At 40.8% G+C, this 144,179-nt stretch overlaps 2 protein-coding genes across 9 annotated transcripts; both read left to right on the forward strand.

Annotated features, from left to right (window-relative positions):
* The first annotated feature begins 1,354 nt into the window (after positions 1-1,354).
* On the forward strand, positions 1,355-52,907 carry LOC127625384 (prolyl 4-hydroxylase subunit alpha-2-like). 6 transcript variants are annotated; one of them, XM_052100656.1, is made up of 16 exons: positions 1,411-1,775; positions 6,792-7,004; positions 7,765-7,859; positions 14,713-14,809; positions 14,930-15,081; positions 21,404-21,541; positions 26,380-26,619; positions 33,331-33,530; positions 41,662-41,838; positions 42,961-43,031; positions 43,296-43,395; positions 45,359-45,412; positions 46,754-46,819; positions 50,937-51,005; positions 51,360-51,456; positions 52,527-52,906. In XM_052100656.1, exons 3-16 carry the CDS (start codon positions 7,778-7,780, stop codon positions 52,595-52,597), a joined length of 1,614 nt encoding a protein of 537 aa, XP_051956616.1. In that variant the 5' UTR covers positions 1,411-1,775; positions 6,792-7,004; positions 7,765-7,777; the 3' UTR covers positions 52,598-52,906. The 6 variants fall into 6 exon arrangements, with proteins under 6 accessions (XP_051956618.1, XP_051956616.1, XP_051956617.1 ...); XM_052100658.1 differs by lacking the exons at positions 1,411-1,775; positions 6,792-7,004 and adding an exon at positions 1,355-1,381; XM_052100657.1 differs by lacking the exon at positions 6,792-7,004 and having other exon boundaries at positions 1,411-1,725.
* A 16,071-nt stretch (positions 52,908-68,978) lies between these two features.
* LOC127625383 (janus kinase and microtubule-interacting protein 2-like) lies at positions 68,979-120,636 on the forward strand. 3 transcript variants are annotated; one of them, XM_052100649.1, is made up of 22 exons: positions 68,979-69,084; positions 77,811-78,046; positions 83,468-83,965; positions 87,357-87,566; positions 89,680-89,778; positions 90,228-90,374; positions 90,752-90,892; positions 90,992-91,045; positions 97,012-97,134; positions 99,283-99,411; positions 101,790-101,873; positions 102,039-102,101; positions 102,393-102,491; positions 105,692-105,787; positions 105,873-105,926; positions 106,282-106,347; positions 107,248-107,316; positions 108,741-108,818; positions 109,541-109,744; positions 111,681-111,746; positions 112,737-112,813; positions 118,680-120,636. In XM_052100649.1, exons 2-21 carry the CDS (start codon positions 77,918-77,920, stop codon positions 112,785-112,787), a joined length of 2,460 nt encoding a protein of 819 aa, XP_051956609.1. In that variant the 5' UTR covers positions 68,979-69,084; positions 77,811-77,917; the 3' UTR covers positions 112,788-112,813; positions 118,680-120,636. The 3 variants fall into 3 exon arrangements, with proteins under 3 accessions (XP_051956609.1, XP_051956610.1, XP_051956611.1); XM_052100650.1 differs by having other exon boundaries at positions 90,755-90,892; XM_052100651.1 differs by lacking the exon at positions 97,012-97,134.
* The last annotated feature ends 23,543 nt before the right edge of the window (positions 120,637-144,179 follow it).

Below are 144,179 nucleotides of genomic sequence, written 5' to 3' on the forward strand. Positions count from 1 at the left end.
GTGGTGGAGCCATGGATGGCTCTGGAGAAGGAACAGTGGAAGCCGGAGCTGTGGAAGGCTCAGGGGGCGGATCCATGGAAGGCTGAGCCGTGGAAGGCTTCCCAGCCAGATTAATTTACATTAGCTGCCAATGATTAAGGTCGAGTGCAGAGCTACTCTGATTGGTGGAACATGTCGATAAAGCGGAGGTGGAAATTCAGCTAGGAGTTCCAGCGTGTGTAACCTTGTATTTAGTGCTGTTGTTAATTAGAACTTAAAGTTGTATTTTAATGTTAAACAGTTACCTGACCTTAAACATTGTAATTATAAAATCCTTTGTTGGGTGTGCGCTTATTTCCACACATTGATATCTACGGAAGAGGTAGAGAGGTGGGAGCCATTTTTGTTGTTAAACCCGTTTTCTCCTGTTTATGGCTAGATAGGGAGTGAGACTAGACTTATGTTGTTAATTTTCTATTTCTTTATTTGTAAGGGTAAGTAGTTTGTGCCTCCCATCAGCGAGACTCCTTTTGTTTATTATTTTGGCCTATTCTCCTCTTGAAGACTTAATCCTTTTTGAAATGAAGATGAAAATAAACTTGTAACTGTTATTGTAACCTGTTGTGGTTGTTATTGACTGGGACAGGAGTGAAGACCTCCACACTTTTTAGTTTTCTTCCCAACCCCTAGACCAGGAGGAAACGTAAAAATGCTATTAAACATTTGCATTTAAAGTATAACTTCAATACAAAATGAATATAATAATCGCGTGACTTGATCGTCTTTGTCCTGCAACTGCTTTCAGGTCATTGAATAACGTAACGTGTGAGTAAGGACAGCCTAGGGAAAGATGGTACTCTACGCAGACTGCGTATTATGCATGTAGGGTGGCGGTACCCATAGAATATTGCAGTGGTTGTTTTGACACCGTAAGTGTGGGCATGTGAGGAACTCCAAATGATGCCTCTAGTAGGCCTATGTTTTCAATGTGTTGTTGTTGGTTTGTAGTGTAGTTACTGAGATATCAGAGCCACTATGACAACTTTGCCTCTAGAAGATCTCTAAAACTAGCTCCATCTCCAACAAATACTATACAATCTAAAATATAAGCAATAGCATACCTATTCCCAGCATGGACTCTAAGTATAGATATAAAGTCTCCTGCTTTGGTTAAACACATCATCATTGAGCGATTCACCAGAGCAGCCGGTCAAATGTGAACGTGCAGGCTAGCATGATCCGTTTTACCGTAAACCACTATATATTCACCGTAATCCAGTGAGCCGGATCGATCTCAGAACTCAAGTCAGCTTCTCCGTGATTAGACCGCGAAACCTCTTCAGTGGCTTGAATGATAAAGAGCCAATAACCCATTTCACTTGAACATAAGCAGATGAGTAGAGTACGTCCTGCCACAACGTTTTTTCTCTGTCAGCGACATGGCCGTGCAGAAATGAGTCCAGAATGATCGCACTTCATCTGCGGTTATACGATTCTCTTTTACGCCATTTAAGAGTCATTGACTTTTATTAGGCACATGGACAATAGGCATTATGGCTGACATCGCATGAAACTGTATTTAACGCTATTCATGTCCGTTTTGTTCTTCATATTGCGACTGATCGTGGAGTGTGAGAATGTGTGCGCGCGTTTATTAGGCGGATTGTGAGTGTGGAAAGTCTCGAGGGTCTTCTCTGTAAAACATCTCAAACATAACTGAGGAGTCATTTTAAAACTCTTTAGAAGGTCAGTCTGGTCTCAACTCACAACTTTCAACTTTCAGCTCAAAAACGGAGGTAAGGGTGTATAATTTGGCTACATCGTTAGATTAAGTCTGTAGATTGCGTCATTTGATCTGTAACAATCCTGCATATTACTACATACTAGTTACTTCATAACAGGTCTCACCTTTAAATAATCTCTTTATTTATTATAATGCATCATATCTGTAGATTAAAGAGTTTTTATTCAGAATATGATCTTAGTCAATTGCTTGGCATGTCTTTACATCCAAACACTAGGATCTGAAAGTGCAATCTTTGAGAGTTTGGCAAACTTTAAGTTATAAAATAGTGGTTTTATAAGGGTAAACCCATAAAAATGGTTGAAAAAAACAAAAACAATAATAAGATAATTATGCGGGTGCTTTGTTATTAATTGCAAGTTTAGTGTTTCTAATCTAGCTCTTAAACCATATGATGAATTTGAATTCCTTTCAGAATTGACGAGAGATTTTCAGGAATACATTTTTGTCTTGATCAGCAGATATATGAAAGTCTGATGCAATATACTTATTTATATTTAGAAATATACTTATACCTTTAAATTGAACGATTCACGGATTCACCATACAGTGTTTTTGTCCAGCCACATTAGTAATATTGAAGGTATCCAAATAGTTTTGTAATGTGTTGGGAAAAGAATGCTTTAATTGATATACTGTTTTTTTTAAAGAAAATGTTTTAAGAGCATTCACGTGTAAATAGAAACAGTTGTTTTTATTGGTGGAAGTGATAGGGATTTGCTGATGTTCTGTAGCGGTTGAACAGTTCAGGCACATGCAGATGTAACGTTAGGCAGATCCTCTAGAATTATTCTAGAAGATGTCGTCATCTTTCCCATGCTTTCACTACAGAAGCCTGTTGAGACTGTAGAAGTTACTCTGATTTACTCTACTAATAAACTAACGAACTAAAACCAACTAAAACAGATTAACTAAAAACTTCCTCTGTTGAATTAAAGGAATATTCCTGGCTCAATACAAGTTCAACTCCATCTACAAACTCCATCTACAGTACAGCATTTGTGGATGTTGGTTACCACAAGCATTTATTTTGACTCATCCCTCTTCTTTAAAAATAAATAAAATAAAATAAAAATCTGTTACAGTTGAGGCACTTACAATGGAAGTTAATGGGGCTAGCATTGAACACTTAAATCATGTTTCCACGGATATGTTTTGTGGCTATACTTTTGGAACAGTGAGAATTTTAACTTTGAAAAATTGGCCCCTCATGCACTTCCACTCTAACTGCCTCGCTACTACCCAGATTTTTGCTTTTTTTTTTAAAGGGAAAAGAAAAGGAGGGATGAGTCAAAAAAAATTACGTCACAAATGCTGTTGATTGAGTTCAACTTGTTCTGAACCCCTAATTTTCCTTTAATGTGCTGAAGTATAAACTCAGCTGAATTCCAAACACTGTACAGATGGACTATATCATTGTTCAAGTGTAAATGTGTCTGATTTTCACCCTAAAGTAAAAATTCGAAGGTCTTGACCTTCTCGACTGAATCTACAAAATTAAAATTATACAACAATGCCATAATTTTGAATCTGTCAGGTTATTCTTACGAAACATGGCAAGAAAATGCCCTGTCCAATATTAACCCATAATAAAAAAAAAAAGGACAAATAAGAAATTGTATTTTGCTTATAGAAAATGAAGCCTTTTTATTTTTTTTTGAGCCATTAAGATTTTTATGTTTATTATTTTTATATTTTCACTGTTATTGTTTTCACGTCATTTATGCACATTTTAGCCCAGGATTCTTATTACTGCGACACGAAAAAAGATGGTCATATTATATTCTCATTACTGCAAAATGATATAGGCCTATTGTTAAAATTGTGGACTATTTTATACATCATTGCATTACTCCCATGCGTCCGCCTTTCGTTTTTTCTGATTTTAATTTAAGAACACATTGTACAACTGTTATACAGTATAAATGACTGTTGCGGTAGTGAGAATCTTCATTAAAAACAATAGAATTAGTAAAAGTGAAATTTACAGTAGTAAGAATTGGGGGGGAAATGTGTTTAAGTGTCCTTAAAATAATGCAACAATTCAAAAAAGCTTAATGGTCCTAAATGAAGATTTTATTTTCAAAAAAGTTTACATTTTTATTTTTATGGATTGATTTGAGGGTAAAATTGACCTAGACATTTTCCTGACAGGTTATGTAAGAATCACCCTGTTGAAAATCATAAGAATTAATTTTAATGACCAAAGACATATGTGACAGGTAATAAGTCATGTTTAGCATTGACACATTTTGCATGCAACACCCTGTTACCGCATTTTTAAAGCCATTACAAAAAAAACGAAACATTCCTTAAAATTTTGAGAGTTTTTCTACAGCATGGCAGGAAGAATGGAGACGTAATCTTATTCAGTTTTCTCAGATTTTTACACAAATTGTAATATAGCAACTAATATAGCACTATTGTGGCTAGTTTAATTAAGTGAATTATGGAACCCTGTAAAGATACTTGCAACACTGTTACTTACTCATTCTGGTGTATTTGTTTTATATATATATATATATATATATATATATATATAAGTTTAGAATTGTTTTTATTGATAGAAAAATACAAAATCACATCAACAACTATATTTGAGATTTTTTTAGATATATACATTTCAGAAAATTACAACCTCATATAATAAATAGAAGATAAAGCAGCTTGTACAGGCCTAACATTTTGTGTGACCTCTTGCACCTTTTGTTGCCTATTTGTTGAAATATATACATATATATATATATATATATATATATATATATATATATATATATATATATATATATATATATATATATATATATTATTATTTTCATTTTTTTTAGTTTCTGGAAAAGTATCATTAACACAAACAGGAACAGCTGAAGACAGTCAGCTTTTTAAATCGACACTAGATGTAAATACCATCTGAACTCCTGATGTTTAGGGACTAAATTGAATCTGGCTTTGTATAGTTGTTTAATGGCAAAATTTAGTTCCTAGCTTAGTAGCGCAAGTTTTTCTTAAAGTGGAAAACTATTTTTAAGGTGGATGCTCTTAGTGGTTTCCATTAAGATCTGTGATCAAGTCATTTCACCCACTCCTGGTTCAGTTGATACTTTGCTGATGATATAGCATCTGACTTTGGCAGGTTAAATTCTCTGACAGTAATGACTGGTCATTAGGGAGGTTAGTGAGTTCCCTCCCTCACGTTCATACTGAAGAGTTTGCTGTTTGTGACTCTGACAATTTCCATTTACACTACTGTGATTCACTATTAGCAAAAGATGCTATTCCCCAGAAATTGTGTAATGTGTTAATACCGAAAACTGCCTTAGAGATGGGACTTTGTTTGAATCCCAAACCAGTAAAAGTAATGCTTTGAAAATCTTTAGCTAGAGATGGGAATCGAAAAAAATGTTAACATTTCCATTTCTGATTCCAATTTCTCTCCCATTTGGATTCCTGGTTCCATTTATGATTCTTAATTCTTAGGAAGAAATATTTGGGCAGGAGGACACATATCTTACAGTGAGAATAATCCAGAAAGCTTTCCAACTGAAGTGTTTTTTATTCACTGAAAAGAACTGGCTCATAAGAGTCATTAGTTTGGGAACTGTATGCTGCAGAAGCTCAAAATTGCATGTTCAAGACCGTTAACTGAACCAAAAGCAATTAAAAACATATGGTTTGTGTATATATATATATATATATATATATATATATATGTATATATGTATATGTATGTATATATATATATATATATATATATATATATATATATATATATATATATATATTAGGGCTGAAACAATTAGTTGATGTTATTGACAACGTTGATGTTGTCTGGCATAAAACAAACTTTTATGTTGTCGAATAGTTGTTTGATGTCATTTAATGTAACATTAGATCGTACGCAACTCTAATGATGGCGCGAGAGGAGTACATCAGCTCACGCCCGATTGAGGAAAGCAACCCTCTACGATCATATTGCAGAAAGAATCATCATTGGTTAGTACATTTTTATTTTTACCGCCAGACTATTGACGACTTGTAAGCATAATGTAACTAAAAAATATATTAAGCAAACTGAGAGAGGGGGCCTCGTCATATATATTCATGCAATATAGTATATTGTAAATATTTTAGATTTTGCTTTATGATTTTAATAACATTTAATCGCTTTTTTTTAAATGTATAAACTTCACATTCTATCAATTTATATGATGTCATGAAATCGCATTTTACAAGCTGTTGTCACTGTTTGAAATTTTGTACACATTTTTTAACAAAACAATTCACAAGGTAGGAACCTAATTATGAAAATTAGGGGTCACGATTGTGAAATTTGGCTGACAATTAATTGTCAAACAAATAACTGTGATTATGACAATTAATTGCCTGTTTTAGGGCTATGATGATTAATTGTTTGTTTTAGGTGTTTTACGAATATGACAATTAATTACCATACAATCTCACTATGTGTGCTTCATGCACCCAACATAGTAATTTATACAAATTTGGCTTGGGTCATATAATAAATTAAGGGTATATGATTTCCTTTTCAGGCTTCAAAAACATACGAATGCCAGTCAAATATAAAAGTATAACATTTAAAATAATTAAAATAATATTTTAATCATCAAAAGTTTTCTAAATAACTAAAATATATCTCTCTTATTTGTCCGATTTACTTTTGATCCATTTGACTTTTTCAATATTTTGTTTTATTTTGCTTCTTTTGTAACTGTATATCTATTATATTATATTAGCAAAATATTTCTGCCTTAAATTCTTGACTTTCACACATTATTTTAAGGCTCACTGATTAACTCATGAAGGAAGACTTTGAGATTGTGTTTCTTGCATTTGATCATCTCCACAAAAATAGAGCATCTCCTCTGTCTCACTGCGTGTTATTATCACTGTGTGAACTCCCAATGACCACAGACATTTGCTATTACCTGGCCGTTAAGTGAAACTGGAGTGCTTTGCGTTCATAAAATACATTTTAATATTTTCACAGGAGTTTGGCACAAGCCATGCACATCAGAGTATTTGAGAAGTGGTTCATCTTCACACACTCTCAAGAGAGCTGCTCTTGTCCTCGGTGCGGTTCCCTGAGATGCTCGGAGTTCAACTGAATGAGACACAAGTGCTTTTTCCTGCGCACTCATGAGACAGCACGCAGGGAAATACGAGGCTGAATCCAGCTTCTTAATCAACTGCTTTTTATTCAGTAAAGGGCCTCTGTGCTTCGACACTACACAACTTGTTGCCAGTGGCTAAAAACAGACGATTTTTGATCGCATAGTGCAAAATTTACTCGCATATTCGAGTGATTTACTCACAATGTAGAGGGCTAGAGAGGAAGACGATAACTCACAGCATTCTAAACTTTCCAAACAGCTTCAGGTGATTTAGATCACAAAGTATGAGTAAATTATAAAAAAATGCAAAATAAGTAAATACAGAAGCACTCTCGTTATGAAATGAAGCGGAGTCGGATCTGCTGTTCCTCTCAAGCAAAACTTGTGCGTCGACTGTCTTTAAAGGAATCAGCCTGGCATTACATCGTAAATACATCTTTTATTACAGTTCAAATAATAAGGAAGCAGGTCATGTAAATAACTATGCATTTATAATATTTGAACACATTTATTAGTAAAATGAGACCCAATGTTTTATTTTTTTTATACTTTTACTCCTGTAAGGAAGTCAGCAGCTGTTTCTTGACCAGTTTGTGCTTAAACACCTAAGGGCTTATGTAGAGACCATGCCCTACTTGTCTCTGTCTTTGGTTGCACACGGGTGTAACCCACATTTGGACACTTGCAAATCCATATTAAGCATTGACTGTTGCCTGCCCTACAACATCTAGTAAAATCTGTTTTTACACAGCCACTGGAATCTTCAAAGTTTGAACCTTAATTTAAATCAAGTGCCATATATAGTAGCATATGCGCACATTGCTAAATGTCTGTTCGGTTTCTTTGTAGGTCTTGCTTCACAATGGCAACATTTCTGTTGAAAACGGCACTGGCTCTGTTGTGCCTCTTTTCAGCCACAAAAGCTGAAGTCTTCACATCAATCGGTAAGCATATATTGTTCTATTTAAAGGGATAGTTCACCCAAAAATTACATTTATCTCACCATTTATACACACTCATGCCATACCAAATGTGTATGACTTTCTCTCTTCTGCAAAACACATACAAAGATTTGTAGGTCCATACAATGCAAGTGAATGGTGATCACAAGTTTGAATCGCCTAAAGGCATCATAAAAGTCATCCATATGACTCCAGTGGTTAAATCCATGTCTTCAGAAGTGATATTATTGGTGTGAGTGAGAAAAAGATCGTCTCGGGTTACTTAACTGTAACCCCTGTTCCCTGATAAAACGAGATGCTGCGCTGATTTAGCGCTTTGGGAACGTCTTTAGGAGTGACCAGCTGTGAATATGTGTGCAACATGTCAATGAAATTGACTAGAATTTGTAGCCTCCGCCGTTGACATTATCAGGATGCGCTCGTACATGGGCTAAAAATAAATGCGCCTTAGGCGCATCGTCAGGTATTTTGTCTGAAGAGCAATCCTGGGGCATCCTCAGTGCGGCAATGAAGCGCAGCATCTCGTTCCGCTTTTATCAGGGAACAGGGGTTACAGTTACGTAACCCGATATGTTCCCTATCAAAAAGCTACACTTTGATGCTGCACTGATTTAGCGCTTGAACGAGAATACCCACGCCGCCTCACTGCGGATGTCTGGACCCCTTACGGTTGTGTAGTTGTGCTCACAAGAGCACGAGAGATCTCAGACATGATCTTGTGATGTAGACTCAAGGACATAAGAGCCCAGAGTGGCATGAACATCCAAACTATAGAATCTTATGAATGTATGCGGAGAGTACCAGACTGCCACATTACAAAAATGTTGCAGAGGGACAGCTCTGGCCAAAGCTTTAGAGGAGGCGACCCCTCTGGTAGAGTGAGCCCTGATACCTACTGTTGAAGCTTGACGTGCACCTCGTAGGCCAGGACAAATGCATACCTCACCCAATGTGACATAGTTTGCTTGGTGGCTGCCGCCCCTTTGTTACGGCCCCCATAACAAAGGAATAGTTTACGCCACTGGCTAGTCCGGTGGACATAAGTCTGAAGGGCACAGACTGGACACAGTCCGTGAAGTCTTTCCTGCTCCGGCATTGTAAACGGCGGGGAGCAGAAAACTTCAAGAGTGACCAGATGTACGAAAAGGAACTTTAGGCAGGTAGTCAGGATGAGGGTGCAATATTTCTTTAGCGAGGTAATTGCCATAAGATAAACCATCTTGAGAGTCAAAAGTTTATCAGAACCTGACTCTAGAGTTTCAAAGGGGGTGTCAACCAGACCCTCAAGGACTATTGCTAAGTCCCATGAAGGGATCCTAGTCCTAGCAAGAGGTATCAATCTCATGGCTCCACGAAAGTAGCGAGCAAGCAGAGGATGTTTCCCCAACGGCATTACGTCAATCAAAGCATGGCAAGCCGATAGAGCGGCCACATAAACCCTTGGAGTGGCGGGGCATGTGCCTGCTGATAATTTTTTCTGCAGAAAGTCCAGAACTGAAGCAATCTGGCAGTTAACTGGATCGGGCCAGGGATTAAATATTGTCCCCTGCACCTGGGACAGAAGGTCCTTCATGCCCGGAATCACCCAAGGTGAGCCATTGAGGAGAGACATTATCTCCGAGAACCATACCCTGTTCGGCCAATACCGCGCTATCAGTAAGAGGCAGGACCCTTGCTGGCGAACTCTGGCCAATGAAACCAGAGGAAACTCATACAGGCGCACTCTCGGCCATGTATGTGCCATCGCGTCCAGACCCGGGGGGGGGGGGCTGGGTGACTCAGAGAGAAGTAGAGGGGACATTGCGCTGTCTGTTGGGAGGCGAAGAGGTCCACTTCTGCTCTGTAAAATCTCCACCAGATTTGTTCCACTACCTTGGAGTGGAGTTTCCACTCCCCCGTCTGTATTTTCTGTGAGGACAGTAAATCTGCTCCCACATTAAGATATAAATGGGATATAAACTGCCCTGATTGACAGGAGCTTGCCCTGGGCCCCAAAGAGAATCTGCCTGACAGTCTGTTCAGCTGGCGTGAACGTAGACCTCCTTGAGGGTTTATGTAAAAGACTACTGTTGTGTTGTCCACCCGCACAAGGACATGGCAGCCTCTCAGATACTGGAGGAAGTATTTCAGAGCCAGAAATACAGCCATCAACTCGAGGCAGTTGATGTGCCAATCGAGCTGATGACCCTCCCATTCCCCTCGAGCTGGACGACCATATAAGACCGCTCCCTAGCCCGTCAGCGAGGCGTCTGTCATTAGCAACTTGCAACGGCAAGATGCACCTAGAGTGGGACTCAAAGTGAGGAACCAGGGTCTGAACCACATAGAAAGGGTTCCGAAGCACACGGCGCGTAACACTTATCAGCCTTTGGGGACTGGCCCTTGGATGAAATCCCCTGGATTTGTGCCACAACTGAAACGGTCTAATGTGCAGAAGGCCCAAAGGGATCACCGAGGACACAGATGCCATGAGACCTAGTATTCGTTGATACTGACGAACAGTGCAACCTTGGCCTAGCCTGACTTTGCTCAGGGTGTTCTGAATGGACACGATTCGAGCGGGAGACAATTGTGCCCGCATCATGATTGAATTCCATATGACCCTAGATAGGTAGTTTTCTGAGTGGGAGAGAGGATGCTTTTCTTGGCGTTGAGCCTCAACCCCAGAGAAACCAGATGAGCTAAGACGATATCCCTGTGCTGTAATGCCAGTTCATGTGACTGTGCTAGTATCAGCCAGTCGTCTATATAATTCAGAATGCGGATGCCCCGGAGTCGCGAAGGAGCCAGTGCTGCATCCATGCATTTTGTGAATGTGCGGGCTGAAAAGGCTAGGCCGAATGGAAGAACCCGATATTGGAAGGCTTCGCCCCCGAAAGCGAACATCAGGAACTTCCTGTGTTGTGGCAGAATTTCTATATGAAAGTATGCGTCCATAAGATCGATCGTGACCAACCAGTTCCGATGTTGGATTTGTGACATGACCGTCTTGACAGTTAGCATCTTGAACTTGAACGCCCTTAACCCTCTGGGGTCGACGGACGCGCCGGCTCGTCCTGCTGGATATTTTCGTCATTACAGCAGAAACAACTTAAAGTATTCCGTCATTTTGGGGCATACAGGTAAGTTTAAGACATCATTAAAGACTATAAAGGGTCTTATTTTATTTGTGTACACTCACAATAACAACAAAACCTTGTGCTTTTGTAAAATAAAGAAAATAAAAAGGGTGAGCGTTCAGCAGTCTCTGTTCACGAGCATATTTTTTAAACACGTCACAAAAATGAACTGAAACTCTGCGAATACTTAACACACAAACATGAAACATATGTTTAAGAAAGCTTAAAATGTCTACTTTTAAATAAAACAATTAACATTTAAAACAAATATTCTCCTCCAATGTAATCTGTATGAAACAAAGCGCTGTACATTTTTTACTGGCTTAGCTCATTACAGCTAATGTGATCACTCCCACCAGCAGAGCGCGCCATTCATACGCTAATGTGCTGAGACGATCAATGTGAATGTACACGCCCCCGACAGTGAGGTTTGATGTAAACACAATTCATTCATTTTTCTGCGCGTTTGTAACGTTACACAGGTGAGTAAACTCCAGGATATTAAGGAAGAGTTAACATTTTCTTCAGAAGAAGAGCGGGACTACGATGAACGTTTGTATTTTGAAGAGAGACTTGATCCAGCCAAGGATACAATTTTGGACGAGTAAGTCATTCAGTTTTCTTTAGCTGACATGCTATTTTATATAAACATGTTCATATTTTACTAGTGGGACTGTAAGGATTCAGAGAGTAATAAGCAAGTTTTAGTTACATTTAAATGCTGTTTCAGCTAAAGCAGGTATTTAAATTGTAATCTGTATGATATAAATATGATATGTAATATGGTATAAAAATAATATGAATGTTTAGAATATATGTTATCTAGTGTTTATGCTGCCTCATTATCATCAACATCAACAACATCATTATTATCATCAAATCGTGTGCTTGCAAATATGTGTTCAGGTTAAATGAGTAAAATGCACTTTAAATATGCCCATATTAGAAAATCAGCATATTATAATGATTTCTGAAGGATCATGTGACACTGAAGACTACAGTAATGAAAGATCACAAATTGCATTTTACAATGTATTTAAATAGAAAACTGTTCTTTTAAATTGTAAAAATAGTTCAAAATATCACTGTTTTTACTGTATTTTGGATCAAGTAAATGCAGTCTTGGTGAGCAGAAGAGACTTCTTTTAAACGGTAGTGTAGGTCTAAAATTAAGTAAAGTCTTTATTTAAAGAAAATGTACAGTCAGATTACTTCTTTTCAATGACTTAAAATTTTGTTATTTCAAAAACCATGCATAAACGTTATTTTCTCAAAAATACAAACCTGTACATACATGTTGCTCACATATTATTGTAGCCCAGTTTGTGCTGAATAAAGTGTTATCAGACTTTAGCCATTAATGTGTTTTTAAGCAACTGAAAAAAGCACAAATGTCAAGGCATGTCAAAACTTCTCCAGGGCCCAAAACACCCTCAGACCCCAGAGGGTTAATGAGCAATTCAAGCCTTGAAGGTCTAAAATCAAATGCAACCCCCAATACTTCTTGGGAACCAGGAAGTATCTGCTGTAGTAACCTGACTCTCTCTCTGGAAGGGTAACATGTTCTATGGCCCCTTTGACCAAGAGATTTTGCAGTTCTTTCCATAATAGACATGCTTGTTACGGTTTCACGGTAGTCCCGTGGGGGGCTACCCCCACATGGCTGGGTGCAAAGCCGTCAGGGCTTTCTCTTCTTCGAGATGACGGTCCTGAGGTCTTGCTTTAGGGGCTGCTGAGGGCGACGAGCCGATCCCCAGTCTCTACAAGGGGGAACGTGATTCGCCACACTCTGTTTTTGAGCCTCCCTTCTAGAAGGACCGGGACAGGGCTGGGCGGACGGTGGCCCCTCCCCCTGAGTGCGGCGAGGAAGTAATTGCCTGAAGGCTTACTCATGACTTTTCACCTCTTGAAACCTGGTTATAACCGTGTTCATAGAGTTACCAAATAAGCCAGAAGGTGAAATCGGGGCATCAAGGAGGAACACTTTGTCCTTGTCTCTGATGCCGAAAGGTTTAGCCATAAGTGTTTCTCTATGCTGACCAAAGCAGCCATAGCTCTGCGAAAGCCTCTTTTATCGACCGTACTACCCACACTTTCCTTTAAATTCCTTTAACAGGTCAGCCTGGTACACCTGCAACACTGCCATAGTGTGCAGGGCAGCACCTCCCTGACCTGCTGCCTGATAAAAAGCGTGGAGGTGGTCCTGCACGGCTTTGTGGGGAGAGTGGGTCTCTTTAAATATGATGCCGAGCCAGGCGAGAGATAACCCGCAAGTATCTCCTCTACTGGCGGCATCATGGAATATCCCCATGCCTCAGCACCCACGATAGTTGAATATGTCGACTTTGAGGGCACGAAGACACGGGATGTATTAGGTGTCCTCCATGAATGAGAAAACTCGTCATGGAGGTCATCAAATAAAGGAAGGGACTGATGTAGCGTTCCCTTCCTTTGGCCACCAGACAGAAATCTGTCTTCCAGTTTGGGGGTCTCTTGTTCGCGTGGCCAGTTTAGCTGTAGTCTGGCCACAGCCTGAATAACAACCTCGAGTAATTTCTCAGCCACTTTATTATCTCAGGAATGCCCAGATGTGGGTAGCTCAAAGCCCGCAGACTCAAGAGATTCAGCGTCCCCTTCATGAACCGAAGAGGCGCCGGAGGATCATGAGAAGGACGGGCTGGATCTGGGGAGAGAGCGAGCGATAGGGACGGACCCGTCTCTCGCTCCTCAGCCAGATCCATATGAGAGCCCCACGATGAAAGATTGGGTGCTGGCTCTCGGAAGCGAGACAAGTGCGAAGCATTTTGACTGAAACCAGATCGCAATGCTCGCACCCGCCCCGCCCCAACGCAAGAGCAGGGTTGAGAAGCACAACACACACAGAATGGTCTGAAGACAAAAGACCTGACAATGCTCCTGTGGCGCATCTATTTGTAGCCCCTTTACCGGCGCATCCTGATGATGTCAACGGCGGAGGCTATAAATTCTAGTCAATTTCATTGACGTGTTGCACACATATTCATAGCTGGTCACTCCTAAAGACGTTTCCAAAGTGCTAAATCAGCGCAGCATCAAAGTGTAGCTTTTTGATAGGGAATGATATTTAAGTCCTTTTTTCTATAAACCTTCACCTTTAACCAGCTCCTACCAGTAGGTGGTGATATACACGAAGAATTCAATAGCCCAAAAACCAAAGAAGAAAATTGTGGAAGTGAATGTGGGGACTGATAGTTCAAAAGTACTTAAATATTGTTCTGTTTCTTACCCACACTTATCATATCACTTCTGAAGACAAGTCTTATGGATTACTTTTATGCTGACTTTCACTTGCATTGTATGGACCTACAGATCTGAAATATTCTTCTAAAAATCTTAGCTTGCGTTCTACAGAAAAAATTAAGTTACACTCATCTGGGATGGGATGAGGGTGAGTAAACGATGAGACTGTTTATTTTGGGGTGAACTAATCCTTTTAAGTCTTCTGAATTCACCTTTTGTGTCTCACAAAAGAAAAAAGGCAAATTTGTTTGGAACGAGTGATGAGCATTTTTGTATGAGCTGTTCCTTTAATGGTTTATCTTAAAATGTAATATTTTCTATGAAATAGTTGATTTTGCTGAAGAACTGTGAAGTGTTCAACTCAACCAGTACTTAAATGAATGTGCCATATACTCCTATAATCGTTAATGCTGAACTTTTTTCACCTCCATCTATAGGCCAAATGACAGACCTGATATACACAGAGAGGGAGCTCGTTCAGTCTCTGAAAGAATACATCGATGCAGAGGAGTCCAAACTTGAAGCTGTGAAGAGGTGAATCTTTTGCAAAAGTAAATATTTTCTGAGTCTGAGTCATATAATTTATCTGTAGAACGGCACCCAAAACCATGACTCATTTGTGTGGCGATATGTTTTTGATTCCCTTTTCTGCAGCTGGGCTAAAAAACTGGATCTGTTGACACATGTGTCCACTTTGGACCCTGAAGGTTTCTTGGCTCACCCGGTGAACGCCTACAAGCTGATGAAGAGACTGAACACGGAGTGGTCTGAACTTGAGAACCTGGTGCTACAGGATCCTTCAGATGGTACATAGCTTTATCACAAAAGAGACAGCACAGCATTAAAGGGATAGTTCACCCAAAACTGAAAATTCAGAAGGACAGTCTAAGTCACTGCGCACTTTCATTGTGTAGAAAAATGAGCAGCATCAACATTCTTTGAAATTTCTTGTGTTCCATAGAAGAAAGTGGTACAGGTTTGGAACAACATGTGCTTTTAGTAAATTATTAAAGAGCTAACATTTCGGGTTGAACTATTCCTTTAATACCGGTTTGACTTCACATGAGTGGATGCATTCTCAACAATCCACATGTCAACGTGTTGCAACAAATGCTCACACAAGTTCACATTTAGGGTGAAAGAGTGCAGGCATGAGCAACTGCAATGATGGAAATATCTTCACAAATACTCATACACTGCTACTCTTTTTAACATGCAGAGAGCATTACATTCTCCCTGTATTATTATTAATAATAATAATAATAATAAAACTAGGTTTATACGTATACCGGTTTAATATTTAATGTAATTCAACAAGCAGCTCTTTGGATATCTCAATGTTATTTCATTTTTCTGGCAGTCTGGCATAGGAGGTTTTAAGATCATGCCAAAAGATAAAACAAGAATTTAGATTTCTGTACACGAGCAACCGCATCCCACACTACACCACGTTTTCATAACGCTAAAATCCCATCCAGATAAATTCCTATATTTTAAAGTCCTTCAATACATTTTTATGTGTAACCTCTCAAAGTTAAACTACATAGTTTATTTTGAAAAATTTTAAATATTAAAAACAAAAATCTGATGATGGCTAATTGATCTAATAGTTATGTAACTGTGGGTGGGACATTATCAATTTGATCAGTACAACAAAAAAAACAATGATGTATACACACTACAAAATTGTACTTGTGTCTTAAAATATATATCCAATTTTTTCACTTTGCAGTAATGAGAATGAGATTCTGCTGTTGTAGCCCATCTTCCAGTTACTGTCGCCTTGCCGTCAGCTCAAATCAGTCTGGTCATTCTCTGTTGACCTCTGTCATCAACAAGGCATTTCTGTCTGCAGAACTGCCGCTCACTGGATGTTTTTTTGTTTTTGGCACCATCTGAGTAAACTCTAGAGACTGTTGTGTGTGAAAATCCCAGGAGATCAGCAGTTGCAGAAATACTCAAACCAGCCCGACTGGCACCAATAATCATGCTTATTAGATAATCGCATGAATTAGTTTGTGTACAGGTGTTCCTAATAAAGTACTCAGTGAGTATATATATTATTTTCTTTTGACTGTGGTGAAATAACCCATATATTTCTTGACAGTTTTCACAACATGATCACACAGTAGGTCAACAAATTGCTGCTGAATGTACCCTGCAATCAACCTCATTCTGCTGGGTTAAGCATCTGCATACATGGAGCTTGATGCAAATTTCGTCATCAGCAGAGTGCTCAAGCACTGGACGCATGTGGCCTGATTTTTCTAACTCTGAATGCACAGTATGCGTATGCACCTGGAATTATTTGCACTAATTAGTGGGTCAGCAAGCACAAGTGACAACACTCACAATTGAGCCGTTGCTGGAAACAACAACAGTGGATGTGCACCTCAAGAGCGCGTGAGTGAAGAAAAATAGTTCATGATCTCATAGCAGTCGTAGTCGCGTGAATGCCCGCACAGTCAAGTGGAGAATACTTTAGAAGCCTGAGTGTGACTTTATGCAGACCCCATGCGCTGGTGTCAAAACCAAAGTATACTTTGGGCTTTATGGACAAGCATCTGTTCAGATGCGTTTCTCATCCTTTACAAAAAATCGAGAGTCCTGACGAACTAGCCGCAAACTTGCTGAAAATTTCCCACGCTTTATTTCCTACTAACTCCACTTTCCTATTTACGCCACTAACTGTTAGGTTTGTGGTTGGGGTTTGGGTTAGGGTGTATAGTTAATAAAATATGCATTACTTTTCTCTATATTTAATCATTCACAACTAAAAGCAACTTGCGTTGGGCACTGCTCTGTGGGCATTACACCCGGAAACTGGAGCTCAGTTGTGCCCATATGTTTAATAACACGTCCAGCTTCAACCTGCTTTGAGCTTCAGTGAGCACACACTGATTTCAGTGGAAGAACTTGCGAGCTACTGTTGCCGAATCCAACATTTGATCAGTCTGATTTTTTGGAGTTGCACCCAGATACCTACAGAAGTCACGTCTCACATGAAAAGCCAAAGTAATCGTCTAGGTTACGGATGAGACATTGTGTCAAAGAAGCGTCACTAGGGGTCTCTCTTGAGCGCCTTATGCATCTCTGATCTATGAGAAAAGGCCAATGAGAAATTGGCAGACAGAATTTGTATGCCCCCCCCCGGACATACGGGTATAAAGGGAGGGAAATGTGTCTGTTTCATTCAGGATTTTTCTGAGGAGCCGACAATGAGGTTCGGCCGCAACAGTGGCTCGGTTCAGCGACGTGGCCGGGAGGACACAAGGTCTCGTTCCCTCCTTCAAGGCATGGAGGTTATATCTGTAACTTAGACGTTCCCCATCTGTCGCTCACTTCGACGTTGTGTCGAAGAAGCGACACTAGGGTTCCCATTTAAATCACGACATGCAACGAGCCGGTATGTGTACTGCTGACACATGAGCGGGCAGGTATTTTACGTGCCAAAGCGACCAGCTGTGTCAGGACTGCACGTACCCTTCCCCAACGCCCCATAAAATTGTCAAAGACTTCTGGTTCTTTACCCCCGATAGGGGGCAACAAGGCGACGTGCCAAGCATGAGAGCAGGCCGCGCCAGCCACGCCTTTTCTCTCCCTATGTTTCTCGCATAGAGTTAAAGTGGCTGGGGCCATCTTAATGCTATCATAAGCATTGGGGAAGGCAATCTTTCCCAGTTTTCCTATTCTTTCAGGGGGGAAAGACCCTGCGGAGACCACACCTGCCTGGTGGAGGTATAGATTGGTGAAATACATCACATGGGCTTTTAGGTCACATGTGGAGAATTGCGCGGTGGTAGATCCTACCTCTTTGGGAGGGAGGAGTTGCTACAGACACGGCGACCAGGGGCCAGTGGAAACTGCCCAATGGAGACGCGGGTCCGCTAGCAAGGGGACCGTACCACGGAAAATACACACAGGGGAGAAGTCCACGTAGGAGTCCGACCTGTGGAGCAGTTAGTGGGCTCTCCTGGGATAAGAGCGCACGATTTTACCTCAGCTGAGGGAAAAGGCTCTAGGTGCAAGCGATCCACCCAGTCAGTTTGTCAGCGTGTTACCGAGTTCTACCGGCTCGGACCTGAGAAAACACGAGACAAAACCAGCTCAACCCTGAGATTATAATATCTCGCAAATCTTGCCCAACCCGCTGCTCTGCATATGTCTGCTAGGGAGGTGCCCCTTGCCAGTGCCCATGAGGACGCAACACTTCTTGTTGAGTGTGCTCGGACCTGCAAGGGGGGGCATGGCCTGGGTGTGATAGGCCAATGTAATGGCATCCACTACCCAGTGGGAAAGCCTCTGTTTGGAGACAGTGTTCCCTTTCCGCTGTCTGCCAAAGCAGACAAAGAGCTGCTCAGAAAATCTAAAGGTCTGCGTTCGGTCCAAGTAGATACGCAAAGCACGTACCAGACACAGCAACAAAGGGGCTGGGCCTGCCTCCTCCCGGACCACTGAGAGATCCCAGGAGGGGAACAGGCTTGGCCGGGAGGGATTTAACCTCCGGGCGCCTCTTAGGAACCTGATAATTAAGTCGTGCTTACCCAAAGACTTGCCATCTACTGTGTCGTGGTGGTCCGCGATAGCAGCTACACACACTTTCAAGGTGGAGGGGGACAGCCTCCCCTCCAACCTCTCCTGCAGGAATGAGAGCACTGACCTAACTGCGCACCTCTATGGGTCTTCAGCCCGGGAAGAACACCAATTCGCGAACAAGCGCCACTTCAGGGCGTAAAGTTGCCTGGTAGAGGGGGCTCTGGCTTGGTTGATCGTGTCTACGATGGCAGGTGGTAGATCAGCTAGATCTTCCGCATCCCGTCCAGGGACCAGACGTGGAGGTTCCAGAGGTCTGGGTGCAGATGCCAAAGCGTGCCCCATCCTTGAGAAAGAAGGTCCTTCCTCAGGGGAATTTTCCAGGGAGGTGCTGTCAAGAAGAGTACGAGATCCGAGAACCAAGTCCGAGTGGGCCAATAGGGGGCCACTAGAGTGACTTGTTCCTCGTCCTCCCTGACCTTGCACAGCACCTGTGCAAGAAGGCTCACTGGGGGAAATGCGTACTTGCGCAGCCCCGTGGGCCAGCTGTGTGCCAGCGCGTCTGCCCTGAGGGGAGCCTCCATTCGGGAGTACCAGAGTGGGCAGTGGGAGGTCTCTCTGGAGGCGAACAGGTCAACCTGAGCCTTGACGAACCGTTCCCAAATCAGCTGGACCGACTGGGGGTTTAGCCTCCACTCTCCGCTGGGCAAGCGTTGTCTTGATAGCACATCCGCCACCACGTTGAGGTTGCCCGGGATGTGAGTGGCACGCAACGACTTGAGTTGCTGCTGGCTCCAAAGGAATTCTTGGAACGTCTTGGTCTCTGGGTCGGGCGTGTCAGGACCGCTTGGGAGCCTTCCGGGTCCTTGAAGGGGTCCGCGAGACAGGGGGCGTGCGCTTCCTGCGGGGTGCACGACACAGGGGCTGAGAGCTGGGTCCGGGTTGAGGCGGAGCTGCATGTTTCTTAGCCGCAGGAGGACGCCCTTGGTGAGCAGACGGAGCGTTGCCCATGGTGGCAGGTTTGCGGCAGGGCAGGATGTGTGATATGGCCTCCTTCTGCTTCTTCACCGCGGAGAACTGTTGTGCGAAGTCCACTGTCAAGCGTGTCTTGTCCACTTTGCGCATCTTGACCAAGTTCAGCCACAGATGACGTACCTGAACCATGAGTGTGGCCATCGCCTGCCCAAGTGACCGTGCTATGACTTTCGTGGCCCTGAGGGCGAGGGCGGTCGCTGAGCGCAGTTCCTGCAGCATGTCGGGATCAGGACTACCCAAGTGCAGAACTTTAAGTGCCTTGGCCTGGTGGACTTGCAGGAGGGCCATGGAATGCAGGGCGGAGGCGGCCTGTCCGGTGGCGCTGTAGGCTTTGGAGGCGGCGTTCTCGGGGTACAGTTGGATCACAACCGCTCTGTCCACCTGGGGGACCGGTGTGTATCCGTGAGCCGCTCTGCCGTCGAGGGTAGTGAGAGCGGATGAGAGAGAGGCCTTGTGACGAGTGGAGAAGGGTGTCCTCCACGAACTCGTCAGCTCATCATGCACTTCTGGGAAGAAAGGGACTGGGGGGGCGCGGCTGTGAGCGGCACGCAGACCAGAGGAACCAATCATCCAGCCGCGAATGCTGTGGGGAGGACGGAGGGTTCCAGTCCAGCTTCACGCTGATGGCGGCCCGGGCAAGCATGTTGGACATCTGGGCGTCAGCCTCAGATGGGCGTGCTGGCCCGAAGGCAGCAGTCCAGTCGAGTCATCCGCTTCAGATGCCGGACCGCTCTCTGATGCAGCGGTGAGTTCATCCGGCTCGGGGGCTCAAGAGGATAGGTAGGCTGGCTGTTAGGTGAGCCGCTGTTGCCTCGAGCCCGGACGGAAGTCAACGAGCGCAACGTTGCCATGGTCATGTTTTCGCAGTGAGAACATGAGCCATCCACAAATGCTGCCTTGGTGTGATCGCTGCCCAGACACGAGACAGCGTCTGTGGCCGTCAGGAGCGGAGAGCATCCAGGAACTACACAGGGGTGGAAGGGAATCTTTATAAATAGGTGTCCTGAAAAAGACGTTCAACGCCAGCTGTGTATTTGCTCTTTTTGAAGAAATAACTCTTTTAGAGAAATAAACTCTTTTAACTGTCGAAGCGCACAGGGGCAAAGCTGCACTGCCGTGCAAAGAAGGGAGAAAGCCGCTGATATGCGCCATAGATCCTACAGCAATCGCACTCAGAGATGGGAGGAACAGTGTGTGACTCGCAGCTCGCTGCATACACAACAGTCGGCTCCGAAGAAAATTTCTGAATGAAACAGACGCATTTCCCTCCCTTTTATACCCGTATGTCCGGGGGCGGGACATGCAAATTCTGTCTGCCAATTTTTCATTGGCTTTTTCTCATAGATCAGAGTTGCAAAAGGCGCTGAAGAGAGACCCCTTGTGTCGCTTCTTCAACACAACGTTGAAGTGAGCGACAGATGGGGAACCATAATTACACCAAATTAAAAGACTCATTTTGTGAATAGTAACTGCAATTTTTGTTTTGGGTAACACATATAAAATGCAAAACTCCTATCTCTCCAACTCCATATTTTTTCAGTATTCTGTTCTCTTTTAAAGGCTTCATCTCCAACATGTCGGTGCACAGACAGTATTTCCCTGATGAAGAGGATGAGAAGGGAGCAGCTAAAGCTCTGATGCGTCTGCAGGACACATACCGACTGGACTCTGAGAGCTTCTCTAAAGGCAAACTGCCAGGTCAGGGGCAGTACTCCAGTAACTACAACTCTTTGTTATTTTGCTCTTCTTCCCCCCCACCCCTTCTTTTCCAAATGTCTTTATTTTCACCAGCATTGTGGCTATGGTCATATTTTATGGCTTTTAGTCCATATCTTTAATTAGTGTGGTCATTAGTTGGCTATTTTAACAGAAGATATAATGCAAGTGCTTTTATAAAATTCTAAGCTTCATATTTCTGCCTTTAAATCCTCCAAAAATTGTCCCCATTCACTTCCATTGTAAGTGCCTCATTGAATCATGAATTTTTGTGGTAATCAGTATTATGCCACAAATGCTGTCAATTGAGCTGAACTTTTTAAGTTACAAGAATAAATTGTTAAAAAGCATTTTTATGAAAATTATGTTAAAGAAGCATTTCTTCATTTAAAATATATTTATAACATTAATTTGGTGAGATTTAATTATATAAAAAAATGAATGTACATTTTTTTTTTAAACACAATTTATCATACATCCTGGCCTGTAAGTACATTCTGCAGTAATGATTTTCCTACTGTCAGAGCAATTCAAGCCTGAAGTACAACCTTCATCAATATATTGACTTCTAAAGTACTGTTTAATCGATGCTTTACTCATGTAATGTATTTAGTAGGGATGGGACTATATTTTTTATCCCACAATTCGGTTCGATGTACGATATGAGGTTCATGATTCGATATAATAACAATTATATGACAAAGTATGACAGAAAATTTAGTTTTTTTAGTCAATATTTTGAGCAAAATGCACATTAGGACTTCTCATCAAAATAAAATTCTTTAATACATGATATAAATGCTCAAAGTTCAAATAATAAAGAGTTTCTCATATACAAATTCTACATTTTATCAATTAATATTATATCATGAAATTGTGTATATATTTTAGCGATTTGAGCTGTCTATATTTGAAATAATGTGTACAATTTACAAGTATTTACATTGAGTTTACATTCATTTGAATTTAACGTGCTAAACAGTACTGTCTGTCCAAGAGCATCTCGTGAATATTCAGTGAACATTAACGATAGACGAGTGTCTTGGTTTCTTTACTACATCATATGTGTGATTTAAAATGTATGTATTTTTTTTTTTTACTTTTTGATCCAAAACTGATTATAAAATGAAAAGACACTATTCAATGAAGGTGGGTGCAGGATCTCATCTTTGATGGACACACATTACACAAAATATTTTTTTAAAAACATTTTAATCTCAAGCACCTTTCATCAAAGCAATTTGTTTTCAGGTAATCCAGTACTTACATTTCTAAAAGCTAAATTCAAGCACCATAAGCACTTCATGGATCTTGTGAGAACCTTAATACAGTGAAGAAAAAAGCGATAGAGAGAGAATGATGTTTGATGAATCATTTAATTTATGATGACATGGACAGAAAACAATGTTGCAAATTTTAGAAATCTTTTAGCCTCTGTGGATCATCATATTATTTTAGTTTGTGATTATATTGAAATTCGATATATTGTCCCATCCCTAGTATTTAGATTTATCTGAAATATTATATTCATTATATTTAGTCTTAAAATTATTTTGTTTATTAAATAATGAATTAGGTTTATTTTGGGGCTGTAATTAATTGATTATTTGTGATTTATTGAGATTAATTTGATTAATTAATCACAATATCATGGAAGTAACTCATTTAAAAGTTTTAATCTATTGACAGCCTGTGATAGGGACTTGAGCGGTCACAAAGAGAATAACATCCGTAAGCAGGAAGTGCATTCCATAAAGTTTATTTTGTCCATGAGGTGGAAATGCGCAAATAAATGGCGTTAATAGCAAATAAAAACAAGGTCATTTAAATCCATTCCATTACTGATGGCTTTCACTTCTGAGCACCACGGTTCACCCTCGTGTTTTGAATGGCCTAATTAATATTTTCAAAAGTTGATTGCACGCGATTGCAATTAATTAGGCAAACAAAGGTGAAAGAGACTTTTCCTGCTGCCATGGTAAGCACGGCTTTAATGATTTCAACATCGGTCAGACGAGAAGTGTGGCTTAAGCCCTATTTATCCTTCAAATTATTTTTACTCAGGGCGTCTGTAATATTTAGTGTTGATTTGCATGGGATAAGTGTTGTCTACAGCATCAGAGTTTCAACGGGGCATTAAAAAGCATTAAAAGTCATTAAAATGGATTTTGCGAAAATTAAGGCCTTAAATACCATTAAAAAGCATTAAATGTTATTCCTACAGGTATTCAAAATTTTTGATAGTTTTGAAAAAATTATATTACCAATTTATTTTGAATATAGCCTTCACAATTAATAACTTTGATTTGCTGTCGCAAAATATGTACATTGGTGTGATAAACACGTGGATCCAGTTTGGTAATTGCCTCCGGCCGGTGCAAAATTGACGTAAAACACCGGATGTTTGGACAGTGGCGGGCTGGGACCTGGAAGAGTTAGAACAGAGAATGTAAATTTAGTAAAGTTGCAAAGAAATGGGTAAGTGCAAATTCCAGCAAAAGTGGCTAGAAGACAAAGAATTTAGGACATGGTTGTCAACATAGAGCCGTTAAATCTAATATGCAGTCCGATGGCCACAAATCGGCTGTAAAAGGCTGATCTCAAGTTACTTCACTGTGACCGACAAAGTAACGTCTTCAGCAACTACTACTACCACCACAACTGCTGCTGTAGTGACCACCGCTTCCTGCGGAGCCACTACCGAAGGAAAATCGATCGAACTTTGACCAGCATTTGGTTCGAATGGGACGCTGCAGGCAGAGGTGCAGGCAGACGTTTCAGACACCAGAGCGTGCAGTAACACTCATACGCATCAAATGAAGGTGTTTCTGAGTTGTTCCAGGGAATGTTTCCTGATTCGCAAATAGCCAAATCTTTCACATGTGGAAAGGACAAAACCAGCTACATTTTAAAATGTGGACTTGCCCCATACTTAAAAAATAAACTGATTTCTGCGATTAACAATGCAGGACAATTGTGAACTACTGACTTCTGTAGCTTCAGCAAGGACCAGATACAGCTCTAACATACTCATGGCTCAAATTATTACAAAATCTAATACTATGAGGAGATACATGGACAAATTAAATTAATTGAAAAATGTTGAGTCAGAGTTGGAACTAAAAGTGAGCAAACTAAGGCACATGGATTAATTCTCTTATTTGCACAAAGTTAAAACGGTGTAATTTCTATTGCACTTGAATTTTCCATACATTAAGTTCCAGCCTTAAAAATTTCGGAGTTTTGCCTTCACTGTCCAGACTGATAGAATTTGGCGTTATAGTTGAAGGAGGTCACGTGTATTCAATGGCGGTACAATTTACACGAACAGAAACATAATGGCTTTTTTCCAGTCATGGTCTGATTTTTCAGGATGCCTATAGCGTTCAATACCTAGTTGATTGGTACTATGTTAAATTAAATTTGACATATCTGCAAATACATTTTTATATTTTAAGCTGTCTTATTTCTAATTCAGTTCAGAGTGATACAGTTTATTTAAGTTATGTAGATTGTCTCAAATATCCAAGATTATCATCATTGTCAAATTGAATGGTTACAATTGGGACATGGGTTTTTTAAAAATGTATCGTTTGTATGTGTATATGTGTATATATATATATATATGTGGTTAGTCATGGGTCATGTATGGCCTTAAAAATTTCAAAATGGCATTAGAAAAGGCATTAAAAAGCATTAAATTGGATTTGATGATACCTGCAGAAACCCTGAGCATTTACACACTGCTGCAGAACAGACCTATTAGAAAATGCATAATGTGCTGATTAATTATGCAGGAAATATTAAACATGATTATATACTGTATCTGTGATTACAAGAAATTGATTGTAAATCTGTCTAAATACAGCAAAACTGGTGACGTTAACATGAAAATATGGACAGTCCCTTCACATGTTGCAATTTTATTTGTAATTTAATTTTATTAGACATAGGTCAGATGTCCAGATATCAGATATGTATCTGATTTAAAACCAAATTTGGATTGGCTCACATCGGATACAAAAAAATCAGATCTCATGCAGATTCTTCTGTTTACACATGTGCAACTATATTCTATTTGTGTCAGATGCGAGTAAAAAAAAAAATTTTCTGACAGTGTGAACACTGCCCATGTTTCTCCATGTGCTCCAAACACAATCAATCCATCAGCCATCTTGTCTTCCCCCTAGTGGCGGCTGTTTTAAATACACAATTGTTTCCACCTTTACCAATTGGAATATAACTCACCAGCTCATTCTTGTACAGAAAGTCACATTAAATAAATAAATAAGAATGAGGGATAAAATGAGAGTTAAAACATCAATAGATACACCCTAATACTCCAACTGAACTTTGTATCATAGTGGTACACATGTAGTATGAATTGGACTAATAATGTGTCAAAATGGGTTGAAATTCAGCAAGGTTAAGCTTTTTTTAATTATTATTTAATTGTTATTCCTGTCAACAAATGTATAAACCTATATAAAAATTAAGCTGTCTCTGTTGCCTTAATACTGTAACAAAAGTACATGTGAACTTAATTAATGAAGTAGAAACATCAACTATTTTTAAAACTAAGCAAAAATTCAGTAATCTAAGAGCTAATTTTATATCATCATTTATTTTATAACATTATCTTACTGCAACTTGATGGATGATTTCTGTTTTACTGAAGTATTTTAAAAGATGTGCCTCATATGGGAAGTTGTACTGTTGTGTAGGAACAAACTTGATCTAAAGTGATCTAGGTGAAAGTGAACCAACTTACAACAATAGAAATCCATGCTGAATAATGTTATGTAATGTCATGTCCACAGGGGTGCGCTACAATGCTCTACTAACAGTGGATGACTGCTTTGACATGGGGAAACTGGCGTACAGTGAGAATGACTATTATCATTCAGTGCTGTGGATGCAACAGGCCCTCAGACAGATGGATGGTGGAGAAGACGCAAAGACTCTGAAGGCTGATATTTTAGATTATCTCAGCTACTCCGTCTATCAGATGGGTGATCTGCCACGAGCCATCGAGCTCACACGACGTCTGGTGGCCATCGGTAGGTCATTCGCTCTCTCTGTTGTGTTTATAGCCGAAGTGTGTAGTTTCTGCAATAGTAGCGTCACCAAACGGGAATGAAAAATGATGACAGATTCCAGAAGACTCCCCCTTCTTCCAATGGCTGGAACAAACAGATAGACCCACCCCAAGCCAATGTTGCTCTGTCGGACTGGACAGGCAGCTCAAACAAACAGAGCAAAGTTTTGATAGTCTCACAAAACCACAGTGTTACACTTCGGTGAAATCAACATATTAATGACTTTTAGTTGACTCTGCAAATTAGGCTGGCATACGAGAAAGAAGTTTAACATTGAAAAATTACACACACATACAGCAGCTTTTTGATCAAGGTTTTTAAACTGCTTGTATTTAGCTTTTAGGAATTGGTAACACTGTAGAATAAGTTTGTATATACAATAATTGTATATGCAAAATAATATGTATACGCAATAATTAATCTGAACGTACAATGAACAAAACACATAAATAAATACACATTAAAAGTTGTTTGTTAAGACAAATGCATCATGAAGGTCTAGGTTACTAGTGTAACCCCTGTTTCCTGATGGATGGAACGAGAAGTTTTGTCGATTGTAGTGACACAAGAGGTTCCTTTCGAGAGCCTTGGATACCTCTGAATATGAGAAAAGGCCAATGAAAAATTGCATGTCCTTGCATGTCCTGGCCCCGGACATACGGGTATAAAAGTCAGGGATTGTGCATCTATTCAGTCAGGTTCTGCACTGAGGAGCCGAGAATAAGGTTCGGCTATTACTGTGGCTTGGTACAGTGTTGTGGCAAGGGGGACCCAACGTCTTGTTCCCTCCATCAGGGAATAAGGGTTACACTAGTAACCTAGACATTCCCCTTCTGTCACTCACTCGACGTTGTGTCGATTGTAGTGACACAAGGTGTCCCATTAAATAATGGCACTGAACCGTGATATGTGATCTGCTGATGCTGGTGCAAGCAAGCTGTTGCGTACCAAAGGAGCATGGGCATCAGACTGCACGTAACCTTCCCCAACAACCCATTAAGACGTCATATTGTCTTTATTAGGTTCCCGGCATCCGATCAAGGATTTTCCTTGAGACAATTATGGGAGCAAGCTGGCCTGCCTTTTTTATCTCTACGTTTCTCCTCATAGAGTGTTAGATGCAGCAGGGGCCATCTAGCTATAACATGCATCAGGGAAGGTGTTCTTTTCCAGTCCTATTCTTTCAGGGGAAAAGACCCCACAGAGACCACATCCTGCCCAGGCTAGGGAGGTGAATATGTGGCAAATACCTCACATGGGCCTGTTACACCACACATGGAAGTGGCGTGGTGGTAGGTCCTGCCTAATGAGGGAGGAGCTCTACAAACACGGCGACCGGGGCAGTGGGTACTGCCCAAGGGAGACACGGGTCTGCCCGACAGGGTTACCGTGATAACCAGCACCTATGGAGCACCTATTCCAGTACAGAGTAATTTGCACCCGTAGTGGGTCTGGTCGTGATTTCCTCACGAGGGCTAGGAGGAAGAACATCTGAGTAAAAGTGCACGTGTTCTCCTCAGTTGAGGGGAAAGGTGCTAGCACAAGCGGTATACCCGGTCAGTTGTCCCATGTTACCGAGTTCTACATACTCGGACCTGACAAAACACAAAACCGACGCAACCCGGAGATTGTAGAATCTCGCAAAGGTATTGGGTTTTGCCCAGCCCACTGCTCTGCAGATGTCTGCTAAGGAGTTGCCGTTGGCCAGTGCCCACGAAGATGCCACACTCCTTGTAGCCTGTTGTCCAATAGGCCAATGCGATGGCGTCGACTTCCCAGTGGGTGAGCCTCTGTTTGGAGACAGCGTTCCCATTCCGCTGTCCGCCAAAGCAAACAAAGAGCTGCTCAGAGAGTCTAAAGCTCTGTGTGCAGTCCAAATAGGTACGCAAAGACATCCTTGATGAAAACCTGCTCCAGAGTGCTCTGGACCTCAGACTGGGGCGAAGGTTCATCTACCAATAGGACACTGACCCTAAGCATTCAGCCAAGATAACAAAGGAGTGGCTATGGGACAACTCTGTGAATGTTCTTGAGTGGCCTAGGCAGAGCCCAGACTTGAACCCGAGTGAACATCTCCGTAGAGATCTGAAAATAGCTGTGCACCGACACTTCCCATCCAACCTGATGGAGCTTGAGAGGTCCTGCAAAGTAGAATGGGAGAAACTGCCCAAAAATAGGTGTGCCAAGCTTGTAGCATCATACATAAAAAGATTTGAGGCTGTAATTGGTGCCAAAGATATTTGAACATAGTATTGAGCAAAGGCTGTGAATACTTATGTACATGAGATTTTTTCATTTTTTATTTCTTTTAAATTTGCAACCCCTTTGTATACTGAGTGTTCACTGGACGAACAGATAAATTGATTGTAATGTTAATTCAGCTACCTCCAGTTGATTCTATTAACTGATCCAAATGTTTATAATTAATTTTAACGAGTTATGATTAATTATTCATGCTTCCCTTTTAATGATGTGTTGACTGGTATATTTTGATAAATAATCTCATCCCTGTTTCTAAAAGATTTAGCTTCAAAGCTGTACATAACTACGTGTGATATTATTTTCAATATGCCATGAGAATAATATCACTCCAATAAGTGAATTAATCATAATTCACTTATTAAAGCTAATTCCTTACAGTAGAAATTGTGAGCGGATACAACGAAACGTTGTATTACAATTTTAATGTTGGAGAATCTATTAAGACAAATAATCTAGTTATTTGTCATTTATCTAATTTATAATGGTTGTCAAATGCGACTGATTCCATTATAAATTTCCTGACATAATGTAAGAATAGGACCGTTTAATTTAATTCCAAGCTCACACATACTGTTTCCCTTACAAACAATGGTAACATACATGACACTTTAACCCGTGCAGTGTATATTTATTATAATTAATTCACTACACCAAACATCTGCTAGTTGCTTTGAAACAGTACACAGGACACATAAACTAAAACACATAGAGACTGTATCACCTAGATATCATATAGAGACTGTGTCTGTTCCCTAAACTACCAAACACAAAACTCTCACAAATAGTTTTTTTGATTAAGGTCAAACTTGAAAAAACAAACAAACTGAAGATGAACATCATATAAAGGTAGGGCTACTAAATATTAGATCTCTTACTACCAAAGCACTAATTGTAAATTAAATTATTACAGATCCTAGTTTGGATGTGATCTGTTTGACTGAAACCTGGCTTGAACCTGATGAATATATTAGTTTAAATGAATCCAGTCCCCCAGGTTATTGTTATAAATATGCGCCTTGTCTGAAGAGTCGAGGAGGAGGTGTTGCTTCAATTTAAAGTGAAATTTTTGGGTTACTCAGAGGACAGTATAAGTTTAAGTCTTTTGAACTACTAATGCTTAATGTGACACCATCAGATATAAATAAAAAACCTCTATCGTCTTTTGCCTTTGATACAGTATATAGATCACCCGGGCCGTACTCTTGTTGATTTTGCTAATTTTCTATCAGATCTAGTAGTTAATGTAGATAGAGCTTTAATTGTTGGTGACTTCAACATTCACATAGATAATGAAAATGACACATTGGGATTAGCATTTATCAATATTCTCAACTCTCTTGGAGTCATATAAAATGTGACAGGACCAACTCATCACCATAATCATATTTAATTCTGTCATGTAGTGTTGATGTTGATACTATAGAAATTCTACCACAAAACGATGACATCTCAGATCATTACCCCGATGACATCTCAGATCATTACCTCGTGCTGCGATTAGCTAATGTCACTCAATCTACACCACACTATCATTCAGGTACAACTAATCTTTCAACCACTAAAGATCTAATAATAATCTAATAATCTTCCAGAATTGTCTCACATACTCCGTAAACCAAAAAGTCTAGAAGAACTTGATGTAATAACAGAAAATATGCATACAGTCTTCTCAAGCGCTCTTGATAGTGTTGTCCCCTTCAAATAAAAAAATTAGAAAAAGATATTCCATCACAGCACAATAGTAAGAACTTCATGAATTTCTTTACTGATAAAATTTAAATAATCAGAAATAAAATTGGAACTATGCAATCAACTGCCACAGTACCTCAGAAAACAGTGTCTCATAATTTTCCTCTAAAGCAACTTCAATTCTTCACTATCATAGGTCATGAAGAGCTAACAAAACATATATCCATCCGTCCATCCATCGTCAACCGCTTATCCTGTGTACAGGGTCGCGGGGGGCTGGAGCCTATCCCAGCTAACATTGGGCGAAAGGCGGGGGACACCCTGGACAGGTCGCCAGTCCATCGCAGGGCCACACATAGACAGACATACACTCACCTCCACATCCACATCCACACCTAGGGCAATTTTTTGGAGACACCAATTAACCTAGCCTGCATGTCTTTTGGATGGTGGGAGGAAGCCGGAGTACCCGGAGAGAACCCATGCAGACACAGGGAGAACATGCAAACTCCACACAGAAAGGCCGGGGCAACAAAACATATATAAAAAAATAAAAAGCCACAACATGTATGTTAGATCCAATATCAACTAAGCTCTTAAAAGAGGTATTCCCTGTAATCTCAGAACCTTTTCTTCATTTATCGCTATCCTTGGGACATGTCCCAAGAAACTTTGAAATGGCAGTTGTCAAACTGCTTATTAAGATGCATCAGCTTGATCCTAGAGAACTGGCTAACTATAGACCAATTTCAAATCTACCATTTATGTTGAAAATACTAGAAAATGTAATGTCCCCAACTATGTTCATTTCTACAGAGAAATGGTATATATGGACAATTTCAGTCAGGATTTAGGCCCCATCACAGTACAGAGACTGCACTTATCAGAGTTACAAATGACTTGCTCTTATCATCTGATTGCTGCTTCACTTCTCTTTTAGAACTTAGTGCTGCCTTCGACACAATAGATCACAGCATTCTCTTGAATAGGCTGGTGAATTATGTTGGCATTAGTGGACTTGCATTTGCATGGTTTAGGTCCTATTTAGTCCTATTTATCAGACTGCATCCACTTTGTATGTGTAAACGAGGAATTGTCAAACCAAACAAAATGTAAGTATGGAGTGCCACAGGGATCAGTTTTAGGGCCTCTGCTTTTCCATGCTTCCCCCGGGAGATATTTTCAGGAATCTTGGAATTAGTTTCCACTGTTATGACGATGATACCCAACTTTAGATTTCTCCTAAACCCAACAAAATGTCTCAATTCTCAAAATTAGCAGTATATCAATGAAATCAAAGATTGGTTTGCCAGAAATTTCCTTCTACTCAATTCTGATAAAACAGAGGCACTAATTATTAGACCAAAAACATAAAGAAATAAGCCACTAAAATATAATTTGACTCTCGATGGATGTACTGTTACGTCGTCTTCTGCAGCAAAGAACTTAGGTGTTATATTTGATACCATTGATCTCTGCCTGCAACACCTTTGCTTATTGATGGACTACACTCTTGAAATGGAATACATATATTGTCATTTAATTGCTAACAATAGTCTTCATCAGCCAACTAAAAAAGGACAATGCCTCTATGTGAACTTCTGCAGTTAATCCAAGACTGATTTCAAAGACATTAGTCATTAACCTCAAAAGTTACTTTTGTTTTTTTAAACGCTGGACATTAACGCTTAATTAAAATTTTTTAAACCATGACTTGCATAGCACACAAATAACTAAAATTGGCATTAGATTCATGTTGTTTTGCCTGAGGGGAACTGGACCTACAGCGAGCCGGGTTTCTCCCAAGGTTATTTTTCTCCATTAACCAACATCTTATGTGTTTCGTGTTCCTTGCCACAGTCGCCTTCAGCATGCTCACTGGTTTTCTAAATACAATTTTTATTTCATTATTTTGTTTTTATACAGTTTACAATCATATATAATAAAACTACACAATGATCACTCTAAGACTTTATAGATATTGCAGTTTATTTTTTTAATGCATGATTTACTGTAAAGCTGCTTTGAAACGATGTGTGATGTCAAAAGCGCTATGCAAATTAAATAACTTAACATGTGAATACGGGATGCTTGAGCATTTTAAGCACAATATGGGACAGGGGTCCACTTAAAGATTCTCGCTTTCTTACCCTTTTATTCTTCAATACAAGACTTAAATACTGGACATTTCACTACCTGCTAAAACACTGGAAAATGGGCATCCCCGTATAGGATCAAATACGGGCCATCTGGCCAAAATGGGATAAAGCAGCAATAAAGATTGCATATGCCACTTCTACCATTTTTGAAGTCATTGTCTGTGATGAATGTGTTATTATTTCGATACTGCCCTCATGAAAAACATCTGTTGCTAAACTCTCACGCATGGTGAACATACTCAAGTTTGCATTTTTACTATGGCAACTAACGTGGACATGCTAGCTAAAGCGACTGCAGTCTGAACAGAAAAAAATCTGATCTGTCCACAAATAACCAGCATTTTGAACATTTAGTCTAAAAAATTGGATTTGAGAAAAAATCTGGACTTTCGGCATAAAGTCTAGTCAAGTTTGCAGCAAAAAGACAAAAAGATTCTTAGCAAAATAGGCTTTAAGGAAAATATCGATATTGTCTGGTAAAAATGTGAATTTAATTTCTTGGCAGCAGTGTAGCATCATTTCACAATGTTGTGTATTTTCCTCACTCTTTGTGCACTTGCAGATCCCAGCCACCAGAGGGCAAGAGGGAACCTGCACTACTTTGAGCGTTTGCTGTCTAAAGAGCAGAGGGACATGGGTCAGAGCCAACAGGAGCTAGCGGATGAGAGACCCATTCAGCTGGACACTTATGAGCGGCCCAAAGACTACCTGCCTGAGAGAGAGGTGTATGAGGCTCTGTGCAGGGGAGAGGGCATCAAAATGGTGAGGATACACTTCATACCTCAAATGCAGACAAAGAGTGCAAATGATTTCAGGCGCATGCGCATTCTGCACATTCAGAGTGTGTGTGGTTAGATACAGTTACAAGTCAGAAGTTTACATACACTTAGGTTGAAGTCATTAAAAAAAAACTTTAGCCACTCCACAGATTTAATATTAGCAAACTATTGTTTGGCAAATTGTTTAGAAAAATTACTCGTGTAATGCACAATTTTTACAGATAGATTGTTTCACTTTTAATTGACCAAATCACAATTCCAGTGGGTCAGAAGTTTACATACACTAAGTTAACTGTGCCTTTAAGCAGCTTGGAAAATTCCAGAAAATTATGTCAAGCCTTTAGACAGTTAGCTTCTGATAGGAGGTGTACTGAATTGGAGGTGGACCTGTGGATGTATTTTAAGGCCTACCGTCAAACTCAGTGCCTCTTTGCTTGACATCATGGGAAAATCAAAAGAAATCAGCCAAAAACAATTGTGGACCTCCACAAGTTTGGTTTATCCTATTCAATTTCCAAATGCCTGAAGGTACCACGTTCAACTGTGCAAACAATAGTATGCAAGTTAAACACTATGGGAACACACAGCCATCATACTGCTCAAAAAGGAGACTCAATCTGTTTGTTAGAGATGAACATAGTTAGGTGCGAATTGTGCAAATCAATCCCAGAACAACAGCAAAGGTCCTTGTGAAGCTGCTGGAGGAAACAGGTAGACAAGTATCTATATCCACAGTAAAACAAGTCCTATATCGACATAACCTGAAAGCCTGTTCAGCAAGGAAGAAGCCACTGCTTCAAAACGGCAATAAAAATGCTAGACTACAGTTTTCAAGTGCACATGGGGACAAAGAAATGTCCTCTGGTCTAATGAAACAAAAATGTAACTGTTTGGCCATAATGACCATCGTTATGTTTGGGGAAAAAAGGTGAGAATTGCGAGCAGGAGAACACCATCCCAACTGTGAAGCATGGGGGTGGCAGCATCATGTTGTGGGAGTGCTTTGCTGCAGGAGGGACTGGTGCACTTTACAAAATATATGGCATCATTAGGAAGGAAAATTATGTGGATATATTGAAGCAACATCTCAAGACATCAGCCAGGAAGTTAAAGCTCGTCGCAAATCAGTCTTCCAAATGGACAAAGACCACAAGCATACCTCCAAAGTTGTGTCAAGGGTTAAGGACAACAAAGTCAAGGTATTGGAGTGGCCATTGCAAAGCCCTGACCTCAATACAATAGAAAATTTGTGGGCAGAACATAAAAAGCGTGTGCGAGCAAGGAGACCTACAAACAAGACCCAGTTACACCAGTTCTGTCTGGAGGAATGGGCCAAAATTCCAGCAGCTTAATGTGAGAAGCTTGTGGAAGGCTACCCAAAACGTTTGACCAAATTTAAACAATTTAAAGGTAATGCTACCAAATACTAACAAAGTGTATGTAAACTTCTGACCCACTGGGAATATGATGAATCTGAAATAAATAATTCTCTCTACTATTATTCTGACATTTCACATTCTTCTTTTTAAACATTTTTATTGATTCCATTCAACAAATTAAATAAAAATAACAAAAAATGTTTTGAAAAAATGAACCCTCCCCCCCCTGAACACCCAGAGGGGTGTATGCTTCTCCCAAAAATAGTACAGAGCAGGTGGCACAGCAGTAAATACCTAAAGAACTGAGACCTGGGAATCCCAAAATATTGAACCATATTTTCAAAGGTTCTCAACACTCCACTCTCATGCAGGTCACAGAGCGTATTAACCTCCCTCACAATCCACTCTGACCAGCAGAAAGGGGACTTATTAATGCATAATTTTGTGTTCAGCCATATGCTCAAGGCAACATTTAAATAAATGTCTGAATGAATAATAATAATACATTTTATTTATAAGCGCCTTTCATGACACTCAAGGTCACCTTACAAACAGAACACAAAAAAGTAATCCTTGAAAACATCAACAATAACAACATTAAGCAAACAATACTATGATATTGTAACGAGAGTGAGGCAGCGAAGGCAGACGAGGAGGTGCGGATCCAAATGCAGTTAACTTTTATTGAATGATAAAATAAACAAAAATAAACACAAAGGAAAAACCCACGATGGGGAAACAGGAAACTTAAACACTGATGATCAAATAAACAAATAAACACAAAGGAAAAACCCATGATGGGGAAACAGGAAACTTGAACACAGAGATCTCGGGCAGGGAAAACATACCGGGCTAACAACACTCAACGAACGACAAGGAGTGAACAAAAAGCAGGGCTTAAATACACAGTGAGTGATGACTGAATAAGACACAGGTGAGAACCATGAACAAAATGGCAGTGATGATGGCAGGTGGATGCTGGGAAGTGTAGTTCTTAAACAATGACAAGTGAACAAGAAAGCTAACAAAGAGACTAAGGAGCTACACAAGGGACAAAAGTGAAAACTAAGGAGTACAAAAGTGACAAAAATGGTAAACAAAAGGGCAACAGTGGAACAAGACAGGGTATACATAACAGATATACAATAAAACATTGGAAGATACAAAGTTTGAACTCAAAACATGCACAGTCATAAAAAAAGCCTGTTTAAAAAGGTGAGTTTTAAAACGATATTTAAAGGTAAGAAGAATTTCACTGTTACATATATTCAGAGGAAGGGAATTCCATAAGTGATGGGCAGTATAACTAAAGGTTCTAGACCCCATAGTGTTCAGACCAATACGTGGTATGACAAGAAGAGTTGACGAGGAAGATCTGAGGGTACAAGTATGTTTATAAGTATGAAAAAGATCAGAGAGGTATGTGCGAGTAAGATTATTTGTATGTAAGAAGCAAGGTTTTGAAATCAATTCAGTACTTAACAGGAAGCTAATCCAAATGCTGAAGAACAGGTGAAATGTGTTCAATAGAGGGGGTTCTAAAAATGATTTGTGCAGCTGAGAACAGAAAAGGATGTGATAATTCTGTGGAGGCAAAGAATTGATCAAGTAGAGTCTAAATAATAAAATATCATCTGCGTAAAGCAAAAGCTTATGCACCACGCCACCCACCACCACCAATGGAAAATCCAACTCCTTTCTTACCGCGGCTGCTAATGGTTCCAGAGCAAGACAGAACAATAAGGGTGAAAGAGGGCAACCTTGACGGGTGCCCTTATCCAGAGTAAAATAATCTGAAATTAATCAATTATTTTGAACTACTAACTACAATTAGTTTGAGCTACTGGTTGTCTATAATGTAGCTTAATCCACCCAATAAAAGTATTTCCAAACCCGAACATTTCCAAAATGCCTTTTTGGTGTCAAGTGAGATGGCAGCGACCGGAGTCTGATAATTTGCTACTGACCACATGATATTGATGAAATGCCTAATGTTATCAGAAGAGTTATGGCCCCGAATAAACCCCACCTGATCTAAATCTATAAGAGATGTCATAACTTTACTTAGTCGGTTAGCCAAATTTTTGAAAATATTTGAACATCTAGCTGGATCAGGGAAATTGAACGGGAACTCTTACACTCACTTGGATCATTGTCCTTTTTAAGAATCAGACTGATCTGGGCTTGTGTCATGGTTGGAACCTTTCCATTCTTTAATGATTCCGTATAAACTTCTAGCAAAAGTGGGAGTCAGTTCTGTAGCAAAAGATTTAAAAATCTCTGTGGGAAAGCCATCTGGCCCCGGAGCCTTGCCTGTAGGCAAGGCCTTATTTACCTTGCCTTGTTCCTCCAAGGCTATCTCAGAATCAAGAGAATAATTTCAGTCATCAGTTTAGAAAGTTCTAATGGTTCCATAAAATTTCTAATATCCTTTTCAGTAGACGAAGATGTGGAACTATAGAGATCAAGATAGAATCCTTTAAAAGCATTATTAACATCAATGGCTGCGGTAAATATTTCACCACCAGAAGATTTCACTGAGGGAATGGTAGAAAATGACTCACTCTTATATTTATAGCCAGAAGTTCTCCTGCCTTGTACCCCAACTGTCTGCCCTGAATAACCAAAACTCCACCTTCCGTGACAAAATAGTATTATATCTGTATTTCACTCGGGTCAATTCCCTGAGGCCATTAGATGACATTCGGCACTTCAGCTCTGCCTCAACACTTTTAATATTCCCTTCCAATTTCACGAGTTCTTGTGCTTCAGATTTTTTGGTGAATGAGGCATACTGTATGATCCTACACCTATGAACCGCCTTAAGTGCCTCCCAAGCCACCCCACAGAGTATACCAGTTGGTCTCCATATAGACGTTGATTTCCGTCTTTAGCATTTGTTAGAAAAAAATGTATAGTCCCTTCTAGATGGGTTTAAAAGTCTCCAAATATCTGTAAGACCAGGATATTTACACATCCTGTGAATCGTCAATGTTGCTCTAGGGGGTTTGCACACTTTTGCTTCACTGTGATCAAGGACTGAGTCCATCAAAAGATTAAAGTCTCCTCCCAATATTATATCATGAGGGGTGCCAGCAGCTTGCAGCATCCCTTCAATATCTATAAAAAAGCCCTGATCATCCACATTAGGTGCATAAATATTAGGCAAAATTAAGAATTTACCCCTCAATTTCAGCTAAGACAATAATGACTCTTCCTAATTTATTTTTACTCTGTTTGAGACTTTTGAATTGTAGACGTTTACTTATCAGTGTAATGACTCCCCTGCTTTTGCTCAAGCCAGCTCTATTAAAAAATTGTCCACCAGATATCTTTCCAAATGTTTCTGCTACCTGCAGAGAAAGGTGCGTTTCTTGAAGAAATACTATATCATATTTCTTATGCTTATGGAGAGAAATAACCTTCCTTCTTTTAATGGGGTGGCCCGACCCATTGACATTCAACATGGAGAGATACACTCATTAACATTTGACATTTTGACATATAATAAAAAACAGATTGTGTCTAAAAAAAACTATTTTAGAAAGACCACATTCCAACATTGCTGTGACCATTAAAACCCGAACATCCCCAGGAACAAAACAAACAGAATAAAGTAAAACGTGGGTGTGGCAGGGCAGAGGGCGGGACCGGGTGCGTAGAATCACGACCCGGCCCCGCCTCCGCCCTGCCACAGTGGGCATTAACCTGTTGATACGTAATTTCACCACACTCTGGAGTGAATTCACTCTGCTTACATTTACAATATAATTTACGCCACACTTAGGTCAATTGTCCATGTCAAGCGTTCATTGAAAAACATCCAATAGCACTTTTTGTCCATAAAAGTGATACATCTGAGAAATATTGATATATTCTCCATTGTTTACATGCGATCTCATCTGAAAGAAGTACCCTTTGTCAACAAACTATGCAATCTGAGTAGCATTCATGTTGTAAAACTGTATATGATCTCATATATTAGAGTCCTGTAAACAAAATGAGCCTGTCTCCAAAGTCTATTTTTTTAAATGCGGTGTAGTTTTATTCATAATAGCCAGGAAGTGCGGTCAAATTTTGTGCCTCTTGTAATTGTACTCTGTATACCGGCAGCGATTTTCAGAGAAAAAAGCTGGCAGGAGCCAAATTTTTTGTTAGATCATCTTCAAATTTGAAACGTAACTTCTTTAGACTTGTGGCTTTGAGAACTTTGTATTTCTGGGTTTTCTTGGCACATTTATTATTGTTTTTTTAGATTATAAAAACATATTCAGCACAAAATATTTCCTTTACTATAAACTTCAGCTTCTCTAACTTTAAAAAATAACAACATATATTAATTTGCTAACGGATTGCTCAAGTCTAATGTTTCTATACAAATTTTGTGAGACAGAATTACACAGCAAAAGATAATCTATAAAACAAACTCCAGCTAATAGGCAGAACAATCTCAAAGAGCATGTATATTCATTCACGAAACTGTCCCGAAGGTGTGCCACTCTGCTAAATAAACTCCAATTGTGGAGTCAGCACAAAAAATAAAGCTCAGTTTCCTCATACAGTCAAGTGAATGATTAGTGATCCGGTCCATACGACTGCAACATGAGTACCACAAAATGACTTACTACATTGACTTCATGAAGGACATCACTTGCTATGAGCATGTGAATGTTTTATGGCCCTCCTTAGCATCTATTCTCTGTTTTGCCAGGAATATCAGTGCAAAAGCGACCTTCTATTGATGTAAAAGTTTCTTGCATTCCTTGAATCAATCACGTTTCTCTCTTGTTGAATTTGCAAAGTCTGGGAACAAGCAAATGCTGTGATTTTTCCAAGAAAGCCTTCCTTGATTCCTTGCCTTGCGTGACACAAGATCTTTAATGGATGATCTCAGAAATTTGGCCAGTATTGACTGGGGTCTGTCTCCCTCCACAGATCTCCACACCGGAATCCAGTGAGCTCTCTCGATTTCCATCTTATGGCGTGTTATGTCAAGCAGATTCAGCCCATCCAGCACATCCAATATCCCAGTCCTCTTCGGCCTCATGAATTCCAACAATACAGACATTATTCTGCCGGCTACAGTTCTTCATGTCCTCCAACTTCTCCCAGATATGCTCCAAATCCACCTTGGTTGCTAGCGGATTAGCAGATAATTCTCTCTGCGATGACTCCAGATAATCTAACAGTTTCTTGACATCCCCCACTCTTGTAACCATCTCAGAGAATTTCACCTCCATGGCAGTGATAAATCGATGTATCACAGCGAGATCCTCCAAGTCAGCAACGACCTTCGTCAGCATTGCCGACATGTTCAGCATCTCTCGCCGCATTTCCTACACTTCCCCTACTAAATTGTCTCCCTGGCTTGCGCACTCTCGGGGGTATCAGCTTGAGCACGTAAGTGTCTTTTAATGTCTCCAGAGCCTAACGATTTTGAATTCTTTGACATTGTCCTCTGAGAACAGAGTGTATCGAATCTCACCGGTTTATATCATCAAAAGTGTTAAAACTAGCAAAGTGTGCAGAGCTCACCATTCACACATCCGAACCTCGCATGGCATCAAGTGACTCCCCGATATTTCACATTCTTTTTTCACATTCCTTTTCTCCCCAATTTGGAATGCCCAATTCCCAAGCAGAGCTGAGTCCTCGTGGTGGCATAGTGACTCGCCTTAATCCGGGTGACGGAGGATGAATGTAGGTTGCCCCCGCTTCTGAGACTGTCAATCCACGCATCTTATTACGTGGCTTGTTGAGCACGTTACCACGGAGACCAAGCGCATTTGGAAGCTCACACTATTCTCCACGGCATCCACGCACAACTCACCATGCAAACCACAGAGAGCGAAGTTCTTCATGTCCACAAGGAAGTTAACCCAATGTGACTCTATCCACCCTAGCAACCGGGCCAATTGGTTGCTTAGGAAGCCTGACTGAATTCACTCAGCATGTCCTGGATTCGAACTTGCAACTGTAGGCTGTGCATCTCTAGTATGCACGGTTAGTGAATGATACTTATTGCTTTTTTCCAGTGCAGGTTTGCTAAAATGCTTCCTGCACAGTTGGTAATCATGATTGATCCTGAAACAGTTCCTTGAGTTACTCAAGTAACTTCACAGCATTGTCAGTTGCATTTTTAATGACTCTACAGTAACAGTGAAACAGAAGATGACAGTATCAAAATGTCAGAAATATATTTCTTTATCTACACTGCAGATTTCAAAGGAATGATCATGGCTGAATACAAGTTAAAGGAATAGTTCACCCAAAAATGAAAATTCTCTCGTCATTTACTCACATGCCATCCCAGATGTGTATGACTTTCTTCTGCAGAACACAAATGAGGAAACAGATAAATATAGAACTCTATTTTTTTTATCATACATTCTCCTCCCTACCCAGTAGGGGGCGATATGCATGAAGAATGCAAATCACCAAAACAGAAGAAGAATGTGAATGTGAAAGTGGAAATTTATAGTAAAGAATACTTAAATGTTGATCTGTTTCTCACCCACACCTATCATATTACTTCTGAAGACATTGATTAAATCACTAGAGTTGTCTGAAGTCATTCCTATAATGCAGTGCATTTTTATGTCTCCATTTAATATCTCTTAAATGTCTTAATCATGTCTTAATATGTAAGATAAAATGAGTATGAGTTTTTCTTTCATCACAATATCACATTCAAAATGTTTTATAGGAAGATTGTTTTGATTGCTTCTTCAACAGACTCCACGGAGACAGAGCAGACTATTCTGCCGCTATCAGGATGGAAACCGAAACCCACGTCTGCTGCTCAAGCCCATGAAGGAGGAGGATGAATGGGACAGTCCTCATATCGTCCGCTTTCTCGAGGCCCTATCTGACGAAGAGATCGAGAAGATCAAAGAGTTAGCCAAACCCAAGGTGAGTCTGCACACTCGCGGGCCAGATGGACAGTAAAGAGGTCTGATTAGCGTGATGTTTGTAAGCCATTTGGATGAGTTTAAAGAAACAGTTGACATGAAAATGAAAATTCTGTCATCAGCTACTAACCGTCAAATCATTCCAAACTCATATGACTTTCTTATATGAAAAACAAAAGGAGAGAGTTTAAATAATTTACTTGTCGGCCTTTTCCATGTAATGAAAGGGAACACCTGTCAAACTCCAAAAGGACAAAAAAGCAGCATAAAAGTGTTATGAAACATTTCGGTAGCTTTGCTTGAAGAACTGATCAAAATTTATTATGTTATTTGTTAAAAAACTTCACTGTAGCTCTCAAATGATGGTAAGTGATGACAGCATTTTCAGTTATTTCGTTAAAGGGATAGTTCACCCAAAAATGAAAATTCTCTCATCATTTACTCACCCTAATTTCATCCCAGATGTGCATGACTTTTTTTAATTTGCAGAAAAACAAAGATTTTTAGAAGAATATCTCAGCTTTGGAGGTCCATTCAATGCAAGTGAATGGTGATCAGACCTTTGCAACTCCAAAAATCACATTAAGGCAGCAAAAAAACCAAAAGGTTACATCCATGTCTTCTGGAGCAAACAAATTGTTGTGGGTGAGAAACAGATGAATGTTTAATCACTTTTTTACTGTAAATTTCCACTTTCACATCTTAAAGTGAAAGTGGAGATTTATAGTAAAAAAGGACTTAAATATAGATCTGTTTCTCTATTATATCACTTCTGAAGATATGGATTTAAACGCTGGAATCATATGGATTTATTTGATCTTTTTTATGTAATTTTTGAATCTACAAAGGTCTGATCACCATTCACTTGCATTGTATGGACATGCAGAGCTAAGATATTCTTCTAAAAATCTTCATTTGTGTTCTGCAGAAGAAAGAAAGTCATACACATCTGGCATGATATGAGGGTGAGTAAATGATGATAGAATTTTCATTTTTGGGTGAACTATCCCTTTAAGTTTCATAATATAGCTCCATAGTGCTCAGTCATTCAAACTGAAGTGTTTCAATGCTTGTTTTACTTTTTGGTTCTTTCTCCAAGCTAATTGTGAGTTTTTCACTGTAGCTTGCAAGGGCCACAGTGAGAGATCCGAAAACAGGTGTCCTGACAGTCGCCCATTATAGAGTTTCCAAAAGGTGAGCACATAAGTTTCAAATCAAATATTAAATAAATATGATTTTTCCCCCTTTTTTTTATACATCTTGTCTGCCTTGATAAGAAATTGAGGTGGGGAACTTTTAGAGTTGGAACAATCTGGTATGACTGTAAATATATACCGTTATTGTGATAAATGTTATCTTGGTCACACCCATAAGTGTGCTTATCTCAGACTGAAATGCAAATGTTAAAGAATATTTATGCCTGTTTTATAAGAGCATAAACATGTCTTGTGTATGTAGTGCATGGTTGGAAGGGGAGGATGATCGAGTGATCGCGCGGGTCAATCAGAGGATAGAGGACATCACTGGATTATCAGTGGACACTGCAGAACTGCTTCAGGTGACTTTCTTAAAACACCCAGTGAAATGAAACATCCCATTTATCCCATCGTGGTGATAACGGTCACAATAAGCTTTGGCTTACACTAGATTCAACATACAGTACACACTTGTACTGAATTGTTCATGTAATTTGAGAAGTGTCTGATTACATAATCCTTTTCATTCCTAGGTTTCATGAAAGGAATGTATACGTGTTTATATGAAGCTGATTTTTCACCTGTTTATCTATTAAATCTTCACACTTGATGACATATATACTGGATTCCTTTTTTTTTTTTTTTGTATGATAAAAATAATTATCAGGCTGTCAATTTAATTTGTTAATTTAATGGGATTAATTAATAATTACATAAATAATGTTAAAAAATGAACACAATTAATCATGCCCCCTGACCCGTGTATAAAATCCATAAAAGACTTGCAATATTTGCATTTTGTAGTCAACAGCAGCCAGTCAACGCATTTGTGACGAAAAATGCTAAAACATGAAGCCATCAGAGACAGACATACATTTTTACATTTTAGGGGCAATATTTGCCTTCTGGATTTGATTTTCAGGGGCAATTTTACCTTTTATGAGGGCGTTTTTTTCTAACCATTTAAAGCATAAACCGACTTTTCCATTTACGTTGAGTACTTTAATTTAATAAATTCTTTATTGCAATTTCTCAAGATTAAGTATTGATTGCCTCCTACCATAAGAAATAAATCAACTTTACACCATTCAAATTTATAAAAATGTATAAATAGGTCTATAATAGGTCTACAAACTACAGTATTTTAGCTGTTACAAAATTTTTTAAAAAGATTGCATTATGACACATTTTTAATTTGGGGGCATTTTTTTTTGTCAATTTTGGTTGCATTTTTGCCTCAAACCCCCCTTAAAAGAATAGTTCACCCAAAAATGAAAATGGTCTCACCATTTGCTCACCCTCATGCCATCCCAGATGTGTTTGACTAACTTTTTCTGCAGAACACAAATTAAGATTTTTAGAAGAATATTTCAGTTCTGCTGGTTCTCACAATGCCAGTGAATGGTGACCAAAACATTGAAACTCCAAAAGGCTCATAAAGGCAGTATAAAAGCAATCCTTACCACTCCAATGGTTAAATCCATGTATGCTGAAGTGATATGATGGGTGTGGAAAATGTTTATGTCCTTTTTTCTATAAATCTCCACTTTCACTTCCACATTCTTTAGTTTTTTTGTCGATTCACATTCTTCGTGCATATCGCACGGGAGGGAGGAGAATTTATAGTAAAAAAAGGAATTGTATGTTGATCTGTTTCTTGCCCACACTGATCATATCACTTCTAAAAGCATGAATTTAACCACTGGATTCTTATTTATTACTTTTATGCTGCCTTTATGTGCTTTCTGGAGCTTACTTAAAAAAAAAAATCACCATTCACTTTCATTGTGAGGACCTACAGTGCTGAGATACTCCTCTAAACAAATTTGTAAGATTGTGTAATATAGTAAATATAAAAAAGTAAATATCTGTCAAGAACAGACCAATAATAGGTGTATGTTCAAAGATATGAAAATAAAACAATATATTGTCTTCTAAAGCCACTTCTTGTATTTTCTAATCAGCGCATTACTCGTCTGACACAATAGTGTCATTTATTTGAATTATCTGAATTTTGATATTTACTATATATTATATTGATTATAATTGAAATGGTTATGTATTAAATTATCTTTTGATTAGGTCATTCATTTACCGGCACATCATATAATTAGTAAATTATTTTAAAAACAATTTAATCGATTGACTGCACCAATAATTATATTAATAAATAAAATGAATGGTACACAGCATGCAGCTATGAACCATTTGTAATGCAATGTCTCTTCTTTGTTTTAAAGCTAAGTAAAAGAGGTTTAGGGTGTATAATATACCACTAATTTATTGTATTTTCTGTTGAATCTAAATTGTTGTCTTGTGTTTCAGGTAGCTAACTATGGTGTTGGAGGTCAATATGAACCACATTATGATTTCTCCAGGGTAAGAACATTGTGCAAAAGCTGCATGGTTAATTCATTGATTTCTAATTATATCTTACAGCAAAATAATCAGGAGCATGTTACAGTTTCATTCTAGATGCATGAGGAAATTTCTTGGATTTCCTTTATACTGTAAATGACATTGAATTGCATATTCTGTATATAGAGTACCGTAAATGTCTATGATGTATCACAATATATCAGAGGTGGTTTATCAATATAACATGAGTTGGGTTTTTTGCTGTCAGTTGACCCACAATAACCAATCACAAAGATTTAACACTTTTTTTTTTTTAGTATTTTGCACATGTATTGATAATAATAATAAAAAAAACAAAAGTTACATCTATTGCATTTGCCCCTTTTACTATAACATATGAGTCATTTAGTATTAGAATTTGATCGTAAATTTGATTTGGGTTTTTATTTAGGGGTATTGAAAAAATCAGTTTATAGGAAGAAAAAAAAATCAGTCCATTTTAAAAAGTTAAAGGGATAGTTCACCCAAACATTCTCTCATCATTTAGTCACCCTCATGCCATCCCAGATGTGTATGACTTTCTTTCTTCTGCTGAACACAAATGAAAATTTATAAAGGGAATATAAAATTAATCCATAAGAATCCAGTGGTTAAATCCAGGTCTTCAGACATGATATGATAGGTGTGGGTGAGAAACAGATCAATAAATTCACCTCCCTGCCCAGTAGGGGTGATATGCACGAATATTGCAAATCATCAAAAATAGAAGAATAATGTGAAAGGGAAAGTTAAAAGTGTAGATTGACTGAGCGGGGGATAATTTATAATAAAAAACATCTTAAAAATGTATCTGTTTGTCACCCACACCTATCATATCACTTCAGAAGAATTCGTCTGGAGTACTTTTATGTTGCCCTTATATGGAGTTTTGAGCTTAAAAATGTTGGTACCCATTCACTGGCACTGTATGGACCTACAGAGCTGAAATATTCTTCTAAAAAAATCTTAATTTGTGATCTGCAGAAGAAAAAAAGTCATACACATCTGGGATGGCATGAACTCCCAATCAAAGCATTGTAATTAAAGTGTTCTGAGGAGTATTTATTATTTTTCTCAATTGATTTGACCAGCACAGTGTCTAGTTTATTGAGTGTAAACTAGCGTGCCTTCTGAGGCGGAGATCCTCACTCCTGCAGTTCAGTCTGGTTTAAAGTTACAAACATCTGTTGCAGCGTCCTTTTGACAACAACCTCAAAGTTGATGGAAATAGACTTGCCACCTATCTGAACTATGTAAGTACTTGTGTGTATATGTGTGTGTGCGCTTCCTGTCTGTCTTTACTCTCAAATTTTATCTTCGTAGAAAGATGAACCTGATGCTTTCAAATCATTAGGCACTGGAAATCGTGTGGCTACTTTTTTAAATTATGTAAGTATGTGTATCTTGTAGAGCCTGGTTCCAGAACCCGTATGTGTCATGTGACTTTTCCTCACATCAGGCATCAGGTCTTCATTTCTGATCAACCAGTATGGTTTAACAAAGTTCATAATCACAGAGGCGGCACAGCACAGTGGTTAGCACTGTCGCCTCACAGAAAGAAGTTCCCGGGTTCGAGTCCCTGCTCAACTAGGCCTTTCTGTGTGGAATTTGCATGTTCTCCCCGTGTTCGTGTGGGTTTCCTATGGGTGTTCCAATTTCTCCAAAACCAGAGGTTTTGAGAGAGAGAGTCCCCCTTCCACTGGGGGTTGCTTCAGGAAGGGCTTGGCATAAAACCTGTGCCAAGTCAAATATGTGGTTCACGGTTGGTCTACTATGGAAGAAGAAGAATGTGTTAAAAACCGAGTCTGGGTCAGCATGGGGCAGTAAATGCAACTCCAGCTGTACATGCAGCTATACAGAGAACAAACCAAACTTACTGACAGCAGACAGCGCAAGATGAGCTGGACGGAGTGTAACTCTGTATGCAAGGGTCTCGAGACTTGTTTTATTCTAAGTTTCAAACTATGTTAAACTTGACAGCATCCTATAAACGGTACGTTTATGATGCAACGCAACCAAAGTGAGATGCTCCAAAAGTGTCCTCTGATGCAGGTGTACATTGACGCAAACTTAGAAAAGCCCTTTCAATTAATCTTTCTCAGAAGATTGAAAAATTCAGTTGCAAAATGGATTGCTGTGCACCATTGGCCAATGATAGGCTTTTGTTCAATAATATGGATATAAACAATTTATTGCCTTTTATATGCCACCTCTTAATGCTTTACTCGTCTGACACAATGTAATGCATTTTACAGTAATTACCTGAATTATTATATTTATTGTATATATTTCAATTAATTTAAATATAATTATATTATCATTATTTATTAATTGATTTTTATTTAGGGGTCCTTCTGCAAATATTGATATATTCGATTAATTGTGATTAATTCGTTTAATCATCATTAAAAATATATATAATCGATTGACAGCCCTAATAAATTGCTAAACATTCAAAGATCTCAATGCTAGTCAGTTTTTGGAAGTTTCTGGAGAGTATAAAACATAAATATACAGTCTAATACTGATTATCAATTTTGGCAGTTTAGTATTGTTCAGGCTGGTGATTTATTTGATTGTGAAAAGTAGTCTCTATATGACAGATGATTGGAAGAGAGGGCTTTAAATATAATTGGGATTCATGACATCAGCTGAAAAAAAAAAGGCCATTACACTTTACATTAATGCTCCCTTTTATAAGTTTTATAAAGGGGTTCACTAATGACTAAATTTATTTTTGGAATGCAGCTAGTTATAACAACATGCATAAAAGGCCGACCTTAATGCAATACTTAAAAAAAAAAGTGAGCATTTTTATCTAGCATTTTATACAGCAAATGCTTAATAAACACTTAAAATCAAAAAGGTAAAATGCCCTGATTCATGATTTATGTCATAAAGAGATTAACAGGAGGGAATATGTCATATAATTGTTAATTGCTGTAATGTCTTGACTCATTTGTGTTATCACTTTCACGTTAATGTCAAAAGAATGGTGCTACTCCAACTGCTGTCCCAACTTAGCTACTAATAGTTACCTTAAGTCAAAAACACTTTTCAAGTCTCCATGCTCATTTACTGCATATATATACACTCACCTAAAGGATTATTAAGAACACCTGTTCAATTTCTCATTAATGCAATTATCTAATCAACCAATCACATGGCAGTTGCTTCAATGCATTTAGGGGTGTGGTCCTGGTCAAGACAATCTCCTGAACTCCAAACTGAATGTCAGAATGGGAAAGAAAGGTGATTTAAGCAATTTTGAGCGTGGCATGGTTGTTGGTGCCAGGCGGGCGGTCTGAGTATTTCACAATCTGCTCAGTTACTGGGATTTTCACACACAACCATTTCTAGGGTTTACAAAGAATGGTGTGAAAAGGGAAAAAACATCCAGTATGCGGCAGTCCTGTGGGCGAAAATGCCTTGTTGATGCTAGAGGTCAGAGGAGAATGGGCCAACTGATTCAAGCTGATAGAAGAGAAACTTTGCCTGAAATAACCACTCGTTACAACCGAGGTATGCAGCAAAGCATTTGTGAAGCCACAACACGCACAACCTTGAGGCGGATGGGCTACAACAGCAGAAGACCCCACCGGGTACCACTCATCTCCACTACAAATAGGAAAAAGAGGCTACAATTTGCAAGAGCTCACCAAAATTGGACAGTTGAAGACTGGAAAAATGTTGCCTGGTCTGATGAGTCTCGATTTTCTGTTGAGACATTCAGATGGTAGAGTCAGAATTTGGCGTAAACAGAATGAGAACATGGATCCATCATGCCTTGTTACCACTGTGCAGGCTGGTGGTGGTGGTGTAATGGTGTGGGGATGTTTTCTTGGCACACTTTAGGCCCCTTAGTGCCAATTGGGCATTGTTTAAATGCCACGGCCTACCTGAGCATTGTTTCTGACCATGTCCATCCCTTTATGGCCACCATGTACCCATCCTCTGATGGCTACTTCCAGCAGGATAATGCACCATGTCACAAAGCTCGAATCATTTCAAATTGGTTTCTTGAACATGACAATGAGATCACTGTACTAAAATGGCCCCCACAGTCACCAGATCTCAACCCAATAGAGCAACTTTGGGATGTGGTGGAACGGGAGCTTCGTGCCCTGGATGTGCATCCCACAAATCTCCATCAACTGCAAGATGCTATCCTAACAATATGGGCCAACATTTCTAAAGAATGCTTTCAGCACCTTGTTGAATCAATGCCACGTAGAATTAAGGCAGTTCTGAAGGCGAAAGGGGGTCAAACACAGTATTAGTATGGTGTTCCTAATAATCCTTTAGGTGAGTGTAAATATATGCCTGATGACCTTTAAATCATACAGAACTTCATGTACATAGGTTTCTAATGTTGGCAACTTCTTAATGTTGAATAAGTGTTGTTAAGAATTTATTATGAGGGGTAAAATCATGGCTCACTATTTTGACAGGTTTTGCATGAATGTGGCCCTTTTTACACATGTTATAACGGTATATAAATGATTTGTAATGCATTTGTAACTTAATTCTTAGTCATTAATGGACCCTTTATAAACCCCTAAAAAGGGAGCATGTATTGAAAGTGCTACCCAGAGGCAGAGCCCAAATAGCGTGCACTGATGCAAAAGAAGACCAGCAATCAGGAAAATTGTGTCAATTTGGATTTCATGTTGACTTCAGTAATAAAACGCATGTCAAGAGCTCCACAATCTAAGTATCGTTCTGCATATTCATATTCTCATCAAATATGAGTTCTTTGTCATTTAGCAGATGTACTATTCACAATTGTCATCCAGGACATTTGAGAGTACACTAACAGCAGTGCCCCTGTACTGATTAGGGATCAAATATTCTGCTACTTCTCTGGTCGGTGACTTCTCTGGTACTTGACTAAAAATTTGTAGTTGTGCAAGCCCTACTCCACAGTAAATATATTTTTGCTGGCCCAGTTCATTTTCACTTGTCTACTGTATATTTTAACTGGCCCCACCACAAAAATGCTAAATTGTATTTTATGTGTGAAAAAAAAATCAATTTTTCATTAAATGTTAAAGGAGCAATATATAACATTGACATCAAGCATTTAAAATGGGTACTGTAGTCCAAATTCAAAATATTGGAGAGAGTTTTCTCCTCCGCCCTCTCCTCCCCAGACTCAAAGCTCACAAGGGTTGTCAGGTTGAGGACACGCAGCAGGAACGAGCAAACTGACAGTGGCAAGCAACAAGCCTTACAATTTAAGTTAATCAGCTAATGTATTCATTTACAATGTTTTTGAAGCTAATTTGAATTAAGTCTACTTACATCTAGTTACCTTAACTTTAATAGTTCAGTTTATTCTATTTGATCACCAAGTGTCCTTAATTACACAAGTTTTGGAGATGCCATTACTCATAATTTACTCACCCACCATTACACAATGTATGAAAATACAGGTGAAAGAGCATGTTGTATTGAAGTGAAGTGTATGTTCCTGTAACAGTTACAGTATGTCTGTAAATTACAGATGAGTGATGTGGAGGCAGGTGGAGCTACAGTATTCCCAGATTTTGGTGCTGCTATCTGGCCTAGAAAGGTATGGACAACTTTTTAAAATATTTTATAAACCATAAAACAAAAAATAACATGAAACATATGAAATAATTACATCAGTGATACTGGTTTTGGAAAGAACAGATACGTTTAATGTCTGTTACATTTGAAACATGTTCAAATGAACATTGCAAATTGTATTTCCCTGTACAGTTTGAATATGAAAAAGTTGCCATTATTCTTAACTGAATGGTGACGTTAGTTTGTTGTCATTTAAAAGTCTAATTTGATTACATCATTACACAAGTTTCAAGTTGTACATCAGCTTTGAGTGTTCAGTTGATGATCTAGTTTTCATACAGATGCAACATTTACAGTCATTCTTCTGTATCTTTAGGGAACAGCAGTATTCTGGTACAACCTCTTCAAGAGTGGAGAAGGAGACTACAGAACGAGACATGCGGCCTGTCCTGTTCTAGTAGGCAGTAAATGGGGTGAGTTGACACTGAGACACACTGTGAATTCTTTCTTTTTTTAAATTTATTTTCTCCCCTTGTCTCCCCAATTTGGAATGCCCAATGTGCTCTAAGTGCTTGTGGTGGCATAGTGACTCAATCCGGGTGACTGAGGACGAATATCAGTTGCATCCGCATCTGAGACTGTTAATCCGCGCATCTTACCATGTGGCTTGTTGAGCGAATTACTGCAGAGACCAAGCGAGTGTGGAGGCCCACGCTATTCTCTGCGGCACCCACCCACGCACAGCTCACCATGCCCCCCACTGAGAGCGAACCACATTATAGCGACCACGAGGAGGTTACCCCATGTGACTCTACCCTCCCTAGCAACCGGGCCAATTTGGTTGCTTAGGAGACCTGGCTGGAGTCACTCAGCACACCCTGGATTCGAACTCAAGACTCCAGGTGTGGTAGTCAGTTTCTTTACTCGCTGAGCTACCCAGGCCCCCACACACTGTGAATTCTTAATTATGCTGCCAGTTTCCACAAATAGGCTACAGATTGGTGTCCCATTACTTGTATTCAAGTAATGTTTACACGAAACATTACACAAATAGTGTAGACTGTATTGCATTCCTCAAGCTCAATGATTCAACCCAGTTAATGTAAAAAATAAGAAGAAAGTGTATTTATGGGAAAGTTTGATTTACTAATACTGCAAACCAACGTTTGGTCCCAAACGTACTGATTGCTTTGGCTAGATCTTTTCCCTGTTACACTGGAATGTTTTTATATATATATAAAACATCATATAAAATAATTGTAAAATAACAGCTCATATAATACTTAATTTGACATCATGAAATGGAAAAACAATATTTTCTGAAGATTATGCCCCATTCATTGATATTTAGTTGAAAAAGATTGAAAATTGAATTAAGATTTTAAGCTCTGTTTTGTACCAACTGGTGCAGGCTAATCTATTCTTTCCTTTTTTGGTTACAAAATATAATTTGTCATTTATAGAAAAAGTTTATAATGATTATGATCTTTCAAGGCTTATCATTGTGGAAACACAGTCACAAGTTGTCTCTGTCTTCTGGCAGTTTCAAACAAATGGATTCATGAGAGAGGTCAAGAGTTCAGACGATCATGTGGCCTGACTAAAGTGGAATGATACAGTGATATCAGTGATTAACTCAACAACACCTGCAGTGCCTTGACTCTTCAAACATACACACACACACACACAAGACCCCCCAAAAATTTATTGTGGTGCCCATCTGGACCAACAGCGATCAGAGCTGCGCAGACTGGATTATGTGGGGTGTTCTCTCTGTAAGGGATTTCAGTTTTATTTCAGGTGCTTTAATGTTTGTGTTTATGTAATGCATAAATTATTGTCCTGTTTGTTTATTTTATATTGCTATATGTTTTGCAAATAAAAATGTGTACAAGTTAAACGTCTTTGTCTGCCCTCGTTACACTGTGTAAATAAAGCAAGAAAAAAGTAGAATTTTATACCAAAGGAAAGGAAAACAACATCATGATAGAATCTTCATTGAGTACATTTACAAGGGCAGAGTTGAACTACCGCAAGTTTTTGGGTTGTTGAGCTACAGTCTTCATCTATCTGTTCAAGTCTGCATGACACTATGCACAATCAAATAGGTGAAGAAATTAAGTGTAGTATACGTTTTCTGGTTTACCTTTTAGCAGCCCCATTATAGCGCGTTTAAGAAGTTCCCTAAAGCGAGACTCACAACTGTCACAACAACAACATGGAAACCTTTACTGACACGTGCATTTCTTACATTTATTACGCATTGAATTTGATGCAGCTCAGATGTACGCTATCCATTGTGTTTATGGTGATGTCTGAAGCCAGAAGACAACGCTATTTGCTCCTGGGTTGTGAGCTCATTCACTACGAGCACATTGTGCCCAAGAAGATGGAGTGTGAAAAAGAGGGGCAAAGCCAGAGTGCTGATGCACACAAACACAGTAAACTGAGGGAACGGAGACAAGTTTAACTCTAGGTTCAACCCTGTTACTTAAGTGTTTAATCACAAAATGAAAAATAAATCACTCCTTTTTAATCGGTTCTAAAAGGCACCGCAATCATTGGAATCACCCAGACCATGCTCCTATAAAGTCAAAGCAGATGAAACTTATAACCAGCTTCCACTCTTCCACTCAAAAGATGCATAAATACATTTTGTTAATCTTGTGCCGAGATGTTTTCTACGTCACCTTATTTAGTATTGCTGATAACCATGTTGTTACAATATGCTTGTCTCTTTTGTTTAATTCAAGTGTTAAATTAAGTTGGTCTGAAACTCATGCTGTAATTCACATGAATGTGCTATCAGCCTTACTCACAATATACCTGATATCCCTCAGATTTTAGAGATCTGCTTCAAGCTTAACATTACCAATGTCTAATAGAGACTATAAGGACCTAGACAGCAAAAACCATCTCTCACTTTGACACACCTCCAACGGACAATACATATGATGCCCTATGCAGGGGCGAAAATTTCATCAAAATGTTGGGGGGGACAATAAACATAACAATTCTCAAGAGCAATTTTTGAAGGGAACATATTTTTTGGGGGGGGGGGAGGACAACCCTCAGACCCCAACCCCATAAGGGGGTTATGATGGTGTGGAGCAGCCTGAGAAAATCTAGAAACAAATTTATTTAAGTCATGTGAATCTTACGAAACCTGTCAAGACACAACCTCAAAATCAAATTATAATTTTAAGATTATTCTGATTCTTATAATTATTATTTTTTGCACTGTGACATTATTGTTTAAAAATTACTAATATTTGAACCCCATATACTCATTACTGTAATATAAAAACAATGTCATTCTCTTTACTGTAAAGCTATATATCATTACTTTTCATTTTGCATTTTAATGTGACCTGGTTGTTTTGGTTTTGGCCACATTTTAAATGAAATCATTTATATTTGATTATATACTTTAAGGAATGTTCTGGGTTCAATACAAGTTAAGCTCAATCGAAGCTTTAGTGGCCACAGACATTTATTTTGACTCATCCTTCCTTTTCTTTTAAAACAGCAAAAATCTGGGTTACACTGAGGCACTTAGAATGGTGAATGGAGGCCAATTTTTGGACATAAAAATACTGTTCCAAAAGTATAGCCACAAGAATTGAACAATATGCAATCATGTTAACATGATTTTAGTGTGTTAAAATCACTTACTAAATATTCTTTGTATAGTTATTGCCAATTTTACAACTTTGTTGCTATGACGATGTAGTCCTAAAAACCTAAATTGACTGTAAAAATTACGATTTAAACAACTTAACAGCTCAAATAATACATGAGATTTAATAGAGGGATTAATGTTAGTGCTTTTATAAAATTACAAGATTCACATTTCTGCCTTTAAACCCTCAAAAAATGTACTGCAAGTAAGGGAAACTGTTAGCAATGACTATTATAAGTTTTTATACAGTACACGCTGTGAGTTTCTGCTAATTTAGGCTTATTAAACATAGCAGGTTCATACATTCACAGGTTAAGGAAAAATACAATTTCGCATCGAAAATAACATTCGTTATGTAGAAGAAAAAACAAGACAATTTAGATCTTAATAACAAAAGATGAGATTGGATTCAAATAAATCCATTGTTTACATTTGTACTTAATGTGAATATGGAGTGATATATATTTCATCATGGCTTGTAGACACCACATAGATAGAGAAAGCTGGTGTGCAGGTACAGAACAGGAAGGGGAAACTAGAAGATGACATATGCCCCTTTCAAAGAGGAGGTGGAGTGGGACCAGCCCATGATACTACAATACTATGACTTCCTTTCTGACTGAGAGATAGACAAGATCAAAAGACTGGCCAGGCCAAAGGTACATGTAAATTGAATACATCTATGTTTGATCTCTGGATGGTTTGACCTATTTGATATCCATTTAAATGAGAACTGTTTATCATTCATTTTGTATGAAATTACATTCAATAATTTATTTTGATGTACTGATTTTATTTTTTTTATATGTAATTGATAACTGATTAATTATTGATAATCTATAGCACAATTTATTGAATTCATAATTATGAATAATATCCATCTAATGTATAAGTTGTGTTGATATTTAGCTTTCCAGAGCTCAAGTCATAGATCCTGTCACTGGAAAGAAGTTTTCTGCTGCATTTCTTGTGTCAAAAAATGCATTAGATTCTCAAACGATTTCTAACAAATATATAAAAACTAGTGTTAAACCTGAGACTTCTGCTTAATATGAAAAAACAAAACAAAGCCAAAGTGCTTTTCTTGACATGGAAGCTTGTTTTCTTTAAACATTCCTTGCGTTAACACCCTTTAGATCTCAAAATTTTTTATTTCTCCGTAGTTGGGATGTTAAATCTGTTGTTCACCTTCTGTCGCTCTCTCGACGTTGTGTCGGAGAAGCGACACTAGGGGTCTCTCTTGAGCGCCAAAATATGCCTCTGACTTATGAAAAAAGGCCAACGAGAAGTTGGCAGACAGTATTTGCATACCCCGCCCCCGGACATATGGGTATTTAAGCGGGCAAATACGGGAGTTCATTCAGAAAATTTCTTCGGAGCCGATGGTCGTGCATGCTGTCTGTTGCGAGTCATACACACCAGTTCCTGCTTATTCCTCTGATGCTCTGCATGCTGTTGGATTGACGGCGCATAACAGCGGCTTTCTCCTTCCTTGCACGGCTGTGCATTGTTGCCCCTGGGCGCTTCGACAGCGCAGACAACTCGAAAGAGTTCTATGTAAAAGAGTGATTTTATTTAAAATAGTAATTTCCTCTAAAAGAGCAAAACAGAGCGGCGTTGAACGTCCTTTTCAGGACGCGTCTATATAAAGATGACTTTCCGACCCTGTGTTGTTCCTGGATGCGGTAGAGTGCTCTCCGCTTTAGACGGCCACAGGTGTTGTCTCGTTTGTCTGGGCAGCGATCACACCGAGGCTGCGTTTGTGGATGGTTCATGTTCTCACTGCGAGAGCATGACCATGACAACGTTGCGGTCTCTGCTTGCTTTCAACAGAATGCAAGCCACTCCAGCCGCCCCCCGCATTGCTCCTTCTTCCCACGGGATTGAGGATGATGCGGCTGGCGCTAGAAGTGATCCGGGGATGGCAGCGGGTGCAGCTCCACCGGGTACGCCCCCTCGGACCACCCGCCCCCCGGCACGCTCGTTGACTCCCGTCCGTGCTCGAGGAAACAGCGGCTCGCCTCATTGCCAGTCTGCCTATCCTCTCAAGCTCGAAGCAGATGAGTTCGCCGCTGCACCGGAGAGCGCGGCATCTGACGCTGAGGACTCCCCTGGGCTGCCACTTTCGGGCCAGCACCCCCAAGCTGGGGCCGACGCGCAGATGACCGACATGCTTTCCCGGGCCGCCGCTAGCGTGGGGCTGGATTGGAACCCTCCATCCTCCCCACAGCAGTCACGGCTGGATGACTGATTCCTGGGTTCCGGGCGCCGCTCACAGCCTCGCTCCTAGGAAGGCTCCCAGGCGCTCCTGAGACATCCAACCCAGAGTCCAAGACGTTAGCTCCGGAGGTGGTAAGACCACTCCGTCCCCCGGTGGAGGGCCGGGAGGAGAATCTTGTGTTTTTTCATTTGCCGCAGCCCCCACATTCTCAAAAAAGAGCTATTTCCTTTGTCTCTGGGTCACCAGCCCCGCAAATGCCGTTCTCAATGCACTTTGCTTCCAGATCTCAACAGTCCCGGCTTCCTGAACGCGGTACCTCCGCCCTCAGCCCCACGACTGTTCCCCGGCTGGCCGGTTCAGACGAGTCTAGAGGACGCCAACATCGGACCTCCTCCTCAGTCACCCAAAGATTTTCAAAGATAAGTGTTTTGTTTAGCATTCACCTGTGTCAAAGGCTGGCAGGGGATGTCAGTGCTTAGATTCAAACATTCATTATTTCCTTTTGAATGTTGATACCTACGGACGTTGATTTTCACAAGAGAACAATCTTATATTGAGACTGTTATATTGTCTATTTATTAGTCTCTGATTCCAGGGTGGTGCTAATCCTTATTAATATTCATTGACTTTTGATAATTGACAATTATCTTTGATGAAGGATCAATAAGCTAGCGTTAATTCTAATCTATGTTCCATTAATTTTAATAATGAATGATTTACTTTGATAATAATTGATATTCTTTTGAATTTGATTCAATAGATTGTTGATTTAAAGAAATGTGGACTCATCAGACCAGAAACCAGTTCGACTGTTCTACTTTACATCTAAGATTAGAACAAGCCCAGAGAAGTCTGCAGTGCTTCTGGACAGTGCTGATGTACGGCTTCTGCTTTGCACAGTAATGTCTTAACTTTGCCACATCTGTGGATGCAGCGGCGAGTAGTGTTGACTAACAAAGGTTTACTAAAGTTATCCCAAGCCCATGTTCATGATATCCATTACAGATGAATGATGTTTTTAAGACAGTGACGTCTGAGTGGCGCATTATGAAGTGAAAATATGTCAACAAAGGCCCCATACGATTGCACAGCTTCAGTACTCAAATGCTTAAAAAATGACATTAGAAGAAATGGTCATGCTTGGAGCATGTTGCAATCACTTGATTTTAAATTAATGTATATCATTTTTTGTATTATTATTATTCACAAGGTAAAACATCAAATAATGTGTTGCTTTCAATATAGCATTACATAATTGCACAAAGTATTTTCCACACTGTCCCAACATTTTCGTAATTGGGTTGTAATTTAACTTACGCGAAAGATGAGATTCAGTTAATAAAATTAGCTGGAAATTTGTTATGAAATTGAAACGTGTAAAAAAAATTGTGTAGTAAGTTTGTACTATTTTTTATAGATTATATAATACTTGCAATGACAAAAATTAATAGGTGTGGCAGTTTCCATGAACTGTCATAGGAAACAAATATGTGAATCTATACAGATTTTGATAATTTTGTCCATTCAAAAGATATATGGACTGGATATTTTGCAGTATAATTCTGAAAACAGCAAAATGTACAGTTCTGCTCTTAGATATCTAGTTAACTTGCTACTAATGCTGGAAACAAAACACTTTCAAAGATTTAACCTGGCAAATGGTGGGGCATTTTTGGATGTTTTCCTGAATTTGATTGCCGATTTATCTTTGTATTTATGGATATTTACCAAATTTTTGGGATTTTTGCCTAATTCTGCACTGCATAAATTATTTGTAATTCTCTAGTATCGGCTACGTGTAGGATTGTTTTTATTTTTATCTGAATTGTTCATGCAAGATTACAAATGTTTTTCTTATTTGGTGAATTCTTGATTTGTTAGTGGATGTTGCATCTCAGTGCTAATTCCAATATTTTAAGCCAAATTCTAACAGAAATCTCAACGGAACATGTTGTTTAATGGCATAGAAGACCCTGCTGGCTTTATCTCCTAAGTTACCTATGGAACTGATTTTTAGGCTATAAATAAGTAAGTCATATGGTGAGTTTCCAATGAGAATGAGCTCTTTATCTATGTAGTGCTTGGTTCTCTGAAGATATAGACCCTGTGATCACACAGTGTGATCACAGAGTGTTCTACACACAACAGAGGAGCTCCAAGTATTCACAATCACTTGCAGATCACACACATTTAGCCAGCTAATGCTGCGTTCCATTTGTCTCTGAAGTCAGAGCTCAGGACTTGGATCAACATCATAGCTGTTAAAAAAAACAAGAAATCCGAGTTGGATGCGTTCCATTTACACACAACACGACAATCAGAAAACAGGAAAGTAATTGTTGCACTAGCTCTTTCAGAGTACAGAGAGCTACAAAATAAGTATGCCCTTCACCTAAGAGACCTCGAGGAAGATGACAGAAAGCGGAGAAGGTATGTTAATGTTTCTGCATATTTGATTGTATCAAAATATGTTAACCACATATTAATCGAACCAGTGGTGTAAACAAAGGGCAATGCCCTATGGAAGTACAAAGGTATATTTCCTATATAAATTTGCCTAACAGGGTTTATGTGTAACAGCACTTTGGAACAAAGGACCAAGGTGTCGGAGGGTCTCCATGTTTATGTACAAATACACTGAAACGCACACATTGTTTACATTACAGCCATGACCTACCGTAGCTTGGAGATCTCACACAGTTATTTACAGTATGCTAAGCATGTTAAAAAAGCAGGCACAGATAAATTGTACACAACTTAAAAACATTTTCCACACCTGAATACATAAGAGTACTGACCTAACTGTGGTTCCCTCACCCATGTACTGAATGTAACCACATTCGCAGGTCCTAACAGCTGTTCTAAACTTTTTAAAAACTTTTATATGTTTTCGGTTACAATTTCCTGCTAACATTCTGCTCGGTTTGTAACGTTAGGCAGTGTTGTTGTAGAAACTTCAACCATTGTTCTTGTTGCAGCAGTGACCATTGTTGTTGTTAGCAGCAGCGACCTAGCCAATTTTAGCTGTACCAGTTTATAATCAACACATTACGTGGTAATTCACACATAACAGGATCGTAGCAACATGCTTATAGGTAACGGTAATACAGTATTGTGTATACAAGTTACTGAATTGGACACAAATAAGACAAAAGTGCAAAAAAAAAAAAAACTTTAAACCCACAGCATACTCAGTTGAAACTCTTCGCAGCCATCTTTCTTTCTGATCTAGGGGTCCTCTGAGTTCCGACATTGGGGGCATTCCATTTGTCAGTTCCGTTCTCAGAACTCAGAAAATAACTCGGAGCTCCAACTTTAGAGACAAATGGAACGCATGATAATTTCAATCATTAATTTTTTTCAAACAGTTACTGTTTCTTATTCTAAAATGTTGAAAATATTAATAATAAAGTATGTGTAAGTGTACTAGTAGTGTACATGGCTAATGGATCGAAATTACAGTAGCTACAGTAGCTACTGTAATTTCGATCCATTAGCCATGTACACTACTAGTACACTTACACATACTTTATTATTAATATTTTCAACATTTTAGAATAATAATAAAGCCAATAAATCTATGAAATATCACATATCATGAGAGACCCCTAGTGTCGCTTCTCCGACACAATGTCGAGAGAGCGACAGATGGAAGGAACGAGACGTTGTGTCGATTGTAGTGACACAAGGGGTCTCTTCTGAGAGCCTCGCGTACCTCTGAACTTGAGAAAAGGCCAATGTTAAATTGGCAGACAGAATTTGCATGTCCCGCCCCCGGACATACGGGTATAAAGGGGAGCGGGCGAGCCTCTGTCAGACAGGTTTTTGAACTGAGGAGCCGAGAATAAGGTTACGGTGCATTACAGTGGTAGGGAAAGTGACGTGGCAAGGGGAATACATCTCGTTCCTTCCATCGGGAAACAGAGGTTACAACAGTAACCATGACGTTCCCCTTCTGTCACTCACTCGACATTGTGTTGATTGGGTCGGCTGCACGTAACCCTCTCCAACGCCCCCAATAAAAGTTGTCATATACCGCTCTTAGGTTCCCAGTACCCATACAGAAACAGGCGACATGACTTGCATGGGAGCCAGCCAGCCAAATGCGGCCCTTTCTCTCTCTATCTTTTAGGTCATAGAGTTAAAAAGCGTCTGGGGCTATCTTAACGCTATAGATGCATCAGGGAAGGCATCCTATTCCATTCCTATGACTGCAGGTGGTAGACCGCTTAAGTCTTCCACGTCCCATCCAGGGGCCAGACATGGAGGTTCCAGAGGTCTGGGCTTGGGTGCCAGAGGGTGCCCCATCCCTGAGAAAGAAGTTCCTTCCTCAAGGAAATTTGCCAGGGAGGTGCTGTTGCGAGGAGCGTGAGATCCGAGAACCAGGTCAGAGTGGGCCAGTAAGGTGCCAATAAGGTGACCTGTTCCTCATCCTTCCTGACCTTGCACAGCACCAGTGCAAGAATGCTCACTGGGGAAAATGCGTAATTGCACAGCCCCTGGGTCCAGCCGTGAGGGGCCTCCGTTAGGGAGTACCAGAGCGGGCAATGGGAGTTGTCCTGGGAGGCAAAGAGATCTATCTGTGCCATGCCGAACCAGTCCCAGGTCAGCAGGACCACCTGGGGGTGGAGCCTCCACTCTCCACTGAGCATAACCTGTCGCAAAAGCGTGTCCGTCATCATGTTGTGGTCGCCCGGGATGTGAGTGGCGTGTAGCGACCTGAGTCAAGGCTGGCTCCAAAGGAGGAGATGGTGGGCGAGTTGTGACATATGACGAAAGCATACTCCGCCATGGCGATTTATGTACGCTATCATTGTGGTGCTGTCTGAATGGATCAAGACGTGCTTGCCCCAAACTAGTGGCAGAAACCTCCACAGAGCAAGGAATACAGCCAACAACTCGAGGCAGTTGATGTGCTAATGCAGGCGGGGCCCCGTCCGGGAGCCAGCGGCTGCGTGCCTGTTGCACACGGCGCCCCAACCCCGTTGAGAGGCGTCTGTAGTGACCATGACACGTCTGGACACCTGCTGTATGGGGACTCCTGTCCGCAAAAAACAGAGGTCTGTCCAAGGGTTGAAAGTCTGATGGCAGGGAGTGGTTTTTAACACACAGTATATGCCCATCTCTGGACTTGAGTCTGAATTCAGTGCTGAAGCAGTCTCATATGCATCAGGAGCTCATATGCTCTGGAACTGTTTGAGAGGAACCGCTGTGCCTGGCTTGAAGCGAGAGAGACACCTGAGGACTGACTGCGTGCGCTCAGTTGTGAGGCGCACTGACATTGAGACTGAGTCTAACTCCAAGCCGGGAAAAGAGATGCTCTGAATCGGAGAGAGCTTGCTTTTTTCCCAGTTGACCTGAAGACGCGAGGAGACAGGGACGGACTGAAGGAGAGGACCTTGTACTGATACGCCTGACCATCGGACACGCTTGATAGCGATGTCCAAGCTCCGTGCGAGGGGCACTAATGGGTTTTTGACGTACCGGTTGAGGCTTCGCAGTGGGGGGGAGCAGGTAATAATGCGTCGGGAGGCATAAACGTGTCCCAAGGCTTAGGTGCTGAGAAAGACTCAAAGTACTTACCTCCCTCCGCGCACCCAGTAGGGGGCGGGTTAGAGATTGAGGAGGAGGTTCAGCAGGGACGTCTTCGGAACTTGTCAGCACTGGCCTGCCGGGGCGAGATGACTGCGTCCGGGGAGCCGGGACTGCAAGACTTTGACTTTTGGTGGCTAGATGAGCCAGGAAGTGAGGAAATCGCACTTTTATTAACAATGTGGGTACCACAGCCCGAAGGGGGACGGAGTGGTCTTGGTACCAGCTCCGGAGCAAACATCTGGTTGCCCGGACACCGCCTGCGGGACGCTCGACGCTGGGGCTGAGAGCTGGGCCCGTTTGAAGCGAAGCTGCCTGTTGTTTAGTCCCAGGGGGACACCCTCGGTGGGCAGACTTGCGTTGAGGCGGCGGCTCGGCATAATGTGAGATATAGCTTCCGTCTGCCTCTTCACCGCCAAAAACTGCTGGGCGAAGTCGTCGACAGTGTCGCCGAAGAGGCCGAACTGGGAGATGGGAGCGTTGAGAAAGTGTGACTTGTCAGTGTCGCCCATCTCGAACAAATCCAGCCACAAATGGTTTTCCTGGACCACGAGGGTGGCCATCGCCCTCCCGAGTGCTTGCACTGTGACCTTCAGAGCTCTGAGAGAGAGGTTGGAGGCAGGGCACATTTCTTGCAACACATCGGGATCGGGACTACCCAGGTGCATTGATCTTTAAGTGCCTTGGCTTGGTGAACTTGCAGGAGAGCCATGGCATGCAGGGCGGAGGTGGACTGTCCAGTGGCGCTGTAGGCTTTTGCAGTCAGTGACGAAGTTGTCCTACAGGCCTTGGAGGGAAATACCGTGTGGTCCCGCCAGGTGGCGGCGTTCCCAGGACAACAGCCCTGCCCACCTGAGGGACCTCCGTGTATCCGTGGACCGCCCCACTCATCAGCTCGTCGTGCACTTCCGGGAAGAAAGGTTACGGGGGGTCATGGCTATGAGTGGCACCCTGGCCCGAGTAACCGACCGAGTGGCCTTAAGGGGGGGTTGGAAGTTTCCAGTACAGCCTCGCTTGCATGGCATCCGCACGTCAGCCTCAGACTGGACGAGCAGACCGGAAGGTGGCAGACCAGACGAGTCATCATCATCAGACGCCACTGTGATGCTCTCTGATGTAGCAGCGAAGTCCTCATCCAATTCCGGGTGCTCAAAGGAGAATGCCGGCTGGCCGCGAGGCGAGTCTCACTCATCCCGAGCTCGGACGGAAGCAATCAAGCGTTGGGGGGGGGGGGGGTGCAGGTGGTTCATGGGGATTTACCAGGCGAAACTGAGCCCGTCGTCATCCCCAAATCGCCTTCATCGCCAGCCGGGTCGTCCTCAATCCTGTGGGAATAAGGAACGACGTGGGGGCGGCTGAAGTGGATTTCTCTCGTGACAAAAGAAAGCTGCGATCGCAAAGTTGCCAAGGCTATGTTCTCATACTGAGAACATGAACCATTCATAAAACGCTGCCTGCATGTGATCACAGCCCAGCTCTGCGAGACATCTTTTATGACCGTCAGAAGTGGAGAGAAATCGACCGCATCCAGGAACTACACAGAGGCGGAAGGTCATCTTGAAAAAGACGCGTCCTGAAAAGGACGTTCAGCGCCTGCTGTGAGTGGAAACTCAAACTCATTTAGAGGAAATAAACTCTTTTAGGGGGAGAAACACTCTTTCAGGCAATGAAATCGCTGTCGAAGCACCCAGGGGCGTGGACTGCCCAGCGTGCAGTGAGGAGAAAGCCACTGGAATGCACCGTAGATCCAACAGCAGTGCTTATCTCCAGTAGAGGTGAGTGGAACAGTGGTGAACTCAGCTTTGCTGTTGCACAACCGCTCGACTCCAAAGAAAAAATCTGTCTGACAGACGCTCGCCCGCTCCCCTTTATACCCGTATGTCTGTGGGTGAGACATGCAAATTCTGTCTACCAATTTCACATTGGCCATTTCTCAAGTTCAGAGGTATGTGAGGCTCTCAGAAGAGACCCCTTGTGTCACAACAATTGACACAATGTATTACAGTAAAATCTAAATAAAAGCTAGTTACAAACACTAGCCTTATGTATAAATACTTAACCATTCAAATGAATAAATAATTCACTATTTTTTTTTTTTATTATTATTTATTTATTTATTTTGAAAAATAGTAATGAGAATGATATTGACATTAAGGTAATTGGAATTGGGGGAGAATGAGCTTGCTTGGTATGAATATATCAATGTCACAATGTTTTCTTCTTACATTTTCTTTAAACAAAATATAATTTCTTATTTCTTTCTTTTGATTTTGGAGTGATATGTGACCCTAACATTTTCTTGGCAGGTTTTGTAAGAGTCATACTTTAACAGGTCTGATACTGTGTGACCCATTTAAGTAAAAACTGATCTAATGGAAATATGCAGTGCACCATTCGTATATAACATTTTCATTTTTACAGAAATAAAATGGTTCAATAATTATCCTGTAAAGTGGAGCTAATCTACTGAATGAAAGACTTGCTTGCACTTTAGAGAGTTTTCATCCATCCAGATCATTATATATTTGGAATAGAACCAGACAGTTTTCTTTAGAATTTGTAAAATTATTTCCTTTAAAGGTTAGGGTTAAGGCTAACCCTAAACCTTTATTCTTGTTTCCAACAAGCGGATTCATGCTTGTGGACAAGAGTTCAGAAGAAAATGCTCTTCATTCAAATCAGACTGAAAGATCCAATGCAGGTCACTCACAAACCTCTAACTGTCATGAATAGGATGAGATGGCGAAGAAAATATTGATTCACCCAATCCACTTAACTTTTGGATAAAAAGACATCTACTACATGCTTTAATGAGAATTGATACTGTTTTTATAAATGCTATACATTATTTTTTTGGGGAGTTGCTTAAATATTAAACCTCTGTATAGTGATATGAATCGATAAACATAGATGTATTTACTTTTATGTATTTCCATTAAGACAAATATACAGAAAATATATAGCATAGTATTTGTAGCATAAAGTTTCTGCTTTTGACTTTGATATTTCTTTCTTAATGAAATGTATGAAATTAAACAACCAAAATGATTGACTGACATTTTGACTTATACACCAAAACAGGAAAGACAGTTCAGTTGTGCAGTTTCGTCACACTTTTGGAGTGTTTGGCTTTCCATGCTGTATGCAAATACCACATACTGTACGATCTTACATCTGAATTGATTCTAAAGAGAGACTAATTATCTAAAAAGATACACAAAAAATGAGCTTAGCAATATGATTGATTAATAATAATAAAGAAATGCCAGTGACTTCACAACACATGACGATAGGTTACCTATTCTGTAACCCCAGTTCTCTGAAACATTGAGTGGAGAGATCCATCTATGGGATGGACAGATTTACCAAGCCTGTGAAGAAGCATCCAATTGCAAGTCTCCCTGGACAGACAGGAGTGCACATCCAATTCTGCTGTAAGGCCCCACCCTTACTTGAGGGCATAAAGGACCTGTACTTTCTACTTTTCCTCAGTGAGCATATTCACTTCTCTATCATGATCTGTCATGACGGCTGCCCTCCCTATGTCTGTCTTGTCAGTGCATGAGTTTGTGTTTCCCTCTTTTCTCCCTCTCATGTCTCACAGGTGCTGCTCAGCATTGCACTGCTTGCTAGCAGATCTGTAGCACCTGTTTCCCCTTGCCTCCCTCCCTATTTAAGCTCTCCTTTGTCTCATGTTTTCTGCCAGTTTGTTTTGTGTGTTGGAGTACATATGCCTTGCACCTCGTTTAGTCTGTTCATTCCCTCGTTCCCTTTATTGATCGGTCTTTATTTTTCTCTGTTTGATCATTGTTTTGGTTCTAGCTTTTTCTCCATTGTGAGAGGCTTTCTTTTTTATTTAATATATGCTGTTTTCTCCCTTGTGAGTGTCTTTGAGTTGTATTTTTGCATTTATTGTTTTCTTTATTAAAGCTCTTTGTTCATTGCCTTGCTGCGTTTGGGTCCTTCCCTTACAAACCCCTGACATTCTCATGCAGCAAGAAGGGCAAGCTTGGTGGATCTCTCCACTCGATGTGTCAGAGAACTGGAGTTACAGAATAGGTAACCTTTCACTCTCTTTCATTATCTCATGTTCGAGATCCATCTATGGGAAATATGGACAACTCCCCTATTGCCCCATACACTCACAGTGTGGCGCTGTTAGTCAGAAGGATGGTCTCCTCATAGAGGTGGTGTCTGACACATCCTAAATAATATAAGCAGTCTATACAACCCATCATCACAGAAAAGCAGAGCTTTGGGGCCATGCATTAAATTTGGCATGCAACCTGAGTGCTATCAAGTACACAGTGTAAGTGGTCAAGGGCCATAAAGGAACCCATTATGAAGAGTCAACACACATAACTGAATGCGATACTGGGGTCCTGGTTACATCAAGTGAGTATTAACTGACCGAAGTGTGGGGCAGAAACCCAACATGCAGCTGAACAAATGTCATGCAGTGAGACCCCCCTGAATCAGGACCTAGGATGCAGCCACGCCTCTTCTGGAATAGGGCATAAGGCCTGAGGGCGGCTGTAACCAATTGAAGCTATACCAAATATATTGCTTCCACAAGCCAATAGGAAAGGTACTGTTTTGAAATGGGTTTACCAGTGTGGGGGGAAACCCATGACACAAACAGCTGGTCGCCCTTTGTGATAGCCTCAGTCCTACACATATATAGATTGGGCTGCCGCAAACAATTTTTCACACTTAAATCTAAAAGCAGGGAATCCCCCAAACCGTGCACTGCAATAACCTTAACCTCCAAGCCTGTGTGACCATGCTTAATGTCGAGAAGGTCTGCGCAGTAATGTTTCATGGGCTTTACACATGCAGGGAGGATGGGCAAAAGTTTTCTTGGTCCGTGTGGCAGCCCCAGCAGTTTACAACATTCCACTCATGGCGGTTATTGAAGAGCTGGCCATTCAATGGTGAATCGAGTGCCTGTTTGCTCACACCTCTAGGAGAATAGTGTACGGTAACACAGTCGATCCACTAAGTGGTGGATCCTGGGCAGACTGGATGACCTTTTCATCGTGAAACATGTCCCCGAGTAGACATGAGTCGGTTTGGTTGGCCCAACTGAGCGATGGCAAAATCTGGGAGGCCCCCATAATTGCAGCGTTGTCGACATTTCCCCCATTCGTGTCATCCTGCTCAAGTTTGCTGCTCTGGGTAGCATCTACTGTACCTTAAGCCTATGGTGCAGCAACTTCCTTTTCAAGGCAAAGTAATGGTTACAATTCTCAGGGAGGGAGAAAGCTTCCTATACTTGTGCTAAACCCATACTGCAGAAGGGATGGGAATCCCTTGCTGCAATTAGTTCTCCGCAGGCGGATGGTCATGCTTGTGAATGCTGGTTTCCAGGGATTCATGGGTTTACACTGAACCATGCCGTGGGAAAACTCTAAATTCAAATCCAATGTATCAGCAGGTGGTTATCCCGAGATGCAGGGAAAAGTGGAAAACAGTGAAAGATTAAGAAGGTGGGCAGCTGTGATATGTAATGTCCTGTGAACATGGGTGGCTTGAAGAATGAATAAAAACAAAATGAAAAATGAGCCAAAGATTAAATCAAGACAAGAGTATTATACATAAAGGTTACAAGAAGTAAATGTCAACTGAGGTAAAGTAGTTTGTACAGGACCTTTATGCCCTCAGTTACAGCGGCCTTACAAGCCCTTAATGCCCTCTGATATAGCTTACAGCGGCACTGGATGTGCGCTCCCGTCTGTCAAGCCAGACTTTGTGCAATTGGATGCTTTTACATAGGATCGGTATGTTTGTCCATCCCATAGGTGGATCTCGAACACGAGATGAACACGAAAGAGAACATCCATTCAATGGTCTGTCTTGAAAATGGAAATCTGGCCACCTATAAAACCTTTCTGCTTTTACATCTGAAAACTCCACCAGCTAGGAGAATAATGATCATTGTAAAAAAATAAAAATAATCTTTCCTTATATTTATTTTACATACAAATTAAATAGAGATATGCTAAAATGCTGATATCAACATATGGTCAGTTATGTGACATCAGCTTTTTTAAACCCCCTCCACTCATCACATTATTCTTATAGTCTAACTCATTTCATTGCATGCAATGTCAACCACTGTGTGCTCCATTCATAGCATGCATATTATCACAAATTGCACTTTAAATATATATTCTTACTCCTTGCACGCAGTAGTCATTTCAGTGAATATCTCTATATAAATTCAAACAGCTCTAAAGAGGGATGGAAGCACTATCTATCTATCTATCTATCTATCTATCTATCTATCTATCTATCTATCTATCTATCTATCTATCTATCTATCTATCTATCTATCTATCTATCTATCTATCTATCTATCTATCTACACTGACTGCAGTGTGTAAATGTGATGAGGTTATTCTGACAGCAGGAGGAGGAGGGCGGGGTTACGCAGCATCATTCAGACAGCATTAGGAGGAGGGCGGGATTACACAGCATCATCGGCGCTTGTCGATTCATTGTAAGGCTGCTGATGCTGAGAGATCGCGCCGAGAAATCTGTAGGACCATGATTGCGGATTTGGGGTTTATAGGCCGTGGCACATCGCTAAGGATTGTTTTCTAGGTAAGCATTGCTTTTTGTTCGGGTTGTTTGATTCGTTACCATATGAACCGTTTTTACCCGCTGTCGGGAGAATGCGATGCCGAGAGCGTCCGGATAGATTTATAGGAGCCTCTCCATGACACGCTTGGATTTAATGCATATGTGAAGAAACAGCTGAGATGAGAATACGCAAATAAAGAAAGTAATGTTGTAGGATCATAATTAGGTTCCCGTTTGATATTATGTTTTTCTATGGACATATCAATGGGATTTGGTGAGCTTGGCCTGCGCTTTAGGAGGCGTATGATCTCGCGCTGGCAGGCCTTACGCGTGCGTTGATCGCTGCCAATGATTCACAGAGCATACAGTGCAAATACATAGGATCTGTGATGTTCATGCCTCATACTTTAATGCATGGCGATCACATAAGGTGAACTTTAGGCATACGTATGTAATTTTGTCACATGGCCTTTATAGAGTGTAGACGAGTCAACGTGAACTTGGCGTGTGATTTAAAATCCTGCTTAGAAACTATATAACAAACTGGACAAAATCAGATAAGCTTGTTTCTGTTTGAAATACTTAACATTTTAATTGATAAATGAGCTGTCTGTTTTATTGGCTTTTACCCCTAGTCGAAAATCCTAAAGCATATCAGGATTTTTATTGGAATTTCTCTCTCATAATTTGGAACCAATTCTAATGGAAACCCTCAACCAATAAAATAAGATCCTGTTGGGAAAACTGAAGTTCTGAGAGGTTTTTTTTTTTTTACTGGACAGTTAAAGGAAAATCACAGGGAGTTTTAAAATCCTGAACAATTATTTTTATTACTATACATTGACATTTTGTACTATGTAGTTGTATTTGGAAGTATGAAGTATGTATATTTGTTTTCTCTATAGTCCTATAATCATACATTTCCTTTTAGGACCCTTTAGGATTGGTTCCAAATTATGATAAAAATTCCAAAAGGAATCCTCTAGCATTTTTGGACTAGGCACCAAAATCTGGGAATAGAATCCCCCAGGGAATATGTCAAACATATCATCAAAATCACCAAAAAATAAACTGCAAATAAAGAGGCCTAAAACTGAAATATGAAAAGACAATAGGCTACTCAGAATGCAAATGTGATTTACGGATAATTTGCCTCTTTTTCATTGTGTGATTTGTTTGCGTATATTCAAAAAAATTCTTTACATCAGTCTTTAAATAATCAATATATTACAGTACAAAGACCTCAAAAGAATTGATAAGCAAATAATGAATCTGTGTTCTAGTTATTGCTTTTTATGGTATGAAACTTTAGAACCTCATAAATATACTAACTGCATTACTAACCATTTAATATTGAACATGCTTATATCTATTAATTATGCATGTTATGAATCCAAATTTGTCTGTTGAAATGGAACTAAAAGATCAACCACACGAATGTTAGAGTGATATGTTTTATTATGCATTTGAATTAGCAGAAAAGTGTTTGTTGGAACAAATGACGAAACCAAGATTATTTTCACCTGCCAAAAAAGAGACATTATCCCAAAAAATCTAACTTTTGGAAAATAAATGACATCGACTTACTGGGGAGACTGTAAAGTCTGTTGTGTCAAGCATTGGCAAAAAGGCTTGATCCTTAAGTTCGGCTAAACAAGATGTTGGGGGGTAGGGGGTCTTAAAAAGTAATCATAGGGAGCTTTAATTCTTAAAATGTTTTGATAGTTCTGTTTGATTTTAAGTTTTATTTTCGGCTGTGCCTAAAATGGGTTATACCATTGTCAATGCCTGAGTGGACCAAGTAAACGCACTAAATAGGCACGAGAAATCGGCAAGTTTTTCGGATACTTCCAGTACCCTAGGATTAGCCACATTGTGGAGTGACTGGATGTGCGTCACGTCAGCAGCATGGGAGACTCAGGTTCGGAGACCATATTGAAACAAGAAATAAACTGCATACCGATTTGGCCACTGGGGGCAGTGTTTCACATTCTGATAAGCAAAGATTTCAGCTAAAGAAAAGCCAACCTACTGTTTCCATTTTCAGTATGAGATCAGTCTGCCCCCGCCCCCAAGGTTACTGTGTAATTCGCACCCTGCATAGAACCACTGCAAAAGTAGATTTTTAAAGAGAAAGGACCAGTGCTTGAAGTGGAACAAAAAAATTGCAGGTACTCTCCGTCTCCGTCTTAGTATTACATGCATTTGTATTTATTTATTTTTTGGTAAATGATACTCGGACACCGCTTTTATTCACAACATATGTTTATTTAAAAATACAGCAGGGCTCTTCAACTACTTTATTCGGTGGCTAGAGTCCACAAGTTTGCATTCCCCTTTTGTCTTGTAAGTTTTATGCACACCTTTTAGAATTTATACAAATATAAGAGATAAAGATGTTTTTTTATTTAGTACTGGCCTTCAGATTCTACATAACAGATATTTATACAAAGTATAGTATGCATATTGTTTAATGTTGCTTTCTTGAGCATCAGTGAATGTTTGCACCATATATATATATATATATATATATCCAAGATACAGTATATTGTGCAACTCCAATCCCAATTACTCCCTAATAACCAGAAGAAAAAAACAAGCAAACAAAAAAGTTGGTACATAACACGGGACTTCTAATTATAAAGAAGCCTGAAATACACTTGGGGACTCTTATTTTGAAATATTAACGGGGCCCTCCAGTCACGTCAGGGCCCTAGGCAGCCATTGGCTAAAGAAGGAGCTGGCCCTGAGTATATATAATGAAGACCTAAATAGATACTGTAGAGAGTTGATCAATATGCGCTAGGGTTTGCATTTCAAATAACTGAGTCACGATTAACTGAATTACACGACTGTTAGTTGAGGGATGTAGAGAAACCCTCTAAAACTCAATTTGATTGTTAGTCACTATGTTGGCCTTCATTTCCCCCTTATTCATCCCATATTCATCCTCAAACGGCACAACAACGGGACAAAAGTCCGCCCACAATCCATCCGGTGCATATTGCACACAAAACAGCCAAGTACTTTCTCGATCTAATAAACTCTAATCTGATTTCCAGGATTAGGGGCACACAGGGTTTTTTTAATCAGTCTGTGCAACTCGTGGCGGCTCTCAGTAGCAAGTAAACTAGATATCCACAAGCATGTATGTTCTGCTTTGTTGTATGAGTTGTATCTGTGAATCAGTACTTATACTTCAGGACAGAAATTCTGATCACGAAGACTATAGACCTTTTCTGTATTTTCTTTTCAGTGTGCATATTTACATGCACAATTTTACACAGATTAAACTCACACTGCTCTATTATTGTGGTGTAATCCATTTTGGTTTAACCCACCATAAACATTATGTTAAAAACAAAATGAACTGTGATTGATTGCTTTATATGTCAGACAAATGGTCTCCTACTGTCTAAGTCTCCGGTTTAATGATGGACAAGACTTTATGCCAATGCTCAAAGGTTTGAATAAGCGAGGTTAAAACTGACACATGGAAAGTAATCTTTGTTGTGACTCTTCTGTAAACCTCTGTATTTGTGTCTGTAGTGACTTAAAAAACAGCTAATTTTGTAAGAGTGGAGATAAAACTGGGTCATGATGCCAGTGTGCTGTTGCGGGAACTGGGCCAGTGTGACTGGAAGGAAAGCTAACAATGACGTCCCCCTTATTTCAGTTATTCCTCTAAGAAATATCAGGAAATACATTACTTATTAGTATGTTTATGACATAAAATGAACTTAAATATGTCTAGCTTCAATGTGTAGTCAGGGTAAAATGTACTGGCAATATGAAAATGAAACACATAATGTAATTTCATGTATCCATGGGTGTGAGTGCAGCTGTTGTGTTAGAAGATCCTGCAGTAATTGTTGCACTTGCTAGAAAGCAAAGCTCCTAGTTTTGTGTAGATTGTTGCCCAGCAAAAATATCCACCGTGATGGCAACTAACTATACTTAGCACACATAAACAGTGAAAGCAGAGACATTCAGAGGGATTTATGAGTACTTAACATGTCATGGGCAGTGAAAGCTCTCCGGATGACCTCGGCAGCAGCTAATTCTGAACGTGAGCAGACATATGGGAGAGGAGAAATCAGATTATTGCTTTGCATGTTTTAAATTTAGCATCCAGGGCTCCTCAGAAAAATCCTGAATGAACTCATAGTATTTCCTCGCCTTTATACCCGTATGTCCGGGGGTGGGGTATGCAAATACTAGCTGCCAACTTCTCATTGGCCTTTTTTCATAGATCAAAGGTATATTCAGTGCTCAAGAGAGACCCCTAGTCTCGTTCCCTCCATCAAGGAACGGAGGTTACATCCGTAACCTAGACGATTTTTAGACAATTTTAAATGGAAATCAAGACAAAAATACTTGATAACAACAGGATTTTTTGCAGTGATTTGTTTTTACTGAATTAAACTTAATAAAAAGTATTTTTTCCCTTTAATTCAGTGAATGTCATTTAGAGGTACTTTTAAAATATGATTTTGTCCTCTTTATTGTTAGTAAGCATGTTTAATACAAACGTTTAAGTCAGGGTACAAGCTGGATAATCGGTTAAGAGCTAATGATTAATCGTTACAATAAATTCGGAATAGTCTAATAATCGTTCTGATAATCGTTAGATTAATCGATTATCAAAATAATTGTTAGTTGCAGCCACATGGTTAAGATGGAAAAATATTCTACTTTGTCAACTCCGTCAGAATTTTCACAATAGTGTGAAAACAGAGAAAAAAAATATATAGAATCTATTTTATTCTTTAAATCCTTTACTGAACACTATTATTAGATAATTAAAGACTTAACATTCTTGTTAGATGGATCAAATGAAATGCTTTTTAGTGTGTCTGATGAAGTTACAGTTTCACACTCTCTGATTCCCTTTGAACAAATACTATAAATAAATACTAAATAAAAGGTGATAAACCTTTAACGTCATATTAAACAATACTACTATAACATATACACACTGGACAGAAAACATTGCAGAAGAATCAGGTCATCTGATAACATCCCTGGATTGAATGGCAGCTGGTGTGCGGGGGATCCAGCACAAGAGGTATTATGGTACTTGTGACTAGTAAGAGTAACGATACATATTCAGAGTATTTTACTAATTTATATGAAGTTCGACAGTAATGAGCTAAATTGTGTTGCAATATCAGAGTGTAACTTACCTGTTGGGAAGCAAAACGGCAAGAATCGAACCCCAAAAATTCTTTCAAAGTCCTCCACCTTGTAAATGTTCACTCTGGTTTTCCTCCATTCTCTGTCTCTTTGTCTTTTAGTAAGTCTTTGAATTTTGGTGAATCTAAGTTTCATTTCCTCTGTAACATGTCTGCCATGGACGTTCATATTTTCCCGATTGAACCATTTACTACAAGTAGCCACACCCCAAACTCATGCTATAGATTGAGATAGAAAGGGGTGGGTGGATAAGTGCGAGCCACTCAAAATATAAACATTCATATTTTGATAGTGCCTGGGAGGCTCAGTGTTTACACATTTGGTGATCTTTTGGTCCTTCAGTAGAGAAGCACTGGCACAGGAAGCATTGAGTGTGTTTGTGAATAAAACATGACAGTGTAACCTACCATAAACCACCTTCAGTTTAAATATTCACACTACTGCCTTGGTTTTAGCTCAGTAGTAGAGACTCTATAGAGTGTTGAGTAAGGCCTTGTGCTCTGCAACACGTTTACTACATGTTGCTGTCCAGATAGAAGTTATATTGCTAACACTGCTTTTTTTGCACAGGCATGCCAGTTTAGAGCTTGGTCCTTAATTTGTTTATTTCCATTTTTTTTCTTGTAAATTCCAAATGTTTTATTTCCTGAATTCTGTTTTAAAATGTAATAAAATGTTATCATCAAAACACTGTCCAGTTAAATGAATTAATATAATTTTAATCAAATGACAATTACTTTTCAACTTGTTTTTAAAACTCTATTTTTCTTTAATTGGTCAGTCATCAGTATGCAATTAAGTAAAGTAAATCTAAATTTAGTAAAGTCCCTACCTAAACCTTTTCTCATTGAACATTGAACTAAATACATGCATATACTGTACATATATAGGAAGCCTAATTTACATATAAAGTGGGTGTGTTTGTGCTGAAAAAAATGACAATGACTTAATTTAAATACGTGTGGCACAGCGCTACAGCAGCACCTGGTTAAAAGAATTGCACGTGGATACTGAATAAGATGCAAGATTTTGCACTGCTACACCACACTCTATATTGCCGCAATAAACTTTTTAGTGAATTTGTCCGTGTATTGACAGCTGTGAGGAGATTATCTGCAGAACTTCTGTCCTGAATCTAGAGGCACAATTGTCACAGTCTTCATTTACAATTTCTTAATCACCATTATGTCATCATCTCACAATTTATTCATCATCTCATTATGTAATGAAGGTTTAATTGAGTTTATACGTTTCGCAGTTGAAGACAAACTCTCTGCTCTTGGTGTGTATTCTTTAGAAGCGTGGTGAACACTAGCAACAACTCCTGCTGTTTAGTGTAGTCAACATCCTGGAGTTAGCATCTAACCGCTTGTGCGATGCAGTATGTATGCGTGGTATACTGGTTTACTGCACGTGTTGTCAAGGCAACAGTTGGCAATGCTGTCAATAGACCCCGCAGGTGACTCATAAACACCATGTGTAATGTGTTGAGTGTACATTCGTCATACTTCATTGCAGTTACAAATGCTGTATGACTTGGAAAATCAGTTTATTCTTCATAACACTACTGTACTTATCTGATTATTCAAGTATTTTTGTCACTAAACATTTTATTGAATAAGCATAGGGTAGATGTTAACAATGTTTTGGTGTTTCTTTAATGGGTGCTTTTGGCCCTGTGGACTTTCTTAATAAACTCTCTTTCAATACTCTTTTCACACTCTCACTTTATTTAACAGTGGATAAACTTCCATCACAGCAGAATGTTTTTAATTTTTCTTAAATGTCATGAATATTTCCACCTCATCTGAAATTATGTGTTGTGTTTGACAACATTATGTGGTAGAAATGACAATTGTGGAAATTACATTTGAAACATTTTTAAAATAAATTTGAAGACTCCTTTAATTTAAATTAAAATATTTTCACACTTTTTTGCATAATTTGACTTCCAGTTACATTGGAAATTCTTTTTAAATTGAAATCAGATTGGAAATAATTTTGATTGGATTCACAATAAAAAATATTCTGTTCACAAAGTGATATATGGGTTATTGATAAATAAGGTTGTCCTTGATGATAAAAATGTGGAATCATCCTTAAAATCTAGTTTAAAGTTCATAAAAATAAATTTTGTTTATTTTTATTTTGTTTGTTTCATACATTTTTTTAAAACATTTGTACATTTATTATATTTTCTAGTGTATAAACCTTTTTTAAACAGATATATGTATATAAACACACACACACACACAGTATATAAATTGAGTCACAAATATTAGGAGGGTTTTCTTTGGGTTACTCAATTTGACCTAACAAAATGTGCCTTTTTAAAAAAAAAAAAAATATGGGGGCGTAGGTTGCTCAGCGAGTAAAGACACTGAGTACCACACCTGGAGTTGTGAGTTTGAATCCAGGGTGTGCTGAGTGACTCCAGCCAGGTCTCCTAAGCAACCAAATTGGCCTGGTTGCTAGGGAGGGTAGAGTCACATGGGGTAACCTCCTCATGGTCGCTACAATGTGGTTCTTTCTCTCGGTGGGGCACGTGGCTTGTCACGCCTAACAAGCCACATGATAAGATGCACGGATTGACGGTCTTAGATGTGGAGACGACTGAGATTCTTCCTCAGCCACCCGGATTGAAGCGAGTCACTACACCACCATAAGGACCTAGAGTGCATTGGGAATTGGGCATTCCAAACTGGGGAGAAAAGGGGAGATTTTTTTATTTTAATCACACAATGATCACACAATCATAAGGGTCTTAAATGGTCCTCTCTCTCTATCTCTTTTTTTTTTTTTTTTTGTCACATGAAGCTTCCTGCATGTTTTTTTTTACACCACCTGAATTTGATTTGGTGGACAAATGTTTTTTAAATATTTATAAAAAAATTGTTTCACGGCTTTTAAAAAAATAAATATTAAAACAGAATTTAATAAAAAACATTTCTTTTTCAAGAATTTCAGCTCTGGACAGTTACACCACATGACATTTTTTTTTACTTTTTATAAACAAATATCAAAATGTATTTGAAATACAGAAAAAAGTAGAGGTGTATACAAGTAATTATTTTGTGTGAATTGCAATTTTTTATTATGTCAAAATAAATTAATAGATTGAATTGCTAAAAAATTATAAAATAACAATCACAATTATATTGAAATGGTTTATGATTATTGCACTCTTTGTTTACCATTTAAAAACAGAATAATATTTTTATTATGGATTTTTCTAAGTTTAGATTGTAAGTTTTGTTCTGGGGACAAGAGGCATTTAAGGCTTTTGAAAAGTAGCTACAATTGATGAAGGCATTGCACAACATTTCCAAGATACTTGTAATGTGACCTTCATATAACAAGCAACTTTAATCTGTCACTTTATAAAAATCAACCTTCGGAACATAAAATGCCCATAGTAGAAGAAACACCTTTTTAACATACAATGTCTCAATTTAAAGGAGTGTCTACAAGGCTGAATGCTTTGCTTGCCCTTTGTCATTACCACTAATGTTAATAATAATGGTAATGTGTGTTGTCTTTTACATCCACAGGTATTCTGACTGCAAGGATAATGAGGAAAAGAAGGAACTGGAAACGTCAGTTTAACGTGAAGTGATGGATGAGTGAGAGTGTTTGAGGAAACTCAGCATCTGATCCAATGGCGAAGAAAGCTCGCGCTAAGGGCGAGAAGCCTGAGGCACTCATCTCTGCCTTACAGGCAGCCAATGAAGATCTCAGGTCCAAACTAACTGAAATTCAAATCGAACTGCATCAAGAAAAATGCAAGGTAGGTGTACAACAGAGCATTTTCACTCATCTACACTGTATTATTCAGAATGGATATTTCGTTTGCCCAGTTACATCACCCTCATGTTGTTCAAAACACATATGACTTTCTTTCTTCCATGGAACACAAAAGGAGATGTATGCAGAATGCAAGCCTCAGTCACCATTCACTTTCATTGTATGGAAAAGAGGAGTAAATAATGACTTTGTTTCCTGAATCACTTCACATAAGACTGTTACACTAGGATAGCCACCAATCTTTTCCAATATTCTTGCCCTTTTCTTAGAATTTACAGCTTGCAACAACTTCTGCACATTTAGTTTTTGTGATCACAATATCCGTCATCAAGGTTGGAAGGTTTAGCACAAATATGAACATTACTGGTCAGCTATCACTCACAAGTGTCACGAAAGGAATGTAAGTTCACCTACTGAAGAGTACGAGTGGTTCTGAGCTTCTGAAAACCATAATGAAACCAAACCTGAGCTGAACCAGAACCTTTGAACAACGTTCAAAGTGATCTTTCACGCACTTTGACATGTAGTACACTCTTGTAAAAACTTCTGTCATTTGAAATGTTGCCTGACTTTGATCCCCTTTCGGCTTTTAGTTAAGTAAAAGCCACATAAGAGTATGTTTAACAAAACACAATGGACCCAAAAGTATACTTGAATGAATGTCATTGCATTATAAAATATCAAGATTAACACAAGCATACCTTTCAATCAAAACATTTGTTCGGTTTTTTTGACATATTGTCTGAAATTAAGACAAAAAGTGTTGGACAATATGGTTGTCAAATGGAGTTTTCCAAACTAAGTTCGAGAGGAGCTTGTTCATTTAATCCGACCAACCACATGGCCAGAGTGAGCATATATAAACAGCTGCTTACTTCTATGCTGCAACGATTCTTCCAGCATTTGACCCCGCCCACTCACCCACGACAGTCCATGCGACAGTTTTGGATGACCCTCTACTCTGCGTAAAGCATTTGTCCTCATCAGATAAGCTTTTCCATTCCAACCGCTACGCTATTCACCAAGCTGCCACAGCAGCCACTATTTTCAGCAACACTACCTGCCAATTTAACCGTTGTTTTGCACAGTCTTTCTTTTATTCTCTTCTTTCCTCACCGAAGCATACCTGGCATCAAGGCTGCCTCTGCACAGGCCACTGCTTTGCTATCTACCTTTCATACAGCCCCCAATGGCTGTGCACATGTCTTCTCATCCTATTTTTCTGGCCGGAGCAGTCCCTATACAGCGTGAGGCTTTTAGAGGGCAAGAAGTGGGTGGTTCAAATTTCGGAACTCACTTTAAGCCTTTATTATCTGAAGTTCCATATGAAGTTATCTTTCAACAAATTATCATGACTGTTCTCCTTTAAAAGTGCCCTTCGGAGTGTGTTTTATCCCATTCGGAACACAGGGGCAATCATGCAACAAGGGATCTTCCTTTCAAAATGACCGCTACATCTTTCCAAACCATTGCAGACATTTTAGCGTGAGTTGGCTGCCGCAGCAGCATCTGTTCCGACCATGCTACAGCTCACTACGGCTTTATACAGCTTCTGTCCGAACAGACCCAATCCGAATTCGGCTCCGCAAACAGCAGGTCACATTCCAAAACTCTTTCGTGAATCATTCCTCAAACATGTCTTGCCGCCTCGTAGCTCCGATAACCACGAAGCAAGCATTTATACAAACTTCTATACAAACATCCTCACAATATTTCAGTTATTCTGTAGAATTTATTACAATCTATCAATATAAATAAGTCGTATTTGTTCACCACACTACTGCAAAACAGTGCCCATATAATTTTTATTAAATCCAATTCTCAGGCACTGTCACATATTCCCTGTTGTCTTTTGTTTAAAAAAAATTAAGATTAATTGTTTCTTTTAGGGATTTCACAATTACTTGTCAAATTAACATATTTCATATTAAACTTCAAAGATATCAATCAAATAATAAAATAGATTTCCTTTTAAGACTTTAAAAACTTGAATGAAAAATAATGTTTTAAATATCAAATATTTTTAAATACTGAAAATATGTCTCTATTTTTGGTCAACTTTACATTTACACTGTTGTTTTGGAACTTACATTTTTTTTAACTAATATATATATATATATTATATTATGCAATAATACAATATTTCTCATGAATCAAAACCTTTTTTTTTTTTCATAATTTTATCACGCCACAGAAATAAAGTAAGATGCAAGGAGACACAATCAGACGATTATTTATTTAAAGTTATAACGTTCTCCCGCTGGAAGAAGCAGCCATGAACTTGTGACTGTAAACCTTTAGAAAAGTCAGCATGTGAGACACCGGCTTTAAGCAACTGGTGTCAAGGTGATTTTTAGTGGATGTATGAAGTCAATTTCTCTCAAGTTTTTCTTTATAAGGATGCCTTGTGGCCTGTCCCCCAGCCCTGTGTTTCCAATGTTTCCTTGAATGTTAGCAAAGTTTGATAAAAAAAAAGAAAAGAAAAAAACATTTATATAAAAGCCAGTACTCTGTATAGTATTTATATACTTTATGTACTTTCTATGTATTTTTTAGGATTATTAATTACATGATATTTTCAGTATAATGGCATCTTGGTTTGTTTTTTGTTTTTAGATGTATTACATTTTTTGCTTTTTATCCTGTTATCTCTGTATTTTTGCTTTGCTTTTTGTTTGTTTTGATTTTTTGGTTTCTGTGTTTTTATCCTGCCCTGTTCTTCTTGTTCTGTTATATGCTGATGTGTCGTTGTTGAGCACATACTTGTTAGCACTTGGTTGTGTATGTGTTTCAACTGTTCCCTAATTCCTTTTGTGTATGTATTCCTGCCTAATTTCTCTGTTTGTTCCGGGTTCATCTTCTGGTTTTTCCCACATGTTCAGGACTCCTGTTTTGTTATTCTCTTGGTTTCCGGTCTGTTTATTTTATTACATTTGAATCTATTTATAAGTTTTGTTTTATTTTGTTGTAATGAAGTCCCCTCATTCATCCCATTCCCTGTAATCGAGTCCTTTTTTCCAGTTCCTGACATTACGAACCAACCAGATTGGACTCCAACAGAACCCGTTCGGAGGTCGGCAACTCCCCACAGCGTTTCCATCATGGTCAGACTCATCTCTCTTCAGCAGGATGAAAGTTCGATTGAGGAGTTTGCCCAGGAGTTCTTGTAAATCTCCTCTGGATATTTGATGAGGTGGCACTCAAGGATATCTTCAGTGCAGGTCTGAATGAGCCCATTAGGTCTCAGATGCCTAGGGGACTTGAGCTGGGGCCTGATGGAGCTCATTTTCATCTGCACCCATTTTAGAGACCTTGCTGCTTATAATGATGACTTGAGTGAGCACTCGCTTCTTCTTGAGGAGATTAATCAGCCGTCCTCTGAGACATGGAGCTCTCCTCCCATTGTCCTCCCTTCTAAAATTGCAAGAAGAGGAGGAGAATGAGTTCCTACAGGGGTTGCTTTTCAGATGGTGCCTGCCCTTGCCACCTCAGCCCCCTTGGAGTTGCCCGCCGTTGCCACTGCCCCCCTTGGAGGCATCCGGCCTGGTGCCATCTGACCACTCCAAGGCTGCCTCACCTCGTCCCTGCTCCCGAAACATCTGAGCCTGCCCCCTTTGTTGAGCCAACCGTCTGGCCTCCGAAGCCCGCTCCCTTCGATATGTGCAGAGAAAGGCCCCCAAATAAAAATAACTTAATATGTAATCATTCTTATTTTTCTCCGCATCATAAACAAAGTGTTTCCGAATACATCTCGATACCACTGTGTCCAGCTGTGTTTGAATTAAAAATGCATCATCATGTTGTGCTGTCTACTGTCTGTAAGTGTGGTTTGTTGCCTCTACAACTGTAGTGGCACTTACTGCTGCTGATTGTCTGGAACTCTGTATTTGTATAGTGCTGTTCAAAACATACATCATTTCAAAGCAGATTTACAGAAGAAAAAAAACTTCAAGCATGAATTGCTTCGAGGGTAGAAATATAAATTTGTATGGTCCCAGGTAATGATTAACTGCATAATGTTTTCCGCATTGAATTAACGGATTAACTCTATAGCCCTAATATTTTCATGTTTATGTGGCAGCATCATTTTCTGTAAAGCTGCTTTGAAATGTATGTGTTGTGAAAAGGGCTATACAAATGAAAAAAAAAAAAAATGAAATGAATACTTTTTTCTTATTTTTATTAAACTTATGTATCAACCCTGTTACCATCATAACTTCCTCTTATTAAAATTATCTAAATTTCCATTATTAATAAAAACCTTGTAAAGTGAACTTTACAAGGGCAAATAAGTTTCTCCTCTTTATTGATATGACTTTATCTTATTTGTTAGGTTTGTCAGTAGGGACCAATCTTAAATTGTCAAAGTTTTTGTACTCAAAACAACTGACAATTAAAAAGTGGCTATTTAGTGAAATATCAACATTAAATGATCTTTATTATAAACAACTTGACCTAGGGCATAAATCTAGCCATGATTATATGAACACTAGAACCGTCAACACTATTGTTGTGAACCCTGTTACTTTTTGTAAAGGCATGGATTTATTCCAGCATATATAAAACACTTTCAATGTAGCTTGAATTGGCACAGTGAAATTTACTAACACTAATTTACTACAAATTACTAATATATTCTTTGCTTGATATAATGTTTAAAATATTTAAGAGATTTACTTTAAAAATCTCCTTTTTGAAATGGAAAAGGCATCGATTTCAGGGAATGACACAAACAGGTCCATTATTTTTTCACACAGTATTTCAGCACAAAACCTGCATCTTGTTCACTAACCACCAGCAATCCAGTATAAGCAGGCGCAATCAGTGCTATAATAGTGATGCTCCATAAGTATCTAAACAAAGTCATTACCAAGCTTTTCAGCATGAACACAACTCCTTTAAATTAGACTCATTATAGATTATAGACACAAAACTAAAGTAAGTGCATAGTATATTAAATGCATGGTAATAACTAAAAATGTGTTCTGAACATATTTTGTGGGTATGTTTGTGATGTTGCCTAATTTACATGATTTGTTTAATGAACCGGACACTAAAGCAGCACAGAAAGTCATGCCAACTCTTTGGCAAAATGGCTCAGAAATGTGAAATTAGTTCTGAGAAAAGCTCTAGCATAATTTATTTTGTAGATGACACTTGGTTTGATATATTATTATTTAAAGCAATGGCATTTAGACATTTTTAAGTGCGACCGAAATGTTCACATTCTTTTTGGGGACAATGTAAATGCCATCATTAATTACGATAGCACTTTGTGCTACAATGCCATCCAAAACTTTACAGAGATGTCTTTACAGAGATTGGCTAAATGCAATATTTATTACAAAGTTTGGTTAGTTTGGTAAGTTTGGCCTGGCAGCTACTCATGAATTTGTTTCTTCAGGTGACCAAGCTGGAGCGAGAGAAGGTGCAGGAAGGAAAGCGCATCCGAGAGCAGGAGCAGCACAGGCACACTGTGACATTGACGGAGCAGCGTGCCCGCTGGCATGAAGAGAAGCTTAAGGAGCTTGCCTCGCTACGGGAATCGCTAACAAAGCAGCATGAACAGGAACTAGCCCGTACGGCTAAGATCAAAGAAGGCGAGATCCAGCGTTTGCGGACTGCACTTAGTGCACTGCGCGATGGCAGTGGCGAGAAAGTACGTACTGCGCTAACGCTAGAGGCCCGAGAGGAGGCCCGGCGATTCTTTGACCAGGAGCGTGTAAAACTGCTGCAGGAGATAGCGGAGCTGAAGTCCACCAAACGGCAGACAGATGAAGCGCTGAACACGGTTATTTTAGCCGACAAGATGAAGGCGGGTGACTTGCGCTCTGAGCATCATGCACACCAGGAACAAATTACCAAAATTAAGTGGGACAGTGAGCGAGATATTCGACGATTGGTAAGCCATCATTCTCATTCTCGAGGTGCAGAAGTAGAAATAATTTCTTTAGAATGAAAATAAAATAAATTTACTTGAGAAACAAAATGGCATAAGATATTAAAGCTGAAGTATGTAACTTTTTCTGTGGTAAAATGTTTTATTCTATCTAACCTTAAAATGCAGAGAAAACTGTATATGTTAACTTTCTCGAAAACAGTAAGTACTGTGTCTCTGTGGAGCTAAGAAAACCCTCTGTTTGTTTTGAGCGACCCGTCTATACAAACACAATGACATTAACTTGACCAATGGCATGAGTTGGGGGTGGGACTATCTCTTTGATTGACCAACAGCAGATAGCGTGGGGTGGGGGGGCATATTCAGAAAGCTGTTTTGAAAACAAAGTTTATCTTTGCAATTCCATTTGGTAGCACTAGTGGTGCAGAAATTGTACACTTCAGCTTTAAGTCTTGTTTCAAAGATATCCAGTGTTGAGTAAGTTTCTCTAAAAAGTAATTGATACTAATTACATCCTCTACAGTGTAATTAGATTACTGTACTATTACTCTTTCTGAAAAGTAATTGCAATACTTTTTACTAATTACTCTCTAAAACCCTGATCAACCTCGACCAGATGAAAAATATAAGAATAGACATGAAACTGTTCTTTTAATTCTCTCAATAAATGTTTTTTTTTTTTTTCAATAAATACATATAACATCAATATATGATTTTATTTCAAAGATTTAAATTATTTCAATAAATCATATAACATCAAATAAATCATTAATGAACTGGCCAAAGAATTTAAGAATTTAATGTTACATTTTAACATTAGACATTAAATGTCGATATTAAATTCACTATTGTTATATATAGAGTGTTCTATACTGATACCGTAGTACTGTATTGAGTCTATACAGTATTTAACACAATTACATAAGATGTAACTGTAATAAAATTTCTTAAAAATTAAGAATAATCCCTTACTTCACTTTTTTTCAATGAAAAAATTATTTAATTAGAGTAATTAATGACTTAGTAATGCATTACACCTAACACTGGAAATATCTAACTACATTTTGTGGGATTGTGCTTAAAACAAGAAATAACAATTTGCCTATAGGGTAGGAAAAACAAAGTTGCTTTCCCTATAAATTAAAGGAATATTCCATGTTCAATACATTAAATAAGTTAAACTCAATCGACAGCATTTGTGGCATAATGTTGATTACCATAAGAATGAATTAAGCCTTGTCCCTCCTTTTCAAACATCTGGGTTACAGTGAGACACATAAAATGGAAGTAAATGGGGCCAATCCGTAAACATTAAAATGCTCACTGTTTCAAAAGAAAAGCCACAAGATGTAAACAATATATGTGTATACATGATTTTTGTGTGATGAAATTGCTTACTACCTTTTACAACGTCGTTACATAACAATATAGTGCCGTAAACCTTAAAATTACCATAAAAAGGGTGATTTATACAACTTTACAGATCAAAAGTTTTAACAGATGAATTAAGTCAGTGGCATCACTACATTATGGGTAATTGGGGCTGAGGCCCACCAGATGTGGCGCTGTTGTCCAATATAAATTTTAAATAATACATTTTCCACATCTAAAACTTGATTAATGAAAACTATTTATGTAATAATTTTTTAAAGAAATCCTCACTTTGAAGTGTTTCACAAGTGCCTAAAACTTTTGCACAGTGCTGTACGTTCTTTAAACTTTGTCTTCAAGTACTACTAACTAAAAATGATCAAGTAAAAATGTGCAGCTGTGTTGAATACCCATAAGCACTTGCGCTTGAATCAATAATGTATGCTTGGTCAAAACAAAGTAACTTATGTTGAAAATATTTAATTGTTATTTAAAAATGTATAAAGTTTTAATTCTTAGGATTATTGTTGTTGTTTTGTTGTGGCTGGTTGATAGATGTACGGAGGCTCTGAGCCGCATTGTGGAAAAAAAATAAAAATAATTCACTAGGTGAAATTTCTTTTTTAGGTGTCTTTGTGCGTTCCTGAGCCTGTCCTACAATTACTTTTTTGCTGCTGGAACACAATAAATGGCAAAAGAGAATGTGAGCTGGAAGTGTTTAAATGGGCACACCATCCTGGTAGCATATATCCCAAAGCAACCCACATTATTTTACAGTTATTAAGATCTAACAATTTGCTTTGCAAACTCTATTCAGGCTTTGGATTTTCACCTGTATTTCATGACCTATTGTCGAGCATCGATTGTGATGAAGTTCCAACATAAAGTCTGCACCACTTTTTTTAAATGTTCCGTCAATGTATGCAAATATGTTTTTGAGAGAGAGAAACAAAGATTTTTGGAGTCACAATTAGGGTGATTATTGTTACCTATAGCGAACATGGAGTCTGTTAAATTCAAGTCATTTTTCTCTACTCAGTTGCACTTTACAAAAGTGCAGATTTATGTGCACTAAGACGTACTGAAAATCTAATGTGCCATATGCCTAACTGACATTCAGTCATAATTTCCCTTATACTGTATAAGACCTGCTAAAACTCAATCATTGAATAAAAACAATGATATTTTAATCACAGATGAGTTAAGTTTACTTGTAACTAGTTAACGTTACTTAAAAAATTAAGTTCAATATATTTGAGCCAGATAAGTATGTTTACTTGCTTGAAAAAGCATGCAAACCGATTTCCTTAAAAATCTAAACAAAGTCAACTAATTCGATTTTACAGCGTTGAGTGGAAAAATCTTTATTTGTCACTCTGACGGACTGAATTGTACAATTTCTTTCATGGTCTATTTTTATCCGTCATACTTAATATCATTTTTTAAGTGCTAGAGCTACATTCAGAGTCATAGCATCCATTCTAATGGCACATCCATTACAGTAGATAGCAGTGGCGATTTCTCAGGGGCAGCAAAGCCTTCTCTGCTGGCCTAACATGACAAATAAATACATATTTTTCATCCTTTCATTCTTAATGTATTTTTAACTGTTTCCACTCTTCCTACTAGGAAAAGTGCAGTGGAATTCATCTTTAAGTAAGAATTACAACTTGGAGGTCAAGCACTGGGCTGGCCTTGAGCTTTGAGCCAATGCCAGTTCTGCTTGCAGTACAATTATGAAGTACAATTACAACTACTAGAAGTATCTTGCATTCCTTTGCCGCTGGCTTTTTACAGTGCGTACAGAGATACACTTAGTTAGCATGGCCATTGCCCTCTATTAGCTCTCTGAAACATTCATGTTGTATGGCATCAAAACATTTATATTTTAGAGGCTGTGTAGTACAAGAGTGTTTTTTTTTTCTTCTTTTTTTTCTTTTTTTATGAACAAATTGTCCTTTAATAGAGTATATAAACTTCTCTGTGTACGTGGTAACCTCAGTGTGACTGTTGAACTGTGCAGGTGGATGAAATCAAGGCAAAAGACAGAACGATCTTTGCTTTGGAGAAGGAGCTGGAAACAGCGACAGGTTTCATGCAGAAGTTGCAGCTTCAGAAGGATGCACTCGATGAGCAGCTGTTTCTGGTCAAAGAGGCAGAATGCAACCTAGGAAGCCCAAAGAGAGAAATCCCTGGCCGTGCTGGAGATGGTGCAGAGCATTGCGGGAGTCCGGTAAACAGAAACGACCTTTGTTTCAATGTTATAGGGGAAGAGATTTCAAGCAGACTCTGTGGACCCTTAGGGGTCCATTAGGGTACTCCATGGGGGCCATGGATATATTAGGTGTCTTAAACTACTGTGTACTGGCATTGCAAAATAAGCATTTGATGCAATCTTCTTATTGTATATTTATATTTTTTTTGGGTCAATGATGTGACACTCATTGTTTTTTGTATGGATGTATTAAGTTATTAAAAAATACATGAATATAGTTTTTTACACAAAACAATTACCTGGATACACCTGAACATGATGAACATGTTTTCAATTTATTTGTTATCTCATCCTGTCATGAGAGTTATCTAGATATTTGTTCTCGGGCTTAATATAAAAAATGGCAAGTTTCGGTAACTATCCGGAGATAGAGAAAAAAAAAGCTGAAATTCTTGAAAATTTTCTTAGAATTATTAGTTTATTATTATTTGATAATGAATAAGCAATTTGATTTCAAAATAATATTAATATTTGAAAAACCTTTATCCACCAAATCAAGTCTGGTGTTAAGTTATTGTCATGTTCATTGTTGTCTTTTGTTTTTGTGCTCTTATGTTGAAGTTTAGTTTAGTTCCTGTTTCCTGTTTGGTTTTTGTAGTCCTTTTGTAGTTTCATTTTATGATTGGTTTTCCCCTGATTAGTTCTCATTCCCTGATTGTTTCCCCAGTTGTTCCTCATTCCCTTGTTTGTTCTTTTGTGTATTTAAGCCCTTAGTTTTCTTGTTTGCTTTGTTAGTTCTTGCATATGTTATTATGTTCTGTGCTAGGTTTCCGTTGCTTTTCTATGTCCTGAATTTTCCTGTTTTCATGAATAAAAGCGGCATTTAGATCCACATTCTCTGTCTGCCTTCATCACATTGGAAACCTAGCACAGAACATAATAACATATGCAAGAACTAACAAAGCAAACAAGAAAACTAAGGGCTTAAATACACAAAAGAACAAACAAGGGAATGAGGAACAACTGGGGAAACAATCAGGGAATGAGAACTAATCAGGGGAAAACCAATCATAAAATGAAACTACAAAAGGACTACAAAAATCAAACAGAAACTAAACTTCAACATAAGAGCACAAAAACAAAAGACAACAATGAACATGACAGTTATTTAAAAAAAAAAAACAGGATATTTTGACATATATTTGAAAAGACATTTTATTTATGTCAAATTGAGTAACCCTGAAAATAATAAAAACTATTTACCTTAAACATTTAGTTTGACTTATTTAGCAAAATTAGTAAACTGTTGTGTATTCCATGTGCAAGAAAAAATATTTTGCTACCTTTTACTTGGTAGTTACACCACTTGACATTTTAACTTGTGACTCCAGGGGTGGTAGTCAGCATTAATACTTGCTGAGCTACCCAGGTCCCCCATGGTGCATTTCTAAAAAATAAGTAGTTGTAATCAAACAATGAGGTTGTGATGCATGCAATGACATGCTGTGATATGATTGATCTGTTATTGCACATAAACTTTAAGGAAAGTTGGTAACCAGGTATGCACAGATATCAACACTCAGCATACAAAACTTAACGATGATGACAATTAACGAACATTGCAGGTTAAATAATGTACATTGTATATAATGTAATTGTAGTTCTACAATACAGCATTGCTACATTACAGTAATTTCATGGCCCTGTTCACTGGAAAGTCACAGTATACAGTTGTCTTTTAATTGCAACAAATTGTAGAAATACTACTGTAAAATAAACTGTTAAAGTCATAAAACTAGTTGGCAGGAATTTACTGTAAACTCTAAACAGTAAACTTATTAACAGTGTATAGTTGTGTTTTACAACAGTAATAAACCGTTTTCAGAGTACAATAAGAAATACAGTCTCTTAAAAGAATTGCTCATTTGCACTTTTTATTAAGAAATACAGTAAAAACAAACCCCAATCCCCCAGTCCGATTTCATTTAAGAAAGAAATCTCTGTTGTTATTTATAAATTGTGCATGACCTCTATTTTCCAATGTAATTATTGGCACATATACATATTGGTCTACCCAAACAAACATAAACAAAAATGTTAAAGCACAGATGTATGTGGTGTGTGTTTTTAGGACATGAGAAGAAACCAGAAACGCATCTCTGAACTTAAATCCACCATCCGTAAACTGGAAGACCGCAACACAATCTTAGTGGATGAAAGAAATGAACTGGTACATTTCTATCTGACAATAATATCAGTCATTCTTTTTTAAATTGTCATAGGACAGAAAAATCTCAAATGTATTTAATGTCTGAAACTTTTCCTTGAGTCAGATGTAATCTCACATGTGTCTTCTCTAGAGATTCAGAAGAGATCTCAACAGTGTCTCAAACTGTGCTCAGATTTGCCAAGATACCAAAGTATTTTCCCTCTGGATTGTTCTGTTATATATGAAGAGTCATTCTGGAGACAGACAGCGTGTAGAATCTTTACTTTTATAAATCAATTTCAACTGTGGAACAATTGTGGGGTTTACAGGGCTGTAAATCCACTTTTACATGTGCAGTGTTGTCTAGGAAACATGAACTCTCTTTATATGTATTATTTGATTATATTTTTTATTCATTATAAATAATTCACCCTCAATTTCGTCGCTCTTTCTTTTTGTTGCTCTCTCAGTTGAAGCGTGTGCGGGAATCAGACAAACAGTGCAAGCCTCTGCTGGAGAAGAACAAATTACTGAGCAAGAAAAATGATGACCTGAGCCATTCGCTCCAGAGGATGGAGGATAAACTCAAATCATTAACCAAGGAGAACTTGGAGATGGTGGGTTTCTCCACCTTTATTTACTTTCACTTTAATCCAAGTCTCTGAATTTCCAACGTAACGATCTTATCTGCAATTTAAAGTAGAGACGCACAGGATCTCAAATATAACTCCTAGACAGCAAGGAGATTATGTGGAGGGCCTGCTGACAAGTGTCCAAAACTCTTCTAAAACCAGCAAACAAGTTTGAACAAGCATAGTATACATACCAAGCATAGTTTGAACAAGCTGGGAGACCAGCTAAGACCAGCAAGCAATCTTAGACTGTTTAAAGATGTTTTTTTTTCAGCAGTGGGGACATTAACAAAAATCTTAGTCTAAACATTAATAAACATGAATTCACAAACCGAATCCTACATTTGTTATTCTGTGCTTAGAAGGAGAAGATCACGGCTCATCCTCCACTGAAGAAGCCGAAGTCTCTGAACGATCTGGATCAGGCCAGTGATGATCAGGAGATTGAGTTCCTCAAGCTGCAGGTTCTGGAGCAGCAGAGCATGATCGATGAGCTCACACGAGTGAGTGATTCCTGTCAACATTAGACACAAGTCAAAAGATCAAGCAAAAGCTCAGTAATGTTTGTATACAATCTGTCTTTCTCGTGCTCTGTGTTTCAGGAAAGAGAAAAACTCTTGAGGAAGAAGAGACATAAACGAAGCAGACCGATAAAGGTGCGCTGACTGCAGTTTTCCCTCAGCCAGTTGTTCCAAACCTGTTTGACTTTCTTTCTTCAGTGGAACAGGGGGCAGAAATAATTTAAAGAAATATTCTGGGTTCAATACAAGTCAAGATCAATTGACAGCAATTGTGGCATAATGTTGATTACCACAAAAATGTATTTCGACTTGTCACTCCTTTTCTATAAAAAGAGCAAAAATCTGTGTTACAGTGAGGCATTTACAATGGAAGTGAATGGGACCAATTTTTGAAGGGTTTAAATGGAGCGACAGAGCGGCGGTGCCGGTCTGTGTGGAATGAGTCCCATCAGTGCAGCTCACCAGGGGAGCTGTAGCATATTAAACCGCTAGTAGTTTTGCCTGCAGGGCGGGCACTTCCAGATTGTAAAATCTGACAAAGGTGGAAGGGGAAGCCCAGCCCGCTGCCACACATATGTCGTGAATGGAAATCCCGCTGGACCATGCCCACGATGAGGCCATGCCTTTAGTGGAGTGAGCCCTAATGCCCAACGGACATGGCAGGTCTTTTGACGCGTATGCGGCAGCAATAGCGTCCACTATCCATCTAGACAGTGTCTGTTTCGAGCGGCGAGACCTTTGGTGCGCCCTCGAGCGAAGCGAAAAGCTGCTCAGAGCGTCTGAAAGAGGCGGGCGTGCAGTATACAATCTCAGTGCTCTGACTGGGCAAAGGAGATTGGCGTCGCGTTCAGCTATCAGATGCTGGCAGCGCCGATAGGAAATAACCTGTGCTCTGAAAGGAGTACCGATCACCTTGGGAACATAGCCGTGTCTAGGCTTTAAAATGACCTTGGAGTCACTTGGTCCAAACTCAAGACACGCATGCGCTGACAGACAGCGTGAAGGTCTCCCACACGTTTGACTGATGACAGGGCAGTCAGAAAAACTGTTTTGAGAGAAAGGTATTTCAAATCCACGGATTGAAGTGGTTCGACAGGGGGCTTTCATAGTTTCGAGAACTATAGAAAGATCCCAGATAGGAACCGATGAGAGTGCGGGGGTTCATCCTTCTAGCTCCCTTGAGGAAGCGGATGACCAGCTCGTTTTTCCCAGTGACTGGCTGTGCAGGGGTTCAGCGAACGCCGCGATGGCCGCCACATACACTTTGGCGTGGATGGGGATCTGCCCTTATCCAGCAGCTCTTGTAAAAACACGAGCAGCGGCGACACCCCACATGTCCGTGGGTCCAGGTCTCTGTCGGTGCACCATTTTGAAAACACAGACCATTTTGGCGCATAGAGTCTTCTCGTGGAAGGGGCTCTAGCGTGTATGATGGTGTTTATTACCCCTTCTGGCAGAGCGGCGGGTAGTCGTTGATCACCCAGCGTGCAGCGCCCAGCTCTGGGTGGGGATCCCAGATCGTGCTGCGAGCTTGAGAGAGGAGATCTGCTCTCACTGGGATGGGCCACAGGCTGTCAGTGACAGCTGCGTAAGCTCCGGGAACCATGTCTGATTCTCCCAGCGGGGCTATGAGGAGCACCGAGTGGCGCATTTCCCTGATCCTCTGCATTACCTGTGGCAATAGCGAGGCGGGAGGGAAGGCGTAAAGCGGGCGGTTGGGCCAGTCCTGGGCCAGCGGCGTCCTCAGCTTCGAGAAAAATATTGGGCAGTGAGAGTTCTCTTCTGGCGCTAAAGAGGTCTATCTCTGCTCTGCCGAATATGCGCCATAACTTCTGGACTGTTTGAGCCCTCAGCTGAGCGCGCAGGTGGCACTGGGACCAACTCAGTATGCGTTTAGGTCAGATGGAAGAGGTTCCTGGATCTGACACCGCCCTGGCGGTTTAGGTAGGATACCACAGATCTGTTGTCGAGCGGACCAGGGCGTGGTGACCCTGAATGACCGGGAGAAAGCGCATGGCGTGTACTCGACCGCTGTCATTTCCAGACAATTTATGTGAAGGAGCTTTTCCTGAACTGACCATAGGCCAAAAACCGGAGAGCCCTCGCGGACCGCGCCCCAACCCGTGTTGGGCCAGCGTCTGTCGAGATGACTTTCGGCGAGATACAGCTCCCATCGTCACTCCCGCTGATACCATTCGGCCACTGTCCAGGGCTGCAGAGCTGAAATACAGGTCTGAGTCACCTTGATCGGCTGGCGGCCTGTGGCCCAAGCCCGGCGAGCGCGGGTGTTTAGCCAATGCTGAAGTGGAGCATGCGCAGTAAACCCAGCTGAAGTACTGCTGCGGCTGAGGCCATGTAACCTAGCACTCTCTGAAATTTTTTCAGAGCGTGAGGCTGTTCATCTGAAAGGGCCGGCTAGTCAGCTGAACACGCGCGCGCTGTGTAGATAAGCGAGCCGTCATAGCCACGGAGTCTAGTTCTATTCCAAGGAAGGAAATTGCCTGACTGGGCTGTAGTGAGCTCTTGGTTCAATTGACTGCAAGACCCAAACTGTTCAGATGGCTGAGGAGAACTGTTCTGTGAGACAGAAGCTCCGTATGTGACTGTGCCATAATCAGCCAGTCGTCCAAATAGTTCAGAATTCGCAAACCCTGACTCCGCAGGGGTTTGAGCGCCGCATCCATGCACTTCGTGAAAGTACGGGGTGCTAAAGACAGGCCGAACGGAAGGACGGTGTATTGATAAACCTGGCCGTCGAAGGCGAATCTCAAGAATGGCCTGTGACGGGATTTATCTGACTCTGAAAGTAGGCATCTTTCAGATCGAGAGAGATAAACCAGTCCCCTGGCGCGTATCGCGAGGAGTTTCCTGATTGTAAGCATTTTGAGCGGTCTTTTTGCAAGCACCTTGTTCAAACCCCTGAGATCTAATATTGGTCTGAGGCCGCCGTCTTTCTTGGGAACAAGAAAATAACGGCTGTAAAACCCTGACTTCAGCTCAGCGAAGGTGGCACTTTCTCTATGGCCCTTTTGCACAGAAGGTTTGCTATTTCTGAGCGAAGCATGCAGGCTGCTTCCGTGTTCACAATAGTTTCGAGCCACGCTCTGAAGCGGGGAGGCGGCGATCGAACTGTAGCAAATAGCCCTGTTTTATTGTGCTTAACACCCATTTGGATATCCCTGGTATAGCTTCCCACGCTTTGAAGCGTAGCGCTAGAGGGTGAATGGCCAAATCGCCCTGATTGCCACACACAGCGCTGAACAGAATGTGTGGCGTGCTTACTGTGCTTATGCATGACTGCTCGCAGACAGCAGGGACAGGCTGTTCTGTGAGTGAATTCCCAATTGAGGTGAATGGGGAAAGAGTCACATCTGTTAAGTGATGCTTGCGAGCATAGTCACGAGCACGGGACTTACATACAGAGAAGTGTTTGCTGGCCGTGTGACAGAGCGGGCAGAGAATGGAGCAGCACTACGTATTTGTGAGCGCGTTTATTGACTCTAACACTCGGCGGTTTGTGTCCGCTTTATGTGAGTGGGCTCTGATCGGGACACGGGAAGTGTAATGCTTGTGTGTAGAGGTGAACACTGGATTGTGGGCACATTTTCTACACATAAGGCTGGTCGTGTGACAGAGCGGCCAGAGAAGGGCGCTGCACGGATTAGGTGGCGCGTTTATTGACTCTAACACTTCGAGCGGGCTGTGTCCGCTTTATGTGAGTGGGCTCTGATAGGAACACGGAAGTGTAATGCTTGTGTGTAGGGGTGAACACTGGATTGTGGGCACATTTTCTACACATAAGGCATGTTTGCTCTTTACAAGATTTCTTTGGGTCGCCGTGGAACGGCGTTTGAGTGCTGAGCAAGCGGGCAGTATCACTGGCTTGTTGGCTGCTGAATCCACCACTGTAGTAGCCTGAGAGAGGGGACTGACAGGGGTGAAGCTTTGACGGTGGTCCGGCCGCGGCGGGACTGAGCCGTCGTTTTTTCAACAAGGCTAGGAGGACTTCGGTTGCTCAGGATCAGCGCAACCTTAGACCGAGGCCCGCGGGGGGGTGGCGGTCTGCGGCGGCTGTCTGAGCGCGATCGAGGGTGGCCGCTCTGTCGACGCTGAGAAGTCTGACTTTGTTGAGCTGGGCGCTGTGAAGAGGCTCATGCAGGAGACTGGTCACGTGGGCGGCCTGCAGAGGAGCTAGCGCGACGCGGCAGGAAGAGGTTCATGGCTTGGGTGGCTTTCTGGACTTCTGAAAAGCGGTCAACAATGCCACTCACCGCGGAGCCGAAGAGACCGGTCGGAGCGAGCGGTGCGTTGAGGAACGTGGAGTGCTCTGCTTCTCCCATGTCGGCTAGCGTTAGCCACAGGTGTCTCTCGGTCACAGTCAGTGAGGCCATGCACTTCCCTAGAGCTTGGGCTGCAGCTTTGGTGGCGCGAAGGGCGAGGTCCGTCGCGCTTCTTAGATCTGTAACAGCCTCTGGGTGCCTGCCTTTCTCATCCCACTCCCGAAGAAGGTCCGCTTGGAGGATCTGTAAGACGGCCATGGAGTGCAGATGCGGCTTGGCCGGCGGCGGAATAGGCACGGCCAACATAGGCGGAAGTCGCTCTGCAGGCCTTAGACGGGAGCATTGGCTTAGACCGCCATCTCGCGGAGGGCGGGCAAAGGTGTGCTGCTACCGAATCCTCGACCGGGGGGATGGAGGAGTAGCCCTTCTCGGTGGCGCCGTCCACCGAAGCGAGAAGGGTGGAGACGTGGGAACGGATCCTGGCCGATAAAGGCGAGTTCCACGACTTTGCGAGCTCAGTGTGGAGTTCCGGCAGGAAGGGAGCGGCCCGGGCCGCGGGTGTTGCACGGCGACGGCTCTGAAGAAAGCAGCCGTCGAGTCTGTTGGGAGCCTGCTCAGGGGCGGTGACCACTTTCGAGCCGAGGTGGTCGGCGGCCTGTGTGAGGCGTGTTTGTTCCCCGCCGACTCGGCGCGGGTCCTGCTGGATTCCTGGGCCGAGGAGGAGGCGTGGGAGCCTGACCACTCCTCGCTGTCCGAAGCCATGATGGAACAGCCCTTATCCTCCGCCTCGTCCTCCGAGATGGCAGCAGTCGCGGCCGCTGGGTGGCAACTGCGGCGTCCGGGGCGGGGAGGGTGAGAGCGATGCTCGAGGGAGAGGCTCCGGTGAGGCAGTCGCTTCTATCACCGGTTCTGGCAGCCTTTGGGAGCAGCGCTTTTCCTGCTGTGGCGAGCGGAAGGCGCGCGGCGGCTCGGTTCTGGCGCTCGAGTCGAGCCCGCGGGGTCGACATCGGAAGCTCCTCGCAGAGGTCGCATCCGCCTTCAGCGAGGCGAGCTCTGCATGCCCCAGTCCCAGGCAGAGAGCGCAGATGATGTGGCGGTCTCCGGCGCTGAGAGGGCACGGCATGAAGCGCAAGTGGTGCGAGGCATCTTAAAAAGACGCTCGTTACTCTTTTGTGAAGTTCGTTAAGAACTAGCTTGCTCTAAAAAAGGATACGTCGCTGGATGGCATAGCTCGCAGGATGGCTGAAGGTGGCGGAGACGGCCGGCTTCTTCGAGCGCTGTCCAAGCTTGCTAGATGCCCCTCGAACGGCGACGCGGATTCCAGTTCAGAGATGCGAAGAGCTTCGCTGAAGAGATGAAAATCAGGGTTCCAGCCTACAAACTACGCTTATATGCACTCTAGCCACGCCCATTTTGGCGGGCTTTGATGCAGTAAGCGCGCGGACGCCTCTCATTGGATGTGAGTTCGCCCAAGTTCGTCTATAGGCTGCAGCAGTTGCCGCAGAGCAACCAATGAGCTCGCTAGCTAGCCCGCTCAAGGTCTGCAGTTGCTGCACTGCGTTGACAAATGATACAAAATTAAGGATAATTTTTTGGCTTCAATATCTCAGAAAAGATTAATCTTTCCCGTAGCGTAAGCTAGCTTACGCAATACGAGAGAACCTCTCGTAAGAGAACAAAAAAAATCTGCATTAAGAAGTCTTTATAACTTGTGTGCTATATTCCATGCCTTTTGTGTGAACTGTTCCTTTAAATTTCTCTAAAAACTCTATGAACTTTGATGATAAAACATCCATAATAATCTTGTTTTCCTCCACCCAGAGGCACATTGTTGTAGATACCTTTTATGGGTATGATGAAGAGTCGATGGATTCAGAGACTTCCTCAGTGGCTTCCCTACGTGTGGATCGAACTCCAGCCACACCAGATGAAGATTTAGTTGAGGTGAACTTTCAGAAACTTTCATAAGAGATGATGGAGTGGGGCATTAGATGTTGTGCTTTTCCTTCTCACTGACTTTATTACATGCAGAAGAAAATGTCATGGTCACTGTTGTAACCTCGGTTCCCTGATGTGTTGATTACAGTGGTAGGAATAGTGCCATGTCAAGTGGGACACAACGTCTTGTTCCCTTCATCGGGGAATGGAGGTTACAACAGAAACCATGACGTTCCCCTTCTGTCACTCACTCGACGTTGTGTCGATTGTAGTGACACAAGGGGTCCCCTTTAAAAACACCATGCACTAAACCGTGTTACATGAACTGCTGAGACAGGTGCAAGCAGGCTGTTGCAGCTGTGTTGGCCACACGTAACCCTCCCCAACGCCCCCAATAAAAGGTGTCATATACCGCTCTTAGGTTCCAGTACCCGTACGGGAACAGGCGACATGACTAGCATGGGAGCAAGCCCTGCAGCCGCGGCCTTTTCTCTCTCTATGTTTCTCACATAGAGTTTAAAGTTTAAAGAGTTTAAATCTTAACGCTATAGATGCGTTGGGGAAGCGTCCTTTTCCAATCCTATTCTTTCAGGGGGAATAGGCACTTGACTTGTGGTGGGTCTGGTGGCGAATTCCTCCGCTGGACTCGCAGGCCAGAGGGCTAGGGAGGAAGAGCATCCAGGAAGCGAGAGCTTAGTGGCTAACCTGGGAGAGAAGGCGCACTGTATCAACTTGGTGAAGGGCACTGTGTGCAAATGGAACACCCAGATGGTTGTGCCATGTTACCGAGTTCTACCGGCTCAGACCTGACAAATCACGGAACGAGACTGACTAAACCCTGAGGTTGTAGAATCTAGAAAAGGTGTTGGGTGTTCCCCAGCCCGCTGCTCTGCAGATGTCTGCTAGGGAGGTGCCGTGGACCAGTGCCCATGACGATGCCACACTCCTTGTAGTGTGTGCTCGAACCCGCAAGGGGGCGGGCACGGCCTGGGTTTGATAGGCTAGGGAGATAGCATCAACAACCCAATGAGCCAATCTCTGTTTGGAGACGGTGTTCCCTTTCCGCCGTCCGCCAAAACAGACAAAGAACTGCTCAGAGCATCTAAAGCCCTGTGTGCGGTCCATGTAGATATGCAAAGCATGTACCGGACACAGTATATTTTTATCTCCCCAAGCACAAGTCTGGTGAAACAAAGGAGCTCTAGGTACCTGTTTTAGAACTAGATTTAGATCTGTCTAGATTTTTTAACTTTGCCGGTTACGTGCAGCATTCAAAGGAAATAAACAAAAGATCGAATGTGTATACAAACATGCACAATTTCACATAACTTTTTCATGACAATGAGGTGTCACAGATGAGAAGCACACACATCTCTGAAGATCAAATACAGGTACTCTAAAATAACTGACGATTCTGCTCTAAATGGAATGTTTGCGCTTAGATTAAAAAAAAGCAAGTGGCAGAAATGGTGCGCCATTTTTTTCTGATTCTTTCATTTTGTTATTATACTTTTTCTTGCTTTATAATAATAAGGTAACACACTTATCATGCAGTAACACACTAACGTAAAGACTGATGTATGCAGTCATTCATTCAGAGACCCTCTCCTCAAAATCTGAACACAAATGGTCAAAGGAGATGCATTCTACCAGGTGTTAATGGTGATGGTGCCTGCTAATACACATCTTAATACTACCAGGCAATAAACAGGGCACACAGACACACACACACATACACAGCGGGAGTGTGTGTGAGAAAGACATCAAGTCAAAACTGATGCACTTGGTTAAAATGTTTCTCTACTTTTTTATCTATTTAAATGACGCATAGCATTTGAAATTATCTGCCAATTTTTCAAAACATCGGTAAATGACAGAGAATTTTCAGTTAATGCAACCCTTGTACAGGAACATTCCAATAGCTGTGGAGAATGTAAACATCTTTTTCAGAATATAATCTTAACTAGAATATAGACTTTATTCAGAAAATGATGTGCATGTAAGCATATGTAAGTTACATTTCTCCTTTAACTTCTAATTTCTTAAATTTCTCACTGAGTGTGCCTCTGTTTTCAGTCTTCCTTGGGTTTTTTGTTTCATTAATGTTATCTCTTATACTCTTGTCTTTGTTTCTCGGTTGTGTATAATCTTCAGGGTCTGGCGGCTGAAGAGTCAGAGTTGCGGTTTAAGCAGCTGACACGGGAATATCAGGCTCTTCAGAGAGCGTACGCTCTGCTACAGGAACAGAAAGGAGGTTTATTGGATGCAGAAATGGAAGCCAAGGTAATCCTAAAATACTATTAAAAGACTGCAACAATTATATTTACAGATGTCTTCACATGAAGGTACATTCTATGGATAAACTATCTGCATCAAACAGTCTTCTGTCCCCTGTCGGTGGACTCGCATCTCCCTTGGGCAGTCCCTCTGCCCCTGGTCACTGTTTTTGAAGAGCTCCTCCCTTATCAGGTAGAACCTGCCACCAGCTTGATAACCCATGTGATGTATTGGCTACATATCACCTCCCCCTACTCTGGGCAGGATGTGGTCTCCACAGGGTCTTTTCCCCCTGAAAGAATAGGATCGGGAAAGACCGCTTTCCCCAATGCATTTCATAGCGTTAAGATAGCCCCTGCCGCTTTACGCTCTTGCGAGGAACATAGAGATAGAAAAGGCGACGGCTGGCTGGCCTGCTCCCATGATGGTAATGTAGCGCCTGTTCCCCCCTTAGGGGTGCTGGGAACCTAAGGTCTGCATATGACACCTTTTTCTGGGGGCGTTGGGGAGGGTTATGTGCGGCCGATACAGTTACTTCTAGCACGCAGCAGCCTGCTTGCACCTGTGTCAGCAGCTCAAGTAACACGGTCTTGTGCGTGGCACTTTGAAATGGGACCCCTTGTGTCACTACATTCGACACAACGTCGAGTGAGTGACAGAAGGGGAATGTCATGGTTACTGTTGTAAGCTCCGTTCCCTGATGGAGGGAACGAGACGTTGTGCCTCCTTTGCCACGACACTAGACCTACCACTGGGATTGGCCGTACCTTATTCTCTGCTCCTCAGTGCAAAGACCTGACTGACAGACGCACGGCCAATTCCCTTTATACCCGGATGTCCGGGGGCAGGACATGCAAATTCTGTCTGCCAATTTCTTATTGGCCTTTTCTTAAGTTCAGAGGTATGCGAGGGTCTCAAGAAAGACCCCAACAGTAACCATGACGTTTCCATTTCATGACCTCTTTAAATAAAGCGGTCAATTTACTTTTTGGGTTACGGCTAGTTTTTATATGTACCCTACCAGTGGCGTAATACAACTGAAGAAATATGACCAGACTGCTTGTGTAGTGTGAAATGTATTAAAAATATATAAAAAAATGTATTCTTTTTTTTTTTTTTTATCCCCTTTTCTCCCCAATTTTGGAATGCCCAGTTCCCACCACATATTAGGTCCTCATGGGGGGCGTGGTTACTCACCTCAATCCGGGTGGTGGAGGACAAGTCTCAGTTGCCTCCACTTCTGAGACCGTTGATCCGCACATCTTATCATGTGGCTTGCTGTGCATGACACCGCAGATGCTCACAGCATGTGGAGGCTCATGCTACTCTCCGTGATCTCCATTGAGAGTGAGAACCCATAATCGTGACCACAAGGTGGTTACCCCATACGACTCTACCCTCCCTAGCAACTGGGCTAATTTGGTTGCTTCGGAGACCTGGCTTGAGTCACTTAGCACACCCTGGATTCGAACTCACGACTCCAGGGGTGGTAGTCAGTGTCAATACTCGCTGAGCTACCCAGGCCCCCTTTTATAATTTTTTTTTAAGCTAAAATTAAAATGGACTTAAACCAATCATCAAAACATTTAAAGAAATAAATTTATTTTTTTGGATCAAAGTTTTTTAGCCTATCCCATTTATTGACATAAAATGTATTCATTTACATGTTATATATATATATATATATATATATTTTTTTTTTTTTAAGAGATATGCATTACATCTTCATATATAATGTAAAGTAAAGTAAACATCATTGGCTCTATTTTTGAGAGTATGGAAAGTGCAGTGCTGCACACAATGACCCTGCGCTATGTTTTATCTAATTTTCGTGAGAGCACTAATTCTAAGTGAAATTTTATGCCAGTGCAAAGTGCATGTGGACGTGGATGGAAGGGTTTGCCAGTTCATGTCCAAACATCAAATTATGTCCCTAACAATAAGAGTTGTAGATGACTTTTACTATCTATATGGTCATGGTTTTATTTTTAAATATTATTACTATGTTTATATTTACAATCGTAATTATGATCTAATTTGTAGTCACTGCAAAAGGTGCTGGTGAAATAAGTAGGAGATGCTAAAATGTTTGGATTTGGTGTATGATTTTCTTTTTACCATTGCATTATTTTGATTATATTTTCATTTAATTTGAAGAGTAATTTGAATTTAGAAATATTTTTGGTTGAATTTTCAACACAAAATAATATCTCATGTCCACTTAATTATTAGGAAGGTGGGTGTGTAGTAAGTGGCACAAGGGACAGTCAGCTGGTCATTATTGCAAAATAAACCCTGAAAGGGTAGACCTGATGCAAAGCCTATCTACATATTGCAAAGTCAGAAAAGCAACGGTGTGTTCATAATTTTTTGTGTGTTTGTAGGCCCAAGAGCAGCTCCATGCAGACGCTCAGAGGCATAAAGCTAAAATTGAGGACTTGGAAAAAGAGCTTGCCTTAAAAGGACAGGTAAATGTTTTTTTATTAATATATCAGGATGTTAGGGAACGCAAAAGTGATAAACAATGACTTACAATGACACTGAAGAAACTAATTTGGAGTACAGTAGCTACAGTAAGATCTATCTGATTGTGATATGGCTCATTCTGATGTCAATTCCTGTTTGACTCACAGGACTCTAAATGGGTGGAAGAGAAGCAGCTGTTCCTCAGACGCAATCAAAAGCTGCTGGAGAAGGTGTGTGTACAGGGATCAGTCTCAAGACTTTTCAGTATAAATACACTGTGAACATAAGTTTTTATAGGGTGGCAAAATGTTGATTTACAAATGAAATCAGCCCCTCAGGGAATGCTATCTTCCATGTAAAGATTTCATGAGCCTGGCCATGGGTTGGGCAACAGGGTGACAGTCGGCATTTTTGCACATGAAACCCATTAATTGCATTAAAATGGCCAGTTTGCCTTATTCACATACTGAGCACCATTCTTAAATGTTCATTTTCTTATATTAACCAAGTGTTTTTGGCAGGTTGATAAATTGGAGATTGAGAGTGGAAAGCTTCATCAGGAACTTCAGGACTCTAAAGATCAGAATGAACTGCTGGAGTTTCGCATACTAGAGCTGGAGGTTCGATATACAACCCCCTCTCTCACATCAAACAATAAAGCTCCTTTTTCTTTTTTTTAAATAATGGTTTTTCAAAACACAGAGTACAGAAATAAAAAACACAATCTTTTTCCATAGAGAAATTGATTTTAACAGCATTTTCTAAACCTTTCAAGACAGAGCTATCATGAGTTCTGTGATTGTTAAGTGATGATACAGTATATGCTTCTGAAGAAGCCACAAGTCAGTGTGATTTTAACTTTAAAAAAAAAATGCTTAATTGCTGGAATAATGTTTCAGTTATATTTCTTTTAAAAAAATAAGCAGTGAAACTATTTATTTATTTATTAAATATTATTAGTATTTGAAAAACATTTGTCCACCAAATCAAAGTCAGGTGGTGTAACCAACATGCAGGAAGCCATTTCGCTTCATGTGACAAAAAAAATAATAATAAAAAAGAGAGAAACAGAGATGATCCTTTAAGACCCTCATGACTGTGTGAAGTTTTTTATTTTTATTATTAGATATTTTGAATTTTTTTAAGAAAAAGTACATTTTGTTTAGGTCAAATTGATTAACCCAAAGAAAACCTTTTGATATTTGTGACTCAAAATTAAAAACTACATAAAAATGTTAATGTTTTTTCTAATCTAGTTTAAAACACGTCATGTTCAAGGAAATATATATATATATATATATATATTTCCATGAACATGACGTGTTTTAAACTAGATTTGAAAAAACATTTACATTTTTATCTTGAACAACTATATTTGTCAAGGTCCCATTTATAACTTTGTAAACAGAGCTATTTCCAATCTAATTGGATGCCAAATTATGCAAAAAGTGTTTGTCCATCAATTCGAAGTCAGGTTGTGTAACCAGCATGCGGGCGGGTAGCCATTATTTTGTAAAGTAAAAAAAACAAAAAAAAAACAGAGGTCCCCTTTAGACCCTCATAACACGAGTAAATAAATAAATAAATATATATATATAATATATATATACCAGATATTTTGAAATTGTTATGAAGGGGCACATCTTGTTCAGGTCAAATGGAGTAACCCTGAGAAAACCTTGTGATATTCATGGCTCAAAAATCGGTATGAGATTTTTGAGACCGATATCGATTTTAAATGCCAATGTGGTGCCCTATATAGCAAATTTTTGTGCTGGAATGAAAACAGACCTTTTCTATGTGGATTGTTCACCGATTTTGCACCGATATGACTATGCAAAGGTACTCAGACTGCTGCTTTCTTAAACAAATATTTTTTATCAAAGAATATTTGACATTATTATACATTCTCAACAGATTCTAGAAATGAACATTGAGACACAATAAATAGCTGAAAAAACTGTACTGATTACTGTATGTTCTGTATCAGTCAGTTGCTGACCATTTATATAAAGAATAAATAAAAATACAATAAATAGCTAAATAAACATTAGAACTGTATGTTTAGTATCAGTCAAATGCTGACCATTAAAATAAAGAATAAATAAAAATACAATAAATTGCTAAATAAACATCAGTAGTACTGTTTTGTATCAGTCAAATGCTGACTATATTAATACTGTCAGTCAATATTTGGCAGGCTGTAAAACAAGAAGCATTTATACCTGACGAGACAAGAGAAAAACAGTGGCAGCGGTGTTGCACCGTATTCTGCTATACAAGTTCAGGGGAAATTTCAATGGTGCAAAACAAGACTTTTAAATATTACATTTTATAAATGCAATGACTGGAATTGTTCGGTTGAAGCAGGTACCAAACTGTGAATCTTGAACAGAACAGTTTGGTGAATACATGTACACATTAGCTTCCATTCAGCTGACAAGTAATGAAAGTAGCTGGTTCGCTAGTTAGCTATAAGCTTGTTGTCACAAAGAGTAAAAGATGGACCAGCATTGCATCTCACCAACTTGGTAACAATGTAGCGTGAAATCAACACTCAACAGGCACAATCCACCACCGCACTGTTGTCTGCTGAGCTGCAAAAAGATGCTCTGATGCTTACCTTTCAATCTGCTACATTACTGACTGCACTGACAAACTATAGCTGGCTAACAGCAAACAGACATGAGTGACATGGTTGTCAGGGACCGAGGTTAACGTTATATTAGTTATATTGAAAAGGGAAAATGATGAAGTCACTATTTATTAACTTTCCAGTATGTATTTCACAAACTAGTTAGCAAATTACAAGAAGACAACGCTCAACTCTGCACTCTGTTCAGATTCAGCTCTGTAAACAATGTTCTGTAAACAATGTTCACATACAGAGCGCGCTCTGCTGGACAAACTTCGTTATGACACCAATTCTATAGCATTGTTTTCTGTATTATATGCTCTGATTTTTTTTTTTTCCATATCTGTGCATATCGGTAAACATATACGCTGATACCGATATATCGGTGAAAGGCTAATATCGGCTGATAATATTGGCTGACAGATATATCGGTCTGGCACTAATTTATACCTCAAAAATCTTGTTTAAAACATTTCTTTTGAAAATATTTGAATACATATTATTTGTTGGAAATATTATAATTGTATTTTTCAAAAAATTGTGAAGATTACTTTTGTACAAACTTGACATGTGTTTTAAGATGGATTTTAAAAAGATTTCAAATTTTTGTAATCTCAGACAACCTTATTTGTCAATGAATCGAGTACCTATTTATTCAAATTCTTTCTAATATATATGCTTCAATATTATAAATATTCAATTCTTAAAATATGTAGTTTTTTAAACTTATAATCAATAACAACAGTTTAATATGTCCGGGGGAGGGGCATGCAAATTCTGTTCGCCAATTCTCATTGGCCTTTTCTCAAAGATAAGAAGTAACCGAGGCTCTCAAGGGAGACCCCTAGTGTGACTACATTGACACAATGTCTCGTTCCCTCCATCAGGGAACGGAGATTACGACAGTAACCAAGATGTTTTAGTTGTCTTTTCAAATCAAAGTTTGCCATGTTGTGATTCACCTCAGAGCTGGTTCAATTGGTTTATGGCTTACAACTCTTTATTGAAGAATTGTTTGAAATCCCAATGGAGAAAATGAATGATGAAAAACATTTCCAAAACCAAAGCTGAAAACACTTTTGCTTTACTGGCACATAAGAATATAACAGCAAAAAACAAAGAATCATTGTATCTGAGCCACACGTTAATATTGTTGTGTGTAATGTGTGTAATGTGATCTGATAGGAGCGTGAGAGGAGGTCGCCATTTACCCTACAAATCCACCCTTTTTCTGAGGGAGTGAGTGCGCTACAGATCTACTGTATAAAAGAAGGAGTAAAGGTAAATGAACACATGTCTAACAAAACATTTTCCTTTCATAACACTTAACTTGTGACTCAGATCTGCCCTGTTCTCCTCTTAACAGGACGTGTGTATACCCGACCTCATCAAACTGTTGGATATACTGGGAGATAATGGGGTATGTCACTGCCTACAGCCCATTTAACAAATGAACCATTTATCAATGATCTTTGTCATTTCCTCGATTATTGTCAGTAATTTGTGCAATATAGAGTCTAGATATCTGCAACAATGTCAGAATCGCCATTATTACAGCTGTCAGAGGAAAGACGCAAAAGTTAATGTCGCTCCTTCAGCTGCTGCATTTGAAATCCCATCACAGCAGTGTTGACTAGCTTTTTAAACTATAGAAAAAATTATATATAATTATCATATCAGTAATCATAATGGTTATAGACTGTAGAAAATTTTTTATATGTCAGTGCATGAGACTTTATATTCACTGAATGCATGTGTTTTGTGTTTCTATACAGAATTTAAGGAATGAGGAGCAGGTGGCCATTATTCAAGCAAGCACTGTTCTGTCTCTCGCTGAAAAGGTATGTTTCAGATTATTTACTGTTTATTTATAGTTCATTGGCCCCAAAAAGTAGTGTCATTGCATTAAACTTCATTTTGTGAAATGCTTAGCTTGGAAAGGTTTGCCTGTACTATCTTGTATTTGTACTAAGTAAATGTCACTTGATTTGATATTTTGACATATAGTCCAACAAAATCATTTTTGAGGCCCACTGCATTTCTATATTTAATATATTTATGTACATACTGTGCAAAAGTCTTGTTTCACAAAAACATTTTTCTTAAGATGGTTATTTATATCTTCATCTTTAGTGTGTCAATAGTAAATATAAATGTTAGACTCCCAAACATTACTTTTGCACATAGAAAATATTAGAATAGAAGAACAGGGAGCCCTGCAACAGATGTCATGGCCCCCACAAAGCCCCCCACTGAACATTGTGTCAGTCTGAGATTACATAAAGAGACAGAAGCAATTGAGACAGCCGAAATAGAAAGAAGAACTGTGGTGAATTCTCAAAGAAGTTTGGAACATCCTCTCTGCCAACAACCAAGAAAAACTGTGTCCAGGTGAACCTAGGAGAATTGGTGCTGTTTTAAAGGCAAAAGTTTTTACAACAAATATTGATTTAGCTTTTTTATGTTTACTGGACTTTGTATGACATTCAGTGATAAATAAAAACTATTTATGTCACTATTTTTTAAAACATCCTCACTATGTACATTTTTTCCCAAGTGCCTAAAACTTTTGCACAGTACTGTATATTTCTTTATAAATATGCTCACATCGACTGCTATCTATTCTCAATCTGTCAGTGAAGTATTTACAATACAGAATTATTTGAATCATGAGTTTCAATGAACACATCACAGATGTTTCAGATGTGTCAATAACCAGCATGTGTGTGTTTGTTGTTCAGTGGATTCAGCAGATTGAAGGTACAGAAGCAGCTCTGCATCAGAAGATGATGGACCTGGAACTGGAGATGGTACACACCACATGTTTAATCTTATATCTGTCTCATATACATTTAATTTATGAAATTAATTTCAACTCAAAAGAGATTAACTCTTTTTTTATATGGCATCTGCATCCGTGTGTAGTTTTTCAGAATTTACATTAAACAGTTTCGTCAACTTTGGGCAAAGTAAAATCTTGTTAACTCTCTCAATAATTCTTTACATTTGTCGACTAACAATGTCCAACAGTGTATGTACATGTATCACAGGAGATTTGTTTCATTTTTTCTGAAAGTCATGTAAATTCCCAGCACAGTGTGATTTCCAGCACATCTCAAATTCTGTTTTGTGTTTCATTTATTTCTGTGCTGGAAATGAAGAGGATGGAAATTACATTTTTAATGCTTTTGTTGTGAAATGACCAACTCCTTTGTCTTACTAAAGCAGATTTAAAAGCTAACATGTAATGATTCCTAAATGCACAAAATTAAATACTTTAAATATTTTTTAGGCAAAATTACAGCTTGATTGGAAATTATGTCCAATAAAAATATTCTGCTCACAAGTGATATTTACCTCGAATTTTCTTCAAACATCACTTGTCTTATATTTCATCTCAAGTATGCTCTTCACTGACACTTTTGTCCACTTGTTTAACAAGTACACTAACTTTCGGAAAAACTTTTTTATACCAAAATTGTTTGGTATGGTTAAAATCACCTCTTTTTTGTTTTTTTATTTTGATGTTTTATGTTTATTTCACTCTTTGTTTAGATTAACATAGTTATCAACATATAATAATTTGTATTATTATTAATTATTTTCATAGTTTAATATTGAAAGTCTGGGACAAGACTAAAACAGTCAAATCTGTAGATAAAGGCCATTTGAAAAGAAACAAAAATAAATGATGAAGGCCTGGTAAAAAAAAAAAAGTTTCCAATTCATATAACAAAAAGAAAAAAAATCTGAAATCTGATTGTTTTGATTAAAATGTAAACCTGGGGTTTGAAATGGCCCCAAGTAAAAAAAAAAAAACACCTTTATATATGAGAAAAGAATTATGTATTATTCTCTATGATAAATAGGTTGTTGGCTGGTATTTGTTAGCGTCTATCATCTTCATGCTACTTAAGGATTTAGATGACAGTATTTTTAGGATAGTGTGCAATAGTTTGCTTTAGATGTAAAGGGGATATCACAGTATAATAATGTAGTAATATATCCTTAAACTGGACATTGCTACAGTGCTTATTTACATCCTCAATGTAATTGTGTATTCTTTAATTACAGCACAAGAATTACATTGCAAGATGGACATAAACATTAAATGAGTCTGGCATTTTATAAGAGTCAAAACAAATGTTTTCCATAATCACTTCTGGTCATCTGCACACTAATGGCTGTGTTGAAGTGAATGTGTTTCTAAAAGAAATGACTCTGTGATGTGCAGGAGATGTTCTGTAAGCAGAAGGGGTATCTGGAGGAGGAACTGGACTACAGGAAGCAGGCGCTTGACCAGGCCTACATGGTACAAATATATCTCTATACAGTATTAGCACAGTTCTTTAGTCATTCCAACCATTAATGGTCTTCAGACGTCAATGGACTTAATTTCTTTGATGTTATCTGTGTTGTCTTAAAGGTGAAGTGTTGAATTTATTGGATATTAAAATGCATTTTCTTTAAGGATCTACATGATCTAAAAATAAAATATATGTAAAAAAACTGGACTCGAATCAACCCAATTACTTTAGATGTTAAAACATGAAGCACATTTTTTTAGGTTAATATTTTCTTTTTTCAGTGTAACTATAAATAAGTCATTCGTCGGTTGATTCCTCTGAAAAGTGTAACACTGTGGCTCTTATGCTGTCAAATAACCAATGGCATGAGTTTGGATTAGGACGATCTTATTTATCCAACCCATTGCAGATGGGGGAGTGTTTGGGAAACCTGTCTGAAAGCAGTCATTATTTCTGCATTATTTATTGATGCTAGTCATGCAGCAAATTGCACACTTTAATTCGGTTATTTCGTTTTTGTTAGTCTTTGCTTTTGCTTGTCTTTTTTAACTATGCTGGGTAGTTACAAGATATATTGCTGATAATGTAGTATTTTTATTGTTAAAATTAATTTGTCCATGGGGTGCCAGGAATAGTGTCTCTTTGCAAACTTCAAATGGATCAGTTGAGTTTTTTATTGTAATTGTATATATGTGCATATATGTGTGTGTTTGTGTGTGTGTAACAGCAAATCCAAGAGCTGGAGGCGACTCTGTACAACGCACTGCAGCAGGATAAAGTGATAAAGTACGGAGAACCACTGGATGAGCTGCAGAAGGATGAGTTGCGGATGGCTGTGGAGAAGCTGCGCAGACAGATGTTGCGGAAGAGCCGAGAGTATGACTGTCAGGTGCTGCAGGAAAGGATGGAGCTGCTCCATCAGGCTCATCAGGTACATATACACCTGCAGAATCCTATTACACCAGAACAACATGCTCAACGTGACATGCTTATCATCGTCACATCAAATATCATCTTAACTTTTCAAAACTTAATAGTGTGATTTTGCAAAACATTCGTCACTGATACAATTACCAACAGTGAATTGAGAATACAATTTGTTTCCCTAGTCAACCTCATCTATTATGTGTTATAATTTTTTAATTTTTTTTATATATATTAGCATATTAAAAGTTATTATCCAATAATTACAAACGACTGTAACTGTCATGGAAATTCATTGGTCAGTACCTGTCTTATACAGAATGAGGCAGCAGATCTTAACAAAAGTATTTCAGATAGTGTTTCAAACCTCTAATGAGCCAATGATATACATATATATACAGTACATATACACTCACCTAAAGGATTATTAGGAACACCTGTTCAATTTCTCATTAATGCAATTATCTAATCAACCAATCACATGGCAGTTGCTTCAATGCATTTAGGGGTGTGGTCCTGGTCAAGACAATCTCCTGAACTCCAAACTGAATGTCAGAATGGGAAAGAAAGGTGATTTAAGCAATTTTGAGCGTGGCATGGTTGTTGGTGCCAGACGGGCCTGTCTGAGTATTTCACAATCTGCTCAGTTACTGGGATTTTCACGCACAACCATTTCTAGGGTTTACAAAGAATGGTGTGAAAAGGAAAAACATCCAGTATGCGGCAGTCCTGTGGGCGAAAATGCCTTGTTGATGCTAGAGGTCAGAGGAGAATGGGCCAACTGATTCAAGCTGATAGAAGAGCAACTTTGCCTGAAATAACCACTCGTTACAACCGAGGTATGCAACAAAGCATTTGTGAAGCCACAACACGCACAACCTTGAGGCGGATGGGCTACAACAGCAGAAGACCCCACCGGGTACCACTCATCTCCACTACAAATAGGAAAAAGAGGCTACAATTTGCAAGAGCTCACCAAAATTGGACAGTTGAAGACTGGAAAAATGTTGCCTGGTCTGATGAGTCTCGATTTCTGTTGAGACATTCAGATGGTAGAGTCAGAATTTGGCGTAAACAGAATGAGAACATGGATCCATCATGCCTTGTTACCACTGGGCAGGCTGGTGGTGGTGGTGTAATGGTGTGGGGGATGTTTTCTTGGCACACTTTAGGCCCCTTAGTGCCAATTGGGCATCGTTTAAATGTCACGGCCTACCTGAGCATTGTTTCTGACCATGTCCATCCCTTTATGGCCACCATGTACCCATCCTCTGATGGCTACTTCCAGCAGGATAATGCACCATGTCACAAAGCTCGAATCATTTCAGATTGGTTTCTTGAACATGACAATGAGTTCACTGTACTAAAATGGCCCCCACAGTCACCAGATCTCAACCCAATAGAGCATCTTTGGGATGTGGTGGAACGGGAGCTTCGTGCCCTGGATGTGCATCCCACAAATCTCCATCAACTGCAAGATGCTATCCTATCAATATGGGCCAACATTTCTAAAGAATGCTTTCAGCACCTTGTTGAATCAATGCCACGTAGAATTAAGGCAGTTCTGAAGGCGAAAGGGGGTCAAACACAGTATTAGTATGGTGTTCCTAATAATCCTTTAGGTGAGTGTATACACTTGTTATATGTGGAAAGCTGGATGATTATGACAATATAACTATATTAAGCATGTTAACTGTTTTTGTCAGATATGAAAAATTAGGGCTTGTCTATCAGTAAGGCTGATAAAATTCTAAATGTATAAAAATATATTTAGACTTACAATTATATTCAGATTTATATATTTGGAATTACAACTATATATTCAGATTTTATATTATTATTCTACATATATATTGTATGCCTACATCTGGAATTGGCTCACAGTAGCCTTATATTGTTTGTGTTGTGTCTACTGTCTAAAGCAAGTTCTTGTCTCAATGCAGAGGATCAGAGATCTGGAGGATAAGACAGATATACAGAAGAGACAGATTAAAGATCTAGAGGAGAAGGTAAGACAGGTTTATAACATCTCCATTGATCTGTTTTTGTTACTAGCTGTAAATTCAAATACAGTATGTCAGCCTAATTATTACTTTACAAAAGATGTTGTGATCACATGAGCATCTCTGCCTGGGTTCTCCTGCAGCAAGTAGGCATATAATAGAATGTTAATAGCACATACATTAAGTTGAACCTAACCACTAGTACTATTTTGTGATGGGGAGACAAAATCCTGGAGACTTGGGTGAGAGTTTTGGCTTTTGTTTTGCAATTTTGGACCTGGCAGCTCATGTGTGAACAAAAATAATAATTCTCTCATAATATATTCACACTCATGCCATCTCAAACTTGTATGACTTTCTTTCTTCTGCGAAAGATATTTGGAGATTTGAGGTGTTTTTGTGAGAAACGGAAAAAAAAGATCTGCATTGACTTTTGCGCAGTCATGATTTGAAGCTCGATTGCACTTCGTTGCGCTTGACGCATGCGCAGAGTACTGTACACATGCGCTGTGCACATGTCAAGCGCAAGGAAGTGCAATCGAGCATCAAATCATAGCTGCCGAGGATCATCATTTGGTTTACCTTGTTGCTGCTTTTATGTCTTTTATAAAGCTTGAAAGCTTTAGACCCCATTGACTTGTATTGCATGGACAAAAACACCTCATATCTCCAAAAAAATATTTTATTTTGTGTTCTGCAAAATAAGAAAAGTCATATGAGTTTGAGATGGCATAAGAGTGAGTAAATGATGAGAGAATAATCATTTCTGGGTGAACTATTTGTCTACAACTTGTACTAGTGATGGATTGTGAAACAGCTGTTGCTCCAGTAAAATAGGGTGCTTAAGCTTGTTATTTGCAACATTGATGGAAAACTCAACCTCTGTCATTGTTTGTTCTGAAACTGATGTTGCTCTTTGCACGGTCTTATATTATGTAACCTTAAGTAATGCATTTCTCTTACCTTTCCCTCCCTGTACCTCTTTCTTTCTTTCAGTTTTTATTTCTGTTTTTATTCTTCTCTCTTGCCTTTATTCTTTGGCCTTGATGTCTGTGACATCTTCCACTGCACAGGTGAGTTTGCCGTCTTTTCAGCTTTCCTTTTCTTTCTGTTATTACACATAGCTGGGTGCCAGTCTTGTGGTCAAGTCACTATATCTCGAGTCCGAGTCGTGTCTCAAGTCCTCACTGATAAAAGGGGGCTGAACTGTCTGGAGAATAAAATCTAATTGCAATTACATTTTAAAAATATAGCGTTTTGAACTGCAATGTGATTATTAACATATGAAGAAAAAACTTAGTAAGTGTTTCCTTTTGAATAAGGCCAAATGAAGTCATGGGCAAACATGCTCTACTGCCAATAGAAATACTGTTCACAATTGAGTCCTCTTTAAAAAAAACAGACTAAATAAAAATAAAAACATAAAACAAATACAGTGAAACATAGATGGGAAGAAAAACTGATTCACATCATCCTCACATTGAATCTTTTCACTGTGTTCCGGTTTTTGTCCACTTTATAATGGGATCTCAGCCCACTTTTCATCATCATTTTTTGAAAATAATAATAACTTATTATTAAGTTAAGTAATTATGATAATACTGTTATTATTATTATTGAACAGTACTAATATTATTATAACAGTACTATATGTTCAGTATGTAATATTTACCTGTCTGCACTATTGATATGCGCTCTGATTAAACCCTTAAGTCTTTATTTATAGTCCTTAGTCTTTCAATGCAGGAAGTCATTTCTGTTTGAAGTAGAGTTGACAATTGCTTTTAATGCAGAGAAATAAACTCATTGACTTTTCTGTCAAAAAAAGGTCAGTTTAGATTTTGACTAACTTTTAGAGACCAAGCATATTTGTAATTAAACGCATGCTTTGAGTATGTGTAATACCTACACTAAAGAGAACAGCACTGCACACATACAGTAAAGCACACAAGCCGTGCGTGCAGACTATTTATTTAATTATTTAAATTGCAGCCTTTGTGGTTTGATAATCACACTGTCATATCACAATTTTGATTTTATTTTGATTAATCGTTCAGCCCTAGTTGCGGTTGTTGTTATTTGCAGCAGTTTTGTCTACTTGACTATTGAAAGATAATAATAAAAAAGATAAAAAGCAAAGTAAGGTAAAGTAATAATATAATATATTATGCAATATAAATAAAAGCATGTCCAGAAATGTTTCTTGTACTTGGGGCTGACACTGTCAGCCTCAGCCAAATACTGTGCCCTATTTGACCCTTCACTAAGCCCCGCCCTTCTGACCAATCCTGTCTTAGCAACTGTTGTCTGACACTATTACTCTGACACTATTTTCCAATGACAGCTTATGGAAGTAATGTGTGTTTGAGTACTTTTAAGGAGGATTTTATTAAAATAACCAAAACATTTTTAAAGAATGTTGTTGCCAGGTCATTTGCAATAGTGACACGAGTACGCAGAGAAGATACCCACAGTGTTTTTCTCGTAGAGGACTCAGTAGGATGGAATAACATGAGTTAGTGATAGATTAATTTTCTTTGGCATAAGCCATGTCCTAGGGTTCAACGTCAGGAATCTCACACGAACCATCAGATACTAAGGCGAAGATGGCAGGGGAGAGGAGCTTACCCCTAGAACAGGATGGGGCCTAAATTGGTGGTGCTGGGTTAGAGGTGGGTGAAAGCGCATGTTGTATGAGCGAAGGGTTTTATAAGCTAGTTCATGATTGGATGAGATGCCGGAACTGAATGAATGAATGACGTAATGTTACCACGAGTCCACCACAACAACTATCACTTACGGTTTAATTTCTCTCAGATGACTCGCTATTATGCAATAAAATTAGTTAGGGATATATTAGTTTTCTTTGGTGTAAGCCCGGTCCTACGGTTCAGCATCTGGATTCTTGCTTGAACCATTAGATCCTGCCGTAAGGTGAAGACGGCAGGAGAGAGGAGCTTACCCAGGGCTGGACTGGTAATCTGGAATACCGGACATTTTTATGGTGGGTCGACCCACTTTGGGGCCATTCAGGAGTTGACTGGCCTTTGGGAGAAATGAGCGGGCCTGTGTGTCGGCCGTAAAATGTGCCGAATGGGCCACGATAAGCTAAAATGTGCCACCAGACAACAATACGGCAGAAAAGGACAGCGAACATCCACAACAGTCCAACTGAGGCAGATTGCTTGATTGGTTACTGCTACGGTCAATCACCTGCTTGGCTACAGCAGCACCTGCACAGTGAGAAGAGGCATTCATTAAACTTTTCATTCATTTCTTTTTGGGGTGGGGGGGGGGTTTGGGGGTTTCTCCCCAATCTGGAATGCCCAATTCCCAATGTGCTCTAAATCCTTGTGGTGGCATAGTGCCTCGCATCTATCCAGGTGGCAGAGGATATAGTGACTCTACCCACCCTAGCAACCAGGCCAATCGGTTGCTTAGGATGCCTGACTGGAGTCAATCAGCATGCCCTGGATTTGAACTTGTGACTGGTACATGGACTGACTGACTGAGTGAGAGGGGCATGTTGTTCATTTACTTCAGCATCGGCATGTGAATCTACGTTGTTCATCATGGAGAGAAAAGGGTGGAAGAGCTATTAATGTTTAAAAGTGACTGATATTTATACTTGCCTTCTCATGACTTACATCAGCGCTGCCAAATTCATTGAAGCCTATGAAGTGATGTCAGCGCAACCTCGGCTCTAACTTCACACCAAAGTGTTTTTCACACACGTTGATTATGTCTTTATCTGGAGGTGAGAAACTACCATCAAAGACACATGAAAATGCCAAAATAAACACATTGGGCGCATAAAATGTCCTGGAAATGTCCTGGATATGTTTGCCTTGAAAATAGTGGGAACCCTAGAACATTTGATTGTGCAATACCCTTGAAAAGAGTAACCAGAACTTGTGATGTATTTGGCACTGAATCTGGTGAGCATTTGGTCGTGCTATACCCTTGAAAAGGATGACCAAAGCTTTTAACATATTTGAGGGAAGGAAGCAATGATTGTGCAAAACCCTTGAAAAGGATAAACAATTCTTAAGAGGAATATGAGGGAGGGGAAAGCATAGTTTTCAATACCCTTGAAAAGGATAAACAAGGCTTGTGAGGAGGATGGAGAGTGGACCGTGTTGTGCCACTGAATTAATGTAACACTGTTACAGCACCTAGACAGCACATTGGGGTTGCCTAGTAGATGTACTGTGCAGATAGCAGAAAATGCAAGAAAGACAAGCCGCAGTTGCAGGTCCTAGGCAGCACATTTGCGCTATATGGGAGATGGATTGAGCCACTTGCAGAGCACTGTGGTTGCAATGTCATGAATCTTAGACACACTGCCCAAGCAGAGAATGAGCCGAGAGTATCACAATAGTATGATGTGCTGAAGGAGACTTGCAGTTGCAAATTCGGTGCACCTTTTAGCTACACAGAAGCAAAACATTATTTATTAATGAAGGTTTTATCCCAATAAAGTAACACAAATACCTTACTTACCTGCAAGTACCTTAATACCTGCTAAATGTTACTTCCCTGACTGCAAGCACACAAATTATTAGTGAGAAGAGCAAAATCACCAAATTGCCTTGAAATTTAAGCAATGAAGCAAGCTTCTTAGAGTATTAGTAGGGAGCTCATGTTTTGACCAGAGAAACCAAAATGGAACTTATGAATAAAATGATGCTTTGAGAATAGGTATGATTGTAATAAAGCCCCTTTGTATAGAAGGCTTAGATGTCCTATCACAAATGAAAAGACTATTGGTTGCTAACCCATGAAATTAAAAGGTCAATGCCAAAATGATGCAAGGATAACCATATGCTATTGACCTGTTTCATGTGACGTCACTGTATGACTGCCCCGCCATGTTTGTGACCAATATTCTATGTACCTTCAATGTGCTGCTCTGTGGGATGCTACAAAAACTTTCTTCAGGAGTTATAAGCAGCTCCTACATTTATACAGATGGGATCATCACAGACATTTTTTAATACTGTGACTAAATCAGTCCAGACAACAACACAAAAACATTTGTAACTTCTGAATGAGAGTTGTTTAAGGGGATGTACCCATGGGCGTGTGTGTACTCACTGGTCACACATCAGACTCACCAGCATACAGAGATGAATCATGGATAAAATATCTTTAAATTCCAGCAAAAGTTCAATTTGCCAATATGCTATCTTCAGACCTGTATGAATCTTTCCTGGGACTGGGCATGGACCAAAAGACATTTTTGTTGTTTTTCTTGATATCGTTTCTCAGCAGTTTTTCCATTCACTGCCATTGTTTGATGCCATTGATGGTCACAAATATTGCGGCTGCAATAAGAAAAGTGATGTCACTGAAACAGGTCAATAGGAGTGACCAAAGCACATGAGAAGCTAAAGAATACAATCAGACCCAATACACTGAAATACTTATGCATAAACAACTTATATGAATATTGAAACCTGATCCCCCTGTGCAGGTATGCTAATGCTGCTGCTTGCAAGTAGGAGAGCCATTTGAAACTGAACTCGGCCGTTTGAAGCGCCACCACGCTGGTGGAACACGCTATTCACTATCATGATAGTGAGCACCCAGCATTTAAGGAAATGAACATTGCCTATTGAAAAGCAATATATAGATGGAATCCAACGATAATATGAAAGTGGCATTGAGAACATTAGAGTAAAACCTAGAACCCCAACAACCACTAGCTTTTTGTTTTGATGATTGTTCCCCCAAAAGAAGGGTAGACGGATCTCTTGGCGTATTTCCTGATTGGGGACCAGCTACGTTGAGAAGCATGAACCTACAGTGAGTAGACCACCATGTGTAACTGTTGCTTTGAAGGCGAGGCATAGTAGTGTGTGGCAAGGTTGTGTGTTCCACTCACATGCATGTGAATGAAAGCATGCATCGTACAAGCAGAGGAAGAAAGCTGTGGGGCCTTATAGGACATAAGCGAGATCATGATTGAATGAGATGCCAGATCTAAATGAATGAATGACATAATACTACCATGAGTCCTCCACAAAAACTATTGCTTTCTTTTCTTTTAATAATTCTTTAAAAAATCTGGAGAAAGACATGTTATGGATTAAATGGTGTCAAGTCTCATTCCCTAATGAACATATCACATCTGCAATGACACCAACATTTGCTCCAATGTAAATTAAAGCTAATAACTGAATGTTAATTCATTTATGTACTGATTCAAGTCATAATAAAAGTGAATATAGATAAACAGTTCACAGCATAAAAATGAGTGTTATTAGTCTTATAAACAGCTCTGTTCACATAGGCTAATATTATTACATGTATATTTGCTATTAAGTGAAGTTTTTCTCTTTTCAAGTGACTGAAATAATCATTTGACTTGATTCTCATTGACAGTCTCCACAGTTTTTAATCAAATTACTGTGTAATTTAACAATTTTTCTTATAAAAAAAACCTTAAATAAATATGCATTGCAATGTCACCCTTCATACCAACCCACATAAAAATATTATCATTCCGTTTATGAGAATATTTTGCCAATACCTGTGTCCTTCACGGCAATCTCCCATTCACTCCAATGGGGAGTTCTGCAGAGCTTGTCAGAGTGAGCAACCATTACCAAGGGGCCAGAGCTTAGCGAAGGGTCAATAGGCAGAATAACAGAATCAGTAATAATATTTAATAATAGTTCACTCGAAGTAAAATATTCTGTTATCATTTACTCACCCTCATGTTGTTACAAATTCAACAGAAATCTGGTTTCCAAATCACACTTTTTCCCCTGCGTAACACAAAAGGAGGAATTTTAAAGTATGTCCTGTTCCCTTATTTCAATGCTATGGTAGTTGATCTTAAAGTCTTAAAAACTATCATATAAAAGTTATTTTCTTTAAATTTCTCATATTTGCACAAACTAAAATCACTTCCTTGTCTTTGTTGTTCCACAGGATTTGAAGCAACCAGGAACTGTCGCATGCAACTGCAGTTTTTCGGTTGTTATGACTCAAGGCGTATTAGTGGCTGTTTTGTTTAGCTTGTGTGGAAGTGGGAAATTCTGTGTTAATGATTTTGGATTTTATTGGGATTATCTGCAACACTGCACACGATATGTCTTCTGGATTATAGATGCAAACCCCTCTGTGGAGTACCAAATGCTTGAAATCACACTTACAGACCAGGGTGACAAAAACATAATCATCAACTGGAGCATTATGGATTATCTCTGCCATGCAGGGACCTGCCATAACCCTGTCTCTACTTCATCTACTGTGACTGCTACCAACCACAACCCACAAACTTCTCTCTTTCTCTCCTCCTACTGACACTTTGGGAAATTAAAAGTGGAATGGATGCCTTTGTGGACACACACACACACACACACACACGAGTTCTCAGCGCTGACTCAGGGCCTGTTAGTGAGGTGACAGTTGCATCTCTGTTGTCAGGACCCATTAGGAGAGGTGTCTTCCTCACTGCCTGAAAACAGACAGCCTGAGAGAGAAGAGACCGTCCACTACAAACCATCCACGCAAGAAGTTCTTTGTTTACCACTAAATAATTGAGTAGACAATTGAAACAAACTGTTAGGTCGTAAAACAGAAAAATGACAAATTAGATTTTTATTTAATTTTATTCCTGTCGTTGGGTCTCATCCATGAAACAAGAGTGAATCAAATTTCTGTGTAAAACAAGTCAAATCGTTCTTCTGTAAATTGTGGCATCATGCGCCAGTTGATGTACTATAAGTAAAACCAATCTTATGTAAACTGTTGTATCATGCCACAGTTCATGTAAAATACAACCATAAAATGTCACATCATGCCACAGTTCAGAAAGTAAAGTATTGTGTTGTATGCAATAATGTATGTAAGTGAAACCATTCTTATGTACATTATTGCACATTGCGAGTTCATGCAAGCAAAACCATTCTTCTGTAAATTGCTGAATCATGCGACAGTTCACAAAGATAAAACCATTATTAGATACATTTTTGATAATGTGACAGTTCACTCAAATAAGCCATAAGTTGCCGCATCATGCCACAGTTCACAATAGTTTATCCATTCTTAAGTAAAGTGCCGTCATATGTAAAATATTACATAAGTAAAACCATTATTTTTTTAATTGTTACAAAATGTGATAGTTCATGCAAGGAAAACAATTCATATGTAAATTGTTGCATCATGCGATGGTTTACGGAAGTAAAACCGTTCTTACGTAAATTGTTGCATCATGCACAGTAAAACCATTTTACTCAAATTGTTACATCATGCCATAGTTCACTCAAGTAAGACCATTCTTGTGTAAATTGTTGTATCATGTGACAGTTCACACGATTACAATTTTTACCTAAGTGGTCTCATCATGTAACAGTTTACATAAGTAAATTGTTGCATCATGCAACAGTTCACACAACTAAAATCAATCTTGTGTAAATGGTCACCAGTTGTTCTACATGGGTTTTTCCAGAATGAGGCCCATTGTTCCATAATATTCCATGTCTATGATTAAAGTACCTCTCTATGACAGTGTAATATATATGTTTGTTGATATGTACATGTATCTCTATTTCTTCCTGATGTGAATACACTTCTGCAGCTTGAGCAGTAGAATCACTCTGCAGTTTAGAATTTAAGGAATATAAATTGCAATGTGTATTGTGGTGACGGCTGCAGATGAAAATGGTTCTGCCTTTCTTGAATGTCCCTGTATTTAATCATTCCCCTGTGCCCTGTTCTTTTCTACTCAGCTGTAGTATACTGTACCAGCAGGACTTTCACTAATTGGTTTGTACTGAATGATCTTTTTAACTCCCTTTAATTGGCTGTGTCTCTGGCTTGTAAATACATTTTGGGGAATTCTGTATACCAGGTTCGACTTCATTACAGTAAAGTCTAAATACCTCCTCAGAAATATGTCCTTTTTTATTTTTTCATATTTGCTTTCTTAGAAGAGAACAGACTGATCTTTACATAGACCTGATTGTATAAAGACTGGAATAATAGGATAATTTCAATTAAATATATCCATATTTCTAGGTTATGTAGTTGCAGTCCAGCATTGGAGGATATACATTCTAATATTGTTGTGACATCATTGGAGGGTATATGTTCCAATATCGTTGTGGCATTATTAGACGCTATATATTCCAGTATCATTTTGACTTTAATGGAAGCTACAAATTCCAGTATCATTGTGACAAATTTGGAGGCTATACATTCTAATATCAGTGTGAAAAAATGGAGGCTATACGTTCCATTATTATTGTGACATCATTGGAGAATACAAATTCCAATATCATTGCAACACTGTTAGAGGCTACATATTCTAATAACAATGAGCCATCATTGGAGGCTATACATTCCATTATCATTGTCGCATCAATGGCGGCTCTACATGCCAATAGCATTGTGTCGTCATTGGAGGCTATGAATTCCAATATCATTATAGCATCATTGGAGTATATACATTTCAATATCATCATGAAAAAATTAGAGGCTATAAGTTTGAGACTACAAATTCCAAAATCATTGCAACATTATTGGAGGCAACAAATTTCAATATTATTTTGATATCATTGTGACATTATTTAAAGCTATAAATTCCAATATTACTGTAACATCATTGGAGGCTATACATTCCAGTATCATTGGAGGCTTTTTGTTCCAATATTATTGTGACATCATTGGATGCTATAAATTCCAATATCATTGTGACATCATTGGATGCTTTAAAATCCAATATTATTGATATATAATTGGAGATGTCAAATTCCAATATCATTGTGACATCGTTTGAGGCTATACATTGTGACCTGATTGGTGGATACAAATTCCAATATCATTATGACATCATTGGAGGCTATGCGTTCCATTATCATTGCAACATCGTTGAAGGCTATATGTTCCATCATCATTGTGACATCATTGGAGGCTACAAATTCCAATGTAAATGTGACATCATTGGAGGCTTTAAATTCCAACATCATTGTGACATCTTTGGAGGTGACAAATTCCAACATCATTGTGACATAATTGGAGGCTAGTTGTTTCATTATCATTGTCTCATCATTGGAGGTGGCAAATTTCAACATCATTGTGACATAATTGGAGACTATATGTTCCAATACCATTGTGACATCATTGGAGGCTTTAAATTCCAATATCATTGTGACTTTGTTGAAAGGCTATGTTTCAAAACCATTGTGACATCATTGGAGGCAACAAATTCCAACATCATTGTGACATTATTTAAAGCTATAAATTACAATATCATTGAGACATTGTTGGAGGCTACTACAATTATTGTGCCATCACGAGGAGGCTCAACATTCCAACGTCATCATGACCTCATCAGTGGCTGTTCATCATAATAAAATTTATGAATGACATTGAATTATGCATATACATTAAAAATCATAATGACATTATTCAGGGCTATATCTAATCTTATAATTTCATTTTCGCTTCTAAAAATATTATAATCTTGGAGTTGGAGGGGACTTAATCTGTCATTTTAATTATCAATACAATGTCGCATTATTTAGGTCTATTTATTCCGATGTCATTAGTTACTGATTGGAGACTTTACATTCCAAATACTGTTTTGAATTCATGAAGGGACAATACAACCCAAAATCATTATGATCTCAAGTGGGGCTATGCATTTCAATATTATTAACACCACATCGATAATCAATCATTATGACCACCTGTACATTTTAATACAATTATACACTGGCAGCCAAAGGTTTGGAATTATATATGGATTTTGCTGTTTCATAAGGAAATTGGTACTTTAATTCACCAATGTAGCATTCATCTGATCACAAAATATAGTCAGGACATTACTGATGTAAAAAACAGCACCATCACTATTTGAAAAAAGTAATTTTGTATGAAATCAAGGCAGGCCCCATTTCCAGCAGCCATCACTCTAAGAGTAATCATGCTAAATTGCTAATTTGGTACTAGAAAATCACTTGCCATTATATCAAACACAGTTGAAAGCTATTTGTTTCATTAAATGAAGCTTAACATTGTCTTTGTGTTTGTTTTTGAGTTGCCACAGTATGCAATAGACTGGCATGTCTTAAGATCAATATTAGGTAATAAATGACAAAAAAAGAAACAGCTTTCCCTAGAAAGTTGTTAGTCAATCATTGTTTAGAGGAATGAAAGTTATTCAATGCTTGAAATTGCCCAAAAACAGAAGATTTCATACAAAGGTGTACACTACAGTCTTCAAAGACAAAGGGCAACTGGCTCTAACAAGGACAGAAAGAGATGTGGAAGACCAGATGTACAACTAAACAAGAGGATGAGTACATCAGAGTCTCTAGTTTGAGAAATAGATTCATCACATGTCCTCAGCTGACAGCTTCATTGAATTCTACCCGCTCAACACCAGTTTCATGTACAACAGTACAGAGAAGACTCAGGGGCGCAGGCCTTATGGGAAGAACTGCAAAGAAAAAGCCACTTTTAAACAGAAAAACAAAAAGAAAAGGTTAGAGTGGGCAAAGAAACACAGACACTGGACAACAGATCATTGGAAAAGAGTGTTATGGATCTTAACCACATTGAGCTTTTGTGGGATCAGCTAGACTGTAAGGTGGGTGAGGATTGCCCGACAAGACAGTCACATCTATGGCAAGTGCTACAGTAGGTGTGGAGTGAAATGTCACCCGAGTATCTGGACAAACTGACAGTGAGAATGCCAAGGATCTGTAAAGCTGTTATTGCTGCACGTGGAAGAAACAATTAATTTTGAAACAAAAAATCAAAATGTAATAGTAATATTTCATGTTATTAAAGTCCTGACTAAACTTTGTGATCAGTTGAATGACACTTTGGTGAATAAAAGTGCCAATTTGTTTCCCAAAAAATCTGTACATTATTCCAAACTTTTGGCCGCCAATGTTGAAGTGTGTGAAGTACTTGAATTAGATTTTTATTTTATTTTTATTTTTATTTTTACCAACAGGTGCGTAAAAATTGCTTTAAATGTAAAAAAAAAAAAAAAAAATTGAAATAAATTGCAGAAAGAGTTAAATAGCTTAAATGTATTTATATATTTTGAAAAACCACGGTTACAATCCTATTAGAGAAAGATGTTCTTCCGCTGGTGCAGACGGAACACACATGGGGGAATTCACTAAGGATGAATTGCGCCTGATAAATGTGCTAATTATTAGCATGCGCTCTCTGCACTGGTATAGTGCGCCTTTCACTAAAGGAATTATGCAGATCAGGCAACAGCGCATCCAGATTTAATCCAGATTAAAAATGTCTCAAATGAGATATATAAAACTTTCTGAGGTTTGAATGCAGAAAATGTTATTTTCCCTTGTGGAAAGAAAGCTTTGTGTCACACAGAAATCTGGCTGACAACATACTGTAGACTGTAGCAATTTTGGCCAGTTCCTCACATAAAGCTGTTGTATTTTTAAAAAACATGTAACATAGCTCATGAGTCACATGCAACTTTTTAAGGTTCCAATTATTCACTTTTGTTGGAAAGTTAAGTGCATTTTAAAGCTGCACACTTGTGAGTTGTGTTGTAATAAGTGGTATTTCAAAAAAACATTTTTTATTAATAAATATAATGTGTATTTGTTTATTTAAAATGAACAAATGATGATGAGTTTGAATGTCATATCTTGCATAGTCCTTGAAAACAAATACAAATGTGCTTGAAAAGTCTTGAAAGACCTTAAAGTTCACTTTGAAGCATCTGTACGAACGACTCGGTTACTAACGTAACCTCGGTTCCCTGAGAGGAGGGAACGAGTATTGCGTAAGTAGCTTACGCTATGGGAAAACTCCGTTTCTCGAGAAATATTGAAGTCTTTATTTAAAACGCATTGCAGCTGCACAGCAGACAGCGATGAGCGAAGCAGCTCGGTCATTGGCTGTGCCGCGGCAACTGCTCGAACCAATGACGGGGCGACTCTGAACGTCGCGACCAATGGTAGCGCTACCGCGTTCACGCGCTCAGAGCCTGCCGGAATTAGCATAGGCAGGCTATATAATGGGCACCCGTCATGCGAGTTCCTTTAGGTTCAATCGACTGAAGCGAACTGACCAAGCACAAGCACGGCAGCTTACGCAATACTCGTTCCCTCCTCTAAGGGAACCGAGGTTACGTTAGTAACCGAGTCGTTCCCTATCGAGAGGTCTCTCCTATTGCGTAAGTAGCTTACGCTATGGGAACACCATGTAAAACGCCGTGCGTGCTGACTTCAGCTCTATAAAACCAGAGGCAGTTGCCTGAGCTTTAAAGCAAAGTGATTATTCCCGAGCCGACCAACGGCGAGCTATATACAGGGATATTACAGAGCGTCCTTGCCAAGGCGGGCTCTTTGTACAAACACAAGCACACATCTTATGTACTGAGCTTTTTATGTACTGGTACGCATAATAAATCCTCTAAGTCGGTCAGAGACGGACCTTATAAGGGAGGAGGTGATGTCCAGCATACACACACTCTATTCCATTCTATAGTCAGGCTGATAGAATGTTGGAATGCAATGAGGGGACCTGTAGGTTATAAAACCTGATAAATGTCGAAGGCGAGGCCCAGCCTGCCGCCGCACAAATATCTTCAATGGGTATCCCACTCGACCACGCCCACGAGGAGGCCATGCTCCTCGTAGAGTGAGCTCTGATGCCTAAGGGGCATTGAAGGCCCTTGGCTTCATAAGCCAGCGCTATAGCATCCACTATCCAGTGCGATATTCTTTGCTTTGAGACAGCGAGACCCTTAGTTCGGCCGCCAAAGCATACGAATAATTGTTCCGTCTGTCTGAACAGGGCAGAACGTTCCAAATATACTCTGAGTGCCCTGACCGGGCAGAGTAAATTTGCGTCGCTTTCGTCTGCTGGGGATGATAGCGCTGCCAGAGATATCACCTGTGCTCTGAAGGGTGTAGAGAGCACTTTAGGAATATACCCGTGCTTTGGCCTAAGGACAACTCTGCAGTCGTTAGGTCCAAATTCCAGGCAAGCAGCGCTTGATGACAGCGCATGCAGGTCGCCCACTCTTTTAACTGAAGCGAGCGCCAGCAAGAGCGCGGTTTTGAGCGAGAGCTGCTTAAGGTGCACGGTTCGGAGAGGTTCGAACGGGGCACCCTTGAGTGCGTCCAGGACCGTGGCCAGGTCCCAGATCGGCACCGAAGGTGGGCGAGGAGGGTTCATCCTCCTAGCGCCTCTTAGGAAACGAACGATCAGATCGTTTTTCCCTAATGAATGTCCTTTATCAGGATTGTGTGACGCCGCTATGGCAGCCACATAGACTTTGAGCGTGGAGGGTGTGCGGCCCGCCTCCAGCACCTCCTGCAAAAAGACGAGTACACTTGGTATCTCGCACGTTTTGGGGTTCAAACTCTTGGTATCACACCAGTCACTGAACACTTTCCACTTTCGGGCATACAAGCGCCTCGTAGCGCCTCAGTAATGGTTCTCAAAACTCCACTGGGGAGGTTCTTGGGAACCCGTTGAGGGGACATGCATGGAGGGCCCACAGATCGGGGCGGGGATGAAGAATCATCCCGCTGGCCTGTCCGAGGAGGTCTTGCCTCAGCGGAATCGGCCATGGGGCAGATTGCATCATCTGTATCAGTTCTGGAAACCACGTCGGGTTTTTCCAGAGTGGGGCTACCAGGAGCACTGCACATTTCACCTCCCTGATCCGACTGATGACCTGAGGTAGCATCGCGATCGGGGGAAAAGCATGCAAGGGCTTACAAGGGACGCGCTCGGCCAAACTTGGGCGAGCGCGTCCGTGCTTTTTGAGAAGAAGAGAGGACAGTGCGCGTTTTCCTTGGAGGCGAAGAGGTCGACCTCTGCCTCGCCAAAGGTTTGCCATAACCACTGAACCGTCAGAGGGTGGAGAGACCATTCTCCTGGGAGAACCCTGTCTCTGGATAGCATGTCCGCTCCTTGGTTCAGGACACCTGGCACGTGCGCTGCCCTTAGCGAGCGCAGGTGGTATTGTGACCATAGAATGAGCTCCCTGGCCATAGAGTGCAGGGAGCTCGACCTGAGTCCACCTTGGCGATTTATATACGAAACTACCGTCATGTTGTCCGTTCGGACCAGGACGTGTTCGTTTTTAGGTACGGAAGCAGGGCTCTGAGAGCCAAGGCGACCGCTTTCATTTCCAGACAGTTTATGTGTAGGCGCTTTTCGGGTTTGACCAAAACCCGGAGACAGGCCTGCCCTCGTAAAGGGCCCCCATCCTATTTTGGAGGCATCTGTCATGATCATTTTTCTCCGCGTACTCACGCCCAGACTCACGCCGGTTTGATACCAGTTGATGGCTTTCCAGGGCGTCAGGGCTTTTATACAGCCGTGATTCGCTCTGATCAAAAAGTGGCCCGAGCGCCACGCGTGAGTGGGGACACGGCTCTTGAGCCAGCGCTGGAGAGGACGCATGTGCAACAATCCTAGCTGGAGTACAGCTGATGCCGAGGCCATGAGACCGAGCATTCTTTGAAATCGTTTGACGGGGCGTGCGCGCCGTTCTGAACGATGTTGCAAGGCGTCGAATAGAGAGCGCGCTCTGATGAGAGGCGCGCTGTCATCTGCACTGAGTCTAGCACTATTCCCAGAAAAGAGATATTCTGGCTGGGGGATAGCACGCTCTTTGCAAAATTGATTCTCAGACCCAGGCATTCTAGATGGCTGATAATCCAAGATCTGTGCGTCATTAACTGGTCCTCTGATTGTGCTATGATTAGCCAATCGTCGAGGTAATTCAGTATTCGCACTCCCCGCTGTCTCAGGGGGGAAAGTGCCGCGTCCATGTGAAAGTAAGCGTCTTTCAAATCCACTGATAGAAACCAATCCCCGGGGCGAACTTGCGCGAGGATATGTTTGGTTGTTAACATTCTGAACGAGCGAATAATTAAAGCTTTGTTCAGATGTCTGAGATCCAGGATGGGGCGAAGGCCACCGTCCTTTTCCGGGACGAGAAAATAGCGGCTGTAAAAACCCGCCTCGCTCAAAGAGGGAGGAACAGTTTCTATAGCGCCCTTCTCTATCAGTTTGAGCACCTCGGTGCGTAGAACATGTGACACATCTTTTCTCACTTTCATTTCTCACTTTCATGCGCGCCAAATTCATAAAGCTTTCCACATTTAGCGGGGAGTTTCTTTGCTCGCGCATTGCATCTGTGATGCTTGCGGCATGAAATAGAGAGCTGTTTGAAACTGTATGGGTAGCTGTGTGTAGGGGTGCGTGCAGTACAGCAGGCACGCGCGCTACACTTATAGTATTTCCCGTTTTTACTGGGGAAGTGTTTATAACTGTGGGAACAGTGCTTGTGTGTAGTGGTGCATACATGACAATAGGCAAACGATCTACATTTTTGGGACATCCAGCCTGAACTGGGGAGGTATTTGGCACTGTTTGGACAGTATTGATATGTGGGAATGCGCACTTTAGTGTGGACATGTGAACCCTTAGTGACACAGGCAGAAAATGACTCTTTTCGTGATTTCTGTGTGTCACCGTAAAAACGGCGTTTGATTGCAGGTGAGCGAGTTTAATGACTGGCCCATTGACTGCTGTATAGACATTTCCAGCCGCCTGTAAGGGGACTGGGTAATGTTTTAGATGTTTGAGAGAGAGCGGTCCGGCTTTTGCGAGACACGTACTCTCTCTTTTTCTTCCTGTTGCTAGGAAGACTTACGAGGCTCCGTGTTCAGAGTGATTCTGGGCCGAGGACCTCGTTGCTTGTGCGGCTTTCTTCGGCCAGCGGAACGCGAGCGGCGTCGAGCGTCCTTTTCAGGTCTGCTCTTCGGCTGGGAGACGGGCGGCTCTGCCCTGGCTCGCTGCTGCTGCTGGGGCAGTTTCTGAGACGAGCTGGAGCACTTGGGCAGGAAGTGATGTATAGCTTGCGAATCCTTCTGAGCCTCAGTGAAGCGCTCAGTGAATTCTCTCACAGGCCGCTTGGAGTGACAGGCGCGTCAAGAAATGGTGCCTTATCCGCGTCCTTCATCTCCGTTAGCGTTAGCCACAGATGGTGCTCAAGGACGGTCAAATTAGCCATGGCCCAGCCGATGGATTGGGCGGTGGCCTTTGTGGCTCGCAGGGCTACGTCCGTAGCGCTGCGCAGGTCCTTGAAAGCCTCGGGTTCAGGTCCAGACTCGTCCATGGTGCGGAGAAGTTTGGCCTGAAAAAATTGTAGGACAGCCATCGAATGCAGCGCTGACGCAGCTTGGCCGGCGGCGGCGTATGCGCGACCGGCGAGAGCTGAGGTGGTTCTGCAGGGCTTCGAGGGGTGAGAAGCTCTGGCCTTCCATCCAGCGGTGGAGGGTGGGCATAGATGGTTGGCCACGGTCTCCTCGAGGGGTGGAGTTGCCTCGTAGCCTCTTTCTCTCGCGCCGTCCACTGAGGAGAGCGAGGAAGAAAAAGAAGGCTTTAGGCGAGCAGAGTGCGGGGCTTTCCACGACTTTGTGAGCTCGTCATGGACCTCAGGGAAGAAAGGAGAGGGTCTCTGTCGGGGGGCCTGCTGGCGCCCCTGCAGGAACCACTCGTCTAGCCGGCTGCGGGCGGTTTCTTCCGGAGAAGACCAGTCGAGCCCGAGGTCTTCCACGGCTTTTGACAGGATACGGACGATTTCCGAGTCCATGCTGGTGCCCGCGCTTGTGTCCGCTGATGTCGATGGCGCGGGGTCGAACAAGCCCGGCCAGTCGTCGGATGCAGCGTCAAGAGAGAGGCTGTCATCCTTTCCATTGTCGTCCCCTGATGTGCCGAACGAGACGAGACCCACCGCTTTGTTGGAGGGGTGCAGGTCCGCTCTCGTGAAGTGGACTGGCAGCGGGGAGATTTATGGTAGCGGTGATGTACGCGGGGACTGAGCCGGCATGACGTCACCGAAGTCGGCGCCTCTGTGAGCGGCGCTTTTTCTTGCGCGGCTCGAACGGAGGTGGCAGCACGGTGGAAGCCGGCTTGTTTGCGGTGAAAACGGCAAAGCGAGCGCGCAGCTCGGCGAGGCCCAAGGAGTCGCATTCGGGGCATCCGCCCTGAATGAGTGCAGCTTCTGCGTGGTCCAGACCCAGGCAGCGAGTGCAGATGATGTGCTCTGCACGAGGCACAGGCTGAAGGCATTTGAAACAACGCCTTGGAAAATCACTCTTTTACTTTTAAAAGCGTTGCGGGGTGAGCGCTCGCAGTAAAGGATATGCGATGCGCGCCGGATGGCGTAGCAGAAGGCTTCGAAGGCGGCTGAAGGCGCCGCCGTCCTCTTAGCAGTCCCGCTGTAAGCTTGTCAACGGCGGCGAAAGACTCCAACAATCCGGAGGATCCAGCGAAGAGAAGGTACCAGTACATAAAAAGCTCAGTACATAAGATGTGTGCTTGTGTTTGTACAAAGAGCGCCCACCTTGGCAAGGACGCTCTGTAATATCCCTGTATATAGCTCGCCGTTGGCTGGCTCGGGGAATCATCACTTTGCTTTAAAGCTCAGGCAACTGCCTCTGGTTTTATAGAGCGAAGTCAGCACGCACGGCGTTTTACATGGTGTTCCCATAGCGTAAGCTACTTACGCAATAGGAGAGACCTCTCGATAGGGAACGACTTGGTTACTAACGTAACCTCGGATCCCTGAGAGGAGGGAACGAGTATTGCGTAAGCTGCCGTGCTTGTGCTTGGTCAGTTCGCTTCAGTCGATTGAACCTAAAGGAACTCGCATGACGGGGTGCCCATTATATAGCCTGCCTATGCTAATTTCGGCAGGCTCTGAGCGCTGGAACGCGAGGCAGCGCTACCATCGGTCGCGCGTTCAGAGTCGCCCCGTCATTGGTTCGAGCAGTTGCCGCGGCACAGCCAATGACCGAGCTGCCTCGCTCATCGCTGTCTGCTGTGCAGCTGCAATGCGTTTACATAAAGACTTCAATATTTCTCGAGAAATGGAGTTTTCTCATAGCATAAGCTACTTATGCAATAGGAGAGACCTCTCGATAGGGAACCCTGTAATTTCCAAAATGAGATTATGACCTATGGTGTGATACAAGATGTAGCCTAATCATTGTAAGGATCTTTGTGTAATCAGATAAAGTTAGTGCAATCTACACCTGTTTCAACATCCCTTCACCTCTCTCTAAAAATAATGCAGTATTAACAATCTCATGGCTTCCTTTTACTAGTGTAACTTCAGCCACCCCAACTGAGAGACCGCTTAAAGTATCTCTTTACATTTCCTCTGATACGTAAAATAGGGCTCTGCAATGCCCTATTTTCTAACTTTGTGTAGATTACAGCCCTGTTTCAAGGCTTTCAGTCCATGTCTGTTAGCTTGGTCATATACATGCTAGTCCACTAAAAGTTACAAAAAAAGCTTAATTTAAATAAAATAAAATGAACACCCAGAAAATCCTAGCAACTATTTGTGGGTAATGAGGGTACTGGCACAGAATATATAGAAATATATTGTGGCACATAAATACATTAATTTCATTAAGGATTTTATAAGTCAATTTGCAGCTGAGTACTTGCACACCAGACGAATATAGCTGTTCTGAAAACAACAGCAGCTTATAAATCAGTCAACACTAAAGGGATATAAAACAGCAGATGGGCTTCTCAGGCAAGACAGAAGAAACTGTCTGGATACTATCGAGTCTTATTGACAGGGGTTGTCCAGGGTTTCCAAGCAAAAACATTTTAGTCATCCAGTAGGTACCTTCGGGTTTGCTCATGCTTTCTTAAAGGAATAGTTTTGTCATAATTTACTCACCCTCAAATCGTTCCAAAACTGCATGGCTTTTTTTTTTTTATGGAATGGAAAAGGAGATTTTTAGCACAATGTCCATGCTGCTCTACAATAAAAGTGAATGGAGAGAGAGGTGTCAATCTATAGAAAATGACAAAAAAGCACCATGAAAGTAGTCCATATCACTAGTGCTCTGTATTCCAAGTCTTATGATGCTAAACAATTACTTTATGTGAGGAACAGATTGAACTTTAAATCGTTATTCACTGAAAATAGTGACTATTAAGGCATTTACAAAGGCATTATAAATCAATGATATGCGTAAGCATAACACACATAAAAATTTATTTTCAGGTCTTGGCAACTCCTTAATAAATGCTTCATATGTGTTTCCTTTACAGTAAAGATTTTCATAGGTTACTAATGATGAATAAGAGCTATTAAGCATTTATAATATGTGGAGTAAAATGGCTCACTATTTGACAAGGATTGCATGAAAGTCTAACTTTTAACAGCATGTCAATATAAAAAGTAATATAAATGTTATACTATTCTATTTATCATAATGTGGAATAAAACACATATTTAATTGATAAACAACAAGAATAAATTAAAATGTCCGGACGTATTACGGTAATGAGAATTTGGGGGTAAAATATGCTTAAGTGTTCAGAAAATAATGTTGCAATGAAAAACATTGAAAAGGTCCTAAATGTAAGCTTAATGTTATTTACTTCCTTTTTTCTGATTTGAGATTAAAATGGCCTGTACATTTTCTTTTGAATGGTTTTTATGAATTGCCCATTTATTCTCTTCCAGGAATATCGTTACTAGTTTACATGACCTGATAAAACACAGCATTCAGTCACAAGTTGAGCTCGTGCAGAGCTTCATTGTAAGAAATGACTATTTTTGCTTTTTTTTTTGCTCTAGCCTTTGGTACTCTGGATTTTTCCAGGGGACCCAGAGTCCAGCTGAGACAATGACATTTGTGATGCAATGAAAAAAATAAAAAAATAAATAATGAAATGAATGAACACATCTCTGTCTGCATGAATCTGTATTAGCCGCAGAAGATGTAGACATAGCTAGAGTTGTTTCACTGGGTTTAAGCACACACACACACACACACACACATGTATACGCACGGGCACAGGCACAGGCACAGGCACACTCATCAGTCAACCAATATGCTTGAATGTTACTACAGAGACTACTGTATAACATCGACTACCGAGGTGGCTGGCAGGAGGAAAACATAAAGACGGGTATGTATCCAATGTAACAGAAACTAATCAAGGCAGTTTCACACGACACAGGATCTGACTGTAAAATTGCGTGTGGCATTTGTGCAGCCAAGATGGTGCTCACATTGCGTACTACTTTCATCGTAGTTAAAAATGTCTAGGTTACGGATGTAACCTCTGTTCCCTGATGGAGGGAACGAGACGTTGTGTCGGAGAAGCGACACTAGGGGTCTCTCTTGAGCGCCGAATATGCCTCTGATCCATTGAAAAAGGCCAATGAGAAGTTGGCAGTCAGTATTTGCATACGCCGCCCCCGGACATACGGGTATAAAGGCGAGGCAAATACTAGAGTTCATTCGGGATTTTTCTGAGGAGCCGGAAATGGTTCTGGCCACTACAGCTGTTCGGCTCAGCGACGTGGCCGGGAAGACACAACGTCTCGTTCCCTCCATCAGGGAACGGAGGTTACATCCGTAACCTAAACGTTCCCCGTCTGTCGCTCTCTCCACGTTGTGTCGGAGAAGCGACACTAGGGGTCCAATTTAAATCCGCCATGCGCTGAGCCGTGTACATGTGTTGTGCTGACACAGGAGCGGGCAGGTATTTGTTACGTGCCAAACGACCAGCTGTGCCAGGGCACGTACCCTTCCCCAATGCCCCAGAAAGTCGTCGGGATCCTTTTGGTTACCCTAGGCAGGGGAACAAGGCGACGCTTGCCAACCTGGGAATGGGCCAAGCCTGGCTGGGCCTCTTTTCTCTCTATGTTTCTTGCATAGAGCAATAGACAGCCGGGGCCCTTACAAGTTTCCCCTATTTTCAGGGGGGGAAGACCCGCGGAGACCACCCCTGCCCAACTGGGAAGGTATGGTGGTGAATACGTCACATGTGTTCTTAGACGACACGTGGAAGTGGCGCGGTGGCAGATCCAGCCTCAGCGAGGGTGGAGTTGCTACACACGGCGACCGGGGGGCAGCCGAAATTTACCCAAGGAAAACGCGGGTCTGCTCGTAAGGGGACCGTATCGCGGAAAATACACACAGGGGGAGTCCACGTAGGAGGCCCTTACTCTGTGGAGCACCTATACCAGTACAGGGTAGACATCAGGGTACCCGCAGTGGCTTGGGTCGGCAAGTTCCTCCGCCGAACTGTGGACCCATGAGGGCTAGGGAGGAATCAACCAGGGATTCATGTTGAGTGGAGTCTCCTGGGAAAAAAGACGCACTGTTTTACCTCAAGCGAGGGAAAGGGCATATACGCAAGCAATTCACCCGGCCAGCCCATCAGCGTGTTACCGAGTTCTACTGGCTCGGACCTGAGAAAACACGGGATGTTGGGTGTCGCCCAACCCGCTGCTCTACAAATGTCTGCCAGGGAGGTACCCTTAGCCAGTGCCCACGTGGACGCAACACTCCTTGTCGAGTGAGCTCGGACCTGCAAGGGTGGGGGCACAGCCTGGGTGTGATAAGCCAATGAAATGGCATCCACAACCCAGTGGGAGAGCCTCTGTTTGGAGACAGCATTTCCTTTCCGCTGTCCCCCAAAGCATACAAAGAGCTGCTCAGAGCGTCTGAAGCTCTGCGTGCGGTCCAGGTAGGTACGCAAAGCATGTACCGGACACAGCAACGAAGGGGCTGGGTCTGCCTCCTCCCGGGGCAACGCTTGCAGGTTCACTACCTGGTCTCTGAAGGGCGTGGTAGGAACCTTGGGCACATAGCCCGGTCGCGGTCTTAGGATCACATGAGTGTCTGCCGGACCGAACTCCAGGCAAGTGTCGCTGACAGAGAACGCTTGCAGGTCCCCGACCCTCTTGATGGAAGCGAGCGCGATCAGCAGGGCCGTCTTAAGGGAGAGGGCCCTGAGTCCAACTGATTCTAGCGGCTCGAAGGGAGGTCTCTGGAGGCCCGCGAGGACTACCGAGAGGTCCCAGGAGGGGAACAGGCTTGGCCAGGAGGGATTTAACCTCCGGGCACCTCTTAGGAACCTGATGATTAAGTCGTGCTTACCAAGAGATTTACCGTCTACTGCGTTTTGGTGAGCCACGATAGCAGCAACATACACCTTTAGGGTGGAAGGGGACAGCCTCCCCTCCAGCCTCTCCTGCAGGAATAAGAGCACTGACCTAACTGCGCACCTCTGTGGGTCTTCGGCCCTGAAAGAACACCAATCTGCGAACAGGCGCCACTTCTGGGCGTAAAGCTGCCTGGTAGAAGGGGCTCTGGCTTGGTTGATCGTGTCTACGACGGTAGGTGGTAGACCAGCTAGATCTTCCGCGTCCCATCCAGGGACCAGACGTGGAGTTTCCAGAGGTCTGGATGCGGATGCCAGAGCATGCCCTGCCCCTGAGAAAGAAGGTCCTTCCTCAGGGGAATTCGCGAGGTGCACGAGGTCCGAGAACCAGGCCCGGTTGGGCCAGTAGGGAGCCACTAGTGTGACTTGTTCCTCGTCCTCCCTGACCTTGCACAGCACCTGTGCAAGAAGGCTCACTGGGGGAAAAGCATACTTGCGTAGCCCCGCGGGCCAGCTGTGCGCCAGCGCATCTGTCCCAAGGGGGGCCTCTGTTCGGCCGTACCAGAGCGGGCAGTGGGAGGTCTCTCGGGAGGCAAGCAGGTCTACCTGGGCTCTGCCGAACCGTTCCCAAATCAGCTGGACCGACTGGGGGTGGAGCCTCCACTCTCCGCTGGGTAAGCTTTGACGTGACAGTGCATCCGCTACCACATTGAGCTTGCCGGGAATGTGAGTGGCACGCAGCGACCGGAGTCGCTGCTGGCTCCAAAGGAGGAGACGACGGGCGAGTCGTGACATGTGGCGAGAGCGTACGCCGCCTTGGTGATTTATGTACGCTACCGCAGTGGTGCTGTCTGACCTGATTAGGACGTGTTTGTCTCGAATTAACGGGAGAAACTGCCGCAGGGCAAAGAAGACAGTCAACAACTCTAGGCAATTGATATGCCAGCGCAGCGGGGCCCCTCTCCATCATCCCGCGGCTGCGTGCCCTTTGCACACGGCGCCCCAACCCAATCTGGAGGCGTCGGTAGTGACCAGGACGCGTCGGGACACCTGCTGCAGGGGCACTCCTGCCCGTAGAAAGCAGAGGTCTGTCCAGGGTTTTAGTATTTTTCGGCAGGCAGGGGTGATTGTTACACGGTGCGTGCCGTGGCGCCATGCTCGTCTCGGGACTCGAGTCTGAAGCCAGTGCTGAATCGGTCTCATATGCATCAACCCCAGTGCCGTGGTCGCGGCAGAGGATGCTATATGCCCCAGGAGCCTCTGGAAGTGTTTTAGAGGGACCGTAGTGCCTGGCCTGAATTTGGCGAGGCATTTCAGCACCGACTGCGCACGCTCGTTGGTGAGACGTGCGGACATTGAGACTAACTCCATGGCGAGAAAGGAGATGCTCTGGACCGGGGTGAGCTTGCTCTTTTCTCGGTTGACCTGAAGCCCCAAGCGGCTGAGGTGCCTGAGCACCTGGTCTCTGTGAGCGCATAGTAACTCTCGGGAGTGGGCTAGTATGAGCCAGTCATCGAGGTAATTGAGTATGCGAATGCCGGCTTCTCGGAGCCGGGCAAGAGCTGCCTCTGCGACTTTCGTGAAGACGCGAGGGGACAGAGACATGCTGAAGGGGAGGACTTTGTACTGAAACGCCTGGCCGTCGAACGCGAACTGTAAAAAGGGTCGATGTCACGGCAAAATTGAGACGTGGAAGTACGCGTCCTTCAGGTCTACCGCTGCGAACCAATCTAGGTGCTGGACGCTTGTCAAGATACACTTGTGCGTGAGCATTTTGAACGGGAGTTTGAGCAGCGCTCGATTGAAAACTCGCAGGTCCAAGATTGGTCGTAAGCCGCCGCCTTTCTTGGGTACAATGAAGTAAGGGCTGTAGAAACCCTTCTTCATTTCGGTTGGAGGGACAGGCTCTATCGCGTCTTTGAGTAAGAGAGTAGCGATCTCCGCATGCAGGAATTTGGCATGTTGGCCGTGCACTGCGGTAAAGCGGACGCCCGTGAAGGGGGCGGAGGCCTGGCAAACTGAATTGCGTAACCGAGTCGGATGGTCCGGGCCAGCCAGCGAGACGGGTTGGGAAGTGAAAGCCACGCATCCAATCTCCGTGCTAGGGGCACCAAAGGGACGGTTATTTTTGATGTACCCGGCGGGGTTTCGCAGCGGGGTGGTGCAGGTAGTAAGCCGTCGGGAGGCGCGGACGCGTCCCGAGGCTCTGGTGCTGAGAAAAGACTCAAAGCACTTACCTTGCTCCAGACATCCAGCATGGGGCGGGTTGGTGACTGAGGAGGAGGTCCTGTAGTGGCGTCCTCTGGACTCGTCAGAACCGGCCGGGGAACAGTCATGGGGCTGAAGGCGGATCTGGGGCCGTGTTCAGCGTGCCGGGACTGTTGAGGCCTGGCGGCAGAGTGCCGTGAGAACGGCATTTGCGGGCCAGGTGACCCAGAGACAAAAAAGGAAATAGCTCTATTATTGAGAATGTGAGTACCGCAGCCCCCGTTAGGGGGTGTGGCAAATGAAATTAATTCAACAAAAGATTCTCCTCCCGGCCCCCCACCGGGGAACGGAGTGGTCTTACCAGCTCCGGAGCTAACGTCTCAGTCTCTGGGTCGGTCATCTCAGGAGAGCCTGGGAGCCTTCCGGGTCCTCGAGGGGGTCCGTGAGATGAGGGGGCACCCATCTTCTGCGGGGAGCTCGACGCCAGGGCGGAGAGCTGGGCCCATGTTTGTTGAGGTGGAGCACCGCTTTTCTTTCTTTCTTGAAAGCCGCAGGAGGACGCCCTCGGCGAGCAGACAGGGCATGGCCCCTGGCGGCACGTTTGCGGCAGGGCAGGATGTGTGAAATAGCCTCCGTCTGTTTCTTCACCACTGAGGGCTGCTGGGTAGAGTCGTCAGGTGGTGTCGCCGAATGGACGGAGCTGGGAGACGGGAGCGTTTGAGAAAGCGTGCTTTGTCTACCTCCTCTACTGCGACCAGGTCCAGTCCGTGTGTTGAGTTTCCAGACCACAAGGGGGGCCATCGCCTGTTCGAGTGCAGTTCCTGCAGCACGTCAAGAACAGGACTACCCAATTGCACATTTTTGGAGCCTTGGCCCGGTGGACTGCAGGAGGGGGCCATGGCGTGCAGGGGGGAGTGGTCTGGGACCGCCGAGGGTAGTAAGAGCGGAGGAGCGAGGAAACTTGGCTTGCTTCCTCCGGGGGTGGGGCGCGGCTGTGAGCGGCACACATGCCCGTGGAACCAAACAAGTAGCCGTGAGGGGGAGGGGGACGGGATTTTCCGGTCCAACCTCACGCTTGCGGTACCCGGGGAAGCATATCGGACCTCTGTGCATCAGGCTCAGACTGGGCGCGCAGACCCGAAGGTGGCGGCGCAGACGAGTCATCAGCATCAGACGCCGCTGTAACGCTCTCCGATGCAGCGGTGATTATCGTCATCTAATCCCGGGAGCTCAAGGGACCGGCAGGTCGGCCGTGAAGCGGGCCGCACTCATCACGAGCAGATGGGAGCAAGCAAGCGTGCTGGGGAGGCGGGTGGTTCGCGGGGATTTACCCGGCGAACACAGCCCGTCTTTATCCCCAAATCACCTTCAATCCCGTTGGAAAGAGGCGAGGCGCGGGGGGCGGCTGAAGTGGCTTTCTCTCATGACAAAAGAAAGCCTACGACCGCAATGCTGCAACAGCTATGTTCTCGCACTGAGAACATAACCTTATTGGAGAGAAAACGCTCATCCCGAGCTTGGATGGAAGCCAGCAAGCGTACCGGGGAGGCGGGAGGCTCGTGGGGGGTTACCCGGCGAACACAGCTCGTCTTTATCCCCAAATCACCTTCAACGCCCGCGGCGCCTGCCCCAATCCCGTGGGAAAGAGGCGAGGCGCGGGGGGCGGCTGAAGTGGCTTTCTCTCATGACAAAAGAAAGCCTACGACCGCAATGCTGTCATGGCTATGTTCTCGCACTGAAAACATAGACCATTCATAAAAACGCTGCCTGCGTTTAATCACAACCCAGGTACGCCAGGCAGTTTTTATGACCGTAGGAGGTGGGGAGAAATCGACCGCATCCAGAAACTACACAGAGGCGGAAACACGTCTTTAAAAAGACGCGTCCTGAAAAGGACGTTCAACGCCGCTGTGTATTGCTCTTTTAGAGAAAATCACTCTCTTAAACAACTCTCTTAGAGTTGGCTTTCTGCACTGTCGAAGCGCCCAGGGGCAATTGCACTGCCGTGCAAGAAGGAGAAATCGCCGTTGTAATGCGCCCTCAATCCAACAGCATGCAGAGCATCAGAGGAATACAGGAGCTGGTGTGATCTCACGCGAACAGCATGCACAACCATTGGCTCCGACCTTTTCTGAATTTCTGAATGAACTCTAGTATTTGCCTCGCCTTTATACCTGGGGTATGCAAATACTGACTGCCAACTTCTCATTGGCCTTTTTTCAGTGGATCAGAGGCATATTCGGTGCTGAAGAGAGACCCCTAGTGTCGCTTCTCCGACACAACGTGGAGAGAGCGACAGACGGGGAATGAAAGTCTTACTCACCCTGACTTTTTTTTTCTTCTGCAGGACACAAATGAAGATTTATAGAAGAATATCTCAGCTCTGTAGGTCCATACAATGCAAGTGAATGGTGACCAGATCTTTGAAGGTCCAAAAAGGCTTATTTAGCACATAAATAGTATGTTTATAGGCTAAAAAAAAGTAATCAATATGAATCCAGTGATTTAATCCATGTCTTCAGAAGCAATATGATACGTGTAGCTGAGAACCAGATCAATATTTAAATACTGTCAATCTAAACTTTCCCTTCCACATTCAATCACACTGTAAAAAGTATTATGTGATAACTACTTAAAAAAAGGATGGTAACAATATTACACATAATATTTTTAGGAACTTCAAATTAAATTTCCTTGAATAAATCATGTGAAATCACCCAAATTAGTTTGTAATTAAGCATTGTTTTTAAAAATGAAATCACATTAATTAAAACTATCATGCTTTTTATTCTTATTATATTAAGCTAATTTAGTCATTTTTATAAGATTAAAAATGATAAAAGTGCCATTTTACCACCTTAAAACACTTTAAAAGATTTTTATATGATGTATTTTTTAATGCTTTTTTTTTAATGTATATTTGAAATATTATTGCCATTCAAAGCATTTATATATGTACTGAGATATATTTAGGCAGATCAATAACTTGAACAATAACCCAACAAGATATTAAACCCAAACACACACACGCCTACAGTTTAGTGCTGTATTTAATCTATTAAACAGTAAGCAGTAAGCAGTTAATTATTAATGTATTAATAATACATTAAACAAATCTGCTTGAGAAAAAAAGGAAAATAAATATGTAGTTTAATTAAAATACACACCAGCACCATTTAGTGAAAAACGAATATACGGTCAAATTTAAAAGGTCAGCATACTGTCAAATTTGTGCTGTGGTCAAAGTCTTATTATGATAAGCCTGCACTAAAAGGAATAGTTCACACAAAAATGAATAAATCTCTCATCATTGGTTTGCCCTCATGCAATCCCAGATGTGTATGACTGACATTCTTCTGCCGAATACAAAAAAAGATTTTAAGAAAATCTTAGCTCTGTAGGTCCTTACAATGCAAGTGAATGGTGACCAGAACTGTGAAGATTCTAATAGCACAAAAACAGCCTAAAATTAATCCATATGTCTAGTAGTTTAATTCATGTTGTAATGAACTATACAGTAGGATGGAAGGAGGACACAGGGAAGCAGGTTTCTCTAGTCACAGGTAATGTTTAATTGTCAACCTCAACGCTTATAGTTTCACACAACGCAGTTTTACAAGCATGTAGTCTCTCAGATTCTTAAGCTTTACATACACAGTAATCATATAATCATCCTAGTTTCACCAACACAGGTTTCTTTGTGTCAGACGCTCTCACTCTCTGCTGGTGGCATGGCCGCTTATATGCCGCTCTCCCCATGCTCACTGGAATTAGAGACAGGTGTTAAAACATAATCTAGCTCAAGTTTAAGTGCCCTTAACGCTTTCTCTCTCCGGACAGACACTCGACCACGAGCGACGGGCATCCCTCCTCCTTCCCAGGTTTCGGCACCAGTGTAAAGGTATTTAGATTGGCAAGTAGGAGGCGAGAACCGGCTTGACAATATAAATAATAGTTCAATGAGAAACTTAATTAAAAGACACAAACACACACACGACCGACATGCCCGTAAACGATCTCTCTCTCCCGCCCAATCTTCCACAGTCAGCCTTTATCCCTTTCAGAGGCTTGATTAGCCTGATAAGGGACTGGGTGTGTAGAATCACGACCCGCCCTCTCTCTCTCTCTCTCTCTCTCTCTCTATATATATATTCTGAAATGAACCTTGGTAATAAACAAACAAATTGTCTTGCAAAACTAATGACAGTTATGCTTGCTATAAGCTTGTATTATTGTTGAACTTTAAGAACATATCCCTTTATTCAGTGCATTCTGGACCAAATCCTGGTCCAGAAAAACAAAGAACAAAACTCTAAAAAAGAAGCTTGTTTTTAAGTGCTTGCACTTTGGTGGATAACTTTCTGAGACAACTATTAGTAAATCATATGTTGGCTGATTTCTCTGAAAAGTGAAATCAGCCAAATAAATAAATACAAATACTTGCAAATAAATGTAATTTTTTTTTTTTTTTATGTATTATTGTATTTATTTATTTACAAATGTATGTATATCCTCATTATTTATGCATTTAATTATTTACAAATCTATTTATTTATGCATGTATATATTTCCACATTTATATATTTCCAAATTTCTTTCTGTATGCTAATGAGGGGGTGTGTTTTCTCCCTCAGATATAGCAATTGATCTAGTTGTGTGCTCCAGAGTGATGCTTGGAGGCCACAGTATCATCTTGTGGTTGACAGTGTCTATAGTCTTGAGATATAGCCACAGATGGATGTGGTTGTAAATTATAAAATAAATAAATAAATGAGGAAATACATGTGGAAATAAATAAATTAAATTGTGACTCTTCGACTACATTCATAAAATCCTTTCTGTCTGCAATGCAACTCTGATGAGAAGTGGGTGCACAAAATTCAGTTAATCAGATAAAGTTTAGCTAAAAGTTACCAGGCTGTAATAATGAACACCTAGTCAAAACAATTACTAGTGTGTTGTACCTATCACCTCCTTTTTTGTTTCACATCCTGGTTCGCAAAGACATGAGAATTTTAACTTTTTTTTAATAGACAAATGTACAAATGCTTTGTTTTTCATACATGTTAACATGCTGTATGAACAGTATTCTAATGGATGCTATCTAAGAAAATCAAGAGCATATGGCTAGCTTTGCATGCTTTAGTCGAAAGCCAAGAAACAGAGTATGACCGAGTAATAGTGTACACCATGCAGATTTGAAGTTTACAGGTATAAATATAAATATAAAAATACAAAATAAAACATGTAGACCTCATTATATACAAACCATTATCTCTTTATCCCCATTACCCCTTTCCATCTTGGGTCACACAAGTTGACTAGTTTGATGGAAATGTTGTTCATTGTGATGTTACAGGCCAGCTAGACCTGTTTAATGTTCCAATACACCCAATGTTTCTGTAGGCTTGCTAGAGAGTGAAGCTTGGAGGCCACAGTGATATCTTGTGGTTAACAAAAGGAAATGCGAGTCTACAGACTTGAAATATAGCCACAGATGGGTGTGGATGTAAATTGTAAAATAAATAAAATAATAAACAAAACAGGAAATAAATACTAATTTAAATCAAAATCACATCAAATCCCTTTATTGTCACTCAACCATATACACAAGTGCAACAGTGGGTGAAAGCCTTGGGTGCAGTTCTAAGCAACATAGCATTATGACAATTACAATAAACATCTGATTTACACATAACACAATTTTCACATCTTGTTTCACAGGTTGTGTGTCCTCACGAGCATGTTTAAAAAAATACTGGTTTAAGATTTACAGAATAACTTAAACAGTTTTTTTTCCTCAGGGCATTTTGTAGAAGATGCACCGTCCATAAAGATTTCGGGCAAAATACTGGGCTGACAGACAGCAGCAGAAATGAGAGGGAGCATTGAGGGAAAAGATCAGCACCACTGATTATTAGACTGCAGGAATAAATGTTTCTCTCATTAGTTGTTGCAATATGCTCAAGATAAAAAAAAAGGCACAGCAAATGAAGTTATGGTCTGGTCACCCTAGCATCACTTGAAAACATTTTGTTTTACACAACTGATTCAACTGGCTCATCAGGACAGGCTTCAGGGGAATATAAAATAAGGGAGACATCCAATTTTCCCAAAATACTGTTCCCCTTCTGTCACTCACTCGACGTTGTGTCGATTGTAGTTACACAAGGGGTCTCTTCTCAGAGTCTCACGCACCTCTGAACTTGAACTTGAGAAGAGGCCAATGTCAAGTTGGCAGACAGAATTTGCATGCCCCGCCCTGAACTAACAGGTATAAAGGGAGTGGGCTAGCGAGTGCCAGACAGATTTTTTTCGGAGCCGGACAGTTGTGTGATCAGCGATTCCAGCGGCTTTCTCCTCTCTGCACGCCGTGCAGACTCCACCCCTGGGCGCTTCGACAGCGCTTCTCTTATAAAAGAGTTGACTTCTGAAAGAGTTTATTTTCCTCTAAAAAAGTTTGATTCTGGTAAAAGAGCAACATACACAAGCGAGCGCTGAACGTCCTTTTCAGGACGCGTCTTTTTAAAGATGCGCTTCTGCCACTGTGTAGTTCCTTTATGCGGTCGATTACTATCCACTTCTGACGGTCATAAAAGCTCTTTTTATGAGTCTTGTGTGTCTCGTGTGCCTGGGCTGCGAACACACGCAGACAGCATTTTATGAATGGTTTATGTTCTCAGTGCGAGAACATAGCCATGGCAACATTGCGGTCGTGGCTTTCTTTTCTCAAGAGAGAAAGCCACTTCAGCCGCCCCCCGTGTCGTTCCTTCTTCCCACGGGATTGAGGACGACCCGGCTGGCGTTGAAGGCTATTCGGGGATGACGACGGGCTCGGTTTCGCTGGGTAAAACTCCACGAACCACCTGCCCCCTGGCACGCTTGCTTGCTTCCGTATGAGCTCAGGATGAGTGCGGTTCAATTTGCGGCCAGCCGGCTGACGATTTCGCCGCTGCATTGAAGAGCGTCACAGCGGCGTCTGATGCTGATGGCACGCCTGCGCTGCCACCTTTGGGTCCGCTCGCCCAGTCTGAGCCTGACACACGGATGTCCGCAATGCTTTCCCGGGCCCCCCCCCATGGCTACTCGATCTGTTCTGCGGGCCAGGGCGCCGCTCATAGCCATAACCCCCACAGTACCTTTCTTCCCGGAAGTGCATAATGAGTTGACGAGTTCGTGGAGGGTACATTTTACTGCCCGGAACCGACCTCCTTCCGGGCTCGTCTGCCCTCACTACCCTGGAAGGTGGGGCGGCCCACAGGTAAA

Source organism: Xyrauchen texanus, chromosome 31 (assembly GCF_025860055.1).
Source record: "Xyrauchen texanus isolate HMW12.3.18 chromosome 31, RBS_HiC_50CHRs, whole genome shotgun sequence".
Taxonomy (NCBI): domain Eukaryota; kingdom Metazoa; phylum Chordata; class Actinopteri; order Cypriniformes; family Catostomidae; genus Xyrauchen; species Xyrauchen texanus.

What these genes read in the sequence shown, in the direction of transcription:
- LOC127625384 (XM_052100652.1), top strand. Translation starts at nt 5,691, where the DNA reads ATGATGGCGCGAGAGGAGTACATCAGCTCACGCCCGATTGAGGAAAGC. An exon ending in CTCTAAAGGCAAACTGCCAG is followed by an intron (nt 21,542 to 26,379) that starts GTCAGGGGCAGT and finishes TCATGTCCACAG; the next exon opens with GGGTGCGCTACAATGCTCTA. An exon ending in CATTATAGAGTTTCCAAAAG is followed by an intron (nt 43,032 to 43,295) that starts GTGAGCACATAA and finishes TTGTGTATGTAG; the next exon opens with TGCATGGTTGGAAGGGGAGG.
- LOC127625383 (XM_052100649.1), top strand. Translation starts at nt 77,918, where the DNA reads ATGGCGAAGAAAGCTCGCGCTAAGGGCGAGAAGCCTGAGGCACTCATC. An exon ending in CAGAGCATTGCGGGAGTCCG is followed by an intron (nt 87,567 to 89,679) that starts GTAAACAGAAAC and finishes GTGTGTTTTTAG; the next exon opens with GACATGAGAAGAAACCAGAA. An exon ending in CCAAGGAGAACTTGGAGATG is followed by an intron (nt 90,375 to 90,751) that starts GTGGGTTTCTCC and finishes TTCTGTGCTTAG; the next exon opens with AAGGAGAAGATCACGGCTCA.